General features: G+C 42.6%; 2 protein-coding genes and 1 long non-coding RNA gene across 8 annotated transcripts in view; 1 reads left to right on the top strand and 2 right to left on the bottom strand.

The window, feature by feature from the left end:
• Klhl6 (kelch like family member 6) overlaps positions 1-42,716 on the bottom strand; it is a 47,221-nt gene extending 4,505 nt beyond the window's left edge. The window contains exons 1-5 of one of the 2 annotated variants that reach the window (XM_075969056.1): positions 42,365-42,716; positions 22,539-22,704; positions 15,948-16,397; positions 10,778-11,015; positions 6,065-6,267 (exon numbers count right to left, since the gene is read on the bottom strand). In XM_075969056.1, the coding sequence (XP_075825171.1) occupies positions 6,065-6,267; positions 10,778-11,015; positions 15,948-16,397; positions 22,539-22,704; positions 42,365-42,657 (1,350 nt within the window). In that variant the 5' untranslated portion in view covers positions 42,658-42,716. The remainder of the gene's footprint in view (positions 1-6,064; positions 6,268-10,777; positions 11,016-15,947; positions 16,398-22,538; positions 22,705-42,364) is intronic. The other variant, XM_075969065.1, reaches the window with a different exon arrangement.
• A 10,891-nt stretch (positions 42,717-53,607) lies between these two features.
• On the bottom strand, positions 53,608-110,368 carry LOC142847870 (uncharacterized). 2 transcript variants are annotated; one of them, XR_012910312.1, is made up of 5 exons: positions 110,153-110,368; positions 109,219-109,315; positions 106,865-107,006; positions 81,503-81,629; positions 53,608-53,810 (listed from the first exon to the last, which is right to left on the bottom strand). It is a non-coding gene; the product is annotated as an uncharacterized LOC142847870 (long non-coding RNA). The 2 variants fall into 2 exon arrangements; XR_012910311.1 differs by lacking the exons at positions 109,219-109,315; positions 110,153-110,368 and having other exon boundaries at positions 106,865-107,150.
• On the top strand, positions 110,369-140,697 carry Klhl24 (kelch like family member 24). 4 transcript variants are annotated; one of them, XM_075969029.1, is made up of 9 exons: positions 110,369-110,482; positions 116,829-116,891; positions 119,918-120,023; positions 120,112-120,898; positions 129,366-129,550; positions 130,785-130,903; positions 132,709-132,897; positions 134,407-134,595; positions 138,349-140,697. In XM_075969029.1, exons 4-9 carry the CDS (start codon positions 120,258-120,260, stop codon positions 138,547-138,549), a joined length of 1,524 nt encoding a protein of 507 aa, XP_075825144.1. In that variant the 5' UTR covers positions 110,369-110,482; positions 116,829-116,891; positions 119,918-120,023; positions 120,112-120,257; the 3' UTR covers positions 138,550-140,697. The 4 variants fall into 4 exon arrangements, with proteins under 4 accessions (XP_075825144.1, XP_075825114.1, XP_075825125.1 ...); XM_075968999.1 differs by having other exon boundaries at positions 119,918-120,898; XM_075969010.1 differs by having other exon boundaries at positions 110,396-110,685; positions 119,918-120,898.
• The last annotated feature ends 3,482 nt before the right edge of the window (positions 140,698-144,179 follow it).

The raw sequence follows: 144,179 nt of genomic DNA, 5'->3' as shown, positions 1-144,179 counted from the left end.
CGTTCTCTGTGAATATCTGTGCTTCTGTGTTTCTGTGTATGCGCATGCGACCGTATCTGAATCTGTATCTGTACTAGTTAGCTAGCTAGAATCAGTATCTGGCAGATTCGCGGAGAAGCTGACGAGCTTGTACTCCCGGCTGCAACTCTGGGAGACGTCCCAGAGTGTCTGGGGCCAAATTTGTGGCCCGTCCGTATTCTGTGAATCCTACCAAAATAGGACTGTTCGGGGCACCCCCGCTGTCTGAAGGGTATGTGATTCTTCTGGGAGACGAGAGATCCGGACTCTCGCTGTCTCCATCTGAAATTTTGCTTTCGGCATCATGCCGAAACCGCGCCAGCGCATCTGTATTGTCTGTGTATTTTTGTGCTTAATATGTTCTTTGTTTTGTATATCTGTTTGTACTCGAGTCTAAATCTGGTACCATGGGGCAGTAAGTAACCATCTCTTTGACCCTAACTCTATGAAAATCCAAAAGGAACGCTGACAGCCTGCCCCTCCTTCACTTCCCTAGGCTGTGCTGCTGAACTGCCCTGCTTGCTGTTGCGAGGGGGGAGGGAGCAGGGCTGTTATCTCCTGCAGCACAGCCTGGAGCCAGGCCTAGGCGGGGCAACCAGCTCCAGCTCTGAGCAAACTTCTCAGCAGGATGCAGGGCGGGGCATGGCAGCAACCCTGGCCCGAGGCAGGGAAGGGGGCAGCTGTGGCCCCCACATCTGCAGGTGAGTCCCCTCCCCGGCCCAGCAGCAGCCGCCTTAGCTGTTACCAAGGGTGCCAATGCAGAGACGCTTGAACTGAGTTGAGGCTTCCAGGTGGCCCACCAAACCTGACCTGATGAGTTCCCTGGAGGGAATGCCTCCTGGGGCCTCTGGAATCCCATTCAGAGAAAAGCTGCTAGATTGCTGTGAGTACTGAGGTGGGGTGTGGGAAGCTTGTGCTATACAACTAGGAGCTCACTGTGGACAGAGCTGAGGCTGAAGCCAGGTCCTGGGAGGATCCCCAATGGGGTTCCCTGTGGAGAAGGCTTGTTTTCCTTGGAAAATAAGATGCTAGAGACTGAATGGCAGCCCCCATCTGCAAATGCCATGTAAAACCTTGTGCCAAAGATCTATGGCCCTTGCCCAGGGGAAATAACTGGTGCTAACGCCAGGGTCATGGAACTAAGACCTCCTGTGGAGACACATGCCAGCCAGTTGGGTCCAAGCTGGTGCTAATTCCTCCCCACAGGACCCAGTAAGCCTGGGAACCTGCAGTAGGCTATTTCTCTGGGATTGGATACCCTATTAAAAAGCAAAAGGTCCCCTAAAGAACCTGGACCTTTCCGTTTTGGCAGTGGGGCAAGAGATTGCAAGTAAATATCCCTGTGGCTGTTGGTAAATGGTGAATGTGGATTCAGGAGTGGCAGGTAATGGAGTAAGCTGACATTAAAAGGGCCTACCAGCCCTGATAACATCTGTCTTCTGGGGATACTCTATACCAGTCATCATGTGCTGCATCCAGGTAAAAGCCTCTGGTTTAAAAATTGAAAAAATTAAATTAAGTCACTTTAAAATAATATGCTTATAAAAAACTACAGATTGTTGGTTTTTATATTTCTTACTATGCAGTGTGTCCAGATGAAAATAAATTCAGGCCTGGCACAGGGCCAGGGCCATATGAACAGCCCAGCTGAGCTTCTAAGCCAGCCCATGTTTAGATCTAAATTTAACACTTGTCTGCTCACAATGCTTGTGATAAGGAGGGGACCCCGCCCACATGGCCACATGGCAAAGATCTGCTAAAGCCTCTCACCCCACCACAATTGCAAGGGGGTGTTACTAAATGATGAGGTAGAGATAAAATGGCCCTTTTGACTCTTTATAATGTTTATGGATATTTAAAAAAAAAACATGACAAAGATTCTCATTCATTATTAATATAAAAAGGTGCATTTTAGGTTGTTTTCAGATTCTGTCTATAATAATAAAAAGGATGTCGCTAAGTTTTTAAGGTAATATGTTATCTAATTCTGAAAATCCACCATGCTAATGTTCAAAGTAGCTGTAAGCATAAATTGTCAAATGATATTTTTAATCCTGGTCAGTTTTACAGGAATAAGATAAAATCTCAGAATTGTTTAATTTGCATTTCCCTGATGATTAAGGATGTTATATTTAAGCAAATTTTAAAATCTTTCAGTCATTTCAAGTTCATTTTTTGAGAATTTACAGTTTTGGTCTGTGACGTAATTGTACTGAAATATTTATTTTTATGAGGATTAAGCTTCTAAATTCCTTATATGGTTTTAACATAATTGATAAAGACACCTTTCCTATTCTACAGGCTGATATTATGTTCTGTTAATTATATCCTTTGTTATATAAAAAGCTTCTCAGTTCTGGAGATTTCAATTACTGATTGTTTCCTTTAATGTCTACGCTACTGAGGCTATGTTCAAAATTCTATTTATATTGTTGCCCTTATGTTAAGGTCTTTAATTTGTTTGGATTTCAGTTTTGTGCATAGAGATAAATATGGATCTATTTTCATTCTTCTACATGATAATGTCTAATTAATTCTTAAAGGGAGAAACTGACAGTCAAAATGTTGGGCTCATGGCAAATCTCAGGGGGGGGGGCTGCAAGGCACCCCACTAATTCGGCCAAGATAAGAGAGGTTCTCCAGGGGCCAGTTAAAATCTGTGTTCTTTAAATGATTAATAGAAGTTTACAAGCATTTTTACCCAACCTCTGAAGGTCAGCAGACAGCAGTAGTCATGGCCTACATAGGACAGGCAACATCAGATATAAAAAAAGATACAGCAAATAAATGGGTTAAAAGATTATACTTAGTAAAGATTTAGAAAAAAAATGTTAAACAAGGGACAGAGAAAAAAAGCGAGAGAGAGAAAGAGGCGGAAAGCAAAAAAAAAAAAAAAAAAAGAGAGAGAGACAGGACACAGACAGATAAGGAGCGAGCCTGGGCAACAGAAGATCAAAGACAAATGAAGAGGGACACTGGAACTGAGTAAAGAATACGAACTGGACACCTTACAAACTATAAATTTGGGAAAAAGACAAATAAATGACTCGTTCCTCCCTGGTCACTTCTGAATGTATGACCAAAGCCTTTTGTTGACCAAACGAGGGACTTTTGCTTTCGCTGCTGTTTTCAGTTCTGCAGGAGATGCAGGCTGCTTGTCTACCTCTGCCTCTACCACGCCCTCCTCACCGGGATGACCACCTCTCCCTGCCGTCACCGCTGAAGAAATCCTCACCTCCTAGCAACTGCCTTGATGCTGTGCTTGCTCTAAAGCCTACATGAGCCCTAACTGCTCACTTTACAGTCTTGCTCCCCTCACCCATGTCAGACAGCGATACAGCAGTCACAATGCTACCACAGATGCCCTCCTGTGCCAGACTACTGCTCCTGTGCTGGGCTGACGTCGATGGACTATGGATCCTGCCAGCATCTGCATAAAGGACAGGTGAATGGCAAAATGGCAGACTAAGCTGTGCCAGGCAGAGCCGAAAATGAGGGCGAAGCTTGCCTGGGGCACAAGGCTGGCGGTCCAAGCTGAGCAGGCACACAAGACTGAAGGTAAGCGGAAGGCGGGGGGCAGCACTGGTGGACAGGAAGCAAATGATCTAGGCCAGTAGCCTCCCTTCAGAGATGGCGGCCCGACCAGAAAGCTGAACTTATGGCTTTGATACAAGCTCTACAGATGGCAGAGGGAACGTCTATACTAACAGCAGGTATGCTTTTACCCTCAACTGTATACACAAAGCAATATACATTTGCAGAAATTTTGAGCCTCCAGGAGGCCACACATTTGCCAAAGAAGATAGCCATCATACATTGACCAAGATTGAGACACCCAATATGATGGCTAAGAAGATCATAAAAAAAGATCATTCTAAGGTTGGGGATGCCCAAGATAATCATGTCCCATAATAGACCTGCCTTTGTTGCCCAGGTAAGTTAGGGTATGGCCAAGATATTGGGGATCAATTGAAAATTAAGCTTACCAACCCCAAAGCTCAGGTCAGATAGATAAGATAAATAAAATTCTAAAAAAACAAATTGACATAATTGGCCCTGGAGACCAGCAAAAATGACTGGACAGACCTCCCTCCCTCCTGTCCTGTTCTGGGTTCAAAACACCCCGGCATCGTTGCCACTAGTTCTGCTGCCTGGCTAGTTAGCTGCCGCTCATGTATTTGCTGAGAATGGCTGACCTTGATGATGGAATCCTGAGCTCAAGGCTTGCACAGGGCAGGCACATCTGCTATAAGATGGGCTTACATCACCTTTAAGGCTCTTCTTTCCTAAAGTCAGAAACCCACAGGGCTCTGCTCATTTTTTAATGTCTTTTAAAGCACAATATCACACAGCAGAAGCAAAAGGCAATTCTGTTCTCTTCCTCCTCTGTGTGTCTGGGACAGATTGACAGGAATTATTTTGTACTGTTTAAGACTTTTCCAGATCAGACCGTTTTGTGCAGATAACTGCAGAGATAAGCAAACACACCTAAAGCCTCCTTACCTCTGGACAGGTTTTGTTTTTCTAAAGCCTGGGTATTTATGTCCTCATTGGCTGTCCTCTGGCTTTAGGGCTTTTTGTTTTGTTTTAAACATTTGTCATCCTGTATTGCATTTTCTCTCATTGTTTGTTAAAGTTCTCACAATGGACACAACCCTGTACATTTGGATAAAGCTGATGCTACAGGATGCAATGGAAACCCGTAAATGCCATGTGGTGCCAGCTGGACCAAAACTGACCTCTCCGGCACATTCTCTGGAGTTGAGGATCAACACTCCCGGTGTCTACAGTAAAAGAGATTTGTCTTCATAATACTGAACTTGTCTCTTATAAAAAGGCATGTGTTTCTTAGGGCTGAGTTAAGCTCTTTGTAGTCAATAGACTATTATTGCCACAGTGTTGGGTGCTATTCTCGGGTCTACAGTGGTTCACAATGTCTACCATATAGTTAATTTCAAGCCTCATTCAGACAATTTTGCCAAGAGCTATTCTACACACCCTAGAGGTGTTCTACTATCTTCTCAACAAGGATAGTTTAAAGGATGGTTTATAAACCGCCTGGTACAATTTATAAAAGACAGACTTTCAGCTATCCAAACCTTGGTCCTCACTCAGCAATATCATCAGCTTAAACAATATGATCCAGAACATGTTAAGAATGCCCGCTAGTTGAATAAATGATTTTATTCAAATTCACAATAAGAAATGGGGGGATGAAAGACCCCTACCTAGCAGCATTAAGTTAGCAGCAGCAATAACGCTATTTTACAAGGCTTGAATTTTTGAGCAATATAATTAGAAGCTAGGACAGGGGAGTTTAACTTAGAGATAAGGGCTGTGGTCAGCTTAGGGGCAGGGGCGCTGAGCAAGGCAAGATATCTCTGGTCAACCATCCGGACTGTCAGCAGGGGACTTGGGGTCCAAAGGAAGAATGGCACCCTAGATAGGCCAGGGCAGCATGTATATCTGATTTCTTGGAAACCACGAAATTGTACTCAGTTTGAACCCGAGCCTTGTTTGAATTGCCCAATCAGAACCCTGTAACTATGCATCTCGCTTCTGTTCCCACGCTTCTGCTTCCCTACCCTATAAAAAACCCACTGTTCCAACCTGAAGGTGCGCAAGTCCTCCGAAAGACTTGTTGCCCGCAGGTACCTGTGTTAACTCAATAAACCTCTTGCTGTTGCAGCCGTATGAGTGGCCTCGCTGTTCTTTGGGAGGGTCTCCCCAGACTGAAAGGCAGCCCACCTTGGGGGTCTTTCACTCTAACTGGATCAATAATATTGACTCTTGACTCCTAGGAAGAGAGAAGTTCAAGAAGATGTCTATGGGACCAAATAGATCAATCAACCAGCCACCACCATAGGTAATGTTAAAGTGATCAATCACCAGCCACCACCATAGACAATGTCGAAGTGATCAATCACCAGCCACCACCATAGGCAACGTCAAAGTGATCAATCATCAGCCACCACCATTGGCAGGATTTTTGTTTTGTTCTTGTTGTTGAAGCTTTGAAATTGCTCCCGGAAACGATCTTCCATACCTCTGACCAGCAGTTGTGGAAGGGATCATAAGTCTCCACATTGTTGATCCTCTGTAAGCCATCAAAACCCCCAATGACATAGACTTTGCCACCCAATACGACCATCTTATGCCTCCAGCGGCCTATGTTTAAATATTCAATCTGAATCCACTTGTTGATTGAAGAATTATATTTCCAAACATCATGCTGTGTTTCTTTGCCACCTACAAGAGACACAAAGTACTTTAAAAACACCAAGCAGACGTCTCCAAATCCAGTTTTCCCCCAGCATTCTCCTCAAAGCGCTAAGTGTTCAGCCAAGTCCCAGTCAAGGGGAGATGGAGAAATCCTGAAGGTCTCATAGGAAGGACAAGACAAACTCAAAAGAATGAGAAGCCACAAAGTCCGGGCTGTGCCGCTAAAGCTCAGGAAGGGGGGCCACGTGGAAGGATCCAGAGAAGGCTTCAGTGAGGTCAGTCTGGGTGGGTGGGAGAGTCTAATCCAGGGTTTGTGCTCCCCAAGAAGCGGGGAGCAAGACTGTGCAAGGGCTGGACAGTCAGAAAGTTAGAAGAAAGTTCATGTTCTAAGTGTATTTATTTATTCATTTATTTAAACAAACAAATAAAAAACTAGAAGAAGCAACAGTGTGGAAGAAATTACCAAGAGATCTTGCAACATTATTTCCGCTTACATCTTCAATCTACATAAAAGAGTAAGTAGTATAAAGAATGGAATCGACCTCTAGGCAAGCTTTTGCCTCCTCTCAAGGGTTAATCCAGTGGGGCAGGCTTGGAATATGGTTTGGGGCTCCTGCCAGGAAGGCAGGTCCACCTTAAGACAATGCATCTCTTCCTTTCCAGAGTTCCCGCCCTAGTGCCCTCCCTACACTGAACCAGAACCGGACGATGTCCTGACTATTTCTAGTTCTTTTCTAGGCTTTTCTATCAGATACTGGCCAGAACTTTAACGCACTTTAAACTCCCTAAGCAAGGTTTTGGGATTCCGCACTCTTTCTAAAGACACCGCCCACTCCTTATCCCCTCCCCCACACCATCACCCACCAGACTCCCGGAGCTGCCTGTGCCCAGCTGGCTGACCTCCATGCTGTCTTATCTAAAGCAGCTTGACTTTTGTTTTTCTCCCCCTCCTGTCTCCTCCTCCTTTCCAGGCAGCTGTAAGAGTTACAGCTTCCTCTCCTGGGTTTTTCTTTTAAACTCTAACTAATTGCCCTTGAGCTTCATTTGAGTCTGTTCTTAAATCTTTTATTAATATGAAAACCAAGAACCCCAAAGAGAGAACAGACTTCTTGGGTGCTATCTGATGGGTCTTCTGGGGCTCCCTATGATTTCTAGCAGCACTTCTTTCCTGCCTTTATTTCTTTAGCTGGCAGAGTCAAGGAACCCATCCCTGCACCTCTAGATGGCAATGTGCCTTTGTCTTATTTTTAATTAATTTTTATTATGAAAATATGGAATGTTTACAATTGATCATTTGAGAGTGAAATGGCTAATGTTTCTTTACAACCACTCTCTTAGAACACAAAAATTATGATGTCTGTGTCAAAGGCACGTGTGAATTTTTATAGATGCTTCCAGTAGTCCTCGAAGATGCCCCACCCCCTCTGCAATAAAGAACAATGGCATGATGAAGTGACCAGTATGACAAGAATGAAGAGATGAAACCATGGACCCCAGGAAATGAGAATTTCTCCAGGAATCTCATGTTGGAAGACGACAGAGGCTGAGAGCAAAGTGTTGGCCAGGGGGAGAACTTGCCTGCCATAAAGAGATTTCCCAGAGTTCTAGCAATTTTTCAGACGATCTTGTAGGTAAGACCGAAGCCCGGCCAAAGATGGGTTATTAATGGATAGGACCACACTTTAATGGTCTTTAGGACTGCTTGCTTAGTCGTGCATGTCCCTGGTACCATATCTTTAACCGCAGCACTCCGGAGGCAGAGATGGAGAATCTCCATGAAGTTGAGGCCAACCTGGTCTTCACAGAGAGTTCTAAGGCTGCCAAGGCTACTCAGTGAGATCCTGTCTCAATAAATCAAATCAAATCAAATCAAAAGCCTGTGACTTCATTTGGGGGCCCCAAATGTGAACTTGAGTGGGGTTGCCTGATATCTTTGTCCTTCTTTCCAATGTGGCCTCACTGAGTAAATCCCCTCTTCTGCGTTTTACTATTAATTTGGCTGTATTAATTGACTTTTACTACAAATGACTGTTTAAATTGGCTTCTTGGGTATAAGTGTGGTCAAGCCTGGCTCCTTGGCATAGAAACTGTGTGCCTGAGTTTGGTGGGTGTGTCACTGACTGGTACCATGGCTGCAGAGGGGCTGCTCTTCCTTTCCTAGGGCTGTGTCCACATGCCTTGAACCTTCGTCTTTGCTTTGTCCTTTTTTTTGGGGGGGGGGGGGTTCTCTACTCAAGACATTATGATGTTGGTTCCATTTGGGTAGTATTAAAGATTAGAAAATGTCATGAAAACTTTCAACGAGGTCTTTATTAAGAGAAAACAAATGCTGTGCTTTCCTTAGTGACTTAACATCTGGCTGGTTTAGAAAGCATATTGCAAAGATGAGAAGAGCTACCTAACAGCTGCCCAACCTCCCTCAGGTGTCTGTGTCCTCAGTTCTTTTAACAGTGTGTAGACTGCTACAAGATATTTAGAAGATTCTCCAGAAAAAGCTTTCTGTGGTGTGAGTGAGGAAGCGAATTCCAGGCAAGTGTTCCACCACCGCCGGAAGGACTTTTGGGAAAGGGAAATGAAGAGAGAAAGAAGGTCAAATATGAAAATAATAACAAAAGGAAACTAGTGTGAGTATAAGGTTAGATAAACTGACCGACTAAAATTGAATACAAAAACAAACTCAAATATATAGAAGTGATTAAATGTTGTTTAGCAGTTGGCCATCTGGAGACAAGTTAGATAGCTATGCCACTTTACAGGTAAAACAGTTTTCAAATGTGACTTAGGGAAGGATGTAGGAGACTAACTCAGTGATTTGGAGAGCGTGATGAGAAAGTAGAATCACGCAGGAGAGAAAACGGTAGGGAGAATGTAAATGAAAGTTCAAAGACAACCACAATCTAAAGGGAAAGTAACTACACCACAGAGCAAAGGATATTTAGTAAGAAAAAGACAAATACACAACAATAGAAAACAGGCAAAGGGTATGAGGAGACATACTTTAAAATAAATACAATTAGCCAATAATTATATGAAAATTTACTCAACATCACTAAAGATACGAGAATGTAAATGTATATATTTTAGTCTATTACATCAGAAATAATTGTTGATAACAATCGTTTTGAAGAATGTAGAAAATGGGCTCTGGTTAAGCTACATATGTGTAATCTTTGTGGAGAAACATATTCTCCACAAATTCTCAATTCACTAGTCTTAAGACCTCTTCTAGGAGTCTTTCCACAAATTCAAAGTTATTGTGTATGCAAATGTCTGCTAGAGTATTTTTCTGAAGTAGATTATAAACAGTAAGTACATGTGCAGTGGCAGAGATCAGTTCTGATTACCAAATCTGTTCCTCCTTCCTGGACGCATAGCTAAACTACATTGCCGACCCTCTATTCTGGGAAAGAAGGGCACGCTGTTGGCTCTTGCCAGTGGCCTTGTGGCCTTGCAAGCTATAGCTCTGTGGAGTAGCTGTGTCTTTTCCTTCAGGCCCTGTGTGGAGGATGGCAGAATCCTATGTCAGAAAAAACCCGAGTCCCTGAAAGCCTAAGTTAAGCAACGGCCTCCTGACCCCACCACTCCCACACATCCTTGTTCATTCACTAAGTGGGACTTGGGGCTTGTTGAAATAGCTAATATTAGTTATCCTAAAAAAATATAAAAATAATTTATTAAAAAATATCAAAACATGGAAATTATCATGGAACCAAATGCCATTCTCTGTATTGTTCAAATCTTATGATATTCCTACAATAAAAAGAAACTTATAGTCTGACCAATATTATGAACAGACACGGAGATCAGCTAACGTTACTCTTTGGAGGACACTAAATACAAAGCAGTGGGAAGGGTATGTTTGCACTCTTCTTTTTATATGAATGAGAAGGACTAGGACCCGGGCTTAGCCCCTGGATTGTGATCCTGTCCAACCCCAGGATATAACCTAGAACCTCTCTGAGCCCTGTTTTCTCCTACTTCATAATTTACCCTCTCTTACTATGACTGGTAATTACGTGTTGTTAAAGTACAGGTTTACCTACTAAGCGGGAAAGATGACAGAGACTGTGTCATTCAAAAATATCTATTGAGGATTTACATTGCTAGGTGCGAGAGACTGATTTAACTCCCACAGAACTTCAAGTCTAAGGAGAAGGCAAGTGCAAATAACTGTTAATAATTGAGCAATAACTTAGCAATGTAAATGTATTCCCATTCTTTCAGTGGAAGCAGATCACTGAGAAGTTTGGGGAGGTCGGGTTTGTGGGGGGATACGACATTTCATTATTCTAGTCCAACACTCAGATCAGTGCCCTGTGCCTACAGCAGACTGAACAAACCGTTTTTGCTGTCTGTGCTGCTCGTATTTCAGCATGTTTGAAGTGATAATGCTTTCTCCAGGATAAAACCACCTAAGCTCCTGGTTCTATATCCTGAACTCACAGACATTCTCGCACGGCGGTTGGTTGGTTGGTTTTTACTTAGGGAAGCATAGAATGCTATTGAGGAACCGCTTTGATCCCAGCCTCCAGCTTACCTGAGATGTAGACCTCATTTTTTAATGTCACACAGGCAAACTCTACCCACTTCTTATTCTCGCTCTCCAGCTCATGCTCTGTCAGCGGGAGCTTGGCCACCTCCAGGCGACTGCGCCTCAGGGGGTCCAGGCAGGTTACCTCGGCCACAAATCGTTCATCTTTTGTGCAACCGCCAATAATCATGAACACCTCAGACTGGAACTCATGCATCCTGGGCTTGGTGCGCTCTGAAATAATCTAGAAATCAATGAGAGGATGTGTGGACAGAGGGAATAGAACATGACGATGCACAGCCTGGGCTGTGGAACCACAAAAGGCAGGTCCCGGTTTCTGCCTCCACCGCTGTTAGTCTTGTGACTTCTCCTTGACCATGCCTTCATCATCTGTATGATGGCTGTCTGACTGTAACTACCCAGTAGGTTTGTTGTATTAGACATGGACTGTGATGACCCAGGACCCGCTGTGGAACAGGTACTGAATGAATTGTTTACCTGTCATTTCTGCTGCTATCTTAAGACAAAAATCTGTTTGCCACCAAATGCACTTCCCGCCTCTTCTCTCCTACCTGTTCTGAAACCTGAGCTCCTGGAATGAGTGTCAAAGTTAATATTTATTCAATACCTATTGTCAAAATGTAAAAAAGAAAGAACAGGCTGGGGGGTCCACGGGAAGGAGCTGACACACGTCACCCTTCAGAAGGTCTTTATTTGGGCGGGGGTTGGGGATGGGGCTGCAAGGGATGGCAGGTTTTCAAATCGAAAGAAGAGCTTCCTTAAGAGAAATAAAGCATTGTGACCACAAACGGCCATAATGGGACCTTGAAGATGTGCGTGTTTGGGGGTGGGGGAGAGTAATGGCAGAGACAGAGAGCCTTGCTTCAAACCCCAAGAAGAAAGGGTGTTTCTGACTCATGGGTTTTCAAGAGATAGGCTAACACACAGGTACTTCAAAATTCAGTCTGTGCTATTGCACCTGCCAAGGGGCATGGAGCAGGCTGTAGGAAGGCCCAGAAGCTTGTCTTGCTGGTACAAGGGGGAGGGGCTACCAGGCTATAGGTGCATGCTTTCCTTCCTTATCAACTGTTTGTTCCAGAAAGAGAGCTAGGGGGACGGGGGGGGGGGTCTCGTTTTGAGAGAAAGAAATAGAAAGAGGGTCTGTTTTCTATTACTTATTATACACCAAGCCCTGGGCCAAGCACGTTATATAACATTGCAGTCTATGGTAATGGTCACTGATACTATTGACATTCCCTAATAGAAGGAAGAGGGGCCTTTATGCGGGAGTCCAGCCATTACTTGTCTCCTACTCTCCTCCGGCTGCAAGTGATCTTGGGAAATGCTACAGTAAAGAAGAAGTCCATCGGTAAATGAAAATGGAACTCCAGGATACAGTTTGTGTGACTTCATCATCCATAATGAGGTGAGACTTTTCAGTAATGCAGCCGTCTGGGGGGTCACCCAACTCACCAAGCTAACTTCAGTGGAATTGTTATTTCGGTTTGTCATTAATATCTATCTAGAGTGAGTCTTGTAGTATGTTTGTGTCTCCCCAACAAAAGGGTTTTTTTTTTTTGGTTTGGTTTTTTTGTTTGGTTTTTCAAGACAGGGTTTTCCTGTAGCTTTAGAGCCTGTCCTGGAACTAGCTCTTGTAGACCAGGCTGGCTTTGAACTCACAGAGATCTGCCTGTCTCTGCCTCCCGAGTGCTGGGATTAAAGGTGTGCACCACCACTGACCGGGTGGCTCCCCAGCAAACATTAACAACATCAATTTGTTATTTGTGTGTGTGTGTGTGTGTGTGTGTGTGTGTGTGTGTGTGTGTGCCAAGGAGCTAGATCCAGTAAATTTTGCATCCCTACTTTGTGAGCTTGTACTGTGGCCATAACATTTGTGGTGGGCCTGTTAGTTGTGAGTACAAAGGAAGAGCGGGAAGAAATGTGACAGGATAAAGCCCTCATTAATGTGCTGAGCCTGAGAGCATAAGCAGTAGAAAGTCCATGGGGTAAGGATGAGAGCAGTGGGCCAGAGCTTGGGGACATCTGAAGGTACGAAGCTGGTTGGTAGGATTTGAGCAAAGAGTTGACACCAAAGACAAACAAACAAGTGCTTCTCTGCACCTTTCTTCCCAATATCAGCCTGGTTTCTGTTCCCAAACATTCCCTCCCCACAGCTGAGGCACAACCTCCAAAACAAGCTGGTCATCTTTGTTCAGTCAGGATTTGGGTACGGTAGGCAATGCTTCAAGAACAGTCTTATAATTTACTATAAGGACATCCCTTTTTCTCTAATGGATTCTCAGCACAAAGAACAATCAGTACCTGGGTCTTATGGCTTTCTATGAGTCAGTGGATGGATGGATGGATGGATGGATGGATGGATGGATGGATGGATGGATGGATAAGACAGGAAGCCAAGGTCCCTGGTATGGACTCCCTCTTACAATACAAATCAGTGTGGTACCCACTCTCCACAATGGTCTCCCAGAATTCACAGCCCTTACTGTTCTGGAATCAGTCTCTCTAACCAAAGGATTACAGCAGAAGTGGTGTTCCACCACACTACCAAAGGCAATAAAGCTTCCATATTGATTGCTTTCTTAGTCTCTCTAAGATAATTTGCGCTAGTGGAATGCCATCTGCTATGTAGATGCCCTCATGGCAAGAAAGCACAGCTTCAAGCCAATAGACAGTAAGGGACAGATGCATGCCTGCAATACTGTGAGTGAGTAGCATGTGGATGCTTGGATCTCATTTGAGCTTTGAGGTTGCTGAAGTCTAAGCCAATAGATAATAGTTGGATCGACACCTAGTAAGAAACTTTACATCAGAGCCACCCAACTAAGCCAAGCCATTTTACGTTCTTTTTCCTTTTGCAGTGTAGGATTGAACACAGGGCATCATCATGCCTGCTAGGCAAGAACTCTACCATGGATCTGCAACCCTGTCTGCTGCTTTAAACTGTGAAGTTGTAGGGTGATTCATTATGTAGTGATTCCCAATGGGGTAACAAGGATAGGAGAAAGAAAGGTCTCAAATCAATGTCCAAAACTTATAATTTAAGAAACTAGGTGGGGGGAAGTAAATTCAGAATGTAAACAGAAAAAAAAAGAATTCTATCATGATCAAAATAGAAAGAAAATTAAATAGAAAACAGAAAACAACAGAGAAAATAAAATTAAACCAGGAGTTAGTTTATTGAAAAAAATCAACAGAATTTATGATATCTCTAGCAAGACCAATGGGGGCACAAAGAGCCACTATCTGGAATTCAAGATGCTATGTTACTACAGATTCTATATAGATAGTATAGATCCACGTCACTACATAGTCTATAGATAGTACTGATGATGGGCGGAGTTGAGAACAGCTTTATGCCAACAAATCCGCAACCTGCATGGATAGAGAAATTCTCTGCAACTCTGTTTGAGAAGTAACAGACCAGCAATGTGTCTGTTAGCGTGATATGATTTGAAGTGAGAATCTCCTCTCTCAAGGAAAACCCCAGGTTGACCAAACGCCAAACTCCAAGGATACCTGTGAAGAATAAATGAGCAGCAAGCAGTTCTAAGAACAGTCAAGGAATACAGCCATCCATACAGATGAAGGAATAAGCTCCAGAGGAGTCACAGACAGATACGATTCCTGAACAACTTTGGGCTGAGGTTTCTACCATAGCCTGCAGATGAGGTTTGGCACATTTTGCACAGTGATAGGTACACATGCCTGTCAATCAACAGCAACCTCTCCCTATACCATAGCTTTTTGGTGAGCTTGCTCCTCCGCTAAATCTGGCCTTGTCTTTACAAGATTATGAGTAAAAAACATCTTGAGGAATTGCAAAGGAGAACGGGTAGCAGCAAACACCTTCTTGGTGCCCATTGGGTCATCCGTAAACACTGCCATTCACAACACGCCAGAGATTTCTCCTAAGATCTAGAGACAAAAAGTCCAGTAAGACTTGGTTCCTACTATAACAAGTTGCAAGTTTAGAGTATTACAAGATGATGAATTCAATGCCCACCATGTGACATTTGTGTCATGACCAAAGACCGAACCAATGGGAACACAAAGGGTTCTCTGAAGAAGGTAACCTTGGATTTTGAGTAGACGCAGAAGTTAGGTAGAGGAAGAAGAAGGAAGCATTAGACAACATTTGCCTTGTCCTGAAGGCTGGAAAACCATATCTTTTGGGGGAACTGGACACAATAAATAAAAACCACAGCAGAACGTAAACATCAACAACTAAAGAAACAGAGACCATGAATTTGAGCATAAGGGGGATACAGGAGAGGAGTGAGAGGGAGGAAATGGAAGGGTAAAGAGATGCAATGATATTTTCATTCAAAGGCGGATTTTAATTAAATTTGTTTTTAATTTGTAAATACAAACACACACAGTAGAGGTGGGTAGTAAATGATGCCAGAGACCTAAGCAGGAGGTATTTTAGTGAACAGAGCTCAGGGGACTTTAGAAGAAAGAGTGGATGGCTTCCTGAAGGTGAAGGAGAGCCAATGAAAAGGTCAGGCCAGGAGCAAAGTTCACACCTGCATCCTCCATCAGCCCAGGAGTGGGGATGAGTTGGTGGGAGAACAGACTGGGAGTACAGTAATGAGGTCTAAGGAATTTCTATAAATTCAGGGAAGAAATGAGGGGCCTCTGGACCTTGCCTTGTCCTGAAGGCTGGAAAACCGTATCCTTTGGGAGAACTGGACACAATAAATAAAAACCACAGCAGAACATAAACATCAACAACTAAAGAAACAGAGACCATGAATTTGAGCATAAAGGGGATACAGGAGAAGAGTGAGAGGGAAAAGTGATGCAAGACAGCGTCAGAATAGAACAACAGATACAAATGCTCACAAGAATGGGAAATGTAAGGAAGTAGCATCCCTTCAGAATGTGACTGGAGGGGACCCCACACAACTGGGCAGAGGACAGATGAGACAGCCACGGTGCCAAACAGTTTCCACTTCTCACTAAATCCTCCCCACGGCTGTGTAAAAACGTGCTATCATCCCCGTTATACAGATCAGGAATCCCAGCTTCTGGAAGGACTGGACTCCTCTACTTGCTGTCCTGAGGTGTGAGCAAAGGTCACTTGCATTTCTGAGAGCCCTGGCTCTCTTCTTACATTGCCAATGAAATGCAGCGCCTCTGACATCCAACCTACCTCGTTGCCAGAAAGGTGGTACATCCTGGCTTCCTGAAGCAGGGGGAAGACCTCGGGACACTGCCTTATGAGAGGATCTGCTTCAACCATCTCCACAAAGTACCACGGGTCCAGAAGTGGTAAGCGCACATTCTCAAGAACACAGGGGAGTAGGCAGAGTCGTTCTGATTGTTTGTGCCGGACCCAGCTCATCACTGTCTCAAACACCTGAGCCTCCTCCGTCACACAAAGATCGTCACTCTTCAAGATGTGATACAAGGTATCCACCGGAAGTTCAAGGAACTCCTCGGAGTTCAGAATCTGAACGAAGTTTTGAATGATGTAACTTTGAACTTGCATCTTTAAACTGTCCAAGGAGTGTGTGTCTGCCAGCCTCAGTATTCCGATACAATTTTCTGGATTCAAGGCTTCTGTAAGGAAGCTGGCACAGGCATCCACCAGCTGCAGAAACTAACAGAAGGGTGGAGAGTCAGGCCAGGAAGTGCTCAGTCCACAAGAACATTCATCAGTGAGTTGTGTGTGCCAGCAAAAACTCAGCAGCAGCCTAAATTTCGAACAGTACAGTCACATAGCCAAGAACTCTGTAAATAATTTAAAAACATCTTACAAGATTACCTTAAGTCCTCTGAAAAATATAATGTATTGGGTTTTCAGATCCGTGCATTAAATCTGATCAGACATCTAGATTTATTTTTGTTTATTTTATAGGACTGGGGTGGAACACACAGCATTGCATGTGTTAAGTAAGTGCTCTGGTATCAAGCTATTTTTCCTAAATTTAAACCTCTAGATTTAATCATCAATTATATATATATATATGTATATATATATATACACATACATACATACATACACATTCATCCACATCAAGATGGTAGGAAATTCCATGGAACAACTGGTCTAATTTCTCCTGTAAATATGCTACAAATGTAAAAAAGGGAGAGAAGGAGGGAAAATGTGAAAACAGGAACTCTGCTTGCATCCATGATTGCAATTGCACAAATTGGATTTAGTGGGTTATTTTTCTAAAGGGGGATGATGAAGTTGGGAGGAGGGATGAAGGGCCAGAGTGGGTCCTCAAGGAGTTAGAGAAGTGAGGTGTAAATATGACCAAGAACCATTATATGCATGTATAAATTATCAAAGACTAAAAATATAAAGATGAGAGATTTACGAGTTATATCAACTTACTGCAAAGTATGGACCATACTTGAATGTCTGATGTAAGCAGCAAATTAAGTCAGAGAAATGTTTACAAGCACTAATATTTGAAGACATGAAAAGGTATTATTAATTTTAGGGGCAATTATGGTCTTACAGTTATTTTTAATAAGAGTCTTTATCTTTTGAACTAGGGTGATGGTTCAGCAGATAAAAATGCTTTTTAATCAAGCCTGGTGACCCAAGTTCTGATCCCCAAGGGAACTGACATATAAAATACTACAGTTTAAGGTATCACACTCACCAATCAAGCTATGGGACGTTTACTCTTTGTTAATGTGTTATTTACCCCTTCCCCAATGAATTAAAATCACTTTTGTAATTGAAAAAGAATAATTTAAAAAAAATATTGGTTGGTTCCCATATCCCACCTTAACTCTACATCATCTTCTGCAGAGAATATGAATTTAATGTTTGGGCAGCATTTTATAAATTACAAAACATCGTCATTGCCATTGTGTTCAATGCTGATATTTCACAGATCACATCTCCCAGGCATCTAGTTCACTACTGTTCTCTGGGGCTGTGTTCTGCACAAGTCTGGACCTCTCTTTGTCCGCTGGGTTCACAAGATCATGTTCTCAGTGTGCTTGAGCTGCTCATCTAAGTGAAGGAAGAAGGAGATCACAGGGAAGGGCCAGGTGAGGAAGCCCCGCTGAGGGCAGGTACTGGGAAGAGATATGGGGACAGACCTGGCAGGGGGAAGTATGGTATGCAAAGAACAGGTTCTGGTGACAAGAAGCTATGAGGATAAAAGGGGAGGGTGGGGCAGGAGTGGTCTTGGGTCTGGTTTTGAACTGGCAGACTGAGTTGAAGAGAGTCCAATCTTTACACTGCAGTACCCCTCCAAAACACATATCCCCCATTTTCAATGTCATTTCCAATCACAAAACATGATTTTCCCTATCAGAGCATCGCTTCCAACTTATCATCTACAAAATGTTTCTTTGAGAGCCAACACAAAGCTGGAGAAAGATGGAGTTGGTGTTGCCTCCCTCTGCTCTGTCTGTAGAACCCAGTGTGCCTACAGCTCACCTCCTTGCTTGAGGAACTGTGAAAGTGATTGAGCTGAGAATCCTAATCCAAACTGTTTGTTTGATTTTTGTATGTCTTTTTTTTAATTTTTGATTTATATTTTTATAGCCCAAAGATGCCTCAAACTCTTTATCCTCCTGCCTCATCCTTTTAAAGACTGAGATTACAGGCTTGTGCCACCACGCTCAACTCTGGGAAACTCTATGAGCTACTCACTGTTATGGTAACATTATGAAATATCTACTTCACCCTGGCACTTTAGTTCTGGGTAAATAACTGTATAAATAAAAAATGGAATAAGAAGAACAGATAAAGCCCACCTCTCCATGAAGCTCTTACTTCAAAGCCAGTTCTCCCCAGTGGCTTCTCTAATTCCCCGATGTGGAATCTGTTCTTATCCCTTCCTCGGCCTCATGTGGAGGTGCCTGTAACAGCTCTGCTCTGTGCTCTGCCCAGCCAGATCTAGCAGCCCAGAGGTTCTAGGTCATGATTTTGTTTTTATTTCCAGCAATGTCTACTACGAAAGTCTGACGGCAGATGAGTAGGAAAGGCCAGACAGAAGAAAAAGATCCTTAATAGACATCTGGAATGCACTAAGACCCGTGAGTTTCTTCATCTGTCACTGCACTTCACAAACTATTTTTAAACAAACGTCTCTTATTTAATTAGTAAAAAGAGGATATTCCAACTACACTTGCAAGTGGACATTTACACGCTACATTTACAGATTTAAACACTTAAGATTTTACCTGTAGCCTGACAAAGAACATGTGCACTTGCCTCAGCCCTCTTCTCCCTCCCTTCCTCCCTCCCTGTCCCTCTACAGAGAGGAGGAAATAGAGAATTCAGAGAAAAAGACATTGCCTGAAGTCACATAGAAGGAGGCAAGATGAACCTTTAGCCTGCTTGCTAAGGACAGTGGCAGGCTTGCGCTGTTGGGCTAACAAAAGCCAGGAGAATCTCAAGAGACCTTATGACCACAAGGGAAAGTAGGTGTCTCTGACTGCCTAAGCTCTCCCAAAATATACGTCAACAAGTATTTCAGAGTGATCCAACCAGTAGCTAGGAATTTGCTGGCATGTGAGGGAGTCATGAAAACAAGTTGTTGTTTTTTTTTTTTTTTATGTATTTGCCTTTGGATAAATTTTCAGCATGTTGTTCCTCGAACCTGGTTTTTAGAACTGAGAGATGACAAATAATAGTAACAGGTATAACCAGTTTCCTGTTTAGATGGATAAGTGAATTAAAAGTTACAGTCAGCACCTGACTCTGACAGGAACTCCTAAAATACCACCAAAGAGACACGACCACACAGGAACTCCTAAAATACCATCAAAGAGACATGGCCACAGTTCCCATAAGAAATGTCTGCCTTAAAGAAGCCATCTGAAAGTCTTTTGAGGAGTATCTATTCTGATTCTTTATTCATTTTTAAAATTTTCAGTGCATTTGTGTGTGTGTGTGTACTACATGTGTGCGTACACACACACATACAAAGTACAACATTTGCATATTATGTCAAACATCAAAATGTCAACACGGTTGTTCTCACAATTAATATCCTACTCTGAGAGTAATATATAGTTAACACCAGGCTGTCTGGGATGCTGGACTATGAGAACTATTTCTGAACACTTAACCCTACCACACCTTAGTCTCATATGAACATTGCAAATACTTCAACTAAAAGAATATAGCTGATAAAAAAAAAAACAAGCAAAGAAATAGCACCAGGTACACACCGTCTGATGAAGTAACATGAAAAGCCAAGATACCATAATTCCTCCCAAAATGACTAATTCCACAGTATGACACCTAGTGAGGGTGAATTAAATAAAATCCTAGACAGAGAACTCAAATGAGAGATTATAAGTATGTTCAAAGAAGAAAAGAAGCTCCTGGGTTAGAATACAAACAGAGGAATAAAATAAGGAAAGTCACGTGCTGCTGGGCGCACTCCCTGGCCCAGGAGGGTGCGCTGTGCTGACAGCTGGAGCACACACAGTGCTCCTTACACACCCCAGTGTGAAAGTGAAGTTACAGGCCGCAGGATGCCCCACTCTGATACACGCTTATCCAACACACTTCTTCCTGTACAAACCCCAGCTCTGAAGATCAGATGGCATACAAAGCAGCTGCCCCAGTGTGACTCCCCCAGCACACACCAGAACTGAGTCTGGGCAGTTAGAACTAGAAAGTTGGCTGGGCAGGATGACCCAAGTTCCGGTTCCAGCATCCTCATCTGTCAGCTCACAGCTGTTAGAAACAACTGTAGCTGTGGGGAATCTGACACCCTCTTCTGGTCGCTGTTGGCATGGGTACACTCATCTCTCTCTCTCTCTCTCTCTCTCTCTCTCTCTCTCTCTCTCTCTCTCTCTCTCTCTCTCTCTTTCTCTCTCTCTCACACAGACACACACACAAATATGTAAAAATGTGAAAACTAAAAATACTAAAAACTACATTTAGAAAGAAAAGTAAATCTTTTTTATTGTGTGAGACCTGCTTTGAGACAGTAAGAGAATCAGGAGACTTGACAACGACTCCAAACTTTGTCACTCAAAAAAAATAAGCTTCTACTTTGGTGCCAGACAATAAATCTGTAACAGTAAATGTCGTAGCTATTACTATTTCCAGTTTTCCCATCTTTAGACAAGTCAGCAACCCTCCCTACATTCCAATAGAGGGTATTAGCATGAAAATAACAAGGACTGCTGAAGCTTTCCTGGGCAAAGGTCACTGTGTTCAAGGTTGTGGGCACATTAAGTTCAGAAGACCTCTTGACACAGAAAGATTGAGCTGAGGGTATGTTGTTGGATGGTGGGCAGGACGAGATTAACTATAAACACTGAGCATGAAGTTGGTGAGTCCCCCCACCCCCATAAAGAAGGATGGTTTCCTGTCAATCAAACAGGTTGATGGTGAGCACAGAGAGACGGTCAAGGCAGTGAGTGTTTACTGACTAGGGGACATCACCAGAAAACCAGCCCAGCCCGAAATAATTGGCTTGACATCTTCAAGAAGCCCTGAGAAACTGAGCCTAACTGGTGGTAACCTGTTACTCAGAATTCATCAGGGCTGCTTTGTAGTGGATTTCCTATTTTCTTTCCATGATCCTGTCTTTTGTCAGACCTTATAAATCACTCCCTAACTCTAGCCTCAACAGAGCTAATCCCACTACCAACAAGCTTGGACCATGAACCCCTCAGAAGGTAAGCATCCTGGGTTCTGTTCCCTTCAATACTAAGCTAATTATGACCCAAGCAGAGACCACCTCCATAGGAAACAAGCCATGTATAAGATTTGATACTTATCCCTGGTTCCTGGAAGTGATATGATCTCTCCCTGGACTGTTTCTTACACATCTAGGCAATGAGACAACATTAATACAATGGAATCAAGATCAATAGTATGATTCTCAACCTAGGCAAAGATGATAATTTGGATGGAATCCCTGTTTTAATTATGGATGCAACTGATATTATTCATAGTCTAATTATTTTATGAAGCTAGTGTAATTACTACAATCATATGAAGCAAATATTACTGAACAGAAACAATATATTACTTGGAAGTATTTCTGAAGTCCTCCCCCCTCTGTGACACTTCTTACCTCTCACCGCTCTTCTTTCACAGCCACACAGTCTCGACTCCCCATATCTAGACAGCATGGCCCCAAAGCTGCATGGTGGTGACGGCAAGCAGTAGGGTCTCCCATCAGAGAAGTCAGTTCCACATCACAGCGCTTTCAGCCATCCTCTGTGTTGCCTTAATTTTGTGCCCAACTTATGATAAAGGCAAATGTGTGTAGGAAGCCCTGGCCACACCACTGGCTCTAACTAGGCTGCAACACCTGGAAGACACTGTGCTGCAGTCAGGGACCAAGGCACCACACTTCCTTAGTGTTGTATGGTAAAGCAGGAAACACCTCATTGCATCGCCTGTCACCGAGTGCCCAACTGAGCATCTTTTGACCTTCAGGTAAGCTTGCTCGCTCACTTGCTCCCTCCCTTCCTCTCTCTCTTTCCATGTGTGTGTGTGCCTATCTCTCTTTGTGTTTATCTCTGTGTCTCTGTCTTTGTCTGTATGTCTGTCTTAGTGAGTGTGTCCATCTTTCTGTCTGTTTCTGTCTTTATCTCTCCTGTCTCTCTTTCTCTGTCTTTCTGTGTGTCTCTCCGTCTCTCTCTCTCCGTGTGTGTGTGTGTGTGTGTGTGTGTGTGTGTGTGTGTGTGTGTGTAAATTCCAGATACAGATCTCGAAGCCGGCCTAAGCAGGTCTCTAGAGATCCCTGCTTTCACTGACTTCAAAGGCAAGCACAGAACTTGTTGGTTCACACACCTGGAAAAGATTGGCGGCCTCCAGAACCCGCTGAACATTGTGCTTGGTGATCAGAGCCTTGCTTGTGTATGTGTAGTTCAGGAGAGTGTGCATGGTCTCCGCATCCACCCCTTTAATAATGATCCTCTTCTCATACTTCTCCTTTAAGTCGTTGCAGAACATGGCCCTGGAAGAGAGACCTGTGATGTGAATCCTTCCAGGACTCTGGGTTCCAGACCTGAACAGATCCCCTTTTAGAGTCATCTGCCCTCCTGCAAAAGTGAAGTCCCAAATCAGAACCAACATAGAAACAGAATCATTTGATGTGCTGACTTCTTGAGATTTTGCCCCTTGATTCTTTGGCTCTCCTTGTAGATGCTATTTCAGTGCCTAGCATAAAGAACTCTTGAATGAAGTAAATGAATTTCAATGTATTTAATGTATTTTGTCATTAGTCTCTCTGGGATCACCTGTACTCTGAATTGAGCTGTCTTTCCTAGATGTGACTTTAGAACTCTCTCTTAGAATCACACGCAGTGGATTACATCCTACTCCTGTTTAGCCCAGAAAATCAACAGAGTTAGAGAGGCCAGGGCTCAGTACCAGGAAGGGACAAACAAGTAAGACTGTGTCCAGAGAGAAATCAGCTCCAGCCTAATCCTGCAGGGTTGGGACAGTGCACTCCACAGCTGTCCCAGCAGAGATAAAGATATTGCTTTGACACTGTGGGACCACAGACAGCCTTCACTCCAGGAACAGGTAATTCTCAAGCATCCTGGTTTTCCAGGAGCCCAGGAGAAAGCTGAAAAGTGCTGCCTGATGGCTGTGGTGGGCGGAAGAAGGCTAGTGTCCGGGCAAAGCTTGAACTCACTCTACTCCATGGCATAAGTGAGAAAATATAAATCAATGCAAATGTTTAATGGTTATTGGTTAATCCCTACCTTACTGATGCATTTGAAGAATAAGTAATATACTATGCATCAGTAAAAGCTCAAACAAGCAAGATATTCCAGAATAAATCAGAGGAATTTTAGCTGGGGAGAGACATGGGGTTAGGTGGATGAATTTGTTACTTTTCTTGTTACTGCAACTAAACACCTCACAAGAAGTAACTTAACAGGAAGATGCATCCTCCAGCTCCAGGACTGAGGGCACAGGCTACAGTAAGAGAGAAGGCACAGCAGCAAGGTCAGCTGTGCAGCAGGAGAGTGAGCAGCTTCCTTGCATTTTCAGATCAGAAGGCAGAGATAGGGCAGGGTGTAGGGCTGGGCTGTAAGCATCAAGGCCTGCTCCCCGAGACCCACTTCCTCCAACTAGGTCCCACATCCTCCCTAAACAGCACCACCAGCTAGGAACTGAGTCTTCAAACACACGAGCATGCCAGGGATGCTTTGCTTCTAAACTCCGAGAGGAGGTCATACACCATTGCAGTCTTAGCTTGCCAGCATGTGTCCTGGTCTCTATCAGGTTCCTGGTGTCAGCTACAGCAAAGGCAGAGTCTGGGTTCCATTAACATCGCTCTAAGTACACTAACTCCATAACTGTTTATGGAAGAGGGGGAAAGGGGAAGTATAAGGGAAACGTCTTTCTCTCCAGGGCTCGTGCACATCTAACTCCCACAGCCCCAGTATGTCCTTGCTCTCCTCGGACATGTTGTCACTGCCCTGGGCCATGGCCACCATATTGAACACAAACGCTAAGCCTACAGATTCTTTATAGGCCAAACTCCCAAGCAGTTATTGCAGCTCCCAGAGACCCATAGACACACATGCATGGGCAAATTTTGGTCTCCAGAGATGGTCAGCCACAGAATAAACAGAAGTTAGGACTTAAGCCCCCAACCTTGAGTCTAACAGGATACAATAGTCAAGAAAATCAGTAAGATACAAAGTCAAACGCTGGGGAGATTGACTTGGTATCACTCTGAGTACACTAGACCAGGTTATGTTCTCTGGTAGCACAGCTGGGTTGGTTGTTAGCAATTTACCTCTTAGTAAGGGTAGTAGGGTGGGGGAAAGGGATGCATAAGAATAAAAGATAAAGACACAGACATATGAAAATGGCAGCTAGGCAAGGTGGCACATGCCTATCATCCAGCACATAGGAGGTGAAGGCAGAAGATGAACTCATATCCAACCACCATCCACTGTATAGCAAATTCAAAGTCAGCCCAGGATAAAAGAGGCTATCTCAAAAAAAGTCAAAATGGCGGGATGGAAATGCTATGATGAAACTCGTCCTTTGAGAAGAATAATTATTAAGAATTACAACAGTTGTAATGGTATATGCCAGTAGGATATGCCAAAGAACCAGAGGTAAGAGGATCAAGTTGTTCAAGTCCAGCCTAGGATACATATAGTTCTGGTTTTTTAAGGCTAAATATGGCAGCACATGTCTTTAGTTCCAGCACTTGAGATTCAGTGGTAGGCAGATCTCTGGGTTTGATGCCTGATGCTTGCCTGTCTCAAAGAAAGAAAGCAAGAAAAAAAAGGAAAAGAGAAAGAGAAAAATAAAGAGGCCTGGTGAGAGGGCTCATGTAGTAATAGAGGCGGCGGCGGGGCTGCGTCCCCAACACCCCAGCCGCCTGCTCGGCTAGCTTATGCCCCGAAAAAATTACACAGACACTGTATTCATTTAAACACCGCTTGGCTCATTTCTACCTAGCCTCTTCTAGGCTAACTCTCGCACCTGGACTAGCCCATTTCTTATCATCTGTATAGCACCGGTCTTACCAGGAAGATTCTAGCCTAAGTCCATCCTGGGTCGGAGCTTCATAGCGTGCATCTTCCCTGGAGCGGGGAGCATGGCATCTCTCTGAGGCGTCTGCTCCGGAGAGGAGAGCTGTCGAGTCTGACCTCACTTCCTCTTCCTCCCGGCATTCTATTCTGTTTACTCCACCTACCTATGTCCTAACCAATAACATGGGCCAAGGCAGTTCCTTTATTAGCCAATGACCTTCCTCCATCATTTCCCCTTTTTTGGTTTAAACAAAAAAAAAAGGCTTTAACTTTAACATAGCAAAATTACATATAACAAAACAGTTATCAAGTAAAAGCTACAATAATGTTTATCATAACTAAGGAAAACTATAACTAACTATTCTTAACTCCATCAAAGACTCCAGAAAGATACAATACTACCTAAGCAAACAAGAAAAAAGCAACTTTTAAAACTCTAGAAATGACAGAGATGTCTCGCTGCCTGGACAGTCACCCAAAGTTCCTCTGTACCGTTGGGGCATCCATCTTCAGCCTTCAGGCCCATGGTATCCAGCAGACATTTCCATAAAGCAGGAAAATTCAAAGTCAGTTCAGTCACTATCTGTTGTGTCCTGCAGAATGTCTCGCAGACTCTTTCATGAATCAGGAACCCCAAAAGATCATCTCACCTTTAGGCAAGTTCAGTAGTCCTCTCTCTGTGGGTTCTCTGTGTCCAGTTTATGCAATAGTCCAGGCAAGAGCAGTTTCTTGCCCAAATGGCTAGCAAACTCCATAAGGATCCTCTTCGATGCCCATCTTCCTCTTGAAGTAGATTGGTGCTGCCAGGAGCAGTGTCTCATTGTCATGAAAAGTCCTAAGTTATTAAAACATTTAAATGTCCTATTCTGTAATCTTTGAAAGACATGAAGAATGTCTATCTAAAATATATCTCTATATATCTAGAAAATCTAACTAACATGACTACAAGCTTTACTATTATCGATGATTATCCATTAACAACCTATATTTCTTAATTATACAGTACATATTTAAATGAACTACACAATCACAAGACCTTAATCAAAACCAGAAACACTTATACATATAACAAAATTGACCGTAAACCTCTATCAATAAAGCAAAATCTATACTAATGCAAATTATTCATGTCTATATCAGGCTCATAGGTAAAGATGCATGTCACCAAACATGATGGTATGAGTTCAGTCCCCAGAACCCATGTTGTGGAAAGAGAAACAACTCCCAGGCGTTGTCCTATGATACGTGTGCCACACACATATTCCTCCCTGCCTCTCTCAAAAATAAAAATAATAAAATAAAAAACTTACCCCATAGCACGTAAGATATTCATAATAAAGTATTTTCTAGAAAGGTATGGACCAACTCACATGAGATCCTCGTTTAAAAAAAAAATGTTTCAGAGCAATAAGCCAGTTGCCCAATCCTGTGAGCCAGTGATGCCTCAGAGCAGAGCCCAGATCATTCAGCATGCCTCTCACCACAGCCATGGACATACCACAGGCCCAAGGCTCACCTAGATGAAGCCAGGCCCCAGATGAAAACACTTTGCTGGGCCACACAGCTCTCCCATGTCCATGGGGCTTACCCGTCATTGAGGTCCCTCCTCAAATGTCATTTCTTCAGAGAGGTTCCCTCTTGTGCTGTACCCAATGTAAAACCACCACTCCACATTTATTGGCTTTATTTTTCCTCATAGAACTCTCACAGCCCGACACTGCATGGGACACTCCTTTGTTCACTACTGTGATGATCGTCTTCTCAGCTACCATATGAACTGACTGGACTGACTGCCATGGTTACAGAGTTCCCACTGCCTAGACCAGTTCTCCCGATCCAGTGGGATTCCGTCTCTAAAGTCAATGACTGAGTGAGGCAGTGGACAAACTGTCTTTCTGAGATCCCTGGAGTGGCTTTCTTTTCAGTCACCTACCACTCCAAAAATTGTCAAACACCCTCTAGCGAATGAAGAGGAGCCGATCCCCGCCTCCCACCAAAAAAATTCCCATCATACATCCGGGGCCTATAATTGGAAAGGGCTAAACCTCTACATGCATCCCACTTACTATTCCTGAACACCCTGAACACCACTACTGGAATTTTCCCTCCATCCCAACTAACCTGTGGTTTACCCTCTCCTATAATCTCCATGTTTCAGAGCTCCCGTAGTGTGACACAACCAGCCCTATAAACAAGTACTCCCTTCACCTCTGCTGTCATATGCATTTTAACACCTGCTTACCAATACTTAGTTCCCTACTCATCCCCCTCTTCCCCATCTTCTTCAGACCAAGAATTAACTTCTCTGCTTCACTAAGACATTCCGTGTTATGTCTAACTTAATTGCAAAGTGAGCAAAAAATAACTCAGGAGTGCAGCTGTGTGCAGATGGCACATGTCTGTAATTCCAGAACTCAGAAAAAGGAAGCGGGGGAGATTTGGTCAAAATAAACCTGAGATCAAGAACCTGTTTCAAAGTGTATGTGTGTTCACATATGTGCAACCAGGTTAATACATTCTTTTTGATGAGCAGTGCTGTTAAGAAAGGGTTATTCCTGGAAACAACCTAAATGCCCCTCGACCAAAGAATGGATAAGGAAAATGTGGTACATTTATGCAATGGAGTACTACACAGCAGAAAAAAAATGATATCTTGAAATTTGTAGGTAAATGGATGGATCTAGAAAACATCATATTGAGTGAGGTAACCCAGACCCAGAAAGACAAATATCATATGTGCTGACTCATAAGTGACTTTTAGACATAAAGCAAAGAAAACCAGCCTACAATTCACAATCCCAGAGAACCTAGACAACAATGAGGACCCTAAGAGAGTCATACATGGATCTAATCTACATGGGAAGTAGAAAAAGACAAGATTTTCTGAGTAAATTGGGAGCATGGGAACCATAGGATAGGGTTGGAGTGGAGGGGAGAAGAAGGGAGGGGAGCAGAGAAAAATATATAGCTCAATATAATCAATTTTTAAGAAAGAGAAAGGGTTATTGTTCCAGTGTAGTCAGAGGAGTTTCTACACAAAGGATCAGGGAGTCACTGGATCCAACTGTGGTGGAAAACAACATGAATTTGCTGGCTATGGCAGCCAGAAGCTCTGAGCTGCAAGCACCGAAACCTTCCATCTTCATTTCCCAAACCAGTTCTTATTTTTCATCTCATTTTTCACAAGAATTCATTTATTTTGATGTATGCGGGTGTTTTGCCCGCATGCATGATGCGCAATAGGTGCATGAAGAGCCTGTGGATGTCAGAAGAGAGTATTAGATACCGCTAAGGAACTGGACGTAGAGATGGTTATGAGCGGCTATGCGGGTGCTGGAAATTAAACACAAGTCCTTGGAAAGAGCAGCCAGTGGTCTAACTGCTGAACCACCTCTCCAGCTCTTTCCCTATGCCAATTCTAACCAAAGAAAGCACGCAAACAGCTCAGTCCAGTTTCTGATCTCCAGTTAGTCTCTAAAGCCTATTGTGTCGGCTCTTACCATACCTGGAGTCCTGTTTACAGCCTTTGCCTCAAGCATCACAGCCTCACAGGGTGAGTCACAATGTAAGCTCTAAGGCCAGGCACATCTGAATTCTGTGTGTGTCTGTCAAGAGAATCCTGAATTTTACCAGCCCTAAGTCAAATGAATTAAAATCTTTAGTAATGGGGCTAGCTAGATGCATTTTATTAGACCCTATGCTGGCTCTCATGATTCCTTGGCAAAACAAAATTGAAAATCCACTGTCCTAACCTGAACGTGATAGCATGTGTCTATGATCCCAGCATGAGAGACTAAAACTGGAGGAACGTGCATTAGCGGCCAGGCCAGGCTAGGCTACTGTCCTGCTTACCTTCTTATTGCTGTGTTAACACACTGTGAGAAGGCAATTTATAGACAAAGAGTTTATTGGGGGCTTACAGTTTCAGAAGTGAGTCCTTGACCATCATGGCAGGGAGCATGGCAGCAGGCAGGCAGGCAAGGCCCTGGGGTAGTAACTGGGGGACTTACATCCTGATGCACAAGCATAAAGCTGGGAGAGAAAGCTAACTAGGAATGGTATGCTCTTTTGAAACCTCAAAGCTCACCCCCAGTGACACAAGTTCTCTAACAAGGCCACATCTCCTAATTCTTTCCAAACACTTTCACCAAGTGGTATCAAGAATTCAAATATTTGAGCCTCTGGGGATATTCTCATTCAAACCACAGTGTGTACAAAACAAGAACCTGTAAATAAATAAATAAATAGTCCCCTAACACAGGTCCCTTTGGCTCCCACCTTACAATGAATTGTAATACAGATCAAAGTTAAGAAAACAACGAGCTGGGACTCGGACAGGTATGCACCTGGGTATTTTTTTAAGGCTCTAAAGGTTTCCTTCCATCTTTTGAGATCCAGTGCTCCCAGGATCCCATTAGGCCTGGGGATCCTTCACAAAGGAAAGGGAGAAGTAACAAGCTCTCCCAGCATGGAACGCTCTCAGTGCCAGGCCTTGTCCACCCTCTATGTCTCTAGCTAATATCATCAGAGAAGGCGCTGCAGCCTCCACTCAGGTAGCACAGTTCATTGGAGCTCAGAGTTTCCATAATCAGCCTTATTAATAATAAATAACACACGATTCTGTTCTTGTCTGTTGTGAACATGCAAATCTCTCACACCTGGGAGAGTGCCTTCTACTGTGGCTTATTCCCCAGGGGCTTGTGTGTTCTAAGCTTGGTCTGCAAGTGGAGCAGTGTAGAAGTGCTGGGACCTTTGAAACACTGAGCACCTAACACAAGGCATTGGGCTGTTAGGGCACTGCCATCAGAAGAACCAATGTGGTTCTCATAGGACCCTGCGAAGTTGTTCAAAGAGGGCTATTTGGAAGAGGAACACGGGCCCCACCCCTAGGCTCTCTGGCTTCTTGTCTCACCGTGGGACCTTGCTCTCCTACACATTCCCACCGTAATATTACCTATTAAGTGATTCTGACTCCATCAAGGTCAGAGCAAGGTCAATGTCAGCATCATTTCCTTAAACCTCCAGAACTACATAATCCTTTCTTCTTAAAGTTCCCAGCCTCGGGTATTTGTTATATAACAAAAGAAAAGAAGAGAAGAGAAAAGAACTAGCATGTACCTTCAGAGGAGCATTTAGGGGTACATAGACTTCTTTCTTTCTCCTTCAGACACATACCTCATAAACAGAGTTCACATTTCTCTCTTGAGCTTGAAGTGGGTGTTTAACACCTCCAGCCATCGAACAAGCATTTGAACTAAAGTGATAGAGGAGCTTAAAACAGAGTTTCTTCCACCGACTTTAAATAGCATCAAGCCTTTACAGAACTTCTGTTTGCCAACCTTCTGCTCATGTTTACCACGCCTCAGCCACTACACACGGCTTTGGGGAAGCAGAAGCTGACTTGCTTACTGTGCACTCAGGACCCTCAAAACCCCACTAGGGTATCAGTAGTGACTTGGCAAGCGATGAAATTCTAATCATCCAAATTTATGGCCAAAAGGCTTATTCTGACCTACGAGATCAGGCCCAATAGAACATAACAATAAATACTTGTGCCCAGGACCCAGTGATGATCCAGCCACACATGTAACGGCCATTCTTGTTTTCTTAGTCAGTATCATTCTTACCCTATTTAGTAGGAGCACTCCGGCTTCCCACAGTGAGCTACCCCTCCTCGTACACTATCTTGAATGACTGTGTGGAACTAGCCTCACTTCTTAGGCCAGTGGCGAACATGATCCAAGTTATATGGTACATCCCCCAAGCCCTATTTAGTTATGGCTGAGCACAGGGCCGAGCAGAACCAGTTTCAGAACTTTCTGTGGCGATACTACTATGAGAAGTTTGCTTCCCATTGAAATTGATGAAATGAGAGTTCAAAGATACTTGTGACCTCCTTGTCTCTATCCAACAGATGAGGGAAGAGGAGAGGGAAGGGGAGGAGAGGAGAGACACAGAGAGAGACACACAAAGAGAGATAACTTGAGCACAGGCATCCATCTGTACCTGGAAGCAACGCATCTAGGCTTTTAAAGCAAAAATGAGGGAGTGCACTTTATTCTTTTAGAAATGCCACAGCAAGCATTTTTAACAATAGCCAGATGCAGAGGTGGATGGACAGAGGGCTGAAAAGATACCCACCCACATGGCCAGTCTAGGCCAAGAAGATCTAGTTACTCCATCCTACCTCCCACACACACTCCCACACTCTGACTACCGTGAGCATAAATGACTGTGATGACCTTACACAGATATGTGTGATGAGAACTATATTGTCAATTATGCTTGAAATCAGTCCTCCTGTACTCTCTTGCCAGGGCTCCTATGTTACACACATGGTGGTTATCACTTGACTCGGTTTGCCTTTGGGTTTGTGCCTCATTCTCCCACTGGAAATGAAGCCTGGCTACCCCAGCCCAGTGGTTCTCAATCTGTGGCTCAAGACATCTCACAGGGGTCAACTGGACCACAGGAAACCACAGATATTTCCATGATGATTCATAACAGTCACAAAATTACAGTTAGTAACGAATGTAATTTTATAGTTGGGGTTATCACATGAGAAACTGTGTTCAAGGGTCGCATCATTAGGAAGGTTGAGAACCACTGCCCTAACCAAATGCCATTTGCCTCCCAGACAAATGGACAGAAGGACGAAAAGATACCCACCCACATGGCCAGTCTAGGCCAAGAAGATCTAGTTACTCCACCCTACCTCCCACACACACTCCCACACTCTGACTACCGTGAGCATAAATGACTGTGATGACCTTATGCAGATATGTGTAGTTCCTTAAGGTCTACTTGGAGTTGTCACACCCTTATTAGGTCAGAAACGGTGAGCATTGGTGCTTACTGCCCACAGCCACAGTCTGAGCCTAGGCATCCCATGCCATTTTCCTTCTCTTCTGAACATGTCCCATCCCAACTCACCCAGGACCCTGTGGCGGCACTCCGTGATGGACAGGTCATTATCAAGAAGTTTCAGACCAGCCTCTGACCTGACTGAGCATTCCCTGGTCTTAGAATCCTGCACACGTACTTCGATCCCCATCTTCATCCCAAGATATTGACACGTGGAGGATCTACCATAAGCAGATTATCCCTACTGTGGAGCAGGGTGCTGGTTCTATGCATGTTCCAGAGCGCTCCCTCTGCCAACTTCCAGACTGACCTGGACCACAAACCTGACATTTGGCTGTCCGTGATACAGAAGGCAGAGGGTAAAAGGACAAAGCTGAGCACTACTTCCAGAGAGCAAGAGCAAAACCAAAGAAGGGGGAAGGGGAAGATGGGGAAGGGAAAATTTATACACAGGCATCTAGTGCACAGGCGCCAAGGCTAGGGCATCAAACCAGCACCTAGGGTACTTGTCGGTCTTTGCCCCTGAATGCGGACTTCATCCAGGGGAAGAATTCTCTACTTCCAGTCCTCTCTCGTAGATAACTCTTTAAAGCTGAAAGGACAGCACCCCCAAAGCCTACGTTGGTCTAGATGGCACAGGGCACAGAGTGTAATAACAGCTGTGGTACTTCCTGCAAGGTGGTTGCAATGCAGCTTTCAGTGCTACTGAAGAGGAGGAGACGCTCGCAGAAGCCTCTGGATACCTTCTCTGCACGCCTGGGAGCAGGCAAGTTTTTCAGAGCAATTGGGCCATATGCTTTATTTGTTTTCAAACTATTTACATAATTTGAGTCCATAGTTCCATGCCTGTGTGAATGAGAACTCCTGGGGGGGGGACTGTGACTACAAAGGCCAACTGATTGATTTGAGCACCAGCGACTTGGGGGGGGGGGTTGGATGTGTTGAGTCCCAAATTATGTTAAGCCATCATTAGTGCCCTTAAAGTCATTTATTGCCCTCTTCTGCATGTGACCTAACTCTTAGGTAATCTCTGGAATGCACCAACCAAACACTAACTTTCACCAACAAAAAGGCGAAGAATGCTCTCAGATAATGTCTGGGGCCTGTAGCTGGGGTTTCTCACTTTGTTAACACCCCACTGATCCAGCATACCCACCAGTGTGTCTGCCAAGCATGTTGATCCCTTACTTTCTTTGTTCTGTTTCTGTAGAGACTTCATGCAATTGCTACCTCATTGGAACACGGTATTCAGAAAGAACCAGAAGCTGTGCCCCTGGCCCATGATCTCTCATATCAGCCTCCAGAATGGACAGATACCTTTTGTCCCCTTGAGATGAAAACTACTCATTTTGTTCCAATTTCAAAACATCTAACTTTATACAAAAACCTGTGAGAATAATTATGATCATGTTCATAATTAAGTAGTAAGTGAATTGCAATATACCCACAGTTTCAAATAACTATGCCTAACAAGTATAGAATACCAGGGAAAATGCTTACACTATGTAATTGGATTGGGCATAAAGAATAAGCGATAATATATGGTACAAGCACAATGACTTCTTAGCATCTATACCTAGAAGAAAGAAGGGACAGCACATTTAAATGTTAATAAAAGACTTCTAGGTAATTTTTCTGTAAATTTAGAGCTCAATATGCATTTATCAGTCTTTAATATTTCTTATTTTTCCCAGATTTGCCTTCACAAATTTGACCTACTTATGTAAAATAAAAGAAGCATTAAAAACAACAGTAGGATTGCTTACAGTGGTAGGTATAAGAAAATATAAAGCTGGGCTTCTGCACAGGAGGATTCTGGGTAACTGATAACTGAAACAAAGAGTCACACATGGAAAGAGGAGATGACAGAGTAGAAGGATGATACCAGAGCGAGCACAGCATTTTCTTAACCATGATGGTTGTCCTGACGTCAGTGTGTCTCTCCAGACACTGAAACACCATCGATAGTTAAAGACGACAGAGAAAGAAAGAAGTTGTTTACGGGGAGGCAGTTTCTAGAGCTGCTAAGTCGTTATTTAAATCACACAACTGGGTTGAGAGGCCAGTCAACCACAGCCAAGGAGGGGGACAACGGCATCCACCCCGTTTCTGTGAACAAAGCGTCAGTAACACCCATTAATGTATGTGTCCGGCAACTGGCACAGAGACCACATGACCCCAAAGCTTAAAACAAGCGCTTCAGGGCCCCTTACAGAACAACTGTGCAGATCCTTTATCTAGAATAAGAAATTGCAACTTTGAATAATCCACGGTTTATAATTCTTTCACAGTTAACACATGTATCAAATAGATTTCGGTCATTTTCACACATACCCACCCCTTCCCCTATCTCAACCCTCTCCTTCTCATGCTGAAATCTCTTTATTCCCAAGCTCCCCCTCCTAGTCTTAAGTTTCCTTCCGTGTGTGTGACCCACTGAGTTAACTAGAGCTGCTTTCACAAGTTTGTATATGGGGCGCAGTTATCTGCTGGAATATAGGCAATTTATCAGTGGCATCTCCTCCAGCAACCATTAACTGTCAATAACCCCAGGGAAGGCGGGGCCTAGAGGCCCCTCCCACATCCCACATCTGTGACGCACTGTTGAGCCCACTCTTGGGCAGACAACAAGAGCTAAGGTGAGCTCATGAGTGCCGGGGCTACGGTGTCTGAAGTCGTCCGTGTGCTGCGCATGTGCCCTTCCCCTGGCTCTCAGAATCTTGCCACCTCCTTTTTCGTGATATGGAAGATCCTGGGCTCCCGAGGGAACCTACAACCATTGTTTTGCTAAATGGTCATTTCAAATGGCCTTCTAAATTCTCGTGTTCACATCCACAGATGAATGCTGCTCTCAGAGAGGCTTACTGTGCTGCTGGTGGTTAATGTAGAAATCATACCTGACTGAAACAGCAGGAACAACCCATGCTTCCTATGTAATTTTATCACGATTTATTGATTTTTATTTTCTGTGTATGACTACTTCCTGCATGTGTGTATATCATGCGTGTGCCTGGTGCCTGAGAAGGTCAGAAGAGGGGATCAGATCCTCTGGAAATGGAGTTATAGGTGGCTGTGAGCTACCATGTGGGTTCTGAGAACTGAACCTACATCCTCTGTAAGAGCAACAAGTACCATCTCCCCAGCCCTAATTAATCCATGTTTTTAACTAAATTGGGGGAGGGCAAGATCAGAACTGAGTTATTTTGAACTTGTTTTACTTCTGACCTTGTCTCTAAATGAGATGGGTGGGCAGGTGAAGGCCTGGCAAGGGCACCTGTCTTATCCGTCCCCTCCCAATCTATAAACTCAGAGCCGTTTGCAGGAGAGCATTATGTCAGCTTAGTGACCTCCCAGTCCTCCCCACTCGGTGCTGTCTCCTCCTAGGCAGTGGTGGTTGCCAGGGGATGTCTGTGGTCTGGCTGCTAGCAGAGAAGAGTCAAGGTTACTTGAGATTGCCTCCTACGGCCTCTGCCTTCATCCTTCATCCCAGCCTACATCACTTTCACTGTAACCTCTCTTCTGAAGACATCTTGCCACGGGCTCAGACAGCCTCCTATTCTGGATCCTCCTGCTTCTACCTCCCAAACACCCATTTCACCATGCCCAACTACACTGTAACTTTTCCACTGGAACTTCTAGAAGGTCTCTCTGATGAGGCTCTCCCTCCTTATAGCCCAATATTGTATTTTCACAGATATCAAATCGTGCCATTTTTTTATTCTCTAATACTCCTCCATGGCCTTCTTCTGCGGGTAAGATACATTCCACTCTTTAGCCAGTCATAACAAAACCTCTCATGCTCTGACCCTAGTAGTTCCCCAGCCATGTTGAACTGCATGCACATCTACTTCTCCCAGCGATTTGCATGTGTGTCTGCATGCTACCTCTTCAGACGGTTCTTCCCGCCAGCTCCAGGTCCACTGCAGGTCTACCAACCTAATATGTCATCCTGAGTCTTAGGATGCAGCTACAAATTGACACTATCCTTTCCTCATCTTCCTTGTTTGTACATGCTGCTGTGTATGTCTCTCTGTATGTCCGTGTGTGTGTGTGTGTGTGTGTGTGTGTGTGTGTGTGTGTGCGTGCGTGTGTATGTGTCCGTGTGTGTGTCCTTGTCTACTGATCCCTCTTTCCAGGATAGTCACAGAGCTCTGACCCTCTCCAGATGCCTCCCAAACCAAAATGTCCCAGATAATCAGACTTACTCTATACAATTAAGGATCCCACAAATCTGGTAAGCTTTTATTTGACCCAGGCATGGATCATTGTATCTATCATTTTTATAGATCCCTCACACAAACTGTTAGTTTTCAGTTTTATCATGTTTTAAAGTCATAGTAGTATATCACTCATGTAATTAGTATGGTCTTTTCACTGAAATTGATATTATGTTAATTAATGCATGAGCTTCCAGACAGCCAAAGCAAATAAAAAGTTACAGTAAATTGGCCAGTAAAAGGAAGTAAAGCAGAATTTACTATGTCTTTAATACACATTAATTTGTTTTTCTGTTTGTTGAGTGTCTCCCTTACCCAAGATTCACTCAGACAACACGGTTAATGTGGTCTATGGAGACACTTGCTTTTAGATTCTCTCTCTCTCTCTCTCTCTCTCTCTCTCTCTCTCTCTCTCTCTCTCTCTCTCACACACACACACACACACACACACACACACACACACACACACACACCTACCTCTTTGGCTAACCTCCTAAGTTAGGCTGATCATTGTGCCCTTATTCCTTGGCATGGAGATTGGTCTAGGAATCATAACTGAGTGGATCTAAGCCAATAAGCATCTTTCCCAAGGTTCTTTATACTAAAAGTAGAGAAAAATCTCCTAAGTTCCCTCTGGAGCCAAAGCTGCAAGAAATGAGTCTCAAATCTACCAAAAAGCAAAAGGCAACCATGTGGCAGAAGTGGAGAGTGAGTGAAGGTGCAGCCAATAAGAGGGAGTGAGAGGGAGTCAGAGGGAGTGGGAGGGAGTAAGAGGGAGTGGGAGGGAGTAAGAGGGAGTGGGAGGGAGTGGGTGGGAGTGAGAGGGAGTGGGAGGGAGTGAGAGGGAGTGGGAGGGAGTGAGAGGGAGTGGGAGGGAGTGGAAGTGAGTGAGAGGGAGTGGGAGGGAGTGAGAGGGAGTGGGAGGGAGTGAGAGGGAGTGGAAGGGAGTGAGAGGGAGTGGGAGGGAGTGGGAGGGAGTAAGAGGGAGTGGGAGGGAGTGGGAGGGAGTGAGAGGGAGTGGGAGGGAGTGGGGGGGAGTAAGAGGGAGTGGGAGGGAGTGAGAGGGAGTGGGGGGGAGTAAGAGGGAGTGGGTGGGAGTGAGAGGGAGTGGGAAGGAGTGAGAGGGAGTGGGAGGGAGTGGGAAGGAGTGAGAGGGAGTGGGAGGGAGCAAGCATCCAACTGCACTGCAGGTCTGGCCTTCTCCTTGTTCTCTGCTGTGCTCCAGTCTTTCTATGATATAGATATACACTAGAGCCAATTTCATTTGAGTTTCCATCCCTTGGAACCAAAATCAAACAAAACAAAGCAATACCTGCCAACCCACCCACCAGGACAAACAAACAAGCAAAACCCAAGAAACCACGCTGACTAATGTGAGCATGGTGGATGGAGCTGCAGGCCCATCTATGAAAAGCTCAGATGTCACACACAGTTGCAGGCCCATCTATGAAAAGCTCAGATGTCACACACAGTCAGCTCTTCTCAGGGACTAGCTGTCCACCATCATGCTGCCCAGGGCTCACACAGTGCTTTAACAAAGGACTGCTTGCATACCCATGGGAAATATTTCTCTGTTGTGCTTTAATTGAAAAACTGCATGGAAAATACCCAGAACTAAGTAACTAGACTTCTTTTTCTTTATAAGAAAAATCTTTTTGCCACGTTTATTAGTTGCATATATGTATGTTTATGGACACATGTGCATGCCATGGCCATGTGGGAGGTGAGAGGACAACTTGAAGGAGTTCCCTCTTTCTACAGTGTGAACTCGGGTCCTCAGACTTGGAGACAAGCATCTATGTTGAGGCATCATGCCAGCACTCTGGCTCTTGATTTAATGATTCATAATTCCATATGCCCTAGACACTAGGTATGGGTATGGGTCCATTTTATTTAGGAAAATACCAAAGAAACTTATTCGTCTTTTGCATGGACTATAATACTACCACCCACTCTGTCCCAACATCCTACCCTACCCCACCCACACCTCCTAGTCTAAACCAGTGCTGCTAGAATCACTATAAGGGCATAGCATACCTAAGTCCACATGGTTATATGAGGGATGCATTGACACTATACTATTCTGAACCATTTTGGATTTGGGGCGTGTGTGTGTGTTTAAGAATACAGACCCATGGATCCATGTATAGAGGCCAGAGGTGGACATGGCTGTCTTTCTCTGTTGCTCCCCAGCATATGTTTTGAGTCAGAATCTGCCACTGAATGTGGACCTCACTGAGTGGCTAGGCTATCTCTACTTCCCAGGACTAGGATTACAGGTTTGCACTGCTATGCCTAGATTTTAACATGAATGCTAGGGATCTGAACTTGAGTCCTGCTTGCACAATAAACATGTGACCTACTGAGCTATCTCCCAGGGCCTGCATTTTGGATTTTAAATGCTCCTTCTAATTTTTCCCATGATGACTGAACTTCATCATCCTTCCCTTTTCTAAGGCATACACTGCCTCCCAATCTTGTGAGAACTTCTACTTAACCAGTGAGTCAACTGTAGGAGGACTATCCAGGTTTTACTAACTCTGAATATATATATATATATTCATATATATATATATATCCTCCTAAATAATCAGTTACTGCAAGTGGCACCAAGGACACAGGAATGAATAAGGAAGTCATTGCCTTCACATAGCTCACTCTGTTTCACTGGCTGGCCTGGAACTCCTATGCAGACCAGGCTGGCCTCACAGAGATCTGCCAGCTTCTGCCCCTCAAGTGTTGGGATTAAAGATGTATGCTACCATAGGCAGGTCAGTCTGTTTTCACAGATGGGGAAAGGAAGAAAAACAGTGTGAATGGTTGCCATTTTGCCTGCTAGGACCTTAAGTTACACAGCTAATACCTGTGAGACAAGAGTCAGAGCCTAACAACTATTCTTCATCTAATTCAGGGCCACAGAAGTCATTTGGGGGTACTGGACCCTCCATAAGAATGGAAAATTCTCCCTTCTGAGTGGGGCATGTGGCAGGAGCCTCCACTTTTCTAGGTTGAAAGGCTTGATGTTCCTTCCCAGCTCCTGTCCCAGTGAACAATCAGAGCTGAGACCTTTGGCTTGGGGAGACAGAGAAGCAAGAACACACCAAAGCCTATTTGTGTAGAAGAAACAGAAGCCCCAGTGAGTTCCAGTTTTCAAGAATGGGCACAGAACAAGGAGGGAGTTGACGCTCCATGATGTCCCCTTCAAGATTCCGTAGCAGCTGGGCTTCTGACCCAGGCTCAGTGGCTGAGACCTGGACTACAGCCTGACCTCCCTTGCACCTGTCTCTTTTCTGAGTCTGCTTCTCTACACTTCTTGGGAGGGGATTTTCCATGCCCATACCACCACACACGGAAGTTTCTCTTTTCAAATAAGCCAGAGACCATTTCTGATCACAAAAGTAGGAAATCTGACTTACTGCCACACAAGATGTGTTTTTAGGCAAACAGATTAATAAATATATTGTTGTATTATTTGCTGATATCATGATTTCATGATAGCTCACTAGTAAATGTAGACCTGAAACCTTTAACTATAGATAAGGGTGCTAAGCCTTCGAAGTCGAGTAATTCCTCCCAGATTCTATAAAGCCAAGGAGCTAACTTTTAAGGTTTACCATCCTTTGTTCATGTCTCAGTCTCAACAAAACGTATTTTTCTCCAACTTCCTCATTCCTCCCCAGACTTTAAAATAGATCCACAAAGGGAAATTCACTGTCTGAGTGACTAATATTGTCCCTGTTTGGCTGACACATTCTTACCCTATCATTCTTTTGGCGCACAATTAAATTCTTGCAACTAGTTGTGTGTGTGTGTGTGTGTGTGATAAACAGGACCAGCAGGTTGCTGTGGGTGAAACAGCTCTGATATATTGACAAGGCAAGGGGCTGCATCTCAGGGAAGTGATGCCCACACTGTACCACAGAGACTGCTGATTTCCATCTGCTGTGGTGTGATGACGATGGCAGATAACTCACTCCTTACAAAATCTTAGAAACAGCAAAGAGTCAGTGAGTCACTGTCAGACCTAGTGTTGGTCCTTGGTCATAGGACACAAGTTGGCTAATATTTTTTTTAAATTAAAGGCATCCTAGACTTCATTCCCTCATCTGTAAGATGAGCCCAATATCCCACCTCATTAGGTTGTTGTGCACACTAAATGGGCTAGGCGCATGTGACACTGTGCCCATCCCACACAATTGTTCAACAAACACAGAGTCCTATCTCCAGAACTGTACCCATTATAGGAAGAAAACTATGTTGGAAATACCTAGATGTCAATCTAAAGAAAGAATAAGATCAGGCAATTTGGCTAGAAAGTCTCCATCCACATCTACGTTGCTTCAACGTCTCACCACCATCACTTGCCCTGAGGACCAGAAGAGTGTTTTCTACATCAGCAAGGGTAGAAGATCTGAGCTGAGGCACCTCTGCTTATGAGGAGAAACCCAAGGACCAAAACAAAGTGATGTCTCAAGGGCAGAGAGCCAATAGTCCTGTCTCATGATCAGGCAAACACAGTTTTAACATTCACAACCAATGACAGCAGTTTTTCAGTGACTCAAAAGAAAAAGAATAAACTGAAAACAAGTACCCAGGGCACTGGGGAAAACTGGCTTTCCTTCACTCCTGAGAAAGCTAGTGGCCAGGCTAAACAGTGTGCTATGTCAACCCGTTTTCATGACTGTGTTTACATTCTATGGGATGCTGTCCGTAGAATGATGCCCATAGAAAGATGCTCCAAACATAGCAGCAGTACTGCAGTTAAAACAAAGACTTTCAGAATGTGTGACATCCTTGCTCCAGCAACAGCCAGGTACATGAAGTGCGGCTTACATTTCCTCATCTGAAAAGGGGGGCATCTGTTACCTTCATCATGCCACTGCAGAGTGAAACCAGCGACCATTGTTTGTGGTGCAGAGCAGGCATGACTTCCCTCAAATCAGCATAGCCTCTTGCCCCTTGCCTTGTCAATACATGGGAACTATTCCAAATAAAATATTGTTTTATATATATATACTTATATATATATACTTTCTACAATACTTTCTTAAAATCCTTAATCAGAACTAAAAGGTAGGAAAATCTCACTAAGATAAACAAAGTGATTCTTCCACCCTCCAGTTTCCAAAGTACCTCCCTCATCTACACCACCCTTAAACACTGATTCCCTGTCATGCCCACACTCATGTGGACAACACTCATCCAACTGTATTCATAGGGGGTTTCCACAAAGCTGCTTCGAGCAAATGTATCTGCCAGGCACCGTGTAAGACCTTTCACTAGAAGGACCCTTACAACAACGACAAGAGAAACAGTCACTGAACCCACGTTCCAGTTCACACACTGAAACTCAAGGGTACCAGGGAAACTTGCCTAAAACCTCACAGCCAGAAAGGGTCCAAGTGAAATGGAAGCAGGTCTTGTGGCCCCAGGTCTCCCACTATGACAGCCAGGAGCCTTTCACACCCAGAGACTTTTATTTAGCCTTCCTACCTCTCCTTGCACAACAGAAGCCCTGAATTTTAGCAAGTCATCTGATAACTTCAAGAGCGAGGCCACATCCTTTTGCTCTACCTCCACTGATGAACAAAGACAACACCATGTTCCTAACACATTAGTCAAAATAATGGAATAGATTGGGGGGGGAGGGAAATCCCCCGGACTTAAGTAATTTCACATCCTTAAAATCAAGGACATACTTACATATGTAAAGTTTACCTAATAAATAAGCCCTGCTTCTAAAGGGTCCCAGTTTCTCTTATAACATGGCCTAAATCCAAAATCTAAAGTTTGATAGTGTTCTTTCTTCTATTTTAGTTAGGCACACAAGTCTTAGTATATGTACATACATATTTACAGTTTATATAATATATAATGTAATATATGATATAATATGTAACATATATTATATATTATAATAATAAATAACCATAAATGTAACAGTAAGCAGATTAGGTTGAGCTCTCACATCTACAGGTACTTTCCCGCAGCATGCATGCAGTTTGACTTTGATTCAAGGCAGGCTGACCTGAAATAGTTGCTGGCTGCAGCAAGCACCACACGATGGCAAGAAAATTCCTGAAAGTCCACACACAAGATGACATCTGTCAGAGCGTTTTCCTCTCGGAGGGTCTCCAGGCCGTTCTGAAGAATTAAGGAAAGTCTCGAGTCATCAAATTTTACCTTCTCCCCATTTAATATTTCCACCAAGTCCTCCCTTTTCGGGGAGGGCTTGTCTGTAGTGAGTGCTGAGGGGCCTTCCAAGCTCCTCTCTACCACTTCGTCGTCACTCATGGTGCAGGCGCCTCTTTGTCCTGCCATCGACGTCCAGACTAAAGGAGCTGCCAAGTTTCGGGGAGGTCACACTGCAGAAGCTGAGCGGATTTCCTGCGCGGGCCCCTCCACTTATCACCAGCTGTCACACATACATAACAGGAAGTCTCACACTTTCTCATCCTGTTACTACAAACGCCAGCAGCAACTCCTCCTCTTCTTCTTTCTGTGGATAGTCACAGAGCTAGGAATCTCTTGAGTGGACGTGTGGGCCAGGAGAGAAAGGCAGCTTCTCCGAATCCCCTGGGAGTACAGTTTAGTCATCTCTTGCCTCGCACCCATGGACGGCAAGCCTCTGGGCCTGGTTATTACCTGGTGATTCCATAACCCAAGATGTCACTGAGAATGGGCAGGTGATCTTCTCTGTCTCCCACTGCCTGAGACCCTTCGAAACCTAGAAATCTCCCTTCAGTCATCACCGCACATCTTATGCGCCATCGTCCCAGTTTAGGGAGGTGACATTGTCATGACAGCCATAAATACCCCCCACACCAAACAAGCATCTCCTGATTTGAACATCCTCTATGAGAAAAAGAGGAGAAATAGTTTCCAGAAACCTCATGCCCAGGGACTCATCTCTTACCTTAGGGTAGGTCCACACCTGATAGCCCTAGCAAGTCTCAATTTGGCCTGCTCTCACCCAGCACTGACCAACCATGTATTTAATAGTAGATCATGGAGCGTTCTCATTATTTTGGCAAGTCTGCATTTCTTAGTAATTGTAATTTATTAAAATCTCACTATCCTAGGGTTTTATGTGACTTAAGGCATGTTAGCCTTTATCGAAATGCATTAGCATTAGTAAGAAACTTCTTGTTTTACACCTAAGAAAACTAAGGCTCTACTCAGAGGAGGGCCAGGACCCATTCTGCTTGCCTCCAAAACCTGTTCTCTCCAAGAGAACTGACTCCTACAACCTAATCTCTGACCTCCACAAGTGCACTGTGGCAGATATGTGCACCCCATAAATAAAAGAAGGGGTTTCTTATGTAAAACAAGAATATCAATATCAGTGTGCCAATTTGCTTTTACTCTCAATAAATGGTAAAATTATGTGAATGCCAAAGAATTGTTTTGAAATAAATTTCTTCATAACTAAAATAAAAACGTTTCCTCCAACACAAGAGACAACAAAGGCTGAACTTCAGGTTTGAGTTGACCTGAAGTCTGTGTCTCCCACAGAGAGACTCGCAGAGATTGCCTCCCATTGATGTCGTGCTCCTGTGCACCTGATCAAAGTAGCTTCCATGTTGTCCTCTGTCCTGGTGCACAGTGCTTGGAACCCTCTGCAGGAGTTCCAGTTCTGCTGGACTATCTTTGTTGCCTTTGGACCGCTGTTCCTGACATGAAGGTCTTTTATAATCCTCCAAAGCTTGTTTTTGACCTGGAACTCTCACACGGGTTAATGCTTTGGGCTTCCATGGCTTTAGCAACAAGAATCTCAATGGAAGAAAGCACTGTGGAGCCTCACACTTGTCGCCGTTGCTACTGTTGACTTTAATTTTTTTTATTTAAGTATTTTCTGTTTAGACTTTCATAGATAACTACTGTATCATATAAGTACAGCCTGCTGGGTCCATTCACTGATGCTTATATATGTGTGTGTTTAGGGCTGATGGTTTGGGATTGGATAACTTATCGAAGGTCTTGTTCCTAGAGGAGAGTGATTCTTCCTTTCAGTAGCCATTAATTATTTTTTTAGCTCTTCATCTATGGGTAGAGTGGTAGTGGTGTGAATGAGAATGACCCCCATAGGCTCAGATATTTGAATGCTTGGTCCCAGTTGGTGGAACTGATTAGGAAGGGTTTGGAGGTGTGGCCTTGTTGGAGGAAGCATCACTGGAGAAGGGCTTTGAGGTTTCAAAAGTCCATGCCATTCCCAGTTAGTGAGTTAGTGAGTGCTCTCTCTCTCTCTCTCTCTCTCTCTCTCTCTCTCTCTCTCTCTCTCTCTTTCTCTCTCTTCTCTCTCTCTCTCTTTTCTCTCTCTTCTCTCTCTCTCTTTTCCTCTCTTTTCTCTCTCTTCTCTCTCTCTCTTTTCTCTCTCTTCTCTCTCTCTCTCTCTCTCTCTCTCTCTCTCTCTCTCTGTCTTGTGCTTGTAGCTCAGTAAATAAGCTTTCAGATACTGCTCCAGTGTCATACCTGCCTGCATGGTCATACCCGACCATGATGGTCATGAACTCTAACCCTGTGAAACTGATGAACTATAAGACCCCAATAAACTGTTCTTCTTTCTGTAAGTTGCCTTGGTCATGGTGTCATCACAGCATCAGAAAAGTGACTAGGACATAAGTCTCAGGAGACTTCCTCCATTCCTCCTGGCATGCTAACTGGTGCTGTCACTTTGCTGGTTTTGTTTAGGAAACCATATGGTTACGATTTCGTGGGTACGGCTTCCCTATCATATTAGAAGACACGATCTCTCAGCAGATGCCCTTGTCCTCTGGCTCTTGCAATATTTCTACCCTCCTCTTCCAGGATGTTTCCTGATTTTTGAGTTCCTGCATTTTGACCATCATACATTTCTGTGATGGTCCACATCTGCTGCAAAGAGAAGCCTATCTGATGAAGGGTGAGAGTTACACTTCCCTGGAGATATAAGGCTAAGCACTTTTAAATTTAGGAAAGTGATAGTAGTAAGTTCTCTTAGGGGCTATGGTGTCACCAACCATGGACAGTTGGCTGGGTTTATAGTACCAGGCATGAATTCCCCCTATTGATCAAGACTCAACTAGATAGTCACTGGTTACTCCTAAGATAGAAGTGCCATTTTTGCACCTTTGAAGACATCTTGCTATTCTGGTCATTGTTGTGGTACAGGCTTTACAGCTGGGTCAGACTGGTTGATTTCTCCATTGGCAGCTTACATAGCACCTTTGAGTACTAGGAAAGTCAGTCTTCAAGGAGGAGGCTTCCAGTTTAATTCTAGCTCTAGTCCTCCAAGCCCTGTGTCTGAAGTCTGTTTTGACTTTAGCAATACAGTCTTACCTCCAAGTTCTGCGAGGAAACCAAGAGCAACGGAAACAGCCTATATCTCTTTGGAAGCAACTTTGACCCTCTGTAGTTAACAGTTTTTACATATTTAATGATGCGTTCATTTTTATTTTATGTGAATGGGTGTTTTGGCCTGCATATATTTCTGTGTACCACATATATGCAGTGTCCAAGGAGGCATCATATCCCAGGAACAAGAGTTACAGGCCACTGTAAGCCTCCATGTGGGTGCTGGGAAATGAACCCAGGTCCTCTGCAAGAGCAATACATGTTCTTTACCACTGAACCATCTCTCCAACATATGACTTTTTAACATAAGATCTCATTCCATACCCAAGCTGGCCAGGAACTTACTACACAGCCTAGGCTGACCTTGAATTATTGCTTCTCCTGCCTCTGCCTTCCAAATGACAAGATGGTAGAAGTGAGCCACCATAAATCAGATGGAATCCACATTTCAGGGAAGAGCTCAATGATGTGTCATAAGGACACATTTTTTTTCCATCTTACCTTCAGTGATGTCACAAGTAGCTTCCACCATATTAGACATCATGCCTTCACATGTCCCCAGTCCCATATCAAAGAAAATACTCAGAGAAATGTAATGCGCGAAACAATCCCACACCAGTTAGGATGTAAAGGGGTATTTATTTTGGGGGTAAAACTTACAAAACATCAACCAACCGTCAGGGAAAGAGTCTAGTCGCTGAGGCTTGCCGCTCTTTTTTAAAGAGAAATAGACCACGCCCCGGTGGGCTGGTATTTCAGCGGCTATTGGCTGAAGGAGCAGAAGGCGCTCTGCAGCACAGTGGGCTCGTATTTCACCAGAGTAGGTGATCCTGGGGTGTATCAGAAGGCAAATAAGCAAGCCAATAAGAAGTATTCCTCTTTGGTTTCTGCTTCAGTTCCTGCCCTAACTTCTCTCAGTAATGGAATGTGACTTTGGAATTTAAGATGAAATGAATCCTTTCCCCTCCAAGTCTGTTTTGGTCAGATTTTTCTCACATCAATAGAAACCTAACTAAGACAATCGCCTGCCATCACTAGATGGTAAGACCCTATTGCTGAAGACACCACACACTTTGGTTATAAGACCAAGAAATCAGTATGGAGGTGATCTGAAAACTTCCTCCCCACTGACGTGGTTTCATAGTGTCAGAAGGTAGTATGCTGGCTTATGGGAGGAAAAAGACATCCATGGTCTGACCCTGTACTGAACCCTGCACTCTACAGTGTCTTTCAGAACAATAGTGGCATGATTGTTATGAATGTAACCAACTACTTTATGACTAGATTTGAGGCCGAATGGGAATTTATGTCTGGTACTGTAAACCTGGTCAGAAGCCCATGGCTGACTATAGAAATCATGGGCTGTAGCACGAATAATAAAAACCCAGAGACAGATATTGGGGTTCAACCTGAAGATGAGAAAAGCAAAGTAGTCAATGACTCAAGAGACCTTTTACCTCTACCAAGTCTTCAGGGATCCTATCTCCACGCATCCTCAAACTGCACACTCCAGTGAACTCCTGTCTCTCCCCTTCTATATTCCTCTCTTTGTTCAGCCATATTATTCTTGTCTCCACCTCCCTAGTGTTGGGACACTGGGATTAAAAGTATAAGCCACCACCACCTGGATCTGTTTCTGGATTGATCTTCTGTAGCCCAGGGTAGCCTTGAACTCACAGAGATCTGTCTGACTCTGTCTCCAAAGTCCTGGAATTAAAGGTGTGTGTCACCACACCCCAGCCTGTATGGCTGACTAGTGTGAATGCTTTGCCCTCTGATCTTCAGGCAAGCTTTATTTATTAAAACACAAATAATAGACCACTACAATGGGCTGTAGAAGGGAGCTACTCAGACATGTTACCAAACTGCCTCCTAAATATATATGTTTATACTCACAGATGAGTGGTTCTCAACCTTGGTCATAGAAGATTCTTCTATGTAAATAACAGTTCATGAAGAGACTTATAACTCATGAGAGTGTTAAGAATGACTGTTGTTGCCCCCAGACCTTAGTAGGCCCCAGACTTGAACACAACTAACCCCATTTTCAAAATACTATTCAGGCCATTAAAACTAGAATGTAGACATAACCAGCAGCCAAAACGAAAACAAAGACCTAATCCATCAAAGTTCATAATTCTGAGAAAGTCCCTAAATGTACTAACCTTGCTTTTTGGTTTCTGTAGCTCAGCTTCTGACTAATTGTTCTTCTTAACTGAAGTATCTCGACACAGGATATGGTTTCTGTGCTTAAAAGCTCACCCTGAGAAAGTCTCTGGGATATACTTGGATCCTGAACACCTAGTGTAGTCACAGACAGCTGATAAAGACTTTCTATTGGCTTAAACCCATGCCTGAGCAGTCTTCTCTGGTGGACACTCCACACAATCTCCTTGAGATCCCCACAGACCAGATCTCAAGACACCGGGGATCTCAGATCAGCTTGGAAAAGGGAAAAATGTGGTGGTCAAGGAGTTCCTAGGGTTTGTGCAACCTGAGACGTTCCAGGTCCCCCAGAACTCTCTTTAATCAATTTCTGCCTAATGCTTCAGGGGAGTCTGACACCTCCTCCCCAAAATGAAACAAATTAGAAAGTTGCCTGGTCTGTCACCTCTACAGGTAAGTCTGGTTAATTTGGGCACATAAACATAGCCACTGGTTCAAAGTCTGCTAACAGTGTAACAGTGCGAGACATTGCTGGATTCCCCTATCTGTTCCCCTGTATGATTGTGTGCTAGCCACTGTTGGTTTTCTCTCTCTCTCTCTCTCTCTCTCTCTCTCTCTCTCTCTCTCTCTGTGTGTGTGTGTGTGTGTGTGTGTGTGTGTGTGTGTGTGTGTGTGTGTGTGTGTTTCCATCAGTTTTGTTTCCCTGTATTGACCAGTGGCTTTCTTTGGAATGAGATCGCCCTGGCTAAACACTAGTGCCCTCTTGTTTGGGATCTGAATTCTTTTGGCTCTGTCAGGTCATCCAGGGAAACCTAAAAAAACAAAACAACAACAAACAACTTCCATCTGTTCCACTCCTGGACTATCAGTCCCACTCACCGTCAGAGTCAACCAGGGTCTGCCCCTGTCCCAGTCCCTATGTGGAGTTGAGGGAGGCCACACCTCTCATCCAGGGCCCTGTATCATCTATGCAGAATACACACATAGAGGGGGAAGTAGCTCCCAACTCCAAAGAATAAGAGACAGGTTCGGGGTTCCAGGTGTGGTTGGGTATTGCTGTTTCTGAATACTAAAGTCTTCAGAAGCAATGAGGCCTCTATACCCCAGCACAAAGGAGACTGAACCTCAAATCTTAACTGAGAGTCAACAAAAGATATATGAGACTTTACTAACAATTCTGACTTCAGCTATAGCTCTAGTATTTCCAGATGTCTCAAAACCTTTTCGTTTGTTTATTAAAAGACAAAAGGAATTTTAACCTAAACTTTAGGTCCATGGAAATGCCCTGTGACATACCTGTCTGAACAAAAGGACCTTATAGCCACAGGATAGCCCACTGAAGAGTTGCATTGGCTACTGCTAGTTTAATGGGGGAAGGGAGTTAACTCTGGGTCAACATCTTCTATTCACAGTAGCCCATGTGGTTGAGGCCCTCCTCCAATAAACACCAGATTGCTGGTTGTCTAATGCCTGTTTGGCCCTGTACTAGACCCTACTGCTGGTCCAAATCCCTCAAGTCTTGTTTGAGAAACCCACCGCCATCAATGCTGCTACCCCCTTACCTGATGATGACCCAAAGATGCTCACCCATAACTGTCATAAGATGAACTATAAAACCAGGTACATGGAAACTACAGTAGACACTTTAAAGGAAATGATTTGGTCCGAAGCCCAAGAAAGCAGAACTCACTGATCTGACCCAGGCTCTCAGATGGGAAGAAGGAAAGTCCATCACAATATACACAGACAGTGTGTGTATGCTATGCTTTTACTACCGTGCATGAGCACGGTATGATCTATGGAGCACTATTTAGTGGTAAAAACTAATGACTTCTTGAAATTTGCAGGCAAATGGATGGATCCAGAAAAAAACCATATTGAGTGAGCCAATCCAGACCCAGAAAGACAAATATAGTATGTACTCACTCATAAGTGACTTTTTGACATAAAGCAAAGAAAAACAAGTCTACAGTCCACAACCCCAGAGAACCTAGACAACAAAGAGGACCCTGAGAGAGACATACATGGATCTATATAGGAAGGACAAGATCTCCTGAGTAACTTGGGAGCATAGAGGTCAAAATGTTAGTATTTTACAGCAACAACAAAATAAAGCACCTAAAGAAAAGACCTTTCTTTCTAATATTCTTTTAGCATATTTAGAATATTAAGTAAAGGTATTCCAAAGTTCAAAGATATTAACATCAAATGTTGTGTCACTGACAATATCTGGGGTCATGAGAGCAGGACAGCTGGCCCTGGCCCTAACCTGGGCAACACAGTAGTGCTGACCCCATTGACAGGAGTGTGGCTGAGTGGGCTGTGAGAGTGGCATCTGCCATGTGGTGGTTTGCCTGAGGGAAAGATGCCCTCTCCACCTTGTCCATCACCAACCACCTTTGACCTATGGCAGGTGTGAGAGCTAGCCTGAGAAATGTGAAAGCAAGCAAGTCGGCCCTGTCCCTCATCAGTTGCAGCACTCAGGAGAGTGTGTCCTGCACTTAACCTGGGCAACACTGTAGAGCTGGCCCTGGTGGTGTGGGTGAAGGACAGCCAAGGCCATGACAGCAGGAGAACTGGCCCCACACCTTGCTGCCTGCTGCATTGGGTGAACTAGCTGGGGCAGGGCTGGAGAGCTCACTCTGGTGGTGAGGCTAGAGGAAGCTGGTGGGCTGACCAATCCTGCAGTCATCCAAGCCCAGAACCGGAAGCTATGAGTTGGCCCACTCCAACATCCACCCCATCTATGAGCTGCTGGAGCAAAGGGGCAGAATTAAAGCTACAAAATCTCCATGACAGAGGGAAATGATAGAATGTCAAGAAGAGCGCCAGTGAGGGCCCAGAATGGATAGTGTAGAAGAAGTCAGAGACCTCGCACCAGACCAATGACTCATTGCAATGAGCATTTGCAAGTTAAGATGTATGGACTAAAGGATTTAATGTGTGACTCACTGTGTCACACACTATAGCTTCCACAGTGAGATTTTTTTTCTTTTAAATTTTATTATATTTTATTTTTGGAGGGAGGTTGCAAGGGTAGAGGACATATATGAAAATCTGGGGGATGAATAGGATTGGGGTGATAAAATCCACAAAGAATCAATAAAAAGTTAATAAAAAAGAAAACATTTTTAGTTAAAATAATGTTAAACTGTTGGGTGGTGGCACACACCTTTAATCCCAGCACTCGGGAGGCAGAGGTGGGCAGATCTCAGTGAGTTCAAGACCACCCTGATCTACAAGAGCTAGTTCCAGGACAGCCAGAGCTACACACAGAGAAACCCTGTCTCAATCAAACAAAATGTTAAACTTAGATCTGAGATAGAAAGTTGATGGAAGTTGAATCTTTGAACTAAATCTAAAATCACCAACGATGATCTTATTCATGTAAGTGGTCATAAATGTTTAATTATACTGATAAAAAAGTAACTAGTAAGGACATTTATAAATAAATAAAGCTTCAATGTGAACTATATTCCATAATATTAATCAGTGCTACATTTACAACATGTGATAATAGCATTACGCTCGTGTCCTTCTCCTTGGAAGACATCTGTCACTTGTCTCCATGTGGTTCAGCAAACAAGTTAATTTATATAGATGTCAAAAGCAAAACGTAAGTGGAAACTCATTATACTTTTACTTGATACTTCAAACTTAAACTGTTTGGGGAGCTGCCTAAGGACCACAAAAACCTTCTAGCATGGACAGTAACATCATTTGTGTAAAATTTGCCCCCCAAAGGTTCAAAATGAACGTTGGTCACAGCACAGCAGGAGTGAGGTGGGTCCTAGCGTGTGGAGATTAAAGCTTTGTGGAAGACTGACATTTTTCTTACAGGAATGTGGTCTCACTCTCAGAATGCCCCACAAGTTGTCCTGCATGAGCCTGGCGCTGCCCCTCATCTCCCCCAGATATACTACTCACCACTCTTGCTTGTACTCCTCCCCTAGGATGACATCACTTGCCATGTGGCCTTGATGAGAGCCAGGCAGATGCCAACATCATCCCCTTGAACCTCTAGTACTACGCACTAAAAAATTATTGTTTCTTCACAGTTTACCCAAAGAACTTCAGTACTTTGATCAGTAGCATAAAACTGATGCTCAAAAGAGATGAAGGCTCCCAAAACTGCTCATATGGTGTCACTACTGGCTATGCCACCGTCACTGCCTCCCCAATAAGTCAATCTTACCAAAAGATCCAACTGAGTACAAAGTCCCCAGAAATGGTCACCTCTGGGTGCACCATCATCTGTACATAAGAGCAGGGCCCAGGAGGGAGTTGGAAGCTAGGGGTTGGGGACTTCCACCCAGTCTCATTGTGAAACAGACAGGTGGCCTTTCACCCTTAAAATACATCAGCCAGGGGAAAGAGAGGTGAACAAGTCCATTGAACCTCAAGCTACAGAATGTCAATGCAACTCTAGATAAGAGATAAGAAAAACGAGGGAAGTGTTAGATAAATAAAATCTACCTTTCTATTTCTCCATGTCATCTGCATTTGTGGGGCTATGATATATTTGAGAGATCCCAGAATTTGAATTAACTGAAGTTTTTCTGTTACCTTGCTGATATAGTAAATGGGATTCCATCGTTCCAATCATGTTCTTTAAACACATGGAGAAAGATTTAACACATTCCAAATTCAGTTAAGGTCTTTCAGATACCTCCGGTTTGTGTCAACTGCTCAGTGTTGTGGATGTGCATAAACAAAACGAGGAAATACTACTGAACTGTACTCACTAGTCAGTCTAGTTCATCAGCACAGTGATCTCTCCAGGTCCAATAACGGCTCAGGGTGGTGAGATTTAAATATTCAACACTCAATGAACATTTTACAAATTGTTCCTTTAGCGTAGGGAGGTGAAGGTGTATTTTGTGATTCTAACTGGGATTAGAAAATTTAGCCATCATCTTTATAGAGGGATAACTGAGATTTTTTAAGAGTTTGTATCTGAGGTAAGAATCTTATCTAGCATGGGACAGAGTTTGAAATCCATCTCTTCCTTTAGGAGTCTTTTCTGTGGAAACAGAAAAGCACAGACTATCAGGAAGGGCTCAAACTCTAGAGTCACATAAACGTGAATTTGACTCCTAATTATTGCACTTACCAGCTTGTGGCCTTGGATGATTTGCTCAAAGTTTTTAATGCTTGGTTTTTCTGGTCTGTGTGACTTTCTGTTAAAGTAAATTATTTTAAGAAAGTTAAAAGTGATTTACATGTCCATCAGCCAGTACCAAAAATGCTTTTCAGTGTATCTGGAGGGAATTTCTACCGCTGCTTCTCTTTGCATAGGATTCGGAAATTTCTTTATCTAACAGAGGTTGCTGTTCATTGAGTATTACTCTGCCAGGTGCCAGGGACATTCTATAACAACATCTTACCTAATAACCCACAGAGAGATCATGATAGAAAGTAACTTCTGTGTCTAAATTGGTCAATGCAAACTTTTCAGCTCACTGCCCCTTTTTCTTCATCTTTGGGATCTTTTCTGGGTTAATGCCATGCCCAACGGGACAGTAACAAAGGAAATTTTCAAGTCGGTCTTTTTCCGGAATTTAAACTTAATTGATATTTACGAAATGTCAAGGTCGTGCTTTTTGCAGTACAGACACGAAACACAAGAGTGAGCCAATATTTCCCCCAAGCCTTGCACTAAAGGAGGCCTCCAACCTCATAAGACCAACCGGAGAGAAACACTGCATGCGGAATGTTCAGGCAGCTATGGGGGGACAAAGTACAAAAATCTGGGGACCCTTTTAGACACAATCTTTAATGATTCGCTTATAACACTTCATACTGTCCTTTAATTTGGTTGTTTTCCAGAACAACAGGAACCCAGCTGGTGGGCACCAGAGTTGCACCACAGTTTCCAGAGTGCTACTGGCTTGACCTGCGAGGAGACCCTCATGGAAGATATTCTGGGTGAAGCTGGGTCACAGCAGGAAACAGCAATCTTTCTGAGGGCTATTCTAATCCGTGCATGTATTCAGAAACTCTCCCACATGTCAGTTCCTGTGAGATAAAGAAAGTATAATGGGTCAGAGAAGCTCTTGGAAACAGAATACCTGAGTTTGCAACTCACTTTTATCACTTGTTAGTATACCCTTCAACAGGAACCGGAGGCAGGAGTTGATGCAGAGATCCTGAAGCGGGGCTACTTACTGGCTTGTTTCCCTGACTTACTCAGCCTCCTTTCTCATAGATCCCAGGACCACCAGTCCAGGAATGACACCACCCACCAACGGCTGGACCCTCCCCCAATCAACAACTAATTAAGAAAATGCCTTAGAGGCTTTCCTACAGCCCAATTTTATGGAGTCATTTCCTAAATTGAGGTTCTCTCCCCTCAGAGGACTGTAGCTTGTGAAAGCTGAGGTAAAACTATCCAGTGCACTGCCTTTTACAGGAGATGGAAACAAACGTAGAAACTCACCGGATAATGTGTAGTCCTGACACTCAGTCCTAAGTGGGATGTTTGCATCGAACTCCTCCCCTCACAGCGCAGGAAGCTGTGTGGAAGAGGAGGCAGAAAAAGTGTAAGAGTCAGAAGGGATGAACAACTCTCAGGCACAACAGGTCTGATGCGCATATGTACTGACAGAGACTGTGGCAGCCTGGACAGGGCCTGCACAGGCCTGAGCCTGATGGGTCCCAGCACTGAGAGGGGAAGTGGACACAAGCCCCCATCCCTAACCTAAAGTTATCTCCCAAAGGAAAAGTTAGTTTTCTCTAACAGAGTCTCACTAGGTATACAAACCCTACGTAAGAGCAGGCCTCAAGCCCAGCAGAAGATGGCAACACAAAGTGAACTCAGTGGTAATTTTGGAGGCTTTTTCTCATGTTTATTCTGGGCATTTTTCCCTTTACAGGTCTTCTGCTTCTATATTATAGTTTCTGGGTTTGTTTTTTGGGGGGTTCCTAGGTGTGCAAATGTGTCTTTTCTACATCTGTATGTGCTTCTTGTGGTTTTTCTTTGACTCTTTTTGTGCATTTGTTTCCTATTTAGATTGGTTTTGCTTTTATTGCATCTAATTTCATTTCTATTTTAGATACCTATTTGTTTCTTAATGAGAGAGAGAGCAAGAAGGGATATGGATTTGGGTGGGTTGGAAGGTCAGGAAGATCTAGTAGGAGCTGAGGGGAGGAAAACCACAATCAGAATATATTATATGAAAAAAATCTATTTTTAATTTTTAAAAAAGAAGGGAATTTGGGATGCCAACAAATGTGGGAAGGAACATGGGAATGCCTGTGGCCCTCCGCAGCTTCTAGAAAAGTTAGGGAAATGATGTTCCTGTACTCCAAACATCTTTCTGAAGACACATAATATTTCTGTGCTTTATATAGGCTTGAGCATGCTGCCTGTGAAGCAGGCTTCCCCACTGATCTGTAAGCTCATAACTCTTTTCCAGAGGAGTTGTGATGATAACAATGATCCTTGTCATGCAAAGTGCTGGTTTTCTGCCTGTTCTTCCAGCATTAATCAGGGGAGGCAACGTGGCCAATGTCTCCCAATCACATTACAACTCCAAGCCTTTTCAGTTATTTTCATCTTTGTCTTAATTACATCCCAGTCTCACAGAGTCAGGAATTCTTATTGAACCCAAAGATTATGAATACCTAATGCATAATTAGCTTTCCTCGGTCCAAATAGCAAGTTCTGTCACCATGTAACTGGACAAATGCAACAAGTTGCTTAAACTCACCCCTCAATTTCCTATCTATAAATCATATGCTGGTAAACATATGACTTAAAAATTTATAAGTAGATAAAAGGTGCTTGTTAGATTATTGTTCGTTGCTTAGAAGTATTGCTAGTTGAATGAGCTGGATAATACTTTTATCAGACGGCATCCAATTAAAAGATGGAACTCACGTATTTTTAACAACAAGAATTTAACATGAGAGAATACCCAAAACTGCCAGATTACTAATTGAAAAGAAAAACAATTCTAAGCCATCACAGAGACAACAACTTCAGGAAGGCAAAAGGGATAAGTGGAAATGATTAGAAGCTTGGAGGAATGGCCCACGGGCCTGGAAGGCAGAGTTCTGAGACACAGGCCCCAGCTGACTCTACCGCTGCCTTTTTGGAGATCCAGTAGAGTTGGCTTTAAAACTGGCAAAACTGCAAACAGAACTGAGCTGCTTCTGGGATGAACTTTCTCTGCCAGAGGGAAGTAACGACATCAGTGGATGAAACAAGAAGCCAAACAGAAGGAAATGAAAATTCACGGGGACAAGCAAATCATTACTTTCTCAGCTAGCCCTGCAATCTCCCACCGAAGCCTTTGAGTAACAGCCTAAATGGCTGGGGTGTTTGTCGGTGGTAGAATGCTTGCTGAGCATGGGGAGAGCTCTGGAATCTACTGCGAGCATCACAAACAAAGCGGAGGCTGATAGGACGTGGGTGGAGGAAAAGTGGTTTCCCACCCCTGCGCCACACAGCTAAGTATAGAGGCGACAGCAATGTACAGTACCCAATGATAGTACATCGTTTCTATTAATCACCAACATCACGACTACTGTTTTACAGATAGTTTGAACTCAGTGTAGTAAGAAATTTAAACAACTTATCAGACACACTGGAAACTCTCAGCCGCACCAGTGTCTAACGGGCTGGCCCTCCCCAGCCTGCAGGGCGTCTGCTGACTGACTGCATTATACCCTCAGATGCCATCTAGAAAAGGATAATTTGTATGCGCTGCGTGTGTGCCGTGTGAAAAACAAAGCAACTGATAATTTACTGCCAAGCTTGATGGCCGGCATTCATGGGGTCACTCCTACGAGAAGGGCCCACTGCTGCTGCTTCAGTGGTCCAGGCTGCTGCTACCACACACACCCTGCACGTCCCCCTTAAAGGTCTCTGCTGCCGAACCGCCTGTGGGAGAGCACTGCAAACGAACTGTTGTCACGGCTCTACTCCGCCCCAGGGGCCGCAGCCACACCGTGAGTCAGAACTAACTTTTCGGCCAGTGAGCTGCACACATGAGCAGCACTGGACCGAACATGGAGCGCAGACGAGAGCAGCAAAGCATGAAGGCGTCTAAAGGAGCCCTGGACTGCAAGTCAGACAGAATGACTGCTCTGCCCCGCCACTGCCAAGCTGAACTGTAACGCGGTGCTGGGCTGTGGACCCAGCACGGTGCTAGCTTATGATACTCAGGTGGGAGGGTCAGACACAACCTTTCAGAATACCGATTACAGAAAGCCCTGCCCATGGAAAGTTCTAATCCTGATTCGTTAGGAACAACCGTACCTCACTGGGGTGTGGTACTGGGCTACGGTACTGGCAAAAGCGGCCTATGCTCACAGAAACGCTCATCTTAAAAGGTACTCTGACTTCACTTGTCTGAAATACCGAGACTAGCAGTCCCCGGCCCCCAAGGACGTATGGAGACTGATACACATGGCATTCTTAGGGAAGAGGGAAAATCATTCCAAGGGGGAAAAACACACTAAGAGCATAATACGTGAAATTCATATTTCCACCTTCATAAATGTGTTTGACTTTTTATTGTTTTTCTAAATTCAATCTTTTATCTGTGCCCCATTTTTTTATTGGATTATTTGGTAGTTTGGTGTCTGGTTTCTTGAGTTCTTTATGTATTTTGGAGCTCATTCCTCTGTCCAATGTGGGTAGGGTTGGTGAAAATCTTGTCCTATTCAATAGTCTGTTGTTTTGTCTTAATGACTGTGTCCTTTGCCTTATAGAAGCTTCTCAGTTTCAGGAGGTCCTATTTACTAATTGTTGCTCAGTGTCTGTTCTACTGGTGTTATATTTACCAAGTGGTCTCCTGTGCCCATGCATTCAAGGCTACTTCCCACTTTCTCTTCAATGAGGTTCAGTGTGGCTGGATTTATGTTGAGGTCTTTGATCCATTTGGACTTCAGTTTTGTGCATGGGGATAAATATGAATCTATTTGCATTCTTTTACATGTTGACATCAAGTTATGCCAGCACCATTTGTTGGAGATGCTTTCTTTTTTCCATTGTATAATTTTAGCTCATAGAACCTTCGACTGATGGAAGCAGATACAGAGATCTAAAGCACGGAGCTGAGCTACCTGAGACCAGCCCAAGAAAGGGAGGTGGGCGAATATGAGCAAAGGGGTCAACACCACGATGTTGATATTCACAGAAACAGCTGATGAGCTAGTTAGAGTTCACTGACTCTGGACTGATCGCAGGCAAAACTGCATAGAAGCAAATTAGGCCCACAGAATGGGCAGTCTATGGGCTGGCAGTGGGACCAGGATTTATCCCTAGTGCTTGAACTGGCATCTAGGAGCACATTTTTTTGAGAGATACCTTTCTTAGCCTAGATATAGAGGGGAGGGTCTTAGTCATATCTCAAAGTGAAGTGTCAGACTTTGTGGAATCCCTATGGGAAGTCTTACCCTTTCTGAAAAGTGAATGGGGGAGTGGGGTCAGGGGAAAATAGGGGAAGCAGGAGGAGGAGAGGGTGTGGGAATGGGAATAACTATGTGTAATGATAAAAGATTGTATTTTAAAATTCTTAATAATAAAGAATAGAATTACCATGATGGCCAGCTAATGTACTTCTGTGCATATGCCCAGAGGACTCTACATCACACCACAAACATACTTCTACATCCATACTTAATGTTTCTCTACTGACAGTAGCTAAAATCCAGAATCTTCACCTCAATGTTCATCAATACAGGACAGATTATGAGAATGTTGTACACATTGTTGACAGCTGGACTGATGGCCAAGATTTTCCCTGGAGTCCTGATGGAAAGATAAAGAACACAGGAATATACTTAGCAGAGTCTGTGATGCCTGGGGCCAGGCTGGCCTTGGGGCAGCTAATAGGTTCAGATCCTAAGAACATAACTCTTTTCTCCCCATGGGGCTGTGGTTATCAGTACCAAGGCCGTTGAGTGCTTGGTCTGATGCTCTTGAGATACCCCATGTTCTCCTTGTGCTACATTGTTTGATGGACTTCTCCCTGACTTAGACCCATTACATGACCGTTTCTGCTGACTTAGCCCCATGTCACCCTGGAAACAGTATAAAGGTGCTGTGCTTCTCAATCAGCTTGCTTGGTATAAGATATATACATACTTACTATTTTCTTTATCTCGGATTCCCTGGAACTTCCTTCTCATTGAAGAATCACCTGCTGATCCAGGTCAACAGAATTTTACTAAGCCATAAAGAAAACTGAAATTATGAAATTTCTAGAAAAAAATGAATGCCTTTTGAAGTTATATTAAATAAGGTAACCCTGACTCAGAAAGACAGCTAGTATCCTATATGTGGATACTAGCTTCTAATGTGTGTGTGCATGCCATATGCATGTGTACACATGTGTATGTACGTATGTAGTTTGTAGTGTGTGTGTGTGTGTATGTGTGTGTGTGTGTGTGTGTGTGTGTGTGTGCGTGTGTGTCTGTGGTACAGGTAGTGAAACTAGAATTGTCAGGGGGATGCTGGGATGGAGAGAGGAGGACCCGAGGAACGACAGACAGAAATCAAGCATGTGACTGAAAACAGCAGAAACACTGCTAGAGTGGAGGAGTACAAGGCAGAGAGCATGGGAGTTGGGGAGAAGAGGACAGGGCAACAAAGACAAATTGTGTTTGAAATGACATGATGAAACCTAGTATTTTGTTCACAATTGTGATATTTAACCTTGTCAGCATGATGGGACTTGGACTCGCCAGGGAAACAAATCCCTGGCCATATTTGTAAAGGATTACCTGGATGAGGTCAATGGATGTGGGGAGATAAAAGAAAGGCTAAGATTGGGGAAACTTCCTCAACTTTTAGCACAGATAGTCACCATTGAACCTTTGAGAAGACAGCTATCCACCTTTGGACTCAGTAAGTCTCAATACACTGTTGAGCATCAGCCACATGGTGGTGGCTAGAGATCGGCACTGACAGCCCCTCATCATGGATAGTCCTCTACATGAGGACATAGGTAGGTAGGGAATGACAATCCAGGTAAGTCCTATGATGGGGACATACCATGTACTTCAAGATGGGCCTAGACTTCCGGAAGCCAGAGATAGGCCACAATGAAGGAAGACACACAGGACATGATAGGCAAAGATCCTAAACAATGGGGCCCACGTGAAAAACATTATAGAGCTGAGGGGGAACAAGGAATGTTCAAAGAACTGAGGGAAGCTTACAAAGCCATCATAGTTAGGGTGACCCTACCTAAGTTCATTCCTGGACATACAGGTGATCCCTGTACCCTGGCTAGTAGTTAGACAACAGTGGAGGACCAGTAGTGACAGTCAGATGTGAGCTTAAGATCAGCTCTGGGTGCCACATGGGGAATGGCTTGGAGTATGACAGGAGGTGAGAATACCGATTCTTCTTGCCAACCAGCAAATGAAAGATGATGGCAGTTCAAATCAAGGGGGTAGCCAAAGAGATTCAGAAATGGACTCAAGAAATGTTTAAAATGTAGAAACAGTAAGATTCAGCTGCAGGGATGAATATAGTTGACCTCATATAGAAATTAGGGTAAAGTGTCTAAGTGTCTCCCTTAAGCACCTGAACAGATGTTGATGTCCTTTACTGGGATGGGAACACAGGAAGCAGAGCATGTTTAAGGAGGGAAATGACAGAGTTAGGTTCAGTGTAAAGTATACAAGGTCATCCTGGAGAACACAAACGTTAACTGGAATCTCTTCTAGTCACCTACCATGCTGTGAATATCTCCAACAAAACCAACACTGAAATTTAATCCCCATAATGAAGATTAAGAAATGAGAGCAGGAACTGGAGAAACATCCCAGCAGTTATGAGCATTGAGTGCTCTTACGGAGGACCCAGGTTTCATTCCCACTACCAGCATGGCTGTCACAATTGTCTGGAACTGCAGTCCTAGGGGAAATCTGACACCCTCTTCTGGCCCCCATAGGAACTGCATGCATGTGGTATACAAACAGCAGGTGTAATACCTATTTATATTTAATCCCTCAATCAATTAATGGGACCAGATAGGTAGGACCTTTGAAAAGTGTCCTCATGAGTGAATTGCCCATTCTCAGATGAACTGGCTATAAAGGAACTATCTTTATCATCAATATATAAATAAACTGTTTAACACACTTGGTGTGCTGGATATTTTATGGCAATTTGAAACAAGCTTAACTTATCAGAGAGGAGGGAACCTCAGAGATTATGTTGTAGGCAAGTCTGTAAGGCATTTTCCCAATTAGTGATCAATGAGGGAGGGCCACGCCCATCATGGGTAAGGCCACCCCTGAGCTGGTGGTCCTGGGTTCCAAAAGAAAGCAGGCTAAGCAAGTCACAAGGAGCAAGCCAGTAAGCAGCAGCCCTCCATGGCCTCTGCATCAGCTCCTGACTCCAGGTTCCTGCCTTGCTTGAGTTCCTGTCCTGACTTTCTTTGATGATGAACAGTGCTGTGAAAGTGTAAACCTTTCCTCCCTAACTTGCTTTGGTCATGGTATTCCATTACAGCAATAGTAACCCTAACTAAGATACTTATGTCCTGTTTCAGGATGTGATGTCCTGTACTACCTTATAGAATTCTTGTAAGAAAGGAGGCCCTTACCACATATGACCCCTTATTATTAAATTCTTAAGCCTCAGGAACTATGATAAACACATTTTTTTTTGCAGCAGGAAGTTAGTTTTGTTGTTCACTTGTTTGGTTGTTTGGTTTAGTTTTGTTTTGTTTTTTGGTGATGTGGACAGGATTTCTTTGTGTAGTCCTGGCTATCCTGGAACTCACTCTGCAGATCAGGCTGGCCTTGAACTCAGAGATCCGCTTGCCTCTGCCTCCTGAGTGCTGGGATTAAAGGCATGTGCCACCACTGCCTGGGTACATTTCTTTAAAATTTCTGTACTGTAAGATATTCCATTGTTATAACTCAAAACACAGTAAGATAACATTACAAGTGTTGCTTTCCAACTTCAACTTATGACTACATCCCTACCTCTCCAAGTTTCTCAGCTATCAACTAGCAAATGCTTTGAATATCACCTTCCGTCTAGACTATTCTTAGCCTCATGTTTTATTGACTGATAAATTTAAATTTGCTCTCCTGCAAAATTTATCCTAAGTGAGAACAGGATGTGGATTACCAACATATATGTACTCTCAACTCTGTCTAAAACAAGCCATTGGTGCTCAACTGATATTCAATTAGTATTCAATTTGAACTGAATTTTTGTTTTGTTTTATTTTGTTCTGGTTTTTATTTATTTTTATGTATATGAGTGTTTTATTTTCATATGTATCTGTATACCATGTGTGTGCCTGGTGCCCTGTACAGCCAGAGAGGACATTGACTCCCATGGAACTACAGTTGCAGGCAGTTATCAGCTGTCACATGGAGCTGAGAATTGAACCTGGATCCTCTGAAAGATCAGTCAGTTCTCTTAACCACTGATCCATCTCTCCAGCCCCATTTTCTTTCTTTATAAAGCTCCCACTAGCCAAGACAGAGGTCCCTAGTTTTTTCAAGGTCCTTCTGTCTTTTGCTTCACACAAAACTGAGCAGTAACAAACAAAAAAATAATAATTTGAATTTTTATTCTTTAAAGCAAAATCTCAGTTCTACAAATCAATTTTCTTTTTTTTCTTTTCTTTTTTTATTGATAAAAGGAGAATAATAAAGAAAAAAAACAAATTTCCACCTCCTCCCAGCCTCCCATTTCCCTCCCCCTCCTCCCACTCTTCTCCCCCTCCTCCCACCCCTCTCCCCTTCTCCCCACTCCTCTCCCCCTCCCTCTCCAGTCCAAAGAGCAGTCAGGGTTCCCTGCCCTGTGGTAAGTCCTAGGTCCTCCCCCCTCCGTCCATATCTAGGAAGGTGAACATCCAAACTGGCTAGGCTCCCACCAAGCCAGCACATTAAGTAGGATCAAAACCCTGTGCCATTGTCCTTGGCGTCTCATCAGCCCTCATTGTTCGCCATGTTCAGAGAGTCCAGTTTTATCCCATTCTTTTTCGGTAATAGTCCAGCTGGCCTTGGTGAGCTCCCAGTAGATCAGCTCCACTGTCTCAGTGGGTGGGTGCACCCCTCGTGGTCCCGACTTCTTTGCTCATGTTCTCCCTCCTTCTGCTCCTCATTGGGACCTTGGGAGCTCAGTCCGTTGCTCCAGTGTGGGTCTCTGTCTCTATCTCCATCCATCACCAGATGAAGGTTCTATGGTGATATGCAAGATATTCGTCAGTATTGCTATAGGATAGGGTCATTTCAGGTTCCCTATCCTCAGCTGCCCAAGGAACTAACTGGGGACCTCAGCTTGGGCACCTGGGAGCCCCTCTAGGGTCAAGTCTCTTGCCCACCCTAAAGTGGCTCCCTTACCTAAGAATTGTGGTTCCGTGCTCCCCTATCCAACCTTCCTTTATCCCGATTCTCCTGTTTCCCCAAGTCCCCCCTCCTTCCCGTCTACCTTTTCTCTCCCCATCTCCCCTTACCCCCATCCCACCCCACCCCCAAGACCCCAATTTTCTCCCCGGCAATTTTGTCTACTTCCCTTAGCCAAGAGGATAACTATATTTTTTTTCCTTGGGTTCACCTTCTTACTTAGCTTCTTTAGGTTCACCTATTGTAGACTCCGTGACCCCTATTTATGGCTAGAAACCAATTATGAGCGAGTACATCCCATGTTCATCTTTTTGGGTCTGGGATACCTCACTCAGGATAGTGTTTTCTATTTCCATCCATTTGCATGCAAAATTCGAGAAGTCATTGTTTTTTACCGCAGTGTAGTACTCTAGTGTGTATATATTCCATACTTTCTTCATCCATTCTTCCATTGAAGGGCATCTAGGTTGTTTCCAGGTTCTGGCTATTACAAATAATACTGCTATGAACATAGTTGAACAAATGCTTTTGTCATGTGATAGAGCATCTCTTGGGTAAATTCCCAAGAGTGGTATTGCTGGGTCCAGGGGTAGGTTGATTTTCTTAATCAGAGTTTGGGGATATAACTCAGTGAAAGAATCCTCGCCTGGATTTCCTAATCTGAGCGTGTTAGCTGGGCCATCTTAATATGTGGTTGTTTTTTATTTGGATATCTCCATGCAGAAAGATAAAGTACACTATATCTATGAGGCACATGATATGCACGGGGCTCTTTGGGATGAAGTAGGCCTGATTGGAGAGGCAGGGATGTCAGTGAGGTACCATTTCCTTCTTCACTGAGTCAAACAGCAGGGGAAAGAAGTGGTAGACACTTAAGGTGAATGCTTTCCCTGGGCAAGAAATGTGAACAGGGCAGAAGGGTCACTATTGAGATCCAAATATCCACTTTCCCTGGAACCTTGCTGTTGTGGGAGGTCCTTCTGCTCCTCCAGCCTATAGCCGCTGAGATATCAGCCCATTGGGGCATGGTCTCTCTCCCTTTAAAAAAGCGGCCACTTCCCTCTCCTCTCTCTTCTTCACTTCCTGCTCCGCCAGCGACTAGACTCCCTTCCTGGTTGCGCAGAGGGCTGTTGTCTGGGACGGTGATCTGTAAGTTTTTTCCCCTTTAAATAAATACCACCCTATTAATCATAATTCCAAACTGGTGTGGCATTATTTGTGACTTACGCCTTCACCTTGCTTTCCTCACCACATTCAGGCTGAGTTGAATTTGCCTCCGATTAGCACCCCTTAAAACTCTGAGCTTCTCTGTCGAACATTCGACTCTATCGGAAATACCTGTTCAGGTGACCATCCACCTGCTACACCTATGTGCAATGTGAGGGCAAGAACTGTGTCTTGATATCTGGGGGGCCCTGGTATCAGACACAGTGCCTGACATATACGTCAATATATAAAATAGTAAATGTCTTAGACCCATGTTTCTCTGGCCACCAAATGTTAATGAAGGCACTTTGAAACTTATATGCATGGAAACACTCAATTTTACACAGTCTTGATTCTTAGCTCCACTTCAACACAAGACCAGGTCCTGAAAAGTCCTGGTAAAGATTTTTAATATGTATCCCAAATAAACGTGACTTTATCTCTGTTTGGCCATGTTGATTGCTTTCTCTTCTCTTGTCTAGGTCCATGGGACCCCATTCATGTGTGTTTCAACTCCAAAACTGCATTTTTCCATGCATACTTCCAGAAAGTACTGGTGGATTACACAGCATTGACTAGAATAGACTCAGGCCTAGGTCCCCTGGGATCTTAAATTCTAAATGTCTACCGATACTTCCTGTCCTTCAAAACCCCAGATACTATGAAGCTACCTCATGGACATACGATATTTTGATAGGATACATACTGGGGCTGAAGAGATAGCTCTTAAGTTAAGATCACTGGCTGAACTTCCAGAGGTCCTGAGTTGAATTCCCAGCAGCCACATGATGGCTCACAACTATCTAAAATGAGATCTGGTGCCCTCTTCTGGCCTGCAGGCAGAACACTGTATGCATAAGAAATAAAATCTTTTTACAAAATTAAAATTGTAATATATTGATAAAGCAATCCCATGCCAATTTAGAAACATCAGGAAAGTTTTAGAAGTTCAAATTTAAATAACACCTACTAAAGGGTTTCAGTTTGCCCAGGGCCACTGAGAATTGGTCATTTCCAAGGGATCTATAGCAGACACATCCAACTTTTGCCTGGCCTTCTGTTTCCATATCCACATAAAGCAGTGGTTTTCAGCCTGTGGGTTATGACGCCTTCCAGGGTCAAGTGATCTTTTCATGGGGTCACATATCAGATATCCTGCATATCAGATGTTTACATTACAGTTCGTAACAGTAGTAAAATCATAGTTATAAACTAGAAACGAACTGGTTTAATAGTTGAGGGTCACCACAGCCTGAGGAGTCACAGCATTCGTTAGGAAGGATGTGAACCACTGCATTAGAGCATTCCACCCTCCCTACCCCACTCTGTGATAGCGAGTGAGGGACAATATACCCTGCCCTCGTGTGGCATCTCTTACTGAGGTCTTGCCAGATTACATGCCACCTTGTGTAAATTTAGGAGCAGCAAAGTTGGGCGGTGGTGACGCACGCCTTTAATCCCAATACTCAGGAGGCAGAGGCAGGCTGATCTCTGTGAGTTCGAGGCCAGCCTGGTCTACAGAGTGAGCGCTAGGACAGCCAAAGCTACACAGAGAAACTCTATCTTGAAAAATCAAAAAACTAAAAAATTTTAGGAGCAGTCCATCACAAAAAGGCAGCTTCCCCAGCGGAGAGTCACACTCCGAGGTGCGCACCACAGGCAGGATTTCAGTCCTAAAAAATTTGTGACCTTTCCAGCATTGCCCCATGCTGAGGCCCAGATACAATTCCGTGGGTCACATATTAGGTGCACAAACACATTGCCTCATTTACGTTACAGCTGTTTTAAATTAACACTTCTGAATAAGCGAAACCACTTTCCATGGAAATTACTAAACTAAATGAAAACCATTTCCCAAAGCACTAATAGCAGCCCCAGGATCATACAGCATGCCCCAAATTCCTCAAATGTCTTCTGAGACTGCAACTTACTTCCTATGAATTATCTCTGAAGCTTTTCAAAACCTATGACTTCACCGAACTCTCAGCAAAGTCCCTCCTGCACAGTCTAAAGTGAAGGCCCCACCCCTCCCTGGGTGGGTATCAAGGGCAGAGCTCCCACAGTTTGCCAAAGTAAGATCACTAAAGAAATGCAGGCCAGTGGCTTACACAGCTCACAGAGCTAAAGTTCCCGGTCTGTCATTTTTCTCACGAATCAGGTTTACAAATCTCAGCCTAGCCTCTCATTGTATTAAAATAAGCCCCTCTCTACACTCTTTACCGTCAATTTCTTCTTTTTGAAGTCTTAGCTTTATGTGTTATACGTGTATGAGTGTTTAGCCTGCTTGTATGGATGGCATCACCATGTATCCGGCAGGTGCCTGGGGAGGTCAAAAGATGCTTGGATTCATCTGGAACTGTAGTTACCTATGTGTTAGGAATTTTCCCAAGTTGAGCTCTCTGCCATAATGCGAGCTCTCTGACAACGCAAAAATCCCAGTCAAGCCAAATCACAACAAGTCAAATTAAAAAATATCCAGGTTTAATGGGATTCTCAACCGGGGTGGGGTGGGGGCACACGAGGGAACTTTCAGTGGAAGCAGTTTAAATAGACTGGGGGAGTGGTCAAGATTTTGGCGGGCACAGGGACCAGGCCTCCATCTTTGGAAACCAGAGTCTGGGACTTACACTATGGTTTTATCTACTATATGGGTGCTGGGAGTTTAACCCAGATCCACTGGAAGAGTAGCCAGTGCTCTTAACCACTGATCTATCTCAACTACTTCTTAATGCCTGTATAGGGTAAAAGAACATAGACATAATATTTACAGATATTTTCTCCACTGTATCATTCAATAAGGATGAATTGTGTCTCCAAAGCCAACTAGGGCAGCCCTAGTCCTTAAGCAGATTTGACGGGTGCCTATGCCAAGTCTGTCCTGTGGAAAGTCCCAGGCTCTCCCTGAGCTTTCTGCAAATGAGATAGAGTAGGAAGGACTGGGCTCACATTCCTTCAGGCTCAAAGTAAGCCCCCTGGGGAAGCTGCTTTTTGTTGATCCTGGTACGGTGCGCGTGGCACACAGATCCTTGCACCGGTGACCCTGTTTCCTGCAACCGTACAGATACTCAGTATAGATTCAATGTAGACTACCTGCTCTCCAAGTACCTTTGACACCGTTACGGGATGACACCATTCCTAGGGAGAGGCGAACAAACATCTGCTGCGCCCAGATAGGGAACTGATGACTGACCAAGGTAAAGCTCTATCAAAGTCCCACTTGATGAGGTGACTTACAGGAATGTGGGTAAAGGGTCACTTACCCGAGCAGACATGATTCAGCTGTATCAGCCAAGCCCCACCCCAGCATGAGTTCACAACAGCTGAAAACCTGGAGCACACTGCACAACTTGCAGGCAGCCCAACAGGTGGCCGAGTGTCTCTTCCAGGATGCTCAGTTGTCCAGAGCCTCTTCTGGATCACCTGACAGGTCTTAGCTTCTTCCTGGTGGCTCAGTCAATGCCCCTTTTAAACGGCTCAGCTTGTCTGAGAGTGGCCCTCAGCACTCTTTACTGCTTATACACCCTTGGGGGACAGAAGGGCCTAGGGAATCTGGTCAGTTTCGTGGACTTCTTGAAGCTATTTTGAGTTGTTTACTTCCTGTCTTAATGAGCTTCCCTGCAGGGTGTAATGTCTCACCTTTGCTTAGAACATCTAGTTTTTGACTTCCTGGTGAGCATCCTGTCCTAGAATATCTTATTGTTTCACCCCTCTTTTCAATGTCCTATGTCTTAAAAAACCTTTCTCTAAAAGAATGGGGGTTTTAATATCAGAAGAAACTGCTACATAACAGACACCCAGGGAACAGCAGGTCTCACTATCCACACCAAGCACAGCACACCGACCTTGCCGCCGTCCCCTCTCTCACCTTCCCAGTCATCACCAACCTCCAGGTCCAAATTTCCCTCATGATTTTAGGTAAGTCAATTAATTTCTCCTCTCCAAGTCACCCAGGTCCAACTTCAGGCCAATTTTTTCAGGTTCTTTACTGAACAAATGGGTCTTTTGTTCCTTCAACAAAGGCCTTGACGTCATAGTTGGCTTCCTTTAACAGAACTTACCCTCCTTGCAGATAGACGCTGTTTCACGGGCCATTTATTCTTTGCTTTTCTGATAAACGTACAGTGGCAATCAGGCACAAGAACCCTTTCCTTCAGCTTCACTAAACAGAAAACACTGTCTTCTTATTGCATGTACTGACAATAGAGCACTCAGCTTCTCAAGCTTACAAAGTCCAGTTATCAACTCTCAGCTGGTGTGGACTTCATAGTTTACAGTGTTAAGAGCTTAGGCTTAAAAGCAGAAAGATTTCCGTTTAAAATACTGATCAGACTGCAGCAGGAGCCTGTCTCAGGAACATTGCATTGTAGAAGACCATGCCAACCTCCCTGCTCTCCACGCACCCCCCCACACACATACATATCAGAAGAAGCCGAAATGGAGAAAACTCTTTTTCAACAATTATTGACCCTTTATGTATTTACTATTCATACGCATGCATGCATGTGCCAATGCAGACATATACACATGTATATGTGTCCACACCTTTTCATAGACTCCTAGAGCTCTGTACAGTATTATTCAACCTTGGCAGTCTATTAAGATCATCTAAAGACTTTTCTTAATGGCGATGGGTTAAATTAAGATGTAAGAGTTAGCCAATAAAAAGCTAGAGCTAATGGGCTAAGCAGTGATTTAAATAATATGATCTCTGTGTGATTATTTTGGGTCTGAGCAGCCAGGAACCAACAAGCAGCTTCTTATAAAGATCTATATCCAGCAAACCTCCTCCCCACAAGTCAGCTAGGTCCTCCTCTCCAAGGTAGGGTTTGAGTTCTGTATTTCATAATGAGTACGTTGTGAAGTGCCAATGCAGTTCGGATGTGCGTACAGGCTTAAAACTCTTTGGAAATACTCAAAGCCTTTGCCACTCAAATATGAGCAAGAACAATGGCATTGTGAAGGAGGAGATCCCCATACCTACTGCACCGGAGTCTGCTTTTTCCCGAGTTCCCAGGTGAATGAAGTGCACGCTACAAGTGGGAGGAGTCTCTCTCTGAGTTCACAGATGAGGCCAGGAGAGGCCACGTGACTTCAGAGGTGAGAACTCAAATGAGCAAGAGCCCAGGTCCCTTTACTGACAGGCCCCTTATTTCCAATCATTATTTTTATCTAGCAAATGATTAGTTATTCCTAAAAATTGCAACATGTTTGCCACAGTTCTCTATGACTTGCTTCTGTTTAAAAACATACAATTTCAAAAACAGGCAAGACATTTGGGGGCTCATTTTCTTCTCATCAAGAACACAATGATCAGATATAGCAACAAGAATAACAACAAAAACTGATGTCCTTGTAGGGCAGAGACATGGAGACATGGAGAAAATATGGAAAGCATTCAACCAAACAACTGTCATTTCCCTTGTGAGTCACAGACAATAGGAACTGTGATTAATGTTGACAGAGGGGACAGAGGCCGACTCAGGGCACTAATCCGAACTCAGCATAGATCACACAATCAGTCTGCAGGGAGGTTGTTCATAGGCTTCATAACCCCCTTGGTATAGTCACATGAGGACAGTTTGACTTCATTACTATAGGCAATGGGAATGAAAAATAAATTCCACAGATCCATATCCCAGGCTGTGTCAGTGTATGGATTATCCAGTGATTCCATAGCCCTAAATCCTTGAGAGAATCTCCACCAGGTTCTAGGTTCAGCCTCCACCCAGCTACTTTTAGCCTTTACATTCACCTTAGATCCACAAGCCCCACAGGGCGGGAAGCTTTCTCAGGAACTGGATGTCCACAGCCTAGTTTGAGCTAGTTTCTTGGCCAGCTTCCTACACTTTCTTCCATTCTGCTTAACACTTCTGCTTTCGGGGAGACTTTATTTCTTTGTCTTGGCCACATTGCTACTTCAATCAAACATCCTTTCTCTAGCTGACCTGACTATGATCCTCCTGCCCTGGCTCCCTCTACTCAGTAGAACTATTTCTAATTCTGAGAATGTCATCTGGCCATCAGAAATCTAAAATCCTGCTGCTAAGAGCACACACTCTCCCTGGATCTTTTGTTCCACCCCCTCTTAAAACTGCAGAGACGCCCTCAGCATTGCTGTAGACCCCAGGCTTCTGACAGGGCTCCCAGGATATAGGCCTCAGTCTGGATCCCAAGCACGGAGTCCAGAGCTTGTTTACCAGTCCCCTCTGCCTCTCTGCCTCTCTGTGGCACTTCCCTGGCAGCCGTTTAGCCTCCTGATAACGTCACACGGGCTCTCAAGAGAGGCAGGATGGATGGTGTTCTCGGTTCCCTGTCCGATGAAAATAATCTCCATGCAAGCATGCATTCCTCACGTGAGATGTTCCACCCCTCCAGTCATCTCTAGTTACAGTGAACTCAAGTATAGAAGGCAAAAACACATTCTGCTACCAGCAAGGATTTCAGAGGCTAAGCAGCTGGAGAAAATGCCCCTCCTTAGTGACCTGCAGAAACTCTCTTGCAGGCCTTTGACTGCTCTTCCCATGAAGTCAGCTGGAAGCCAGCCCCAGGCTGGGTTTGCACCAGGAAAAGAGGCAGCAGCTGTTACAGGGTAAAGTCAGGCAAAGCTCAGAGGGGCCAACAGCCTGCTAGGAGTCAATCCGGGTCAAAGAGGACACAGAACAGCTCAGGTTTAAAGCAACTGTATTAGTCAGGGCTTTCTAAAGGAACATAACTGAGAAGATGTGTGTGTGTGTGTGTGTGTGTGTGTGTGTGTGTGTGTGTGTGTGTGTGATTTATTACAGTGCCTCACTGGATAGTTCAACAATGGCTGTCTCCTGACGAAAAGGCCAAGAATCCCTGAGTTGTTCAGTCCAGGAAACTGGATGTCTCAACAGTCCCAGTGTGGTGCAGGAGTCCCAGAAAATTCCTTGAGAGCTGCTGGCCTGCAGTCAACCTTGGAATCCTGAAGAAATGGGTTCTGTCACCAATGAAGAATGCCTCAGCAACAGGACAGGTGAACTTGCCAGTGAGAGTGAGAGCATGCAGACAAAACCAAAATGCTGCTTTCTTTAATGTTCTTTTATATAGGTTGACGCCGGAAGGTGTGGCCCAGATTTAGGATGGGTGGTCCCCCTCTAATGACCAAATCAAGAAAGTCCCTCCTAAGTGTCCCCTGCCACTTGAGTTTTAGTTGACAGTCAAGTTGACAAGAGTAGCCATCACAAGTCCACCCTTTGTCAACTTGACATATAACCATATCGCTTTACAGCATGTTTCATTTTCAAATGAAAAAAATAACCAGGTCATCTGCCTACGATAGCTATTAACACATACAACTACAAGTGCATCATAAGGAGGTGGCAATGTCCTTTGTGCATAGGCTTTTAGTGTCTCAGCTTAAATACAATAGGAACCACTGACATTATCTCACTACTTATTACATTACATGATAAACAAATAAGGAAAGAACACACAAGTATGCATTTAAGATATGTATAAGTGCACAAATATCTTCTTGATAAAAAAGGACAGGACCACTTACGTCCTTCGCAGTTCTTACTTTTGCAGCTGGCCATAGGGCTTTAGCTAGCTCTTACAACTAGCTTCCTCTACATTCTGTATATCCTCCACTCTCAACAACACTCCAGCAGCTCTTGGTTCTTTCCTGAAGGAGTGACCCATATCCTCATTCCTCAAGGGTCTGTGCCCTTTGTCTTCCTGCCCAGACTGGGTTGCTGCACTTTCCCTCCAATTGACTTTAACCACATGGGCATAATATCAAAGAGATGCCCTAAAGACATAACACTCCTTACATCCCTCGTAGAGAAGCAATCCAATTTCCCCTTGGTAATCTGGATCAATCACCACTCCAAACACTGTTATTCCTTTCTTAGACTGTTGGTTTAAGGACATCAGAAGCTCAAAGTGACCAGGGGGAAATCTGAGCTTCCAGTTCAATCAAATGTTTGCTGTGTCTCCCAACAGAAGTGCTCCACAATCCGAAGCCAAAATTTTTAGGCCAACAGGATTTAAAGTCACAGGAACAAGAAGATGGAGGGAACCTTCCCATTTCTACCCCTTGATTCCTGAACCCATGGATCCTGACTATGGAAGAAATCATACCACATATTGGACACTGATTCAAAGCACATACCACCTTCTAGAGAACCCAGTCCTTAGGGTGCGACCACCTAATAGGTGCTGTAACTGTGTCTTCAAAAGGCAAATCCCATTGCTCTCTTGGGTCAGCTGCTTCAGGATGTGGAGAACATGGTAAGACCAGTGGATTCCATGAGTGTGGGCCCATCTGGAAACATGAGTTAATCGGCCTGAAGCAATGCTGTGTGTAATATGACAGTGGATACAGCATCCTGTCAGCCCATGGATGGTAGTTTTGGCCAAAGCATTATGTGGAATAAAGGCAAATTCATAATCATAATAAATATCTTCTCTAGTAAGGACAAAGTATCGCCCTTTCTACCAAGAAAATGTCAAATGTAGTCAGCCTGCCACCAAGTCACTGGATGGCTACCCTGGGGAAAGGTGCCATCCATATCTGGGGCTCAGAATTGAATCTGCTGCTGGCAGATCTGTCACTCATCAGCAATGGTGGCCAGGTCAGCCTTCATAAGTGAAAGTCTGTGTTGTCAAGCCCCCATCTTTACCACCATGGTACTTTGCTCATGACCCATTGGGCAACGGCAGGGATGGCTGGGAAAGAGGCTGACTGTTCAACGAGCAGGTTATCTTATCTACTTGGTTTTTGAACTCCTCCTCCACTGAAGTCACTTTTTGATGAGCATTTACATGGGACACAAGTATCTTTACATGGTTCACCCATTTGGAGAGATCTATCCACATACTTCTTCCCTAGGTGTCTTCCTCACTAGCTTTCCTATTATACTCTTTCTAATACCCTGACCATCCAGTCAACTCATTGTTTATAGTCCAGGAATCAGTGAATAATCACATATCTGATCATTTCTCCTTCCAAACAAAATGTGTGAACAAATGTATTGCCCAAAGTTCTGCCATTAGTGAAGATTTCCCTTTCCCTTCATCGGGATCTTTCAGGGTTGTTCCAGAAAAGGGTCGTAGTGATGCAACTGTCCAATTCTGGGTGGTGCCAGAGCGGAGGACATATTTACTTCCTTCCAAATAATGGGGCTCTATCAACATGAAAGAGTAACTCTCATCTCGAAGAGGATAAGAAATAGTTTGTTCTGAAACCAGTTGTTAGCGGTCATGATCTGAGCACACAGGTTACCCCAAATTGGAAGCAGCTTCAAGATGTTTTTAATAGAACAAAACAAATAAAGACATAAATCAAAGCACTTTCAGAAACACTAGTGGAAACATTAGGCATGTGATTCCAGGAAAGCTGCCAACCATCAGCTATGGAATTCTATACCCGTGACAGTTGGCCTGCTGGCCAATGATTTCTATCTGTTAGTCAGGGAATAGTAGGTCCAACACAGAAGTGAGTGTCTTAGTTAGGGATTCTATTGCTGTGAAGAGTCACCATGACCACAACTCTCATAAAGGAAAAACATTTAATGGGGGCTGACTTACAGTTTCAGAGGTTTAGTCCATTATCATAATGACGAGAAGCATGGCAGCAGACAGGCAGAGCTGGTGTTGGAGATGCAGTTGATAGGTAGGCAACAGGAAGTGAATTCTGTGTCACACTGGGTAGGTATAGCATGAGCATGGAAGACCTTAAAGCCTACCCCCAGTGACGCACTTCCTCCAACAAGGCCATACCTAATAATATCACTCCCTATTGGGGCCATTTTCTTTCAAACCACCACAGTGGACAAGGAATGGCTATTTAGGAGGTGATAGTTATTAGTTCAGGATAAATTGTTAAGACTCTGGACTTGCAGCATTCCAAACTCTCCACAGTCGTGGGTGTTTTAATCACTCAGCATGTGTGGACACAAATTTCTTCCCAGAAATTCTGCTTCAGAACCATAAGTCATTGTGTGTTCTTAGAGAAAAGAGAAAAATACCTATTCCTCAAGCGTTAGGCTCCCCCTATGCTGGTCCATCCTCACATGGAAAGGAGCTAACATACATTCAGGAGGCATCAGAGTTCAGAAGCAAAAACGTCAAGGACTGGGTCTGCAGCTTGGGTAAATGTGGCTGATCCCCTGGGACATTCAATCTGGTTGTGCCAATCACCTCCTTCCTAACTCAGAGCCACAGCTCTGGACAGAAGACTGAGAGATCACGGCAGGGACACATGCCCTCGTTCCCATTGATCTCTCCCGTTTTTGTTTTGTTTTACGGGATGGATTAGAGATATTTGGGGTATAAGCAAAACTATCAGAGACCAGAGCTACAGTCCATGGATAAGCATTGACTACTCTCTCCCTAACCCCAAGTCCCAGAGGGTAAGATCAGATGAGGCCATGCTGAGGTATCCTTTCTAATAGGCCTGAAATTCGCTTTCAGACACCAGACTAAGAATGAGGAGGGGGAAGGGGCACTCCTGATTGAATCCTCCCACTTGCTTTTACAGACAGAAAGCATTTCAAGATGTCCCTGATTCCTTGCTAGCCTTCCTCTTGTAAAACAGGAAAAAAAAATTATCTTCAGGGCCTCAAGTGAAGGGCTCTGTTCTTTTTCTATTTTTTTTTCTTTTAAGAGAAAAGGTACTTAAGTTCTTCAAAAGGTTGTCGGCCTCCATTCACAAGACATATAAACTGACTGTGGGTACACCACAAATCTCATCACCCCAAGTCTAGCCCAGGAGGATCTCAGGTTAGACACTGGTAAAGGCGTATATTTCTGTTGGCTTGATTATATGGGCTGGCCACTCACACATATAATGTTTAGAGATATATAAACATATAATGTTTAGAGTGGCCCTTCAAAATCAAATGTTGTATGTCAGATGACATTCCTTTTTTAAAAAGCGTTTTCTGCCTCTTGTCAACCCCGATTCCCAGTGGGTGCTCCAGCAGATAATAAGACTCATTTGGACACATCAATATAGAGTATTAGGAGGCCAGTTGGGTCTAGTTGTTACCACTGGACTCCACCACAATTCTACCCAAGTACCTGGAATACACTAGAGGAAGAAAACTGCCTTTCGTGTATACATTCTATTGGTAAATTTTCTGCACTGTCTAAGCTCACTGACTAAAAGTCTCTCAATCAGTAACTTTATATAATAGTTTTCTCAAAGGTTACTTAGTTTATTTCTGGACCATGTTGTAAACAAAGATATAAGCAAAGTTTTTATGTGTCTCCAATTATAGCTGCTATTCGCACTCATTCAAAATCAGTGACGTTAGATCACTCTCCAGACTGGATAATATAAAAAAAAAATTAGTTACTTGTGTTTCCTAGAGGACTTTTCTGGAAACTTTGCACAACCTCATTTTACAGTATGCACACAGGTAACATTAATGTACTGCATTGTGGTATGTATGTGGTTTGGTATAAAATGATAAAATCTTAAGCCAGATGCACATCTCAGCAAAGCTTGGTGGATATCTGTAAGTCTGAGGCCAGCCTAATCTACATCTGTCTACCAACAGACTATCCAAAGAATTCAGTAGTTGTTCAGCCCACAAACTGGATGTTTCAGCTGGCCTTCAGCATACACCAGAATCCCGAAGCCATAGCCTGCAATGCCAGTGAAGGAACAGACTTCTCAGAGAGGATGAGAGCAAGCAGGCAAAGAGCCAATGTTCCCTTCTTCCATGTCCTTTAAATAGGCTGCCAGCAGAAGGTGTGCCCCAGATTAAAGGTGGATCTTCCCACCTCAAAAGATCCAGATTAAAGGTGAGTCTTCCTACTTCAAATGATTCAGTTAAGAAAACAATCCCTCACAGATGTAGCCAGCTGCTTGGGTTTTCGTTCATTCCAGGTGTAGTCAAGCCGACAGCACAACCAAGAATAGCCATCACACCACCAAGGTCAACTAGGGTCCAGTGAACAGTGAGACATCTTTCAAAATAGCCTGGAGTGCTGGTGAGTCATCTTTCATCTTGTTCAAGGAGCCCTTTGCGACCCTACTGGGTAAACTCTAACAGATTCTAACCAGTGTCCGTTCTAGGAATAGGAGGGTGGACAGAGAGGAGAATTTTCCTCGGTATTTCAAAGTGAAGTCACAGTCAAGCAAGGTCTTTGACTTATCCTCACATAGATGAAGCCACTGGTAAAAATAAGGCCAGAGAAACCTCTGGCTCCTCTCAATGCCTGAAGACCAGATCTTTGAGTGGCCTTAACAATAAAAATGAAAATCATCAGTTATGGCTACTTTAATGTTCTTAAACATCCAACAAAAAAGTATAACCCAAAATTTAAATGATTGTCATGTTTAACAGTTTAAGAGCTCACACTCCCCAGTCATTAGACTTAAATCCATATGAGATGTTATTTTACACGGCTATTTCTCACTAGTAATTTTCTTCACGGTAAGGAAATATTGTCCATGTATAGGATATTATGATGTCTCAGATCAACACTGGAGCACCTACCTGCAGCTGAGGAAAACAGGTACACTCACTTTAATGCTGAGGCCAAATCTAAATGTATTTATCAACTGTGAAATGCCCTCTCCCTGGAAGACTGATTCTCACAGCTGGATCATGTCCTCCTGCAATCCATGTTCCCTGATTAAATGAGGTTACAAAATACCGCACTGTCAAACTCACAGGACTAGGAGAAATTATTCAAGATACCCAAATAGTGCAGCCCTGGAAAAACCTTACAGAATAAGACCAAATGGGATCTGGTCCATTTGCCGGGGCACCTATTGCAGGGAGGACACTGCCAATGAAATTTGTTTTATTTTACTTTTCTTGTACTTTTCAGGCATTTGCTCTCACGTGTACGAGTCTGATGTAATGAACAGCTGATTACATGTAGATTGCACAGTTACACTTTGACCTGTCAAACAAAACTTATGTCAGTCTGGATGTAGAAGAGACCAATTCTCTGACCTTGTCCCTGAATATTCCACATCAGGTTAAGATTACTGAGACCTAGTGGTCAGTCTCTTAATTCAAGACAACAGATAAAAAAGAACTCTGGAAACTCCTGAAGCAGACATTACCTTAAAAATACACATCCCTATCTATTTCACTTCGGGTTATGCCCCCCCCCCCGACCTCCGATTTCCCCCGTACTTTATCCCTCTTCCTGTTTTAGTCTTTCTGCTCCCAGGACCCCACCTTTATACTTTTGTTTTTTCTGTAATGCTAACCCACCATCATAGGCCCCTTTCTTTTTTCCAGCCTTTTCTGGATTCTACTTGTGTTTAAGCTAAATGCACAAAACAAAATGTTTGCAATTAGAACCACATAGTAGAGAAAACGTGCACCATTTGTCCTTCTATACCTGAATTATGTCACTCAGAGTAATTTTTTCCAATTCCATCCTGTGGATTTAATGATTCTGTAGCCCAGAGGCTGTGCCCCTCTCCATTCCTCACCTTCTCTTTCCAATATAAACCATCCACCTTGGCCACACACTTCCTTGGTCTCTTGGTCCTCTGTTCTTGGCTTCTTGGTCACTCATGGCTTCTTGGTCCTCAGCTCATTTCTTGATCCGCTTGCTCTCACTCCTCTTTTCTCTCTCTTGTCTTCCTCTCTCATTCACCCTCACTCTCTCCTCTCATGGCTCGGTTCAGTCTGCTGGTCATGTTTAGTTTGCCACTTTCCCCAGTCTGGACCATCCAGATGCCTCTGGCTGTACTCTCCCTCATATCTACAATAAAACCCTTCACCTCAACCATATAGGAGCGGTCATGTCCTCAACTTCAGTGTTGTCAACTTGACATGGGGCCACAGGTCTTTGTCTGCCCAATGTAACTATCTCATGTATAACTGAAATCACTATTATCCCAGAACAATGGCAAAGTCCCTTGGGGACTTCTAAGTCTTGAAATATCACATAACTTAAAATAAAACAGTTTGAAAAACACTTCCTTCTTTTATAATCTTGTTCAATGCTACAGACTAGAAATAAAACACAAATATCTGCTTAATATATGAACAAAAATATTCTCTTTATATACGGTTTTATTTTTTAGCTAACATAATTATTTATTGATTCTTTGAGAATTTCTCATCTTTTACCCAAATTCCACTCATCTCCCAGTCCCTCCACATCCTCCCCTCATCCCTGTAGCATCTCCAAAAGAAAATTAAAAAAAATAAAACCAAACCAAAACAAACAAACAAGAACAAAACAAACCCCCAAAAAACCTCTTTGCTCTTCCATCTTTCCTGCCTTTCCAGCACCTCTTCATTCCTCCTGGTGGCACTGGGAACCGTAGTGTGTCACACAGTACACACTTTCATCCAATCAGCTTTACTAGCAAATGTTCATTGCAACAAATCACTGGTCCAGTTCCAGGCTGCTGGTTTCTGGCGCACATCAACACTGGATCTTCACTGAAACTCCTCTCAGATATCCCGGGGCCATCCCAAGTATTGGAGATCTCCGGGTATTGTTCCACCAGACCAGTCCTTTCAGGAGCCCCAGCAGGTTCTAGATGGGGAATATTAGGGTAGGCCAACCCAAGGCCTAGCTGTGGGCCTGAGTGGTAGCTGAGCTGGTCAGTCTGGGCCACTGGGGCTGCCCCATCAGGCAAGTGGTGGAGACAGCTCCCCTATGCCTATACCTTCAGGGTCATTTCTCCCTCATCTGTGGTGAGGGGTGGGGGCATCTCTCCTGAGTGCAGGGGTCAGCTTTCTTAGGGCAAGTGAAGGGCAAGGCCACTTAGCATAGCCCTCTGATTTCATCATGAATGGTGTCTAAGACCCTCTGAAATAACACAGGCCACAGACATCAACACAGACCCCAGCTGCAGCTGGACCACGGACCCAGACATGGTCCTCAGCAGCAGCGGGGTCTGGATGTCACCATTGCTCCAGGTGGTAGGAGAGGCCACTTAGATTGGTATGGCTCCAGTCGCAGCGTGGCCCTCAGACACCAAAATTACCCCAGACCACAGGCGTCTGCATGGCCTTTGATGGTAACAGATGTCTTGGACATCAACAAAGACCCTGGCCCTAGGTAGCAACCCAGTACCAAATGACACCATGGCCCCAGGTAGCTTTACAGGCCACCCAGATCTGTATGGCTGAAGCATGGCCTTCAGACTTCAACAAGGCCACAAGTTGTGGTCTAGAACCCAGGCCTCCACGTGGACCCTAGAGGCCGCTTGGACCATGAATGTCAACACAGACCCTGACTACAGTAGGACCACAGAACCACATGATCCACATAGAACCATCACATGATCCTCGGCAGCAGCTCGGGTCTGGATGTCATCATGACCCCAGGTGGCAGTGAAGACCACCCAGGTTGGCATGGCCCTAGAGGCAGAGCAGCCCTCAGATACCAACATGGCCTCAAGTGGTGGCCCAGACTCCTGGAATCAGCGTGGTCCTCAATGGCAACAGTAGCCATGAACATCAGCACAGACTCTAGCTACAGTAGGGCCACAACCCAGCTAGAGTCTGTCAATCATGGACAGCCAAGGCAGCGAGACAGAAGCCACCACCAGCAGGAAGAGAAGACAGGCAAGCATCTCTGTTTCCTTCTTCTGTCTCTTCAATCTGGGCTGCCCCTGGAATGCGTCACCCTCTGTGGAAAGCCTTTCACCCTCAGTCAACCCTTCCTGGAGACATGCAGTCACAGACTCTCACGGAGGCGTGCCTTTTAGTTGATGCTTCTCCACAGTTAACAATCAGGAGTAAGCATCGAATGTGTCATTTTGTTGTTGACTAAAACAGGATGTGGCAAAACTCAAGCTGCCCCTAGAATTTCTAAGAATAACTAACAAATAACAAAATATGTGGCCACTTCTTTTTTATATTTTAACCTGCTATCTGACAAAATTACTTTTCTTGGCATATTTAATTTAAAATGTCTGAGTGAATATAAGCATAATTAAGATAAATGTTGAACTTGTAATTATGGCATCCACACTGAAGGAGATATTGGCCTGTCTGCCTGTGTTCTCTCTCCATATTACTGCTGCTATTGCCTCCATTGAAAAATAAGTTCTTCAGGGTCTTTATCTAGGCCAAATCTAAAAAGATAGAGATATTTAAAAGACTTAATTTTTAAAAAGTGATTGAAGGGGAGGGAAGCCATCTTAAAACCAAGCAATTGTTGCATGCTTAGTATGAGACGCTAGTGCCGTAATAATGAATTCAAGAGACTTCAGGAATCCATGAACCTGAATTCCTGGAAAGAAGCTGTGTCTACAAACCTGACAGGTTACAAGTTCAGTGATGTGGAAGGGTTAGGCTGCTGCAGCTCCAAAGCCCATGACTCTTGATCCTGGTGACTTTGAGGCCCCTAGGGACTTTCTGATGCTTCCACTGATTAATGTTAAAGTGCCTTGATTTATGACTTTGTCGTCATAGAAACTTCATGGAACTGCTTCTACGTTAGAAATAAAATAAGGTATAACCGAAATCTGTGTTCCCAGGACATTGTCACTCATTCTTGGCTCCAGAATAAATGATCTCTTATGACTTTTGAGGCAAGAACTATGTTTCTTATGTACACCCAGTGAAAGTAAGGCAACTTTGTTATCATTTCTGCAAAGCTGGGTGTCAGCCCAAACACAGGCAAAAATGGCTGGCCCACCAACTTGGCGCAAAAGTGATTGCTATTGCCCTACTTGAAGTTCCGTGCCCTGTCTCTTTCCATTGGGCTAGGTACTACTGTGAAGTAGACGCTTCCTGGCATCTGGCCTAACACCCACCTCATGTCACACAGCTTGTTTGTTTATTTTATGCTCTGTTTCAGTTTCAATTTGCCTTATCTAATGTATATCCTGGGCCTTAACATGCCTTCCACTTCCCTGATATATGAACACAGTCACTAACAAATTGTTTGCAACTTTTCAACCCTAAAATAAACTAAAAACACCTAGGCAGGCAGGCACCAACCAGCAGCAAGGGAAGACAAGAGCCCAGTGCTTCCTGCTTCTCTGTGATCTGGTAGACTCATGTCTATGTAAAGACGCCTCTGGTATTGGAAATAGATCAATTATATTCTACACTTGGGGGCATACAAGAGGAACCCTAAAGTCATAGAGATATGAGATGATTCTCATTTATTTCTAACGTAAGTATAATATAAATTCAACCCCTTTACTTAGGGCAACAACTTACCTAGGTACTTTCAGCCTTGAAGAAAGATAAAATAATTTGGGTAGATGTAGTGAGGAGGTGAGCAGACCTGCTTTTCGTCCTGCCCGGCTCCCGCACGGCTAGCTTAACACCCGAAACCACCTACATCAAGTAGACATGCACTATAAGAAAAATGAGAGAGGCAGAGGCAGGTGTATCTCTGTGAGTTTGAGGCCAGCCTGTTTTACAAGAGCTAGTTCCAGGATAGGCTCCAAAGCACCAGAGAAACCCTATCTTGAAAAGCCAAAATACGTACGTACGTACATACATACATACATACAAAAGAAAAATGAGGTGAAGGAGCAGACAGACTCAATCTCAACAGACTGAGACTGCTTTATCAGAACATGAAGGCATTCCAATGTTTTTGTAGGTTACAGGTTGAGCATCTGGAGAGGCTGGAGACATGCATGTATATGCACAAACACACATATACAGTCAGTTACCAGGAAGTCACAGCTGTTTTTTGTGGTTAGACTGGGAGCAGGGTAGGTTGTTTCCCATAGCTGAGTATATTGTTTCTGCAGGTGAATGGTCAGGTGGCCTAAGCCATTCTTTATGGCTAGGGGTTATTGCCTGACTCAACTTCTCATGAACCGAGGCTATTTATCACCCATGACTCACTGAAAGGACTACCATGTCCACTACAAAGGTGAATGAACAGGTAATACAAAAGGAAGGAGTAGAGAGAAAGAGTGGAGACAGACATGTCAAACTTTTTTTTTTTTTTTGAGACAGGGTTTCTCCGTGGCTTTGGAGCCTGTCCTGGAACTAGCTCTGTAGACCAGGCTGGTCTCGAACTCACAGAGATCCGCCTGCCTCTGCCTCCCGAGTGCTGGGATTAAAGGCGTGCGCCACCACCGCCCGGCCAGACATGTCAAACTTTTATCCCACTCCCAGTTGCCTTGTAGGCCCAAATGAGATCCTGTGTTGCCTGGGATCCATATACAGCTTTCTGAGTTCTCACTGGAGTATGCGGTAATTTTGTTAAGAAAGAAACGCTTTTGGGTGTGGTAGTAAATGCCTTTCATGCCAGCCCTTTGGAGGCAAAGGCAGGCAGATCTCCGTGAATTAGAGACCAGCCTGGTCTACATAGCAAGATCTGGGACAGTCAGGGTTACACGGAGAGACCATGTTTAAAAAGAGAGGAGAGGAGAGAAAGGAAAAGGAAAAAAAGAAAGAAATGTTTTCTAAATTTTGTAAGGAAAAATAAAACAGAAACTATTACAGAAGAAAGTGATATAAAATTACAAAATATATTTTTGCTAAGGATTATTTTTAAATATGAAGAAAAAAAGGAGACCACCATTCCAACTGAAACGTCTGGACAAGGCGAACCTTCCTCTTGATCAAGAGGGTGTACTCAAAAAGAGCAAACACATACCAAGACAGGAAGCACATTTGGTTTTGATTCTAATGCAGGTGGTCACACTGTCTTTTCCCCCTTGGCCGGAGTCCAAACTCACAACCTTCTGCAGCTGGCTAGTCTAAAAGGAACTGGTGCATAGGAAAGAAGACAGGAAGAAGAAAGGAGTCACTGCCCCCCAACAAATTTCTAGACAGTGGGCCTTTGAGTAAACAAAGGTTTTCCTGGGTGGGTAAGATAAAAACTTTGCAAATTTTACATGGTAAAGAAGACAAAAAGATCTTAATTCCTTATCCTTCAACGCAAGTTTTGTAGTATTTGATAGAAAAGAATCATGATTGATAATTCTTATATATGTCTGAGGGTCTTGCCTGCTTGTATGTCTGTGCACCATGAATGCGCCGGTTACCCACAGAGGCAGAAAATGACACCAGATCCCATGGAAGTGGAGTTACTGATAGTTGTGAGCCACCATGTGGGTGCTGGGTCCTCTGATAGAGCAGTCAGGGCTGAGCCAACTCCCCAGCCCCAAGATTTGTTTTAATACACTCTTGGATAAGAAAGGATTTCAGATTGAAAATTATTTTTGTGTTAAAGTGAAAGATTTTTTCAAAATGGAAAAGGAAAGATTAGGTACAGCTAGAAGTTAAGGTGCCTGGTAAGTAGGTTGTGAAAGCCACAAGTTAAGATTTACTTTAGTGGACAAATGTCTAGTTGCAAAATGTGAATACTGCACAAATTTGTAATTGAATCTACGACCTCAAGTTTTATAGATTGGTGGTTGAATAAACTTTAGATGATCCTAAGAAATTGCCAGAATTGACTAAAATTTTCTATTTCCTTAGCCAAAGCCATCCCTAAGGCCTCCTTCTTCGGGATACATTAATAGTCTCCTTATACAACCACTCCTGGGGATCCTATCTTTCAAACATGGACAAAGCTGTTTGTGGTGGCCCTTGCCTTTAACCACAGTATTTGAGAAGCAGAGGCAGGTGGATCTCTGTGACTTCAAAGGTAGCCTGGTCTGCAGAGTGAGTTCCAGGACAACCAGAGCTACAAGACAGACCATCTCTCAAAAGAAAATAGAAAAAGAAAGAAAATGTAAAAATGGCAAAGGACTATATAGACCATTGTGGTTAAAGGGGAACATTTTTAAATTTTAATTTTAAACGGATTTTTAAAAACTGAGAACCTGCTCAGTGAGCTGTCAGGAGTTGCAACACCAGAGCAATGGTTCTCAGCATGTGGGTCGCGAACACTATGGGGTCAAACGACTCTTTCCAAGGGGTTGCATATCAGATACTTCATTATGAGTCATAACAGTAGTCAAATCACAGTTATGAAGTAGCAACGGAAATAATTTTATGGTTGAGGTCACCACAACACATGAGGAACTGTATTAAAGGGCTGCAGCATTAGGAAGGTTGAGAAGCACTGTACTAGAGGAATGAAAGCTAAAATCGAGTGGTTTTACCAATTAAAATATACACCACATCCAAGAGTCCCTTTATCCTGGAGGGAAGGGATGCTATCGGGTACTTCCAAAGAACCTTGTACTGCAGAACAGATGCTATCGGGTACTTCCAAAGAACCTTGTGCTGCAAAACTTCAGGAGATGAGAGCTTAGATTTATGCTTCTTACCTTAAACTTGAGCTGTACACCTGTAAGAACATAATGTCAGAACCCTCTCACAGGCATCTTCCTGGGGCATTGTCACTGAGTCCCTCGCCAAAATATGGGATTTCTCACACACCAAACACATCTGCTCCTGCCTCCTGCCCAGCTGCGGGCTCTTGCTGTGAAACTCCTCCATCTTTAGAGGACCCTAACAAGAGACTTTCACTTCTGCCAAATGCTCTCTGATTGCCAGCTGTTTGTGACCGGGGCCTGAGCCTGAACTCTCCTCTGACCTTCTCCACTTCTGCCAACCCCCCCTCCATCTGTCTGTATATGGCACTAACAAGTCTTAAAATATGCCCCTCTTACCTCAGTGATCCATCCCAGCATCTTCTTAAAGCTCTCTGCTCCATCTGAAACCCAATACTCTCAAGGCTGGCAGAAAAGTGAAATAATTCTCAGTTTTAACTACATTAAGAACTGAGCAAAACTCAAAAGCTCTTTACCATTTAGCAGGGAAGATTTACATATGTCCTTTCATTAGTCAGGTTTTCTTAAAACAGTTTACTTACCCAGGGTCCTGCCTTATTTGAACAGAGTGTTCTTATTTTAAAAGATTCAGTGTTTTTGATAGTTTCATTTAAAAAAAAATCTTTCATTATTCAGTGTCATTTGGACTGTTTTCAATTCCAGGTTTTAAACTGGCAAAGACTTTCTTTAAATCTTCCAAAAAAAGAATTGATTTTGTGGTACATCTATTTTAGACCCAAACTCTAAGAGCTAAGGCCAAACTTCTTACATGTAAGAAAGAGAGGCAACTATCAACTAAGTCCACCCAATTGGGTTACTGTGTTACTGTTGATATTGAAAATGGTGTAGTCACTGGAGAAATGACTAAATGATTAAGAGAACTTGCTGCTTGTAGCACGATCAATAAAAACCTAGAGATAGACATTAGGGTTCAATCTGAAGGTCAGAAAAGCAAAACAGTCAGCCATTAGCTCTTACCTCTACCTCAGTCTGAAATGGCAATTGGCCTCCAGGAATCTCAGAATAAGAATGTGTGTGAGATCTGTCTCCTCCTATCTTCTATTCCTCTCTAGGGCTGGGATTAAAGGTGTGCACCACTACCACCAGTTTCTATGGCAAACTAGTGTGGCTACCGGGATTAAAGGTTTGTATCACCACTGCCTGGTGGGTAATGCTGACCAGTGTGGTTGTTTTACTCTCTGATATTCAGGCAAGCTTTATTTATTAAAATAAAAATGAGATATCACTACAGCTGCTCTTGCAGGGGATATTGGTTCAGTTCTCAGTACCTACATGGAGTCTCACAAGTGTATGTAACTCCAACTCTAAGACATACAGTGCCCTCTTCTTGCTTACACACTGTTAGGGAGCTCCCACATCATAGACTTCTCCAAAGCAGCCCACACCACACTAACCCCAAGTGGTCCCCTAGAGCCTGGGCAGCAAGCAAAATAGATGTGTTCCCCCTATACACACACCGCCCAGTATACCCCCCTGCACTCCTCTCTCCCTTCCTGGCTTTGACCAGCATCCCAGCCTTCCTAGGTCTTGACATCAAAAATCCCAATTTCAGCAGGAAGTAGTTACAGAAGAGATTAAGTTGCCCATTATCATCAACAAAAAGGTGGGACTCTCAAAGAAACCTTGGACAAATGGCTAACTGAGGTGCCTATAAACATATCAAAGTGGATGCTGGCCCACGAAGCTCTCCCAACACCTCTCAACATCGCTAGTACTTACAGAGTCATTCTGGCTGGCATACCCCATCCCCTATCCTAAATGTCTCTATCCCCTGAGCATCATTACCCTTCCCCCGCTTCTCTTCCCTAGAAAACCTAGCCATTCGGCTACATGTCCTTTTGGTATCTTCATCTCTTGACTCCTAGCTGGCTCCACTTCTGGTTCTCTCTTTGTCCACTTGGCCCCTCCTCTCCTCTTGCTCTCTCTTTATCTCCTTTCATTACTCAGTTTAGTTGCAGGCCATGTTCAGTCTGGATCTTTTCAGATGCCTCCAGCTGTTCTCTCCTATATCTACAATAAACCTTCTCCTCAAAACCATAGCTTAGAGCAGTCATGTTTCATTTTTTTACTCATACACATGCAGGCAAACACCCATACACATAAAAAAACTTTTTTTTCATTCTTTTTATTGATTCTTTGTGGATTTCACATCATGCATTCCTATCCCACTTATCTCCCTGTCCCCTCACATTTGCCCTCTCCTCTTGCAAACTCCCCCATGAAACAAAACACAATATAAAAGAAAAGCCAAAGACCAAATATAATGGGGGTGGGAGGGAGACAGAGAAATCTCACACTCAGGCTGTAGTGTGGCCCACTGAATCACACAGTTTACCCTTTAGTCCATTCGTCTTTACTTGCAAGTGATCATTACCATGAGTCATTGGAGTCATATAAAAAACATTTTTTTTATTGTCAAGAAACAATAAATCAAAGGCTTTGGATCTAAGGCCTACTTGACTACCTCTGGGTAACTTTAACTCTATTGATTTTATCAGAGACACCAAAAGAGTTATTCTTAACTCTTTTTTTATCCAGATTATTCAAAAGACATCAATCTCTAATGACAATATTCATGGTGTTTTCTACCTTAAGAATCCATATTCCAGCAGGACTTGGTGGTGCATGCCTTTAATCCCAGCACTTGGAAGGCAGAGACAGATGAATCTCTGGGAGTTCAAATTCAGTCTGGTCTACAAAGCAAGTTCTAGGCAGCCAGGGTTGTTACACAGAGAAATCCAGTCTCGAAAACAAAAAATAAGAAAATAAAATACTCCCCCCCCCCAAAGAAAAGTCCATATTTCGTGATTAAATATTAAGGTTTCTGATAATATAGTTAGATAGGATTTTTAAAAATTAAATATTTTATTAATGAAAAGTAGCTGTACAATATTGGACTCTCATTTCCCTTTACAATTATAAAATAAGAGATAATTCTTGGCTATAGCTATCAAATCTATAAAACCCTTATATCTCATGACTCTGTTACTGAACTTGGTCATTAAAGCCAGTGCCTCAAGCCCTTTGGCAATCCCATTCTCAACAAACTAATTAAAATAGTCAAATTAATAGTGGAAGTTGAAAAGGGAGATTTATCCAGTGTGGTTCATTGGGAAGGGGGTCAAAGAGATCCAGTGACCTTCCTGTACCCCAGAACTCTAACAACTTCCCCACTTGTTTCTGAAAAATATTCTCTGCAGACATTGCTGACTAACCATCTGTGTTGTGTTTCCCATTGTCCCATGATGCCAGGGAAGAATTCATCCTGGTTGGTCTGATTTGATCCCACACTTGGGAACAAGTGACAGATGTCAAGGAGTTAGTTAGTGCCAATAAACCCTCTAGGTGCAATTTAAGCAACTGAGATATAGAAATGGCTTTTAAATCAAACACATATTCTGCTTATCCTACGGGTAGGTTCTACATCTCAATGTTGTTCAGGTTCCTTTGTCAGAAGCTGCATGTATGTAGACTGTTTAAAGTTCCATATTAAGGCTTTACAGAAACACAACTATCAAGTAACAGACAGGCATTAACTATAATGCTTTACAAAACACAACTGACATAAATAAAACTGTTTTGAAAATTAAGAAATTGTGGACAATTTATAAATATCTAGTATCTACTAAATCTTCAGAATAGTTTAAGAGACATCTATGCATATAGGTGGCAAGAATTGGCATCATGACACAGAACCATACTGAAATTACACATAAAGCAAATTTTAGATAGAATCTTTGTTTTTAAAGCAAATCTAATTTAAGCCTGTTGCCACAAAAATCAAAATTTTTAACTCACAAATTTAGAGAACAGTTCTTGTTATTACAAATAAATTATGTATGAAAATTTCTCATATATACAAGAGTTGAAATGTTTATTTTGTCAAAATAAGCAGATTCATATTCAGGTTTTAATTAGCAAGATTTATCAGACATGATTTTCATGCCTTTTAAAGTCTATAAGGCACTAAGAGACCAGCATTATAACATATATGTAATGAAACTTTCTTTACAGAGCATCAGAGGATCTCTGAATGCAGCATGAATAATAAAAAACCCCAAGAGAGATATTGGGGTTCAACCTGAAGATCAGAAAAGCAAAGCAACGAAGCCACTAGGGAGCTCTTACCTCTATGAAATCTTCAGACAGAAAAGAGAGTGAGTTCCTGTCTCATCCTGCCTTATATTTCATGCTAGTGCTGGGATTAAAGGTGTATATCACCACTGCCCAAACTCTATGGATAACTAGTGTGGCTGTTGGGATTAAAGATGTGTGCCACCACTGCCTGATCCATGTGGTTGACTAGTGTAGCTGCTTTGCACTGATCTTCAGGCAAGCTTTATTTATTAAAACACAAATAATATACCACTATATTTCCCCTTTTTGTCTAAAATAAAAAGAAGGCTATAACTAATATAAGAAAAACTATATACAATAAGTATAATAACTACATATAATATATACAGGTAATAAATACATCAACAATGTCTAGTCCATTTGCACTTGACAAATTCAGAGAAAATACTCCATATCTATCCTATCTTGGTGAGTCCAAAGTCTTGTACCTAATTTACTTTCTATCATAATTGCTTTTTGCATCTGGTAAACAAGGAAAGCTATAATTATAAGTACCCAGTCTTCAACTCCCTCAAAGACTCTAGAAGGAAGAAATATTAACTGAGTAAGCAGGAAGTGCAGTCAAGCAACTTCTGAAAATTGTGAGAAATGACAGAAACAGCTGGCTACCTGGAGAGTCACACAGAGTTCTGCAACTGTGAGGCACCCATCTTCAGCCTACAGACCTAGCATATTCAACATACATTTCTGTGAAGCAGGATATTCTGAAGGGCTGTCCTACCTTGTCTTGACAATGTTTGGCAGTCACTCTCCTTTGTTTCCTGCTTGACCAGTTAGGACAGCATACTGTCAGCAGTTGAGGCAAGGGCATTTTCTTACCCAGTGGCTTACTTTTACACAAGGAAAGTAAACTCCATATGGAGTTTCTTCAATGCCCATTATCTTCTCTGTGGTAGAACTGGTCTGCCAGGATCAGAAATGTCTCATTGTCAGAAAAAGAGCCTATATTATTAAAATATCTTAAATGCCATATTCTGTAGATCTTTGAAGTGTTTGAAGATGACCTGCCTATCTAAAATATATCTTTTTTGACCTTGAAAACATACCTAATATGACTACAAGTTCAATCATAATAAGTGATTTTAACTATGAACTACTAACTATTAACTACTAACCTGCATTTTATTGTTATTATAAACCGTTGGTAATAATAATTTTCAAGAACTAGAAATTTGCATTACATTGTTAAATAAGTAGTATAGGTACAATACCTTGAACAAGAGTAGAAATGTATATGCAGTATGCTCTAAAAATTAATCTCAAATTTGTATCAATATACAAAATTTATACGAAATATACAAAAGTTCAATCCAATGTAAAACACTTAAAGCTAGTAGTTACTCTTTAAAAGTATATTCAATAATCTACCTTTTATCTTATTATATCTATATCCTCCCTTGTTTTTTTGCCAGAGTAGATTCAATAATCTACTCTTTTATTCTATCATAAGTGTATCCTCCTTTTATCTTTTCTAAACAAGAACTCTGAATCTAATCTCCTTTGTTCAACATTCCTCTTGACCATAACCAATAACAACAGGTAACCATCCCCCCAAAACAATGACAAATATCCATAACCCACTAAACAACCAAAATCCACCCACCCCCAACTCTTGGGAATGTGGGCATGGTATGTTTAAATTTACATCCTGCTATCTGGAGACTATGACATCTTTAGGAGATCCTGAAAAGAAAATTTTTGGTTAATTGTCAAGTCCTGAGAAAGGTAGTTTTATCAATTGTTGTCCAGGCTCTGCATAATGGGAAAGTGCAGCGCATGTTTCAGTCTTGACTAGAAGAGTCTGTTAGGCTGGATCATCTCAGCTAGCCATCTTAAAGTTGTTCTGAGCACTTTGTAGTACCCAAAACAAATCTTTAGGTGGTTTTTTTTTTCCCAGTTTAGTGATGTTATCACAGTCCTGGAGGAATGGTTGCAGGGCCCCATACTTCTTTTGGAGACTTAAAAAATCATTGATATGGATGCTCATAGTTTACTGCAGAAAACTGATAGAGAATCAAACCTGAAGTCATGTATAGGAAGGTAGATGAAGCCTTTTATTAGAATTAGTTAGTACTCTATATCGCAATTAATATTAATGCAAAAAGTTTAAAATATGTACATATTAATCTTATAACACTTATACCTTAAGAAAAGCTGTTAAAGAGCCAATATAAAACCAAAAGAGATGAGATTTGTGGCAATAAAATAGTTCTTAAATATTTATTTTTCTTCTGTCCCATATAAGGTGGCTCTTCCAACATGAAACAGAGATTATGGATTTCACTTTAATAACCATGCTTGGGTTTAGAGAAGGAGAAAGCCACACTCCAAACCAAAGCCAGCTTTGATCTTTAATTAGACTGGGACTACAAAAAACTATTTGCATTATATGTCTGTAGAGAACAGCAAAAACAAACATTTTGGAAGATTTATGAAACTTTATCATGTTGAAAATGTGTTATACCAATAGGCCAATTTACTTCTTTTCTTGAGACATTTTTTCTGGATGATTTGTCCTTTTTCTTCAGATGTTTCATTTGTCCAGTGGCCTTTAGATTCTATAGCTAGATGCCTTTATTCTCCTGAAAAGACAGAAACAAAACCTTTCCCCAGCCCTAATTTTGGGGAGATTCTCATTTGGCAAGTTATATCAGATCAAATAAAAAGCATGTGTTAGTTTTATAGGTTAGTTTACATTAAACAGCCATGCTGTTTGATGAAATATTATCTCTTATAATTACAAAATATCTCTTGTTCAATCAAATCTTTATCAATTTTGATGGCATCCATAGCTTTTCTTCTCCTGTGGAAACAAAAGTAAAACTTTTTTCCCAATGTAACACATGTCCTGGCTTCCATTCTGAGGTCAGTACATCTTTAAAGTATATTGGCTGATTCAATTCTGTATTTGCTTCTCCTATCCAATGTCTGTTCACAGTTGTTGTTCCTTTCTGATTAGCATTTAGAAAATTCAAAGTTAATAAAGCATTATGCAATCTGTCTCTGGGGATACTTATCATCTCTTTCTGTTTATTTAACATATTCTTTAGAGTTCAGTTGATCTTTCTATAACTGCCTGGTATGTAGGATTGTATGGTGTACCTGTAATATGTTTTATAATGTAATAAGCAAGAAACTATCTCATTTTTTAGAGACTTATGCTGGAGAATTGTCTGTCTTTATTTGTGAAGGTATACCCATGATGGCCATAGCTTCTAGCAAATGTGTGATTATTGAATCAGCCTTTTCCAAACACAAAGCAGTTGCCCATTGAAAACCTGAATAGGTATCAATAGTGTGGTGTACATATTTTAGTTTTCCAAATTCTACAAAATGAAACATGTCAATTTGCCAGATTTCATCCCTTTGAGTACCCTTTGGATTACTTCCCACAAGCAGTAGTATTTGTTTATATAAAGAACAAATAAGACATTTCCTTAAAATTTCCTTAGCTTGTTACCATGTGATGAAAATCTTTTTTTATAAATTGTTGCTACTGATATGTTTTTATGAAATTCTGAGGCCTTCAGTACATTTCCAATCAATAATAGATTGATTTTTGCATTGCCTTGTGATAGAGGACCCAGCAGACCTGTATGAGATTGTATCTGTGTTATGTATATAGGATGATTCCTATTTCTGATTGCATCTTGTAAATGAATAAATAATAATGTTAATTCTGTATCACCTGGTATAAATTCAGTGGTTTCAACATGAAAGACAACTCTTTCTGCATACTGCAAAGCAGAGGTTCTGTAAAATTTCTTAGTACCATGAAAATAGCATATAATTCTGACTTTTGTACATAATAAGGGCTTTGTTCTACTTTACTTAATTTTCTGATTTGTAACCTGCCGTTCCTGATTTATTTGCATCAGTAGAGAATGTAGGGGCTACAGTTACTCGTATGTCCCATACAGTGTGAGGAAGGATCTAATGAGTTCTCTTTGTAAATTGAATTCTCTCACTTTTGGGACAGTTGCTATTAATCTCTCCAAAAAAATTACTACAAGCTATTTGCCAGCATTTACTTTCTTCCCATAATTTGTTGATTTCATCATTATTAAAAGGTACTATCATTTCTGCTGGGTCTATTCCTACTAATTAATGAAGTCTCAATTTTCCTTTTAGGGAATGGCACTACTTGACAGGGATTAGAAGGTATGGCCATGTTGGAATAGGTATGGCTTTGCTGGAGGAAGTGGAGGGGTGGGCTTTTGGGTTTCAAAGGTTCAAGCCAGGCCTAATGTCTTTCTCTCTGTTCACTGCTGATCCAGATGTAGAACTCTCAGCTACCTTTCCAACACCATGTCTGCCTATGTGCTGCCATGCTTCCTGCTATGATGGCAATAAACTAAACCTCTGATCCTGTAAGTAAACCCCATTTAAATGTTTTGCTTTATAAGAGTTGCTCTGATCATGGTATCTCTTCCCATTGACTAAGAAAGAAGTTGATACCAGGAGTGGGGTATTGTTATGATAGGCCTCACCATGTTTCTTGGTAGAATATGGACTTTGGGATTTTGGATCAGGAAAGCAGTTAAATGCTTTAACTGAGATTTAATGGGCCATACTAATAGGAGCAGGAAAAACAGTGCTGCTGAGAGCAATGTAGGTTATGATGGCCCCGGTTCAAGAGGTTTCAGAGGAACAAAATATTAGAAGCAGCATAGAAATCATTCTTGCATTATTTTTTGGTGAAGAACATGGTTGTTTGCTGATCTTGTCCAAAAAAGTCTGCCTGAGGTTAAATCAAAGAGTTTTGGATTGATGGCATTGGCAGAGATTTCAAGATGGCCTAGTATTGACTGTTTTACGGTTGTTAGTGGTCACTCTCACACAGATCTATAATGAAAAAGAGTAAGTTGAGCAAGGAAAAATATAAAATTACTGTTTGAGGAGAAAGCAGTACCAGGAATTGTAATGGAGCTAAATCCAGTGTTCAAAGGAGATAAAAAGTTTAAAGAAAAGCCTAATGCTAAAAGGAATAAAGGAATGGGACCTCACGGTAAGAGCTCACCCAGTTAAGCTTCCAACTTGTGAAAATGAATTAAAGAGGAGTTTAGGGCTAGGTGTGGAGGTACAAGACTTTAATCACAGCACTTGGTAGACAGAGGAAAGCAGATCTCTGAGTTCAAGGCCAGCCTGGTTTACAGAGCAAGTTCCAGAACAGCCAGCCAAGCTAAGGCAGTGAAAGAAATCACTGGAAACAGAAATCTGATTGAATAATGGGGTCATGTTTCAGCCACATCAAGCAGATAAACTTGGCAGCTTCAGCCATGTGGTCCTGACTTAAGAGTCAAGGATAAAAGAAATGGGTTATGCAAAGAAAAACATATAGGCATCCTCCTGAATATTAACCTTCATCAGGTGATGAAAAGAGACAGAGACAGAGACCCACATTGGAGCACCGGACAGAAATCTCAAGGTCCAAATCAGGAGCAGAAGGAGAGAGAGCACAAGCAAGGAACTCAGGACCTCGAGGGGTGCACCCACACACTGAGACAATGGGGATGTTCTATCGTGAACTCACCAAGGCCAGCTGGCCTGGGTCCGAAAAAGCATGGGATAAATCCGGACTCGCTGAACACAGCGGACAATGAGGACTACTGAGAACTCAAGAACAATGGCAATGGGTTTGTTTTTTCTTTTTTTTATTGAAAGAAAAAAAAAAGAAATTCCCGCCTCCTCCCAGCCTCCCATTTCCCTCCCCCTCCTCCCACTCTTCTCCTCCTCCCCCCTCTCCTCTCCCCCTCCCTCTCCAGTCTGAAGAGCAAATGGGTTTTTGATCCTACTGCACGTACTGGCTTTGTGGGAGCCTAGGCAGTTTGGATGCTCACCTTACTAGACTTGGATGGAGGTGGGTGGTCCTTGGACTTCCCACTGGGCAGGGAACCCTGATTGCTCTTTGGGCTGACGAGGGAGGGGGACTTGGGAGGGGGAGGAAAATGGGAGGCGGCGGCGGGGAAGAGACATTAATCTTTAATAAATAAATAAATTAAAATAAAAAATAATAAAAGAAGAAAAGAAAAAAATAATGAAAAAAAAGAAATGGGTTATGCAATCTTCCTTCATAACTAAGGAAAGCTGCTAAAGCCCAGGTGGGTGTCAGAGATGTCCCTGCACTGATGCCTACAGAAGTTTTTGCATGAAACTATGAAGGTGAATCCAGGATTGCTTTGGAGACCCAAGATGTTAATGTTAGACATGCCAGAGCCATGGGATACCTGATGACGAAAGATGCTAACAGGGAGTAGAACCAGCCCAAGAGAAAGAAGTGGGTTGCAGTCAACAAAGATGAAAGGGGTTGGAGGAGATCTGAAGAGCGCTTTGACATCAGGCACAGAGATGCAGAGTTTGGAGTTTACCCTGCTGGTTTGGGGCATTGTTTCAGTCCAGGATTTCCTCACTTTGTTCTCTTTCCTCTCTTTTGGAGTGGTAATGTATATTCTGTGCCATTGATTGTTGGAAATCTGTGGTCTTATTTTTTTCTTTTGATTTTACAGGGGATTATGGTTAAGAGATTGCCATATGTCTCAGAAGAGACTTTCAACTTTTAAACACTGTTGAGGCTGTTATAGATAAGGGGGACTTTTGAAGTACTGGATGCATTTTTGCATTATGATATGGCTACAAGCCTATGGAAACCAGAGAGTAGAATTGTGATTTGAATAGGAATGGTCCCCATAGGCTCATATCTTTTGAGTGCTTGGTCACTGGAAGTGGTGCCACTTGGCAGGGATTGGAAGGTATGACCTTGCTGGAGTGGGTGTGGTCTTTTTGGAGGAAGTGTGTCACTAAGGGTGGACTTTGGGGTTTCAAATTCTCAAGCTAGACCTAGTGTCTTTCTCTCTCCTGCTTATGCCAATCTGGATATAGAACTCCTGGGTACCTTTAAAGCACCATACCTGCATGAGTCCTGCTATGCTTCCTGTCATGACAATGAACTAAATCTCTGAACCTGTAAGCAAACCCCAACTAAATACTTTCCTTTATATGAACTGCTGTAGTTATAATCTCTTCACAGTAACAAAAAATTGACTAAAACATTCTTAGAATAAGAAAGTATTTAGCATAGTTTTATTTTATAGATACTCATAGCTAAGAGGCTTTGGAGCTTTAAAAAGATCTTGGACTTTTAAGTGTCAAAATATTTAAAGACTATGGACCTTTAAAAGGTTGAGCTGTGTTTTATATTGTAATATTAACGTGAGATTTTAGGGACAAACAAAAAAGAAAAAATTATGGTTCAGTTGTGATATATTTGCAATGTCAAGTTGACAAATAGTGCTGGTTAGTTTTTTGTCAAGGTGGCACTTGCTAGAGTAATCTGGGAAGAAGGAATGTCATTTGAAGAGTTGTCTCCATCATGATCCGTAGGCATGTTTGTGGGGCATGTTCTTGATTAATGATTGATGTGGGGCAGATCACTGTGGGCAGTACCACCATTGGGAAGATGGTCTTAGAATGTATGATAAAAGCAAACTGAGCAAACCATGGAGGGCAAGTCAGCAGGCAGCATCCCTCCATGCTCTCTGATTCAGAAAAATACAACTTGTACTCTTTTCTTTTTTCCTCTTTTCTCAGTATGTTTTCCCTAGCACTTTTAGGTTTCCCAACATTTTGTGCTTCCTTACTGTTGGAGGGAGAGCCTCTTGTTAGTTCCTGGCCACTTAGCCCCAAAATAACCATACAGAAACTGTATTAATTAAATCACTGCTTGGTCCATTAGCTCTAACTTCTTATTGGCTAACTCTTACATATTAATTTAACCCATTTCCATTAATCTGTGTATCGCCACATGGCTGTGGCTTACTGCTAATATTCCAGCATCCATCTCTGGCAGGGCTATATGGCATCTCTTTGACTTCGCCCTTCTTTCTCCCAGAATTCAGTTCCATCTTCCCTGCCTACCTAAGTTCTGCCCTATCAACAGGCCAAGGCAGTTTCTTTATTAGTTAACCAATAAAAGCAACACATAGACAGAAGGACCTCCCACATCACCTTACTCTTTCTCTAAAGTCTTCTCCCTGGCTTGTGGCTGTTGGTCTGCCATGTATCTGACCTTTATGTCAGTTAAATAGCATGGCTTTCCCTTCTTCCCTCTATCCTCCTCCACCAGGCACTTGCTGAGATTTACAGCTTTCCTACCCTAGACTTTTTTGCTTTCAAACTATAATAAAAGTATCTTTGTTGGAGGCCAGCCTGGTCTACAAGCACTAGTTCCAGGACAGGCACCAAAGCTACAGAGAAACCCTGTCTCGAAAAAAAAAAGTATCTTTCAGTTTCCATTTGAGTCCATTCTTAAATTCCTTTATTAATGAGACTAAGAACCCCAAGAAGGGACCCTCACTTCCCCTGTTCCTACTTCAAAAGAAGACATCATCATGTCTGTCTGAAACCTGGCTACAGGACTAGCAGAATAGTGTTTTCATACCTCCTCAGTCCTGACTTTGAATTTGTCTGGATCCCAGTGCCTTCAAGAACTTTCTTTCTTCTGCACCACCATTGTCACCAGGCTTCTCTATTTAACAATAAAAGCACACTATTTTTCAAGAGAACCCCAGAAGACAAATCCAGTCATAAAATGGCAGTCATCTCAAATGGTTCAAAAGAACCCCAAACTGCCCAAAAGAGTCTACAACAAACAGAAAAGCAAAACCTGAAGTGTACCTATCAAAGAGAGACCTCCCAAAGGTCAGGTTTTCTAGAGAATCTAAAGTCCAAATTTGCTTTTCTGCTTCACCAAACAGAGGTAAAAAGTAGCAGATGCTGAAGTAAAAAGCTAGAAAAATGACCCGGAGCAAATGACTCCAGCAACTGCTGGAAATGCCCATCTTTCCTCTTCATTCCGGGGTCAGCTCACTGAGATTAGCAGACACTCCTAAAATGTGTCTTTGTTCCTTCCTGGTGGCCATCTTGTTCCAACTTTATAATATCTTCATTTCTGCCATGTCTGTTACATGTTTATGTTTCTCTCCTTAATAAGATTTGTTACATGCAGAATGATTTTGTTTAAAAGGAATTCAAAATAATATTATATTGTTATCTCATTTCTTCTGTAACATGACTTTCCAACTGGAATCTGGCATAATACCATAAAATAATAATACAGATAAAATTATTAGTCACTGTGACTGCTAATCTTGGTTATCAACTAGACTATATGCAGAATTAACTAAAACCAAAACAGTTGGGTACACCCGTGAGGGATTTTTTTTTTGACTGAATAATTTGAAGCAAGAAGACCCACCCTAAATCCGTATCTTTTGAGGAGGGAAGATCCACCTTAAATCTCAGCCACTCCTCCTGGTGGCAGCCTCTACAAAGGACTTGGAAGAAGTAAGGGCTTGCTGTCTATCTGCTTGCCCTCACTCTCACTGACAAATTAACTCCTTCACTGGTCTTAGAGCCTACTTCTTCTGGATTCCACCACATACTGAAGCCCATCCAGCCTCCTGGACCAAACAACTATTTGATTCTTGTACTTTCTCTTGGGAGACAGTCATTGTTGAAATAGTTGGACTATATCCTGTAAGGCACAATAATAAACCCCATTTCTCTCTCTCTCTCTCTCTCTCTCTCTCTCTCTCTCTCTCTCTCTCTCTCTCTCACATACACACACACACAACTATTCATTCTATCATTTCCATTTCTCTAGAGAACCCAAACTAATACAGTAATGATTAGAGAGTAGAGATCAGTGTTTCCTAGAAGTAACTACTCCCTATGAAGTAATAATTACAGAATTGAGCTGACTAGAAGAAAAATTAAAATGAGAAGATAATAAATTTTTTCAAATATCCCAAATACCAAAAAAATTCATAAGATACAAATAACTGTATGCATAGGAAAAGCATATAATCAGTCTGGTTAAACAATATAGTGTGTGGTTGTTTAAAATGCCAGTTTCCTTTATCCACTGCCTTTACCTCTTTAGCCGGGCTGTGCTCCTGATTATTTCAAGTTCAGATTTAATACTCCCATCACATGTCAATGTTATGTCAGATACAGAAGGTACAAAAAATTAAAAATCATACTTAGATCATGATGGTTGATACATTTAATATCATCAAGAAGTTTTTCCTTAATGTTCTCCTTCCCTGCATACTCAGCATCAACTCTACAGATCCTAGGAACCTAATCCTTTCTAAAACCTTGGAACATAAAGCTTGACCTCCATATGCACAAAAGGTGAAGCTGGCAAAGCAAAGGAATCCATAAACTGAGTTTCCCTCCTCCAAAGTCCATACCTGTTTAAGATCCTACAATCCAATTAACTGATTAGAACTACCAAGATGAGCCTTTAATCTTAGCACTCAGGAGGCAGAGGCAGGCAGATCTCTGTAAATTCGAGACCAGCCTGATCTACATTGTGAGTCCCAGGATAACCAGAGCTGCATAATAAAGAAATCTTGTCTCAAAAAGACAAGAAGAAAAAGAAGGGCGAGAAGGAGAATCAGCAACAGCACCACCACCACCACCACCACAATCGTGGAGAGTGGAATGTTGTATATATGGACCCGTTATTTTTTAATAATTATTTAATTTCATTTTATGCATATGAGTGCTTTGCTGGAATATATGTATATGTACCCCATAAGCCCAGCAGAGACCAGAGAAAATATTGGGTCCCCTGGAGCTGGAGCTACATATGACCGTGAACCATCATGTCGGTTCGGGGAACCAAATCTAGGTCCTTTGTACTCTTAACCTCTGAGTCAGTTCTCCAGCTCCTGAACCCAAATTGTCTTAATTAGCCCCTTTAATAACCATTCATTTCTGACCTCTGTGGAGGGCATGAAATCCTTCCCCATAGATAAGCACTAGGTAAACTAGTAATGTTGAACACACAGAACACGCTGGATTATCTCTTCAAAAAAAGGAATTGTATAACCTTTTTCCACCCAGAAGGCTAGGAGTGGGGTGTGGCTAATAATCTGGTGATATCTGTGCTATCGGTATGGGCAGGATACACCTAGCTCTCTCAAACCTTTATGTTTATATCCGTTGTCTTAGTGAACTATGACCATGACAACTCTTATAAAGGGAAAGATTTAACTGAGGAGCTGGATTACAGTTGAGGGGTTTAGTCCACTGTCATCATGACAGGAAGCATGGTGGCATGCAGGCAGACATGGTGCTGGAGAAGTGGCTGAGAGTGCTCCATCTGGATCTGAAGGCAGCAGGAAGAGAGTGTGACATTGGGCCTGGCTTGAGCATCTGCAACCTCAAAGCCCACCCCCAGTGACATAGCTACTCCAACAAGGACATACCACCAAATAGTACCACTCCCTATGAGCCTATTGGGGGTCATTTTCATTCAAACTACCAGTCATCCCCCCTAAACCCTTATCTCGAGTATTGTTTCTCAGTCAATCTATAGAAATCAGTTTTATAGATGTTACATGTACTTTACAAAGAGTTTCAATGTAATCATGTCTTAAACTTTGCTATACACACAGGATTTAAGTTAATTATCACCAGGAAAGTTTTTTCCAAGTTGTGTTGTGCTTACTTTTGCCTAAAATAAATTGCTTAGTGTCAGACTCTTGATGTTTGAACCAACACCAGCTACTGAGTCATGTTGAACCAGAATCCCTTCTTACCGTACATGGACCAACACTTTACTGGCCATGGTGTTTGCAGAGATCTCCACAGACCTCTGCATCTCACCTTATATCCTTATCAAAATCAATATTTAGCAATAGTGGGACAATCAAAATACGCTGAGCCATATTAAGTTAATAGACCTCTATCTTCCATCAGTCCCCAATTAAAAATATCACCAGATAAGAGACTTACCCACTTTGCTGCAACTCACTGTCTTAACCTGTGTTTTATTGCTGTCAAGAGACACCATGACCCAGGGAAATCTTAGAAAAGACGGCATTTAATTGGGCACTTGCTTACAGTTAGTCAGTTATCACCATGGTGGGAAGCAGACAAACACAGCCCTGGTGCAGTAGCTGAGAGCTTTACATTTTGATCCACGGGCAGCCAGAGAGAGTGTGTGGGCCTACTGTGGACATCTGAAACCTCAAAGCCCACCCCTCATGACACACTTCCTCCAACAAGGCCACACTTCCTCCAAAAAGGCCATACCTCTTATTCTTTCTAATCCTTCTCAAGCTCTTCACAAACTGGGGACTAAACATTCAAATACACGAGTCCATAGCGGCCATTCTCTTTCAACCACCACATTCATTTACACACTTGGTGTTCTTACTTACATATTTGAAAAGTGCTTTGATTTATTACTTTCTTTTCTGCTGCAATTGTAAACACTTCATGAACTGGTTACCATGTTAGAGCGTGGTGTTTGGAGTAACCTAATCCATGTTCCAGACCAGCTCCAGAGTAAACTGTTTCTTCCTCCTCTGAGGTGAGAGCTCTGTTTTTGCATTGACATAATACGCCTATGTGACATGTGTTTCTAATTTCCTTAATTTTATAGTTGGGACACTGGTAGGAAAAATCATTGAGCCAACTGCTGCTTTGGTAGACACCCAGGACAAGGCACAGCCGAGCAGTAGCGTAGCCCAGGATACAGCCTCATCCCCACATTACCCAGGAACCCACTTTTGCAATCAATTACTGGCTTGTCCTCCAGGTTGTGTCTCCATCTACACCCCATTTCACCCAGAGCTACATAGTTGCTAAAACTCAGGAAGTTTGCTGTTACTTAACCCTCCTTCAACATTCTACCTCACAATTACACAATTACAGTCGCAAAACAGCCACTCTCAAAGACAGAAGCCTGGCCCCGAGCAATAGCCCTCTCACTTTCTTATTTGCAAACTCACTTAAACTGCAGGATCTTTCCCCACTGGGGCAGAAATACATGGTCCTCCCTGGGACTCAAGATGTGTCAGCAATGATTCGCTGAATAACTAAGTGGTGGTTCAAAGGGCATTGCCCTAAAGCATATATAGTGTGTATTATAAAAATATAATAATAATGCAAAGGACCAAGTCGAGAACAATGTTGATTTGCCTTTCGATTGCTTCCTGCCCATGGTAATCATCTGTTCCGCATTTTACTTCCCCATTCATTTGCCAGTAACACAAGAATACATTTAACTAAAATGTTGACCAGCCTTGCCAGACAGTATAATCATACATGGCCACATATAAACACCTGGTAAAAGCCAGACTACCAAGTTTCATTTCCTTATGAAATTTCGACAACTCATTAATCAAAACGTTATGTGACCCAAAACAACCTTAATGCCCCAAAGCAGCTCTCTCTATTGTTAAAATTCAAACTGATGTACTAATTTTTACCTTACAACATGTTCTTACTAATATAGATTTGGCTGAAATAGAGACTGTAAATAAAGAAACAAGCCAAGCTGTCACTTTTTAAAAGATAAGAAGATGGGAGTGGTGATAGATGCCAATAATCCCAGCACTTGGGACACAGAGGAGCTCTTTGAGCTCCTGGCCAGCCAAGGATACATAAGTGAGGCCCTGTCTCAAAAAATATATATTTCATATTTTACACAATGGAATCTTGTTCGGTGCTATAGAAAACAAAATTCTGAAAATAGTAGAACTGGAAATTTTTACACTGAGAGAGGTAACCCAGGCCCAGAAAGACAAACACTGTGTGTTCTCTCATTTGGGCATCTTAGCTTCAAATCTCTTTGTGTTTTTAGATGAGAACACTTGTAAAAAACCAGGAAACTAGAAAGAGGCTAAGGAGGGAATCAGATGCCTTAAGGGAGGACAGAGAGTTGAACATGGTGATATAAGAGGGGACTTAGCAGGAAAGAGTTTAAAAGAGATGAGTGTATGAGGTAAGAAGAGGAGCTAAATTAACCAAAACAAAAGGTATATGAAAAAGCACCATAGAAACTTATGACTTTGTAAGCCAAGCCCATCCAGGGGACCCAAGCTCCATTCTCAACACGCATGTCAAGTAGCTCACAACTTCCTGTAACTCCAACTCCAAGAGATTCAGTAACCTCTTCTGGCCTCTGTGGGTCCAAGCACATATATGACATACATTCACACAAACATGCACACAGAGACATAAGTAAAAAGAATATAATATATCTAACCGTTTAAGATGGGAGAGAGATAGCCTGCATGGGCTTAGAAGTCATGGGCTAATGAACAAAAAACCTCGCGCCAGATGTGAAATACCTCTTTTTGAGTTGTTGGCCATGGAAGCCCAGAAGCCACCCAAGCAATATATGTACTTGCCATTCCTCTTGGTTACCCATCAGAATTTGATGTTAAGATGATATTGTTGAAGACACCACATGACTTGGATGTAAGGTATAGAGAAGTCAAGATGGAAGTGAACCAGCGGCCCCCTCCCTGCTGGCTAGATCATAAGGCTGGAATGTGCTGTATAGGCTGCTGGGTAAATGACAACAATCTCCCCAGCTGCGAACCCTCGGAGCACAGTACCAACGAGAGTAGCACGAGTATTATAGGAATAAGAATCCATCCTCTGCTTGCATTTGTGGCCTGCTCCACAGAAGGGAATACAGGCCTGGTACTGTAAACCCACTCAAAAACTCAAGGCTGGGAATGTTATAAGAGGGGTCACTTACTACTTGCTGTTTAGCTAATCTCACATGGCACCAAACTGTCTTCTAAATGTTGATATCTGTAGACAAATGCCACTCTGAGCCTTAGAGAAACCGTTCTGCACTAAACAGTGCGTTTAGTGAATGCAGACTCACCACTGATCAAGGCACTGAGCATAGGTGATGGCTGAGTGATGTGGGATGTCCTTCTGTATATGTGTTGCTTTTATTGGTTAATGAATAACGCTGCTTTCGGTCAATGGTTTAACAGAGTAAAGCCAGGCAGGAAATCCAAACAGAGATGTGGAGAGACAGTAGGCGGAGTCAGGAGACGCCATGTAGCTGCTGGAGGAGAAAGACACGAGCAGCCAGCGGGAACCTTGCTGGTAAACCATGAGCCTTGTGGTAAAATATAAAATAGTAGAAATGGGTTAATTTAAGATATAAGCTAGCTAAGAATATGCTGGAGTCATTGGCCAAGCAGTTTTACAATTAACATAGTTTCCGTGTAATTATTTCCGGTCTGGGCAGGTGGGAAACAAATGAGCAGGCTCCACCAGCAGTTGAGTCCTAAGCAGGACATTTAGGTTCCCCCCTCTAAGGCTCAGGCAGCATCACAGAAGAGGAGAGCCAACAGATGGGGAAGGGCTGTGAAATGCTGTTATCTAGGAATGACATAAATGCTGCAGTCATGACCCCACTGCAGTTGGGGCAGCCTGCACTGGGCCTGCACAAGAGGGAGTGCCAAGAGTCAAACACAAATTGGGAAATAGTACATCAGGCCTTGCCCCTCCCTGATGAACCACTGACTACTAATACATTACAAGGGATGGAGTAGTCGTTGTATTCAGTTATGCAACCTCTGGTGAGCTCATTAGGCTCCAGAGGATTGTTAGAAACCCGGGGTCATACAGCTGACCCTGGTTCAATACAGTGGGTCACAATACACACACAAAGAGAGAGCGACGCCGCCGGGACTGGAAAGTAGGTGTGAACGGGTGAGTGGTGACAACAGTCAGAATGTGTGCTGTACATGGGTGAAACTGTCGAGGAACAGAGTCAATTGACAATAAAAGAATTGGAAAGAGAAGACTGGGACATGTGACTGAGTTCCTACAGTGTAGGAATGTCTGAGGTTGACATTAGTACCAACATGACATCCCCCCTCCCCCCACCATACTGACTGCAAGTGCACAACCATTGCCAGGCTCCTCTGTAGAATCCAGGTGCTTCAGTAGGTTCCATGCGTGTCCCAACCTTTGCCCCAGATTACTGTGGACCTGCAGGGCACAGAGGGGCCTCTCAGGTTTCACCATCACCGTAAATTTAGCTAATGCCCATACAGCATGGACCCTTTGGGGGCACCGGATATGGGACACCATAAGCTGAGAAAAGGGAAAGAGACATTGAATATTGTTCGCCCTGATCTAGAATTAAACCTCTCATGGAAAGCAACCATTTCCAACTGCTACAGAAAGGAAAACTTCATGAGTGCTAGCAAGAGGCAAGATAGTCTGCATAAGCATATAGCCCTGGCAGCTGGCAGTCAATACGCGCACTGTATTCTGCACCTAAGCTCAATGAACTGCCCAGGAAAGAGGAGAAAAAAGTTCAGGCATACTGTGGGTCCCCAGTTCGAGACACCGTAAGCCAGAACTATAAGGAAATATGAAACGGAGAGAAAAGGAGAAGTGTCCTCTACACTGATATAAAGTTCCTATGGGCTCTGAGAAAAGAAAAAGAAACACAAATTAGGAAGAGAGGGATAATAAAACACCTCCCATTGGACTATCCGGGTGGGATCTGAACTGGGAGAGAACCTGTGGGAGTGTCTCAGGGAGGTCTGCTGATGCATCCTGATACGTACATCTGAGTGCAGTGAAGTGGACCAAGGACTGATGGTTCCAAATAGAAAGTGATGGATGCAGAGGTGGCTCCATGGTTAGAGTTGCTGCTCGGTGACAACACCTGCATCAGGTAGCCCACAACCACTTGAAACTTCAGCTCCAAATGACTGAACACCTTCTCTGGCCTCTCTGGGCATGTACACTCACATGCACATACCCACACAAAACCACGTACACATACGTATAATTTAAAAACTAAAACAGACCTTAAAAAGGAAAAGAAAGTAGAGGGATGGAAAGACTTAAATAGAATTAGGGATGAGAGAGGTTGGAAGGATAATTAACCAAAACAAGAATGTATGGATAAAAGCCATATGGAAGTCTACTACTTGATAATCTAACTAAAATATATAATTTTCTTTAAAGAGTTTGAACAAGGGGCTAGAAAGATGTCTCAGCAGTTAAAAGCACTTAGTGCTCTTTTTGAGGACCCCAGGTCAGTTCCCGGCACCCACATGGCAGCTTACAACCATCTATAAGTATATTCCCAAGGGATCCAATGCCCTCTTTTAGTCTCTTTTGGGGCATTGTATGCACGTAGTATACAGACATACATGTAAGCAAAACATCCATGCACATAAAATAAAAATAAACCTTTTTAAAGATTTATTTCTTTATCATGTATATAACATTCTGCCTCCATGTCTGCAAGCCAGAGGAGGGTGCCAGATCTCATTACAGATGGTTGTGAGCCACCATGTGGTTGCTGAGATTTGAACTCAGGACCTCTGGAAGAGCAGCCAATGCTCTTAACCACTGTGCCATCTCTCCAGCCCCTAAAAGTAAATTTTTAAAAGAGAGACAGAAAAGCATAGTGGAACCCACCTTTAATCCCACCACTCAAGAGGCAGAGGCAGGCAAATCCCTGTGACTCTGAGACCAGCCTGGTCTAAATAGAGCATTCCATAACAGCCAGGCTACATAAAGAGACCTATGACAGACAGAGAGACAGATGAAAGACAGACAGACAGACACACACACACACACAAACACAAACACAGAGAGAGAGTTTGAACAGAGAAATTTTGAACACAGGTTCCCAGGGCAGATAATTCTGCTCTCAGAAGCCATTGGGACATGTTCTATAACAAAGGTTGACCTTGAATTTGAGATCATCTTGCCTCTGTTTCCCCAGCTCTACAAGTGTTGGTCATTTTTAACGGTGAAGTTGTCTTTTCTCTAATTAAAATGGAAAAAACACATTATATTAGAACTATATTATGTTAATTTCACACAGCTCCATAACATTACTGGGGGGAAAAAAAGAAAAGTTTACTCCGGGGTTTTATTTTATGAGTTAGATCCCAGGGCTGGAGAGCTGGCTCCGTAAGTAAAGTCTTATGAACACAAGTGTAGGCAGACTTTTCTGTCCCGCCAGCCAGTTCCCAAATAACCACACAGAGACTTAATGTTAATTACAAATGCTCGGCCTATAGCTTAGGCTGGTCTTTATCTAGCTCTTTAAATAACTAAACCGGTTTTTATTCATCTATGTGCAGCCCTAAGGCTCATTTATGTCATGTACGAGCTACCCATCCTGATTGCTGTGCATCTCCTCGAGACTCCTCAGCCCTTTTTCTCCCCAGCATTCTCTCTGTCTGGAAAATCCTGCCTAGCCATTGGCCAAACGGCTTTTTATTAACAATGAGAGCAACATGTCTTCACAATGTACAGAAGGATTTTTCCACAGTACACAGTCTAATAGCTGACACTTACACTTTCAAATGCACGTCAGAAGGCAGATGCAGAGGCAAGAATCCATAATTCTAGTCCTTCCACAGCAAGATGGGAGACAGAGCCAGGAGCCATCCAGAAGTTCATAGGCCAGCTGGCAGAGCAGCAGGAAAAGAGGCGCTTCCTGACCAAAGAGAAGGTGAGAGCTATCTCCACAAAGAGTGCAAGGTAAACTTCTACTGAGAAATATGAGGCAGAAATCTTAGATATTCATTTTCCATTAATATAGTAATCTTCAAGCCCTGTTTTATAAGTACCAACTTTTCCTTCCAAATCCATGAATAAAAAGCAAGGTGCCTTCTGGTGTAAACTAATCTTTGTGACAAGGGTCACACACAGTTCACCCTAAAAAGCATCTAAATTTAGAGATTTGCCAGTGGGGCAAAACTTGCAGGCACTAGTAATAGAACAAGACAGGCTTTCCAAAATATGCCAGGCATGTGCCTGTAATGCTGTGACAGCAGAGCCAGGCTCTGTGCCTGTGTGCTGGTGACCTGGGAGGGCTCAGCCTTTTCTAGGCCAGTTACAGAGTCATCTAGAACTGGAAGCAAACAGGCACAGCTTTTAAAATACTTTTAAAAGAAACATTCAGGGGCTTGAGGTGAAAGCCCAGGGGCAGAAGACTCGTCTAGCTTGTGTGATGCCCTAATTCCATCGCTCAACACTCAGCACTACCAATGGCTAAATAAAAGTATTATTTTAGTACTTCACACATGCACATAATAGATCTTTTAAGGTCGAATGATTACTAGAAGAAACGTAAGTCTCTTCCACCATTGACTCTTGGACTTGTGTTCTACAGCTCAGAGTCAACCAGGGCTTAAGCTGTGCTGTCACTTTTGTGTGAAGATATTCTAGGGGCAGAGGCACACTTGCATACACCTTCAGAGGACAGGATTCGGAGTGGGTAGTCAGTGGGTTAGTTTTGTTTTTAAAATTACAGTGGCTTTAGTATACCGATGTTTATAGATAAGCCGTTTGTTGTTTCATTGTAGTTTCCCAAAAACATTTTAAACTGCAGTTGTCAGAAGGGTTATTAAGGTCTGTAAAGCATATTTGCATGATGCTAGCCTATCAAATTACCTTTCCTCTAGCTATTTTGGGTCTTTCTCAACATTATTAAATGCAGTATAGTTTACAACAAATTATATTTCCCCATCACAAAGAGTAAACCCTCTTCTCTGGTAATGTCCTTTGTAAAAAATTGTAGAATATAGATTATCAAGTTCAAAGAGGATCTTCAGAAGCCTGGTGGGGCAGTACATGTCTATAAATTTAGCACCTGGGAAATTGAGGCAGGAGGATTGCCTTGAGTTTTAAGGTCAGCTTAAGTTACATAACAAGAAACAATAAAATAAATGAAGAACATTTTTTAAAGCCAGGCAAGGTGGCTCATATCTGTAACCCCAGCACTTGAGGCAGGAGAACTGCCACAAGTTCAGTGCCGGCCTGGGCTTCATAGTGAGTTCAAGGACAGCCTGGGCTACAGAAGAAGACCCTGTGTCAAAACCAAAACCAAACAAACAAAATAAGATACAGGGAGGCAAGCTTCAAAAAACCTTTTTCTGTAGCCATGTGAAGCTTACATTTACCTTCAGTTATGCCTGTAGTTAACATATTCTTATTTCTGTGACTTCTTTTAGCTCTGATTTCCGACTTTCTTTCTTAAAAACTTTTTTCTCCAAGTCAATGTAAGGGATAGTATATATCTTTCTACTCTTCATTTATTTCCTTCTTAAGGACAAAGCATAAAAGGAAGGAACAGCGCAGGAGGAGTTGGAAAGATGGATTAGTGCTTAGGATTGTGTAGTGCCCTTTCAGAGGACCAGAGTCGACTCCAGCACTCGCACTTCCAGCTCCAGGGCACCCAAGCCCTTCTTCCTGCACTCATGTGGTACACATGCATATACTCAGGCGCATAAACATATACATATCTGGCTGCTTTTCCAGAGGAAGAAGGTTAGAGTCCCAGCACCCACACATGAGGGCTCACAACCCTCATTAACTCCGGTTCTGGATAATCTGATGCCCTCTTCTGGCCTCCGTGGGCAATGCATGCATGCACAGATACAGGTAAAACACTAGAACACAGAAAATAAAACTTAAAAGCTGGTGGTGGTGCATGCCTTTAATCCTAGTTCTAGGGAGGCAGAAACAGATGGATCTCTGGGAGTTTGAGGCCAGCCTGGTCTACAGAGTGAGTTCCAGGACAGTTAGAACTGTTATACAAAGAAGCTTTGTCCTGAAAAAAATAAATAAATAAATTTTAAAAAAAATCCTTAAAAAGCAAATTTAAATAGAGCTAGAGATATGACTTAGTGGCTAAGAGCACTTACTTCTCTGTCTGGGGTTTGGTTCCCAGCACCCACATCAGGCAGCTAGCTCACAACTGCAGCTCCACGAGGATCCGATGCCTCTGATCGCCACCAGCAACTGCACGCAGATGTATATACCCAGTACAGACACGCACATACAAAGAATAAAAAAATAAAAATAATTTTTAAAAATGAATCCTAGATAGTTTTCCTTCAAGTTAAGTGTCTTGCTTAAGTAAACTTGGAGGGGAGGAGGGGAAGGGAAGGAGGAAATAGTGGGAGAAAAGGAGAGGAGAGGAGGAGAGAGGGAAAGAATATGAAAATGAATCTTCTTACAAGAGCCAACCAAAGGATTCTCAAAGCTGACAGTGACAACAGGTCAAGCCAGAGTGACAAACAGTTTTATTGCAGGCCTGACCATAAGCCCTAGAGGAGTCAGAGGTGTTTCCCCTCCCACAGGAAGTACTCAATACATACATTTTTTTAAGGTTAATAGAAGATGAAAAGACCTAAAAGCATATTAAATGCCCTGGATGTCCACTCTTCTCATTATCTCCACCCTATAGCAACACATCTCCTTCCCAGAGCCATGGCTGTATTAATGAAACGCAGAAAGATTTGGTTTCAGGATAGAAACAAAACAATGTCTTGAAAGAAGTTCTATGTACCTTGGAAAATCAAGTTCTGTTACAACTTTTGTTAGACTCCTGCGTCTGATTAAAACAAAAAGGCAGCAAAGGGTCCGATCGATACAAGCGACTTTAACAGATTTACAAAGAAAAACAGCTTCCTCTGCGCTGATGGCAGTACATTCCTCCTCTCAGGCCCTTAGATTTTCCAAGTGTGTTAGAAAGAGTTAATTAAAACAAACAAGCCTAGTCCAACCTCTAAGGTCGACTAAATCCTGATCTTGTGCTTTAGGATGTAGAGGGCTCTTTGAAGACAATCAACATACCATTCGGTCCTTGTTCAAGATGCATTCCTTTAACCTCATTCTACCTTAAATAAATGTTTCGCCTTAGCAGCCGGAGATAGATTTCGCCCTCTAGCGGAACCCAAGTGGCCCGGGACCCCACCATGAGTAAGAACTACAACGCCCAGTGTGCTCCGGGAAGGGGCTGCCTCTTCCTCATTGGCCAAGGGAGGGTGACGTTAAGTGTTTTGGCCCAACGGTCACATGTTTCCTTTGTTGTGAGCAGTGGCAAAGACTGGTGGCTCCAGGAGACGCCGGCGCACCAGAGACCGCAGGGTCGCCGCTTGTGCAGCTTCCAACCTGCGCCGAGAGGTACCGGGGTGACCGCTCCAGGCAGCCCGCGGCCGCGGTGCTGACCCCCGGCACCTGCGAGAGGGAGGCGAGGCCCCTGGCAGCCAGAAACCCGGCATGGCCTCGGGCGTGGGGACCGGGCGGGGGACGAGCTTCGCGGAGGCGATGCACTTCGGACGGAAGCGTCCGGAGTGCTGCGGCCTCGGATCTGGAGTTTCCGTGGGGTGAGGGCGACCGTGGGTGCTGTCGCCGAGCACGGATAGGATCGGGGTGCTGGGGCCACAGCCGCTCGCCGCGCTGTTGCGAAACCGGCTAGGCGTGGTCACCTGACCGTTACCCGCCCCCGCTGGGCCTTTGTTTACCCGGAGCGCGGCTGCGGGCCGTCCCGGGGGAGCCCCCGCCCGCTCGCCGGCTTCCTTCTGCGCCGGGCTCTGCTTCTTAATTTAGTTCTCAATGTTCCCGCCCCCAAGTCCCGGACACCCGAGGCGAAGACCGTTCGGGCGGCCCGGATTGGGCGCTGCAGGCAGGACCGGGGCGGCTAGTGCCGAGTTTTTATTGGTGGGGACTGGTGGCTGGGTGGCCCGTGCCGCCCAGTCCCGCCCTCGCTTGAAGGTGACCTGGAGGACGCGGGCGCCGCGGGGGGTGGGAGGGGGCAGAAGTGGGGGCGTGCCCCGGGGGAGGCCAGGGCGAACCCCGAGCGGACAGGCTTAGGACACAAAGTGACCGGACAGCGGGGAGACGTGCGCTGCTGCCAACTTGTTCTTGCCTGATCTGCGCAGGCTTAGGTAGTAAAGGATGAACCACAAAGCCACATTTGGGGAAGCCTCCGTGTCAACTCTAGCGGATTTTAATGATTACTTTTGTTCCAAAGGGCGTGCTAGTGTTGCAGCCGACTCCCGGCAAGTCCACCAGCTGGTTGATTGATAAGGGTTTGGATTTTCGTATCTTTATTAGGATTTAAAGTCTACCCCTTCCACTTATGATAAAAAGATGGCTTTTACCTAAAAAAAAAAAATAGCGTGAAGTTATTCGCCTACAAGTTAAAGATTTTTTTTTTCTTAGTGCGCTTTCTTAGTTTTTCCTGTTTGGGGCTTTTTGTTTGTTTGTTTGCCAGCACATATACTTTTGTGTATTTAATCTTCCTGGTAGTTCAGAAGTTTCTGAGAAGTGAGTTGAAGGCGTATTTTGAAAAACTAAATTAAGATCACTGAAAGGCTGGTCATTTTCAGGAGAAGATATTAAAGCTGGTTTTCCCAAGCCTTTAAGCTTATGGGGCTCTTAGGTACTGTCGTTTTTATAGCTGAAAAGAAAGGCGCTTCAGTGAAGCAGGTCTTTCTGGTTATACATACTTTTTTCCTCATTAAAAAGTCTTTTCATTTTACATACTAACCCCAGTTCCCCCTCCTTCCTCTTCTCCCTCCCCTTTCCCCACCCCCTCTCACCTCCTCTTTTCCCATCTCCCATCCATTTCTCAGAGCAGGTAAGGCTTTCCTTGGGGAGTCAACAAGGTCTGGCATACTAACTTGAGGCTGGACCAAGCACCTCCCCCCATATCAAGGCTGAGCAAGGTAGCTCACCTTAGGGAATGGGCTCCAAAAGCCAGTTCATGCACCTGGGATAGGTCCTGGTGCCACTACCAACCTCCCCCTGCCCCAAACAGATCATCTCTTTCTCTTTTTTTGTAATTTTTTTCTAAATATTTATTTATTTATTATGTATACAATGTTCTTCCTGCATGTGTGCCTGCAGGCCAAAAGAGGCCACCAGAACTCATTACAGATGGTTGTGCCCCACCATGTGTTTGCTGGGAATTGAACTCAGGACCTCTGGAAGAGTTGCCAGTGCTCTTACCTCTGAACCATCTTGATAGCCCCAAACTTTACAGTTTCTTCGTATTTTTTTAAAAATTTTTATTTTATTTTTTTCGAGACAGGATTTCTCTGTAGCTTTGGAGCCTGCCCTGGAACTCGCTTTGCCGACCAGGCTGACCTCGAATTCACGGAGATTCACCTGTCTCTGCCTTCTGAGTGCTGGGATTAAAGGCACGCGCCACCACCACTGGGCTGGTTATACATTAATAGATGTTTTTAAAAGATGTGTTTATTTTGTGTATGAGTGTTTTACCTTCTTGTAGCCACCACCTGTGTTCAGTGCCAAAGAAGGCCAGAAGAGGGTGTCAGATCTAGCAGTGGAGTTACAGAGATGGCTCAGGCTGTCATCTGCCTTGTGGGTGCAGAAAACCAAGAACCAAACCTGGATTATCTGCAAGAGCAGCAAGTGCTCTTAACTGCTGAACCTTAGCCCAAGCCCCACTTAATATTAAAAACTCAAGTAGTGGTGACTATATCAGAATAAGCAGCTGTCTGGCCAGAGCACATAATCACTAGTGTACCAAGGATATTTAATAGACCTTAATACATACAAATGCTATCCACTATACCTTAATAAAAACTACCATTTGGTAAGTTATGTTTCTTCATATAAAGCCTGTGACTTAGTCTCTAAACAGGAAGCAGAAAATAATATTCTAAGAGTTATCAGTTCTGTCTAACTGGCTTTGGTCCAAGTTGCTAAAACCTTAATGCTTTTTCAGTGTGCTTTTTAACTTCCTTGTTTTCCTGCCATTTCATTAAGATTCAAAGGTCAACCCTTTCAAAAATAAATACTTAGCAAATATATTGCAGCATTTATTCTTGTATGTACTTCTACTCTTACCTTGAAATTTTAAGACAACTCTTTCATCAAATACATAGGATGGACTCTGTAATGAAAAATGTCAGCAAAAGTCCTCACAAGCATTCATACAGAAAACATGATTTTATTTCTGTTGATGGCTGTAGCAATGACACTAGACAGTTAGATGTTTAAATATCTCTCTGTTCTTCATACTGTAAAACCCCTGAAAACTCAACAAAGTAAGTCCCTTACGGGTAGTTCCAGTTATTTTAGGAGGCTGAGGCAAGAAGATTGCTCAGTAGATCTAGGAGTTCAAGACCAGCTTGGGCAACATAGACGTTGGGCGTCTCGGGGTAATAACAGAATAGCTTATTAACTTCAGGAATTGTAATTTCTTTATCACACCCTCCCCACTTCCTCCTGAGACTGAGGATTAAACTCAGGACCCTCTAACATGCTAGCCTCGGAGTCCTCGCTAGATGACCTAAAACATTCTAAGAGATACATGCAGGAGAGTAGAGTTTGTGACAAACCTAGAATACACAAGGAGACCCTGTCTCAAAACAAAGTGGTTAGATTTTGTTGGAGTTTCTAAAATTATTTCTGAGTAATTTGTATGTTACTAAGTTAAAAGCCATTGACTTCTGAGTGTTCTCGTATATTAAAAGGTCATTTAAGATCCTAGGTAATACCATAGCTGGTTTAGTTGTAATATGCCAAAACTGATTTTGTTGGCAAGAAAAATAACTGTCAAAATTCTGTTTCTCCCTCTCACTCACAACAGGATCTTGTTTTATAACTATGTAATTCATCATAGCCTCTGATTCACAGTGGTCCTCCTACCTCAGCTTCAAGAGTGCTGGGATTACAAATCTTAACTCTCTGGCTTTGCGAGGCCTTTGATTTTTAAATACAAATGCAGTAAGTACTGGAGGCATGATTGACAAAATGGCATCGTCTCTTTGTCAGGCCTCGTGAGGAGCACAGGTTAGGCAAAGCTTTTTAGACAGTGACTACACCTGAAATTTATATATATTTGTAAAATTTATATTTTTATGTAAGTTTTACACACGCTTGTGAAATTGAGATACTTGGTTTAGCATGTACTTTGTAAAGGATTTAGTCTGTTGGAAGCATTGCTGACATCCTTTTGCATAGCGACTAGATCTTTAAAGATAACTCTCTTTCCTTTCTGGTTTCTGCTTTAGCCATGGTTTAGTTTGAGAAAATGTAATGTGGAAGTTGATGGCGTGGGTGGTTGGCAGATGGTAGGGACTGCACTATAGAAAACCATAGCTTTCTTGTTCTCTGGGCTTTGGAAGGCCTTAGTTGGACCATACTGTCTGTCACCTCTTTGTAGAGGATTCTTTTAAGGGACAACAAAGCTGTTGTGTTGCCGCCCTGTAAATCACACCTTGTAGAGCTCCCCCAGACTCCGTACCTTGCCCTTTACCGGTTAGGACTACCAAACTGGGCATTGTGGCACCTTTAATCCCAAAGAGGTAGGCAGATCTTTGTAAATTTTAGGTCAGCCAGGGCTACATACATACCCCGTCTCACACAACAACAAAAATACCAATTTTAAAAAAAGAAAAAAGCTTAAGTAGTACCTAAAAGTCCTGCAGAAAATGCTGGAATGGGTTGTTTCCTACTTGACACGGTATAATTCTGCACCAGATGAATCATGAGAAGCGCTGTTCCAACTTGTGCTTGAGTTCTAGAGAAATGCTGAAAATGTGGATCCCTGTTAGTGTTGGAGTCCTTGTTTGATTCTGGTGTTAGCCAAGTTGAATTTGAATCTAGGGTTTGCTGCCCTGGGGTCAGACACAAATAGGCCTCTTTCATTGACTTTGGGCCTTACTAGCTTCTGGAAAGGAATACTTAGGTAGTAACCTTCCGCTAGCTTGGCCAAGATGCAATGTTCTTTTATTAAGTGCACATACATGAAAGTATGTACATAATGAAAGTAGGTAAACACACACGATAGTATTCTTGTCCTAATCACAGGTTAGTCTGGGTATAAAGATGTGGTTGTTTGTTTCTTTATTTAATACTTATTTATTTGGGGTTTTCGAGACAAGGTTTCTCTGTAATAGTTCTAGCCATCTTGGAACTAGCTCTTGTAGACCAGGCTGGTCTCAAACTCACAGAGATCCGCCTGCCTCTGCCTCCCAGGTGCTGGGATTAAAGGCATGTGCCACTGCCACCAGCAGGTTGTATTTTTAAGTTGGTTATTTATATTTGATTTTGATATCAAATTTGCCTAAACTTAATAATGTACAAGTTCTTGTTATGAATGACTAGATCAGAAACCAGAATCAACCACTAGTATTTAAATACATAGTTGCTATTCTGTGCACAGCTCTAAATCCTAGTAGTTTGTCTTAAGCATTCTTCTCCATCTCTTTTTTTTGGGGGGGTATAAGGATAAGTATTTTATTTGCTGTTTAGCATTACATTTTTAACATTTATTTAGTGGTAGCACAGGTAGAAATTTGAGAGCTCACATTCTCAACCAAAACCACAAAGCAGGAGTGCTGTGAGGCTTCTAATGAAAGCCCTCCCACCATGATGCATTTCCTCCAGCAAGGCCACACCTCCTAAACCTCCACAGACAGCACCACCCACTGGTGACCAAGTGTGCAAATGTCTGAGCCTCTGGGGGACATTCTCATCAAACTACTGCAAGAGGCCTGGGTGGTGGTGGTGCACGCCTTTAATCCCAGCACTTAGGAGGCAGGCAGATGGCAAGCGGATTGATCTCTGAGTTCTAGGCCAGCCTGGTCTAGAGAGCTAGTTCCAGGACAGGCTCCAAAGCTATACAGAGAAACCCTGTCTCAAAAAACAAACAAAAAAAGCTACTGCAAGAGGCATGACCCAAGTGGTATGGCCTTGTGGAAGGAAGTGAGGTCTTCTCCATCTCTTATACACACACGGCGGGGGGTGGGGGTAGAGTGTGTTTAATTAGTTGTTGAATAGACATTAACTCTGTAAGGTTCAATAAAACAGAACAAATAGAAATATATTAAATTATTTGATAAGCTTAGAGATTCTATATAAAAATAAATATAAGCCGGATGGTGGCGCATGCCTTTATCCCAGCACTTGGGAGGCAAAGGCAGGCAGATTTCTCAGAGTTCGAGGCCAGCCTGGTCTATAAGAGCTAGTTCCAGGACAGCTAGGGCTGTTAACACAGAGAAACCCTATCTCAAAAAACCAATGTGTGTGTGTGTGTGTATAAAGCAATAGTTTAAAAGTGGGTGGGTTTTCTTTTTCTTTGATAAGTTCTTGAGCTTTTTCTCAAATTGATTCCATAGTTCTATGTAATACATAGTGAAGAAACTCTACTTTGATCAAGTTGATACTTCAACTCTCAGAGTAACTTGATTCTATCAAATTTGAGTGAAATGTAAGGTTTTCTCAGCCTTCTTCAAATATTCAAAGTGAAATTATCATGGGTTATACACTTCTTCATCTCACTGTCAAATTTAGCTTACTGTTACAAAGAATAGTAAAATTTGAATATTATTGGATATAAAGTTATTAATTTGCTTTAAAGTTACTACTAGTGATCTGTATGAAAATGAACTTCCAGTTAGGAACTGCAGCTTACCAGGAACTATTTTCAGCATATTACTAATGTACTTGAACTGATAGTGTCTGATTGACATGTCACTTTTCTCTATTTTAGGTGTGGAAATTTAAACAACACAAGTATTTTGCCTGGAGCTTTGGTCAAACAAATGCTAAGAAGGTATATTTATGTTTATTAGCTATTTACTATTCATTGTTATTAGAGAGTTTAAACCATTTCACTTCTTTAACCTGGAATCATTCGGTGCCAGTCAGCCTAATAGTAAATAACAATGACAAGTTTTTTAATGGGCAGGTGTTTTGTTTTGTTTTTTTCTTTTTTTCTCTGAGACAGGGTTTCTCTTTCGGTCCCTTGCTGTCCTGGAATTTACTTTGTAGACCAGACTGGCCTAAAAATCACAGAGAACTCACAGCAGTCCGCCTGCCTCTGCCCTGAGTGCTGGATTAAAGGTGTGTGCCACTACTACCAGGCCAGACCAGTTCTATCTTAAGACAAAATTGGGCTGAGTGTAGTGAGGCACACTTGTAATCTTAACACTCAGGACTGCTGCTACGTTTTTAACTATTGCTGATTTCTTGGTAAAAAACAAATTAGTAAAGCAGTGGTGGTGGCACACTGCTTTAACCCCAGCACTCGGAAGGCAAAGGTAGGCCTGGTCCTCAAAGCAAGTTCCAGGACAGCTAGGGCTGTACACAGAGAAACCCTATCTTGGAAAACAAGCAATAAGTAAGTACTTTATTTGTAGTAATTGAGAAAGCATAAGGCTGATTAATTATATATGGAAGACCCAAAGTTAAACCTTGAAAGCATATCAGTTTTAAGATGACTATGCAAATCACTTACCTGTGATAACTAGTAAAAGTTTGTATTTGGTTCTGTTGTTGAAGGCTGGTTAATAACAGTTTTCTTAAAAGATCCAGAGAGAGCAAGTTTTGATCAACCTCTGTGCCCCCGATTTTACCTAATATTTGATACTTGCACTAGCTACCGAAAGGTGTTCGCTGTTTTCCTATAGGTACCAGGGAAATGAAAATGTGTGTGGAGCCAGCGGGCTCAGGTAGAGGAGGGGTTGTTTTTATTTAGAGCAGTGGCTCTCAACCTTCCCAGTGCTGCGACCCTTTAATACCAGTCTTCATGTTGTGGTGATGCAACCATAAAATTATTTCATTGCTACTTCATAACTGTAATTTTATACCTGTTATGAATCTTAATGTAAATATTTGATAGGAGTCTCAACCCACGGGTTGAAAACTGCTGGTTTTTAAGAGAGAGGGCAGTTTTGTTCTGTGGCTTAGAGAGCAGGTAATTTTGTTCCTGTTGGCTGGCTGGTTGGTTTGGTTGATTCATTTTGAGTTTTTAGACAATATATCTTTGTGTAAGTCAGGCTGACCTCAGACCTGCAGCCGTCTTCCTACCTCTGCCTCATGAGTGCTGAGATTGTAGGCATACATTACCATGCCCAGCTTCAAAGGGTTTTTATTGTCAGCAGCACTAGCAATTAAATTTCTGATCAAAGTACCAGTGGTTTATGTGAATTTTTTTGAGCCTAAAATACAGTAGTGATGATGATGATGACGATAATGATGATGATGAACTGGGTGAGCTGTTACAAAGAATAAGTTCTTAATTAGAGAAATTGGCTTTTAGTAATTCGATCATTTGAATCCAGAATAGTAACAATTCAAATATGAATTCTTTTCCATATCATAACTATTTCTGTCTTTGTGTGCTGGTTTTGAGACAGGATCTCATGTTTCCCAGGCTGGCCTAGAGTGCTGTTTAGCTGAGGATGACTTTGAACTTGTGATCCTTCTGCCTCTACCATACAAGTGCTGTTCACAGGCATACACCGTCATGCCTGGCTATTCCTGATCCCTCCCCACCCTCTGCATTCTTAGAGGAAATCAAAGAATATTATGTTCTTTTATTATTTTGCAATCTTAAGTGCTAAAAATTTAACATAAATTAGAGGAGAACTATAATTTGGCATCTTGTCTATGCTGCCATATATTGTCATGCATCAACATAGTGCTTTAAAGACTGGATGTATTAACAGGTAGTCTGTAAAAGAGACAGATTACATTATGAGTGCGCCTAAGGTTAGAAAATAGGAGGTGTTTGTTGATTGCTTCTGTTTTCGTGCTACTTAGTTTGATTTTTTTCTTTGTCAGCTTGACACAGCTGGAATTATTTGGGAAGAGGAACCTCTTGAGAAAATGCTTCCATAGGATTGCTTGTAGGCAAGTCTATAGGACAGTTTTTTCTGTAGGATAATTTTTGATGGTTGATATGGGTGGGCCCAGGCCATATGGTGGCATAGCACCTCTGGGACAGGTGGTCCTGAGTAGTGTAAGAGAGCAGCTTAGCAAGACATAGGACACAGTCCAGTAAGCAGCACTCTGTGTCCTCTGCTTCAGTTCCTGCCTCAAGATGAAATGAACCCTTTCCTCCTCAGTTTGCTGTTGGTTGTGGTGTTTGTCAGAGCAGTAGCAAACCTAACTAATACACTTGCCTCCAGATTTCCATTATTAGTAGGTAGTGCTGTTTTCAAATGTTAGATGTGCCGGTTACTTAGTGCTGCTCTTTATTTTCACATCCGTTCATCCGTTAGGCTGGAGGGCACACGTGTGCCACAGAATCCATAGAGATGTCAGAAAATGACTTGTGCCTCCCGAGTGCTGGGGTTAAAGGCATGCGCCACCACCACTGAGCTATACAATTTATATATTTTAAAGGAGATAAGTATTAGCACTGCTATATTAAGATAATAACTGTCCAAACAAAAAAAGATAATAACTTTATATTAGGGTTCTGGCTGTAGGCCATGCCTTGTGGTGTGTGCAGGAGGCTGAGGCAGGAGGAGTTCTAGACCATGTTAGACTACATTGGGGAGACTTTGTTTCAGAGAAACAAAATGACAGCTAAAAGATGCTTAGTCCAGTTGTGCATGCTTTCTTACCTCTGCCATGCAGGAGTCGGTGGAAACATCGCCTGGAGGATACATAGAACCCTTTGAGCTGAGGACTCTAGGATACTGCAGATAACACTCGGGTTCTAATCTTGCAAGTGCAAATTTCTTATCAGTGTTTAGTAAAATAAACTGGTATATGTTGTAGAACATATTAATCATGTGATTTTGTTATATTTACATAAAAATGAAATTGCCTATTTTTATTTTTCTTTAGCCACATAAAGAAGATCCCTAGCAGCCATTTCTCAGCCGTTATATAGTCACCTGATGTAACAATGGTACTAATATTGGGACGCAGACTAAACAGAGAGGATCTTGGGGTGCGTGATTCCCCAGCAACTAAGCGTAAAGTTTTTGAAATGGACCCCAAATCTCTGACAGGTCACGAGTATTTTGACTTCTCCTCAGGATCATCCCACGCTGAGAACATACTCCAGATATTTAATGAGTTCCGAGACAGCCGCTTGTTCACAGATGTTATCATCTGTGTGGAAGGAAAGGAGTTTCCTTGCCATCGAGCTGTCCTCTCGGCCTGTAGCAGCTACTTTAGAGCCATGTTCTGTAACGACCACAGGGAGAGCCGAGAAATGCTGGTGGAGATCAACGGCATTTTAGCTGAAGCTATGGAATGTTTTTTGCAGTATGTGTATACTGGAAAGGTGAAGATCACAACGGAGAATGTTCAGTACCTCTTCGAGACCTCCAGCCTCTTTCAGATTAGTGTTCTCCGTGATGCGTGTGCTAAGTTCTTAGAGGAACAGCTTGATCCTTGCAATTGCCTAGGAATCCAGCGCTTCGCCGACACCCACTCGCTCAAAACACTCTTCACAAAATGCAAGACCTTTGCGTTACAGACTTTTGAGGATGTGTCCCAGCATGAAGAATTTCTTGAGCTTGATAAAGATGAACTTATTGATTATATTTGTAGCGATGAACTTGTTATTGGGAAGGAGGAGATGGTTTTTGAGGCCGTCATGCGCTGGGTCTACCGAGCTGTTGATCTGCGAAGGCCGCTATTGCATGAGCTCCTGACGCACGTCAGACTCCCTCTCTTGCATCCCAACTACTTTGTTCAGACAGTTGAGGTGGACCAGTTGATCCAGAATTCCCCTGAGTGTTACCAGTTGCTGCATGAAGCAAGACGGTACCACATACTTGGCAATGAAATGATGTCCCCAAGGACTAGGCCACGCAGGTGAGGAGATGTGCCACAGATAAGAGCTAACAGAAGTTTTGGTCTTAAATAATCTGTTTTAAACTCCTGAACTCAATCTCAGTGTACTCATGTAAAAGTATAATTTATATGGATCCTAGCAGTCGAAGGTCTGTTTGGATTCTTGAAGATGCAGCTTAGTTTGTAGGGTACTTACCTACATAAACTGGGTGTGGTAGCACCTACCTCTCTAATCAACGCACAGAGACAGGTGGATCAAGAGTTAGGGTCATCTTCAAATATGTGCATAAAACCTATGTTTCAGATCTGTATTTAATGTCAGTCTCAATTTTCAATGATTTTTTTCTGGTGTTTTTGAGAGCATACATTATGGACCCCAGGCTGGACTTAAACTCTGTGTAGGCTGACATGGAACTCCTGATCCTCCTGCTTCTGCCTCCATGTGCTAGGATTACTGGCATATACCCCATATGCTATGTCTAAATTTGAAAATTACTTCCACATTAAAGAATATTTAGTAAGCTTATGTTTGCAGTGAAACATGACTATTAGTATTATATATGTTATTCTTATAGATACCTATAGACTTCTAAGTCTTCCTGCCCTCAGAACAAGTGCTCTTACCCGCCGAGCCATCTCCCTGACCCTGTTTTCCATCTGACTTTTAAGGGAATGGGCCCGTTTCTTACAGTGAAAAGTGTGTGTCAGGTTGCAGCATCAACCCATTTGAAAACCAGTGTGTAGAGCTAAAGTAGAATTCTGTTATATTTGAGGCTGTTTTGATGCAGTAACAGGTGCTTTTTCTTGCATAAGCATTCCCTGAAATTAAAGATGATCCCTTGTTTACCAGTCTGCTACCAACCCCTGGTCCTTCCAGCCTGTTGTGCCTGTTCTGTATTGTTTCATTAGTTACTAGGAACTGTCTGAACATTCCATATTCTTTTGTATGGATTTTGATCTCTCTGGGGAACTCCAGACTTCTCCATTCTCCACTGCTTAACTCCAGTCCCCTCCTCCGACCTCAGCTTCTGTCCAGTCACGACCTAAACTCCTCTGATGAAGTCAGCGGTGACTTTGTTTTGTTTGTTAGTGTCCTTTCAGTCTGAAGCCAGCTTGGCGTCTCTTTAGAATGTCGTGCTGATTCTGGTGCTAGGGACAGAGTCCATGGCCTTGTAGTACTCTCCCACTGAGCCACACCCTCAGACTTAAGATCTGACATTAACTGCCATATCTACCTCGAAACTCCATTGGCTTCTGGGATATCGTTGACCTCCTGAGCTTCCTATTTGGCATGTTCTTTTCCAGGGTTGACAGTGTCTGATTCCTGTGTCTGATCTGTAGTGTTACCTGTTTAGTGTGCATTGTTGTGTCTGCCGCACATGATTTCTAGGTGACTTGATCTCATCCAGGCCATGATTTTCATTACCCTGAACTGCCTGCTGTCAGCTCTAACCCTGAATCTTTAGCCTGTATTTTCTAACTTGTTCATTCATACTTCTTTTAAATTGTTGAATAATTATCACCCTATTCCTTTGTGTCTGACATAATTTATATAATTAATTTATATACACATTTATTACTTGATTTTTTAAAAAATACTTATTTATTTATTATGTATACAATATTCTGTCTGTGTGTATGCCTGCAGGCCAGAAGAAGGCACCAGACCCCATTATAGATGGTTGTGAGCCACCATGTGGTTGCTGGGAATTGAACTCAGGACCTTTGGAATGCTCTTAACCTCTGAACCATCTCTCCCGCTCCCCTATTACTTGATTTGTGTGTCTTTTAGTTTCCTTTCTTTCCTAAGTAGTCAGTGCAAATGCAAAACTTGTTTCCAAGGTAAAAGGTTTTTTGTTTGGTTGGTTTTTGGGGTTTTTTTTGCATTGCTGCATTATGGGGGTTGAACCCAGGCCTGTGACTGCTAGGCAAGTATTCTATCTCTGAGCCACTTCTCTAGCCCCTCCAGGAGGCAAGTTTAATATTAGTATGGAAAACATATTAACACCTACATAAGGATGCAGATGTGTAATCTGTTCTCAGGTGGTTGAGGCAGGAGGAGTTTGAGACTATCCTGAGCTATATAAATGAGTACCAGGCCAGCTAGGCAGGCGTACATAGCAAAAAAGACCTGTGTGAGACAAAAAGGGAAAACGGGGAGGGGGGATTACACAAGTTTGGGCTTAAAATTCTTGAATTTTTCTTTGCTGCTGATTTTTTTTTCTTTTATGTACATATGCCATGCACGCCATGGCATGTGTGGAGGTCAGAAAATAACCTATGGAGTAACTTCTTTCCTTCTGCCATGCAGGTCCCAGGGGTCAAACTCGGGTCATCAAGCTCTGTGGCAGGCACCCTTATTCTCTGAGCCTTGTTGACAGCCTTGAAATACTTTTTTTTCTTGTTTTTGTTTCCTGAGACATAGTCTCATGTAGCCTCTATGGCTTTGAACTTGCTATAAAGGCAGATCTGGCCTTGAACTCCTGCTTCTCCAGTTTCTGCTGTCCTGCGCCAGGATTGTGGTGTGCATGGGGAAACCCTTGGAACTCTGTGAAGAATCATCTAGCCATCACCTTGAACAATCCAGGCTTCATCTAGTAAACATGTGCCATCCTTGTATGCTAAGTGCTGCTTCAAAGCTTTCACCCGGACTGTGGCGGCCTCTGCCACACCTTTGTCTCCGTCTGTAAATCTGGTTGGTGGTCCTGGAGAAAAGTGACTTCCCTCTGGTGGTCCTGGCATATCATATACCTGGCCTCCTTTTTTTCTTTTTTTGCAGGCTAATTGAGACCTCCATTGCACTTCATTTTGATTTCTTTTTAAAGTTTGTGTGTGTGTGTGTGTGTGTGTGTGTGTGTGTGTGTATTCTATGGGGGAACATTGACTAGTGGAGATCAGAGAAGAGTTGCGTGAGTTAATTCTTTCTCTCCACATTTATGGGAGTTCCAAGGTTCAAACTGAGGTTGTCAGTCTGTATATGGCAAGTGCTTCACCCACTGACCCATCTCACCAGCCTCCTAGACCAATTCCTGATTGCTGTATTTTTCTTTGTTTTTTTCTTTTCTTTCTGCTTTTTTTTTTTTTTTTTAGGTTGTTGTCCTAGAACTCACTCTGTAGACCAAGGTAGCCTTGAACTCACAGGGATCTGCCTTTGTCTCCTGAGTGCCAGGACTAAAGGGGTGCACCTTCACACCCAGCCCTGTGAATACCAGACTTTTAAACTACTAACTGTTTGAGAGTTTGGGTCTGAGGTTTGCATAGACCTCCCATTCAGATTGTCCCTATTACAGTGATTACCTGGAATTTCCTCTGGCAGATGCCGATTCTTTGGTTTGGTATTCTAGGCCGCTACAAAATGAGGTTCCCAAGTAGCAGCACGGATAACAGTGAACTGGACAGTGTTTGCTGATGTGGTGGCCATATGTGGCCGATTGCTTACATTGGGGGGCAGGGTGAGCAATAGGCATAGAATTTGCAAGTTCATTATTTTGAAGTTAGGCTCAGGAGTTAACTATATTCTTGAATCCTGACTCTGATATTTGTATGTGTTCATTTTAGTGAAAGTAAGTACAGGTATGGGTCATGAAACTAAAGAGGGAACTGTGGGAGGAGAACAGGAGGTTTTAAGTAAGGGGGTTGGGAAGAGCAGTAGAGGACGTGACAGTGAAGGGGATGCTGGGGGAGGAAGGTGGGAGGACCAACTAAAACAAATCGGCTACTATGTGTGCTGATTTATTTTTAGTTTTTGCACATGGGTGGTTTGCTTGCATGTGTGTCTGGATACAGTGCCCTCAGAGGACAAATGAAGGCATCAGAACCCCCTGGGACTGGAGCGAGCTCCATGTGGATACTGGGAATCGAACCCAGGTCATCTCAACAAGCAGCTAGTGCTCTTAGCTGCTGAGTCAGCCTTCTTTCTAGCTCCTTATTTTTAATTATTTTTATAATGTATATAAATGTTTTGCCTGCATGCATGTAAGTGCACATGTGTATGCCTGGTGCCTGCAGAGATCAGAAGAGAGCATTGGATCCCTTAGAACTAGAGTCACAGATGGTTGGTTGTGAGCTGACATATGGGTGCTGGAACCAAACTCAGATCCCCTGGAAGAACAGCCAGTGATCTTAAGATTGAGACCTCTCTCCATCTCGTGTATTTTTGTAGAGAAAAATCACAACATTTCTCCTAATATTCTCTACCCCCCCACACACACCCACACACACCTTTGTTAATGAGACAAGGTCTCATTATGTAGCACAGATTATTCTTGAACTCTCAAAGATCCACCCACCTCTGCCTCGGTTCATAATTACTGGGATTAAAGATGTGTGCCACCATACCCAACCTCTGATCCCTCTTAACTGATAATTAGTATGGGAACATAATTATTATAATGAGGACATAGCTTAAGTTCCCAAGAACAAGGAAGTCGTGAATATAATTTTTTTCTTAAGAAATAGGATTTTATTGCTGGGCAGTCTATGGTCTCTTCTTCCTGCCTGCTCTTTCCTCTGTGTGCGTATGTGTGTGCGTATGTGTATGCATGTGTGTGTGTGCACGTGTGTGTGTGTGCGCGCGTGTGTGTTGGGGGGCATTTATTTGCTGGAGCTGGGGCAGCTTAACAGTGCACACCTGTTTTCTCAGTACTTGAGAAGTGGAGGCAGGAAGATGAAGAGTTCAAGGTTGTCTTCAGCTACATAGCAAGTACAAGGCTAAACTGGGCTATATGAGACTCTACCAAAAAAGTGTGTGTGTGTGTGAGGGGGGGGGGAGAGATTTAATGATTATTTAATAAGTCTGTTCATTTTAGAGGCAGTACAGCTGTGGCACCAGCTTGCCGTGACCACGGAAGTAGGCAGCAAAACCACCTCTTGACCTTGGTGCTCTACATGCCTGTTCCAATGCATCTTATTCTCCCTGTGGCTGGACGCGTGGTTCACCATTATGACATGTTTAGCTCCTTTGAAACTAGGCTCTTTACATAAAATACTCATGTGAGCTTCTGTCTACCTGACCTTCATCCCACTGTGAACCCTGAGATTTCATTGTTTACTGGAGGAACCTGCTTCTAGCTGTAGTGTGGCTCAGCCCTAGCACTCACTTTTAATCCAAGAAGTTTTTGCTTGAATATTGTAAACAGGATTAAGTAAATCATCAATTGGTAAAGAGGCGGAGCAAGCAGCCGGTTGACAGGAAAATAAATGACAGAGAGTGGGAAGTTAGGATAATGGAGAGAGGGACGCACAGGAAGGAGAAGGGAAGGACGTGGTTGGGGGAGTTTTTGTTTGAGGTGGCATAGGAGAAAGCTCTTTCTGAGCTGGTGAAGGAGGAAGCAGCTGGGTTCTTTCTCTGCCTCTCTGAGCTAGCAGGTTTTCACTTCAGCATCCGGCTCCCGAGTCTTTATTGATAAAATAGAACAATAGAGACTTAGATTAAAAACAATTCAAGGATTTGCATTTATATATCATTGGCCCAGTCACTCAGAATAAACCTGTACTTCAGCCAGACAACTCTAGGACATGGGTCAACAATACAGTGCCGCATGGGAGTAGAATCTCCAAGCAGAAAGGTGTTAACTGAAAGAAAACCTCACCCCATGTTAGGCTGATCACACAAGTAGTGGTGGCTATTAATAGCAAAATACTGTGTGGGTCCCTTCGAGCTCTGCTGCCAGCAGAGAAACAAGTGGAGGAGACAAGAAGGGCTTAGTTAGCCAAGGAGTTCTGACCCTAAGCAGTTTACTTTTGACAGTGCAACTTTGGGGAAAAAAGTTAACCATATGAGTTATCACAACAAAGCTTAAGGCATGACTACATCACTCCTTTGGACAGTACTTGTGAACACTTTCCAAGAATGGGTTCTGGTGACTCACAGTGCTCAGGATAAGGGTCTAGGGAGGAAGGGTTTGTAATAAGCATAATAGTAAACTCTTTTGCAAAATACATGGAATCTCTTTTATAAGAATGGGTTATATTAGCCCAGTGGTGGTGATGCACGCCTTTAATCTCAGCACTTGAGAGGCAGAGGCAGGTAGACCTCTGTGAGTCTGAGGCCAGCCTGGTCTACAGAGCAAGTTCCAGGACAGCCAGGGCTACATAAAGAAACCCTGTCTTGAACACCAACACCACCCATCACCCCCAAAGAACAATGTGTTCTATTGACAGAGAAACCATGCTCAGGAGTCTAGAAGATTCTGATGAAACCTGGCTCTACAGAATAGTAAAAGACACCATGTTATAAACAACATTCACTCCAACCTTCTAGGTAGAAAACAGGCATGCTCATCCCTTTCATTGAAGAGAACAGTCTGTGTCTAACAGTTCTGGTTTCTCTAATAGTTATCTGTGAGCAGATGTGCCTCCTATCAGATGTGATACTTTTCTTTTGTTTTTCTTAAGCTGGGCTACGGTAGGAAGTGGATGAAGTACTTTATACCAGTTGGAGAAAACTTAGAAAAAGAAAAAAAATCTGGTATATTCTTATCGCCCAGGGATAATATACACTATTGAATAAAGCATTTTGCTTTCTTCTTCTTCTTTTTTTTAAATCTTATCTGCCTGCCTCTGCCTCCTGAATACTGGGACTAAAGGTGTGCGCTGCCATGGTCTGCCTCAACTTTTTAACTTTTAAGTAATATGAACATCATTGTGGCTCAGTATTTAAGCATATCTACTATTAGTTCCTGATGATAAATTTTTAAATAATTGCTGCTTTTAAAAAAGTAAACATTTTGAGTCTCAGTTACTGCATCTGTTTCCTTATAAAAGCCACCTGCCTGGTCTGGTGCAGTTCCCGGCAGAAGGCCCTGGCGCAGACTCAGAACTGTGTCCTTGCCAAATTTAGAAAATAAGTAGGTCAGATTGTCTTCAGGGGCAGACCTAATGTTAGCTGTGAGAAACTTCCAGTCTGTGGCTGAGACCAGAGTCACAAACCATGGCCTCAAGGCTAGCCTAAGCAACAATAGTGAGACCCTGTGTCAAAAACACTAATAAAGGATAAGGGTGAGTGGCCAAATGCTTTTCCAGCATGCACAGGGGCCTGGGTTCAAAACCAGTACCATACAAAAAGAGAAGAGAAAGGAGAAGAACCAGTGGGGGGGGTTGTTTGTTTGTTTTTGTTATTGTTGCTTTTAGGGGGGTTTTGGTTTGGGGTTTTTTGTTGTTTTTTTGTTGTTGTTGTTGTTGTGTTTGTTTTTTTTTTTTGAGACAGGGTTTCCATGTAGCTTTGGAGCCTTCCCTGGAACTAGCTCTTGTAGACCAGGCTGGCCTCGAACTCACAGAGATCTGCCTGCCTCTGCCTCCTGAGTGCTGGGATTAAAGGTGAGTGCTGGGATTAAAGGCGTGCGTCACCACCACCCAGCTACAGGTTAGTGTGTAAGGCCACCTGCTCAGTGTGTTGTTAGGTCATTACAGGAAGTTGGTAGAGCTAGTAGCTTGAGAAACTCACCCCAACATATGTTCTTGCCAAAGAACTAGCAATGTTCAAGTCATTATTGCTAAGACAATAACTTGTATGGATGCAGCAAGTATTCACTCCTGTGATTATAATTTCTTCTTTTACTCGCTTCTTCCTAGCTGGATGACTTGAAGACCTTGCACATAAAATAACATATTCTGAAGAAATGCTCTTTAGATACATACACTACAGATTTATTTTAGAATTAGCAACAATGAAAAGTGATAGAGTTCTTGCCTTGGAATCCCAATGACCTGGTTTCAGACCCTAGTACTGTAACAAAACAAAAGGTTCAGAAGTCAAAACCCGTAATGTCAGTGTGGTGGCCCTTGCCTTCAATCTCAGCACCCAGGAAGGAGCAACTGGCAGATCTGTTCCAGGCCAGCCTGGCCTACATAGTAAGTTCCCACCCAGCCAACCAGAGCTACATAGTGAGAATCTGTCTCCAAAGCGACAAAACAAACCAGGCTTGTTGTTAGGTTTGGTGACTATAATCACTTACATTACTCACTTGTACTGTCAGGAGCTGATACAGGAGGATTGTGTCCTTTAAGCTAGCCTGGGCAATATATTGAGACTGTTTTTTAAAAAATAAAAAGTTTAATGGCAGAGAGGCTGGAGAGATGGCTCATTGGCTGAGAGCACACGATGTTCTCTCAAAGGACCCGGGTTTGGTTCCTGCACCCACATGGTAGTTCACAGCCATCCCTAACTCTAGTTTCAGGGTATCCAATACCAGCGCAGTCTTCTGACCTCCATATGTACCACATATGCACACACACATGCAGGAAAACATTCTAACCAAAAAAATGTTTTTTTGAAAAAATTCCTTGTAGATACTTTCTGTGCAGTAATAATGTCACTAACAAATGTTCTCAAAGTAAATAATTGCCAGCCTGTACTGTTTGGCACATCTGTAAGAATAAACTTAGCTGCCTGTCATGGTGTTTTGTTTGTTGTTAGGTCTTTGAACTATCTTGAATATATTTTAATGTATTACAATTATTTTTGTATTCTTAACAATAATTATTTTAGGTCTACTGGCTATTCAGAGGTGATAGTTGTGGTCGGAGGCTGTGAACGAGTTGGAGGATTTAATCTTCCATACACTGAGTGCTATGATCCAGTAACAGGAGAATGGAAGTCCTTGGCCAAGCTTCCAGAATTTACCAAATCAGAGTATGCTGTCTGTGCACTAAGGAATGATATTCTTGTTTCAGGTAAATAAGCAGTAGCTGTGTTTGATTTGGATATGGGTTGGCTGGTTCTTTTTAATCAAATTATGTTTGAGTGCGCCATCTGCATGTATGCTTTTATGCCAGAAGAGGGCGCCAGATCTTATTATAGATGGTTGTGAGCCACCATGTGATTGCTGAGAATTGAACTCAGGACCTGTGAAAGAGCAGCCAGTGTTCTTAACCAGTGAGCCATCTCTCCAGCCCCCGGATTGACTGTTTTTAAAAAGTAATAATACCTTTTTGAGTGTGAAATGGATGTTTCAGGCAAATTAGTTTATACAAAACTGAAAAGACCTTTTATAAAACTAGAATGATTTACAAAAGATCTACCAGAAAATGCTTTTGGTCATGATATTTTAATGCTTTTACATACGCTTAGAGTATATGTGTTTTAACTGTGTGTGTGTACATAAGTGAATGTGTGTACGTGCATGTGTGTGGGAGAGCATAGACGTGCCTGCAGAGGCCAAAAGAGGTCATCGGGTCTGGAGCTGAAGTTACAGGCGGTTGTAAGCTCCATGGGGTGCTGGGAACACTCGGGTCCTCTGGAAGAATGGCAGCTGCTCTGACCATGGAGCCACCTCTCCAGCCTTGTTATGGTTTAACTTTACCTCTTTGTGGTGTTTTTTTTAAAATCATTATAAACTATAAAGTCAAAAGTATTTATATAATTAAGCATGTTTAATTTGCCTATTTTCTGAAATTCTTCCCCTAAGTTTTATTAATTGGAATTTTTCTGTAAAATTCTTAAGTTGAACATATTACTATACATGATGTAGTCCTAAAAGTCAGACAAAATGATAGATTTTCAAAACATATATCTGGTGTCTATCTATTCTTTGAAGTCTGTTGATTGACAAATAACTTAATTAGCCTTGCAGATTATTTTACTACCTAATGTATGACACTCCAGCATTCACCTGATTTTTTTGTATGGTTTTTGAAAAGTCTTTAGAATAATCCTGCTATTTGTAATTATCTGACCTCTGATTTGTAAAACTCACCATCTGTATTTTATTCTTGTGGAGCTTATGGCCCTTGTTTCTCATGAAAGCAGCTGGTGGAGTTTAAACTCTTGCCTCCTTTATTTGTTGAGCTAGTTCTGAACTTCTCAGATTGAATGAGGAAGTTCTGTTTTGTTTACCTATGTGCTAGTGACAGGTCTCTTGGTCATATCGAGTGACGTTGCCGAATGTGCACTGTTTTGTATTTGAAGGTGGAAGAATCAACAGCCGTGATGTCTGGATTTATAACTCACAGCTAAATATCTGGATCAGAGTTGCTTCTCTAAATAAAGGCAGATGGCGCCACAAAATGGCTGTCCTTCTTGGTAAAGTAAGAGAAACGGCTTTTTAATACTACTGTTGGTATATGTCCAAAAGAAATGCCACAGCTGTATCTTGCATTTCCCTCTGGGTATTTTGGCTTCAAACGGTATTTCCTTCCATTCCTAACCAAGATAAACTAAAGACATAAACAATATGACACTATGCTTTTTGAATAGATATTTTGTTCCTCCAATTTGAAATTTGTCGCAGTACAGCACATTTCTCACACATTGGAATCCAAGTGCTTAAGAAGAACTAGAACGGCATTATATAAGATACAGAACCAGGCAGTGTCTAGTCCACATAGCTTTTCCCCTTTTACTGACTTTGGCAATCAAGCAGAAAAATGTTTATCTTAAGTGGTATTATTTAGCCTTCTTTGTTTGTGCAAGAGGGGATAAAACTAAGATAAACTCTCCAACGTGTGTGTGTGTGTGTGTGTGTGTGTGTGTGTGTGTGTGTCTGCGCTTTACTTTTCAGTTGGACACATATGTGACACATGAAGGCCAGGGGAGGATGTCAGATGTCTTGTTCTATAACTTTACCTTATTCCTTTGAGGCAGGGTACTAGCCAGCAAGCCTTATTCCCACAGCACTGCAATTATAGGACATTGCTTTGTTTTTTTATGTGGGTATTGGGGATTTGAACTCAGATCCTTATGCTTACACAGCAAGCCCTCTGACTTGCTGAGCCATTTCCTCAGTCCCCTCACCAACATGTTTTATAGGAAATCTTTTATAGACGACAGCTAACAAATGTATTAAAATAGATTCAACTGAATGCCAAGCAAGATGCTCCACCTGTGATCCTGGCTTTGGGGGCCAAGGCAGGAATGTCACAAGTGCAAGGCCACTCTGGGCTACACAGTAACACTGTGTCAAAAGAAATTATCAACTACCATTATCTAATCTGATCTGTGAAGTAGTGGTTTGGGACTTTTTTGTTTGTTTGTGTTTTCAAGACAGAGTCTCATTGTGTAGCCCTGGCAGTCCTGGAACTCACAGAAATTCACCTGCCTCTGCCCACTGAGTGCTAGGATTAAAGGAAGAGCAGTCATGAGAGATTCTATGGAAGACTCAGTTGAACTTCACAGTTAATTAGAAGTGGCCTAAAGAGTTGATAATCATCTATTAAAAGAAATGTGGGTATGAAACTGGAATGCTTGATTAAAAGTTTCTAATATAACCCATGATGCACAAGGGATTCTTTGCTGGTAAGCTGTTCACTAGACGTCTTGTTTATGGCTTCAGCTGTCATGGAAAGGTATTGACCCACCACTGTTCATGAAAAATGTTGAGAGCTTTGAGCTCACTGTGTCTTGGGTGTTTTTCTAGCTGCTATAGCTGCTAAAAGATAGGCCTTGCCTTCAGAGAGCTCACACTAATGACTCTTAACTGGTGTTAGAGTTGCATAGCTTTATTACTTTATAATCAAATATCTCATTGTTGAGTGAAGAGAACTTGAGAAACCTTATTCCCTTCGGCATGGTAACGATTTGTTCTTCAAAGGGGATAAAACAAAACAAACACGAACATTTATAAGCAAAGCACAGGTATACAGTAAGGTAAACAAATACTCAGTATGCCTGTATGATTAAAATGTCGCCAAAGGGAACGTGCCAGAAAAGGCTCTGTAATGGTGGGGGAGTCAGTCGGGATTGCTAAGAAATGACAAAGTCTCAGAAAACTGAGCTAATACACTGTAGTTACAGCTGTCAAGGCCTTGAATGAGAGGGATCCTCTAATTTTAACTGAGCACATAAACAGTTTAGACTTGCTAGTAAGATTGTTTTTCCTGCATTTTACATACAGGTGTATGTTGTCGGAGGCTATGATGGGCAAAACAGACTTAGCAGTGTGGAGTGTTACGATTCCTTTTCAAATCGTTGGACAGAAGTTGCGCCACTTAAAGAAGCAGTGAGCTCTCCAGCAGTGACAAGCTGTATAGGAAAATTGTTTGTGATTGGTGGAGGACCTGATGATAATACTTGTTCTGATAAGGTAAGCTGTATGCTTAGAAAACTCCCCATACTGTATATAAAAGGAGACAGATGGCTAGGTAGCAAAGTGTGAGGGGTCTTTGAAAAAGAGGGAAAAGCCCTGGATTTCAAGTTGCCTCAGTGACACCATCATATATAGCCAGTAATGTGTTATGTGTAACAAATGTGATTAAACCTTTGTGAAATGAGGCCCATCTCAGAGTGAAAAACTTCTCTATCATCTACAGGATTTAAAACTTACATACAACACAGAAAATGAAGAGCAAAGGTCAAGGCACTAATGGTGCTGCTTCCCAGCTAGGTCGTGTCTTTAGACCTTTGGAGGGTATATTTGGTTTGGTTTTTAGAATAAAGGAAGAGGAAAGATTGCCTCTATAGTGTAAGTAGGGGATGGTCCAAAGGAGCTGCAGTTCATCTGACTCGGACAGAAGAACACATGCCATTCTGGCGTTTCAGGAAATGCTGTGTCTACCCAATGGCTAGTTGGTTTAGTGGTGATAATGAAATTTCATCAATTAGTTTATTTATTTCCTTACTTTAGTGTTAATATATCATCAGGTGGTAAAGATGTTAACCACCAGACCTGCTGATCTGATTTCAATCCCCAGATCCTACAGCTGAACGAGAGCACCTGCTCTGCGGGTTGTCCTCTGACCTCCACCTGGGCACTGTGGCAATAATAGATAAAGTTACCTATTTAAAGTTCATTGAGAATTTATGCTAACTAAAAATACAATAAACTGGCTGGGCAGTGGTGGCGCATGCCTTTAATCCCAGCACTTAGGAGGCAGAGGCAGGTGGATTTTTGTGAGTTTGAGGTCAGCCTGGTCTACACAGTGAGTTCAAGGACAGCCAGAATTGTTTCACAGGGAAACCTTGTCTCAAAAAACCAAACAAAACAAAACAAAAATAAAAACTAATTAAATTGATGTTCTTTTGAAGTAAGGTTTCCCTAAAAGCATAACGAAATTCTATTCAGATTGAAACATGATGCATAAAGCAATTTCAGAAAAACTTAAGACTTACTTTTAGTATACATTAGTAAACCTGGAGGCCATTCTTCTTGAAAATAATCTGTGTGTATTTTGTTACTGTCTTTTTCTTGATAGTAATAACTTAGGCTTTTTTGGTCATTTGTTTGTTTTTGTTTTTAAACAAAGGAGTTTTATCTTTCACCAATAAGCAAGAATTTCCCTAATTTAATTTTTTTTTTTTATTTTCAAGACAGGGTTTACTAATAGCTATGGGTCCAGTTCTGAAACTCACTCTGTAGACCAGGCTGGCCTCGAACTCACAGAGATCTGCCTGTGTCTGCCTCCCGAGTGCTGGGATTAAAGGCGTGCGCCACCACTGCCTGGTAATTCATAAATTTTATAAATAAGACTAACTTCATTTAATTCTTTGAATTAATGACATTTGATTTTTAACCATGTTAATATATATTAACATTTTTAAAGCAAATTTACATATTTGTTTAGATATCTTACTTTATATTTTTCTGTATTATTAGGTTCAGTCTTATGACCCAGAAACCAATTCTTGGCTACTTCGTGCAGCTATCCCAATTGCTAAGAGGTGCATAACAGCTGTCTCTCTGAACAACCTGATCTATGTTGCTGGTGGACTGACCAAGGCGGTGTATTGTTATGACCCAGTTGAAGACTACTGGATGCATGTACAAAACACGTTCAGTCGACAGGTAATAGCACAAAGTCCAAACAGAAATGAAGAAGAAATAAGTGACATGATTATTTACTTGAATGTCACTTATCAAATATTTCATAATTTTTTAAACTCCCTCCTAAGGAATTGTTTTTTAATTTTTTTAATGTTTTGTTTGTTTGTTTTTTGTGGTGCTGGGGATTTGGGTCCCAGGCCTCATGAGCCCTAGGTAAACACTACACTGAACTGCATGTTCTGCCCCAAGGGTTAACTTCAGCAGGTTAACTTCTTTTTATCAACCCAACATGAAGTACCTTTTTTTCTTTTGACAGAAAAACCCTCAGCCTTCATTTTTCATAATCTTGTCCCATTCTTCTGCCATTTCTCTTCTGTGTTTCAGAAGAGGAGAGGACGACTCAGGGCCCTTTGTTTAGAGGCTTATAGTTTTGTTGTAAAGGAAATAAATGATAGTGCTCAGGCCTCGTTCATCCGCATGTTCATTCCATCTGAGGCTGCAGCTCCCTTTATCTTTGTGTTCCCAGAAAGGCTCCCAGCTTCCGGGTTCTTGGCTCTGCTCACTTTCCTTTTACTACCAAAATGCTGCTTCTGTCTCTCCTCACATGTTAGTGTGTGCATAGGGATGTGGGTGACCAGAGACCAGAGTGGGGAGCACTCCTGTAGTTTCAATTACAGGTGGTAGTGAGCCCCCTGAAGTGTGGGTGCTGGGAACCAAACTCCAGCCTTCTGCAAATGACGCAAGTGCTCTTAACCCCTGAACCAGTCTGCTCTCCCAAAATGTATTATTTGTTTCTTTCCATCTATCTTTCTTCTTCCTTTCTTTCTTTGGTTAGTTGGCAGGATTTTGTCTTTCTGTTTTTCTTTCTTCCTTTTTTTGAGAAAGGATCTCACTATGTAGTCCTTGCTGGCTTGAAACTCACAGATCTGCTTTCTTTTCCCTCCTGAATGCTGAGATTAAAGGTGCGCCCCATACACTTTTTTTTTTTTTTTTTTTTTTTTTTTGGTTTTTCAAGACAGGATTTCCTCTTTGTAGCTTTGGAGCCTATCCTGGGACTTGCTCTGTAGGCCAGGCTGGCTTCGAACTCAGAGGAATCCACCTGCCTCTGTCTCCTGAGTGTTGCGATTAAAAGGCGTGTGCCACCACCACCCAGCCAAAGACACATTTCTTAAAGTCACCAACCAGTCACATCTCCTGTTTTCAGTCTCTTTTTTTCTTTTCCACTCCATCTTTAAGTATTAATGTTGCTTAGCCTCTTTCCCCTGACTTTAACTCTAGTTTACTCCTGAATTACTTCATTTGCTGCTCAGGACTCACCTTGTTCCAGCTCCTGTTCCCAACAGCTGTGTGGCATTGTACAATAGAATCTGCTATTCTGCTGCTGTCTCTGTGTCCAGACATTTCAGGTTTTTTCCCTGTCTCTAAAAGTGAAGCTCACACACTGGAACTGTCCTCAGAGTCCTGTCCTGTCTAGTAGCTTCTCTAAACCTGTTTTTTGTTTTAATTTTCTGTAGCTTTATTCCAATTGCATTGTTATTTTTATTTTCAGTACAAATCACAATATTTTATTGGCTTGTGTTGATCCCTCAGCCTATGATGCTTTGTTTACCTTCTGTACTTGTAATTCCACTCATCTTTCAACAACAATGCAGGTTACCTTGGTCAGAACTGACCTTTTCTCCACTCCTTTTGTAGTATTCACACTGAGTACAGCAGTTGCACACGCCTAAAGTCCTTGCTTTATTTTATTTTGTTGCCTGGTCGGTTTTGGTTTTTTTGACTGGTTCTCAGGCTGTTGGAACTAGCCTTGAACTTCGCTTGATCTGCCTTCCCCTCCAAAAAGCTGGGATTCCAGATGCCAGAATCCCTTGTGAATTTAGGTTTTGAGGGGTTTTTTTAAACATTTATTTATTTGTTTGGGTGTTTGTATGTGTGTCACAGCACATGTAAAGGTCAGAAGGCAACATGTAGCTTCCCACTATATGTATGCTGGAATGGAACACAAGTTGCTGGGATTGGCAGGAAACACCTTTAACTAGCGAGCCCTCTACCAAATCCTTGTTATAATTTAGTATGAGAGTATGCGAGCGTGCGTGCGTGCGTGCGTGTGTGTGTGTGTGTGTGTGCGCGCACATATTATGTATGCATGCCACGTGTATGAGTGTTCCCAGATAAGAGAAAAGAATGTTGTGTCCCCTGGAATGACTGTTGGGAACTGAACTGGGTCCTCTAGAACAGCAGCAAGTACTCTTAACCACTAAGCCATCTCTTTATACTTCCCTGGATTAGTTTTTATATGTTTCGTTTTAGATTTTTTTTTATTTATGGGTCTGTGTGAATGTATGCTATATGTATGCAGGTGCCCTTGGCAACCAGAGAAGGTTATCAGATCTCCTGGAACCAGACTTAGGAACAGGCAGTTGACCTGCCCAGTGTGAGTGCTGAGACCTGAATGTGGGTCCTAGAAGAACAGCGAGTACCCTTTAAGCCCTGAGCCATCTCTAGCCCGTGCCCTGGTTTTTTAAATGTTTATTTCTCTTTTGGTTTTTTGAGACGGTTTCTCTGTGTAACAGCCCTGGCTGTTCTGAAACTCCTTTCATAGACCAGACTAACCTCAAACTCACAGAGATCCTCCTGCCTCTGCCCCTTGGAATTCAGCCTTCTTTAGGATACTATTGAATTAGAATAGAAGTTCGTTTCCTGTATATCTTGCATATGTTTATGTTGACAATATATTTTGCTGAATTAGTGAACAGATGAAGTAAATGGCCTGACCAATAGACCCCGCATGATAGGAGATAAGAGCACCCTTGGGTCTCCTCCAGCATCTCACATGTGCTCATACGCTGCTGCACACAAAATGTAATTTTTTTTTTAAGTAAGGGAGGAACATTTTAAATCAGTGATGAATATTTCTTTTCCTTCTTCAGTATATCAAATATTTAAAATGTTAGTAAAGTTTAGAATTGTTATATAAGGGAAAATCTGAAAGCAGGTTCATAATCTCAGAACTCATTGCGGGTACTGAGACAGGAGAATTGTTACCAATTCAAGGTCAGCCTGGGCTACAGACTAGTAAGATTCTTTATTTTTGTTTTTTTTAAAGACTCACCTTTGTAAGAATAGCTCTTTTTGCCTAGTAATTATTTACACACAAATACAATTTGGCCAAGGATCTCTTTATGTAGAAACAACTATTGGTGGCATTTGTGTCCCCACTAAGACCTCTGATAACAGGGTTTTTTGTTGTTGTTGTTGTTTTGTTTTACTTTGATTAAAACTTCTTTTTCTCTTGGTGGTGGTGGTGCATGCCTTTAGTCCCAGCACTTAGGAGGCAGAGACAGGTGGATTTCTAAGAGTTTGAGGACATCCTGGTCTACAGAATGAGTTCCAGGACAGCCAGGAATACACAGAGAAACCCTGTCTCAAAAAAACAACCAAAGAAACATACAAACTGGTTTTCATTTTTTTCAACTTAAGGCCCTCTCAAGGGACTTAGTGTCCCTGTTCATTGATCATGTGATAATTACAATAGCTGCCCTTCACTGCAGTGAGCTAGTCAAAGCCTTTTTAGTCTTGTCTTGGCCTTTGTTACTCACTTCATGCAAATACTCATGAATAACAGGCGTTGGGCCAAAGGTAGATGAGATGATATTATATCTTATTTTTTTGTACTGTGTTAAAACATACTGTTGTTTTTCTGTTTATTGTCAAATCCATTATCTCCAGTAGTTAATTGGCTTTTTGTTTTGTTTTGTGTATTTGGTTAAACAGGAAAACTGTGGTATGTCTGTGTGCAATGGTAAGATCTATATCCTGGGTGGAAGACGGGAAAACGGAGAAGCCACAGACACTATTCTCTGTTACGATCCTGCAACAAGTATCATCACAGGGGTCGCTGCAATGCCCAGACCAGTGTCCTACCATGGCTGTGTGACTATTCATAGATACAATGAGAAATGCTTTAAGCTCTAAACCTGGGGTACCTCACACAAGAAGCCAAGCAGTCCAAGAGGGAACTTTTAAAGTAAGAACACATCTCCTTTGTGCTGTATGGAAAGAGAAATAAAGAAATAGCCCTGATGCCGTTTTCCAAAAATAACAATATTTCAAGCTGTAATAAGTTCTTTCCTGTAACCGGGGAAGAGGGTTGTTAAGATGATGGCAGTTAAAGCCAGGCATAGTAGTGCACACCTTTAATTCCAGTACCCAGAAGGCAAAGGCAGGTGGCTTTCTTCGAGTTTGAGCCCAGCCTGATCTACATAACAAGTTCTAGGTCACCAGGGGCTACACAATAAGGCCTGTCTTCAAAAAAAAAAAAAAGTCATAATGATAATTTGGCCTATGAATATATTTTTGCATCTGTGAGAAACTGTGTGGGGTAGGGAATGACATCCAGCTGTAAACTTCTTAGGGATTTGTGAACCATCTTTTAGAAATGTTTATTTCTTTTTTGTCTGTTATGTAGAGAAAAATTGTATGACTGAAGCTTCATTTAGGTTGAATTGCCTGATGTTAAGAATGTTTAGCATTCATTGTGAGGGAAGAAGCGAGTTTTAAATACATTCTGTCACTGACTTATCCCTACTGGTTAATTTCACTGAAGGTGGTTTTTTTTTTAAGCTGTAAAAATGTAGTGACAATTCAGCTACCATAAAACATCAAATTTAATGACTTTATAGACTATTCCTGTTACTAAATACTTTTTTGAGCTTATGTAGGAGATATAAAAGGAGATTTAAACTATACCTTAGTCCCTAAGGAAAAAATTAAAATAGCTATCAGAGGAAAAAAAATGTGATCCAGTTTGGTTCTCAGGGTATTTAATGAATCATCTGTGAGTTCTTCACTGAAGTCCTCCCTTAAAGCTAGCATAGAAGTTGAGTTCCTTTTCCAGAGCCAGGATGTGGGCACACCTGTCTCTGGGATCTGGACAGTGCATCAAACCAAATTGGGACTGAAGAGATGGCTCAGTGTTTAAGAACATTTACTGCTCTTGCAGAGAACCCTGGTTTGGTTCCTAGTATCCACATCAGATGGTTCACAAAGACCTGTAATTCTAGTTCCAGGGAACCCAGCACCCTCTGGCCTCCCTGGGCACCTACAGGCATGTGGTGCACATAAATTCACACAGACACACGTATGTACATTAAAGAAATGAATCTATAAAAAAGATAGGTTTGCTCCCTACGAGCCCAGCAGAATTGACCTTCCTAGTTTGATGCTTTGTCGAGTATCTCTTCCTTGACTTCTGAGCATCTACCAGTCCTAGGAATCTCTACACCAGTTCCTTAATAGCCTAGAGCAGAGGCCACTCTTCAGTGGGGCCACTTGTTTGTGAGTTAGCGCCCAGCCACACTGGCCAACAGCAGTTCCGGTCTTCTGGGCGAGAGCTCTTATTTGAGAGCCATTGTATAAAGTATTGATCAACGTTTTCAAATTTCTATTAAAAAGTTTTTCCTTTAGGTTTTTAACCTCCATTTTATAAAGGTTACCTGTTTTCAAAGGGAAATACAAAAGTTTTTTTCTTAAAAATGTGAGTGGGTACAACAGGAACTATCATAACTAATTAGTGTAACTTCTGTGTGGACACATACCTACTTACAATGCTGTGGCTCTCACACCACAGTATACTCCCTGTCAGTGACTATAATAGTGTCATTAGAGTTCTGTTAAAATTAAGGTAATCATCAAACGCCTACCATTGACAAACTTTATTCCTCATCTTAGCATAATACAAACATTTCTTAGGAGTCAGTGCTTAATTGGAATCTAAATTCTGAGAAAAATGCTAGAAAGTACACTTAGACTTTCCAAGTCATAAATATTAAATGATTTAACTGATAACTATACAAGCGTTCTGAAAACAATTATCTGTCAGTTGAGAGACTGTTGATGTACAATTGAGATATTTGTACTGTAATTTTATAGTAAATACCTGCATTATACTTTTGTGAGATAATAGAAACTGTTTAATTCAGAAATTCTTAACAGTAAAGTGTGTGAACAAAAGTGTTTTGTAAATGCTTACGATTCTACAAATGATAATTGTTATCCTCATGTATATTTGTAAGATTGTGTCCATTCATAAATACACCATATAAAAAACTTTCTCAAAGTAAATTTGTATTTTATTATTTTTGTCTATTGTAAAAGTATTATCTACTTGTAATTTGTAATGTTTATCTTTCATAATCCTTGTGTTTGTTGTAGTAAATTGGAAAAAAATCCTGAGAAATCAGAATTTGTTTAAACAAATGAATTTTTCTTTATGTAATTTAAAAATCATGTAAATTGAGTAGTTGCAAGTTATGTTAAAAGTCACCCAAGCCGGGCGATAGTGGCGCACGCCTTTAATCCCAGCACTCGGGAGGCAGAGGCAGGCGGATCTCTGTGAGTTCAAGACCAGCCTGGTCTACAGAGTGAGTTCCAGGACAGGCTCCAAAGCCACAGAGAAACCCTGTCTCAAAAAAAAAAAAAAGTCACCCAAAAGTACCTCGAATCCTAGAAAATTAAATTTTTAAAGCTGCCCAACTGATATTTTAACTTTTTTTAATTACCTTTCTTATATTTTAATTTCCTTTAATTATCTTTCTTTACTAATTCTTGATAAAAAGTAGTAGTGGTAAGTCCTGGTTTAAGAAACATAATTTTAGGGTATAATTAGTATATTAAAAGGGACATGTCAACCATCTTGGTGGCAGACTAATATTCTTTCTGTCCTCCCATAACTGGCAGTTTTTCTTTTGGTAGGTGATGGTTATGTGCACCTCTAGGTTACATGTATATGTTTATATGTAGACAGTATGGATGTGTGCATACATCACAAACACCCAATGATTTTTCAAGTTTCATTATCAGAAATTGATAATAAGATTAAAAAATTAGTTGATCATATTTTCTGCAAGTGCAGAAGACTAAATTTGAACGCTTCTGGAGGACTCTGTTTTTGAGACAGGATCTCTGTTGCCTGTGCTAGCCTCAAGCTTTTGGCGGCGATTCTTTGTTTTCTGGGTGCTATAGGCACAAATGGAAGCCAGCACCTGTTCTTTAGAATAATCCTTTCATCTGAAAGTCCAGATCTGGCCATGGGGATCTGTACACCTGTGTAACAGCAGGGTTGCAGTCAGAAAGCAGACTTCTCAGGTCCCAAGAGCCCATTGTGACCATCTCAGCTGGAGAGAACTTGAAGGTATGTTTTGTGAATCAACAGAAAATAACAGTTACTTGTTGCTTCTTTAAGACAAGGTTTCTCTGTCTAACAGTCCTGACTATCCTGGAACTCCTCTGTAAACCAGGCTGGCCTCGAACCTCTCTCTCCCACATGCTGGAATTAAAGGCATGCACCACCACCACCACCAAGCTACACTTGGTTTTTGTATCCATTTTTTCATGAACTTGAATCCTTTTCTAACTCTTCCCCATGTGTGTGACAAGGTGGTCTGAGTTCCGCCTCTTCCACTATGCTGTCCCCACTGACTTTACTAACAGATGAATTGGGTTCCATAGCTGTTTTCATGGATGATTGGGACCCAGGTGTTTACTCCATTTGAATCCGGTTTAAAAATACGTAAATGCTCAGGGAGGATGTAAGCTTGTCACTGCTGCCTGTTTGGGGTGCTGTCTCTTAAATAGAGTTGCTGACTCTAGACTGAAGTTCTTAGAGAAGCTTCACACATGACCATGGTTGAACATTCATTCTACTTAGGATGACAATGCTTCGTGAATTGATAGATTCTCTTGGTTAGTATGAATTGTTTATGTATCTACTGTCAGACTCCCATCCAGAAACTCAGGAAAGACAGAAGTTTTCTGCTTTTGTCCATGTCCAAACCAGGTGTGTGCTGCTTTTTCCTGACCAGACAATAGATTTTAACAATCACTTTTGAGAGCCCATCTATGAAGAGAGGGAGTTATCTTCTGTGTTCCTTTAACATCTTGGGATAAATATGTGAAAAGGCTATGTACTCCAGACTTTATGTGGTACCAAGTGATAGGATGATGTCTAGAGGTTTCCTGTGGACTGCCTTGTTTCGTAGTCCATCCAAGACACTACTAGTTAATAGGACTTGGCCTTGCTAGACTTAGTTTTGCCCAGCTGAGTACGGGCCTATAATTCCAGCCCTAAGGAAGTGGGGCTCGAGGATCAGGAGAGTTCAAGGACAGCCATGGCTACATAGTCAGTTTGAGGCCAGATTTAGCCACGTAAAATCTCATGTCAAAATAATAATGGAATTGTTTAACATTCTGTAGAAAGCTAGAATTATATCACTTTACCCATTTATTGTGTTGGGTAAGCAAGCAACTCACGATACTACATAACCAAATGAAGCTGCCTGGCTGACCTGTAAGGCAGTAGGTTTGAGTCACTAAATATAGCCACACCTAATGCCAGGCATCAGACACCACCACTCCCAAGAGTGTAAACTAATGATACCAGAGTTGTTTTCAAAACATTGTAAACATTTTAAAGTGTTTATTTGTGAGCAGTTTGGAGAGATGGTTCAGCAGTTAGGAGCACTGGTACTTCTCCTCTTGGAAACAATCTGGGGTAGGGGTCCAAGTACTTTTCATGGTGGCTCATGTGCCTGTAACTCAGTTCCTGGCATTGCAATACCTACGCAGGCACCAGGCACACATACGGTGCACATACATGTGCAACACTCATAGTACAGGCAAAACATACACATCAAAATAAATGAAAGTATCATTAAGATATTATATATGAAACTTTTTACATGTGTGTAATTAATAATATTAATAAGATATTAAACTTACATAGGGCTAAAGGTGATCCTAAGTTTTTGAATAGTGAAGTCATAACTTTATATATCGTTCCAAAGAAGTTTTGTTTTCATTTTTGTGCCTTAAGCCTCCCCAGTGCCATTTCAGTCAGATAAAACTCAGCACGCATAAACTGCAGATTTGCCTACTGTACGGTTTATACACTTTTTTTTCTGGCCTGGATTTTATTTTTTATTTTTGTTTTGGAAATTGGGTTGGTTTTATCTTTTGAGTCAGGGTCATCTATAGCTCAGACTGGCCTAGAACTCTTGCTGTAGATGATCTTGAACTCCAGTTGTTCTTTCTGTTTCTCCCAAATGCTTGGATGACAGCATGTGCCACCATACCTGGCTGTTCTTGTTTGTGGGTTGGTTGATTTAATGTCACCCTGGCTAACCTGGAACTCAGGACATGGCCAGGCTGGCCTTGAGCAGTGGCAGTCCTGCCTCTGTCCATGTGTGCTAGGATTATAGGCTTGGGCCATCCTACCCAGCTGACGGAAAATTCTTTGTGAATTTCAACTCTATAGTTGCTTGGCAGAAAGAGAACGTTAACTGAGGTTATTGCTTGGTCTACATTAACTCTTGGTACGTAGGTGCTTTTAAAATTCTCAGATAAACCCTCATTAGGCTCTCGTAAAGGTCAGTTGAAAGATCTAATAGTGAAAAAGCTGGGTAGTTATATCTGTTATATCCTTACATTAGTAATTAGTTCTGCTCTAGGCTTTTTCTTTTGACTTTGTTGAGAGAGCACTTCCTTTCTCACCCTCCTGAAGTGTGTAAGTTTCTAGAGCTGAGGCAAGGCTCAGAACTGAACAACTG

This window comes from Microtus pennsylvanicus, chromosome 1 (assembly GCF_037038515.1).
Source record: "Microtus pennsylvanicus isolate mMicPen1 chromosome 1, mMicPen1.hap1, whole genome shotgun sequence".
In the NCBI taxonomy this organism is placed as follows: Eukaryota; Metazoa; Chordata; class Mammalia; order Rodentia; family Cricetidae; genus Microtus; species Microtus pennsylvanicus.
Note: the sequence above shows the minus strand (reverse complement) of the source record. Positions and strands in the feature narration are given on the sequence as shown.

Excerpts from the sequence above, each read along its gene's own strand:
- Klhl24 (XM_075968999.1), top strand. The coding sequence starts at position 119,979 with ATGGTACTAATATTGGGACGCAGACTAAACAGAGAGGATCTTGGGGTG. Across the intron at positions 129,551-130,784 it reads GAATGATATTCTTGTTTCAG|GTGGAAGAATCAACAGCCGT; the intron begins GTAAATAAGCAG and ends TTGTATTTGAAG. Across the intron at positions 132,898-134,406 it reads ATAATACTTGTTCTGATAAG|GTTCAGTCTTATGACCCAGA; the intron begins GTAAGCTGTATG and ends CTGTATTATTAG.